Source organism: Zophobas morio, unplaced genomic scaffold, assembly GCF_036711695.1.
Source record: "Zophobas morio isolate AGI-343-1 ecotype UQ-CSIRO unplaced genomic scaffold, CSIRO_AGI_Zmor_V1 ptg000049l, whole genome shotgun sequence".
NCBI classification, from domain to species: Eukaryota; Metazoa; Arthropoda; class Insecta; order Coleoptera; family Tenebrionidae; genus Zophobas; species Zophobas morio.
The window spans coordinates 2766501-2910679 of NW_026972154.1; the positions used below are offsets into that span (position 1 = coordinate 2766501).

The 144179-nt window shown below is 33.9% G+C and overlaps 9 protein-coding genes across 19 annotated transcripts in view; 4 read left to right on the forward strand and 5 right to left on the reverse strand.

Annotated features, from left to right (window-relative positions):
• Positions 1–23963: 23963 nt before the first annotated feature.
• LOC135142684 (AP-3 complex subunit delta-1) lies at positions 23964–62238 on the reverse strand. Of its 2 annotated transcripts, none has more exons than XM_064074436.1 (13): positions 62146–62238; positions 61989–62091; positions 61840–61935; positions 61662–61790; positions 61475–61615; positions 61154–61423; positions 60938–61011; positions 60725–60873; positions 60531–60676; positions 50539–51332; positions 49939–50481; positions 44943–45027; positions 23964–24357 (listed from the first exon to the last, which is right to left on the reverse strand). In XM_064074436.1, the coding sequence occupies exons 2-13, from the start codon at positions 62082–62084 to the stop codon at positions 24151–24153; spliced, it is 2730 nt and encodes a 909-aa protein (XP_063930506.1). In that variant the 5' UTR covers positions 62085–62091; positions 62146–62238; the 3' UTR covers positions 23964–24150. The 2 variants fall into 2 exon arrangements, with proteins under 2 accessions (XP_063930506.1, XP_063930507.1); XM_064074437.1 differs by having other exon boundaries at positions 61989–62103; positions 62146–62237.
• Positions 62239–62300: 62 nt separating this feature from the next.
• Positions 62301–62870, forward strand: L(3)neo43 (lethal (3) neo43). Its single transcript, XM_064074438.1, has 2 exons — positions 62301–62391; positions 62448–62870. The coding sequence occupies exon 2, from the start codon at positions 62516–62518 to the stop codon at positions 62816–62818; it is 303 nt and encodes a 100-aa protein (XP_063930508.1). The 5' UTR covers positions 62301–62391; positions 62448–62515; the 3' UTR covers positions 62819–62870.
• A 5956-nt stretch (positions 62871–68826) lies between these two features.
• On the reverse strand, positions 68827–83148 carry LOC135142590 (osmotic avoidance abnormal protein 3). 8 transcript variants are annotated; one of them, XM_064074322.1, is made up of 9 exons: positions 83062–83148; positions 82265–82500; positions 70949–71614; positions 70016–70902; positions 69866–69966; positions 69533–69567; positions 69334–69460; positions 69166–69288; positions 68827–69112 (listed from the first exon to the last, which is right to left on the reverse strand). In XM_064074322.1, the coding sequence occupies exons 2-9, from the start codon at positions 82484–82486 to the stop codon at positions 69006–69008; spliced, it is 2268 nt and encodes a 755-aa protein (XP_063930392.1). In that variant the 5' UTR covers positions 82487–82500; positions 83062–83148; the 3' UTR covers positions 68827–69005. The 8 variants fall into 8 exon arrangements, with proteins under 8 accessions (XP_063930392.1, XP_063930391.1, XP_063930390.1 ...); XM_064074321.1 differs by lacking the exon at positions 69533–69567 and adding an exon at positions 69728–69813; XM_064074320.1 differs by having other exon boundaries at positions 69166–69270; positions 69334–69567.
• A 6104-nt stretch (positions 83149–89252) lies between these two features.
• On the forward strand, positions 89253–106596 carry LOC135142617 (inner nuclear membrane protein Man1-like). The gene is made up of 8 exons (XM_064074357.1): positions 89253–89514; positions 89565–90364; positions 94306–94478; positions 94671–94888; positions 94940–95074; positions 105171–105628; positions 105696–105971; positions 106263–106596. The coding sequence occupies exons 2-8, from the start codon at positions 89565–89567 to the stop codon at positions 106360–106362; spliced, it is 2160 nt and encodes a 719-aa protein (XP_063930427.1). The 5' UTR covers positions 89253–89514; the 3' UTR covers positions 106363–106596.
• Positions 106597–106626: 30 nt separating this feature from the next.
• On the forward strand, positions 106627–108043 carry LOC135142622 (cytochrome c oxidase assembly factor 7 homolog). 2 transcript variants are annotated; one of them, XM_064074365.1, is made up of 4 exons: positions 106627–106795; positions 107249–107532; positions 107582–107819; positions 107871–108043. In XM_064074365.1, exons 1-4 carry the CDS (start codon positions 106705–106707, stop codon positions 107978–107980), a joined length of 723 nt encoding a protein of 240 aa, XP_063930435.1. In that variant the 5' UTR covers positions 106627–106704; the 3' UTR covers positions 107981–108043. The 2 variants fall into 2 exon arrangements, with proteins under 2 accessions (XP_063930435.1, XP_063930434.1); XM_064074364.1 differs by lacking the exon at positions 106627–106795 and adding an exon at positions 106962–107152.
• A 32-nt stretch (positions 108044–108075) lies between these two features.
• On the forward strand, positions 108076–110643 carry LOC135142618 (nicastrin). Its single transcript, XM_064074358.1, has 6 exons — positions 108076–108196; positions 108305–108403; positions 108450–109837; positions 109885–110034; positions 110192–110303; positions 110357–110643. The coding sequence occupies exons 1-6, from the start codon at positions 108133–108135 to the stop codon at positions 110578–110580; spliced, it is 2037 nt and encodes a 678-aa protein (XP_063930428.1). The 5' UTR covers positions 108076–108132; the 3' UTR covers positions 110581–110643.
• LOC135142620 (testicular acid phosphatase homolog) lies at positions 110574–120448 on the reverse strand. Of its 2 annotated transcripts, none has more exons than XM_064074361.1 (6): positions 120359–120448; positions 119930–120052; positions 119776–119874; positions 111452–111688; positions 111216–111401; positions 110574–111167 (listed from the first exon to the last, which is right to left on the reverse strand). In XM_064074361.1, exons 2-6 carry the CDS (start codon positions 120050–120052, stop codon positions 110646–110648), a joined length of 1167 nt encoding a protein of 388 aa, XP_063930431.1. In that variant the 5' UTR covers positions 120359–120448; the 3' UTR covers positions 110574–110645. The 2 variants fall into 2 exon arrangements, with proteins under 2 accessions (XP_063930431.1, XP_063930430.1); XM_064074360.1 differs by lacking the exon at positions 120359–120448 and adding an exon at positions 120200–120342.
• A 38-nt stretch (positions 120449–120486) lies between these two features.
• On the reverse strand, positions 120487–136478 carry LOC135142621 (uncharacterized). Its single transcript, XM_064074362.1, has 6 exons — positions 136368–136478; positions 136113–136321; positions 135804–136063; positions 131346–131489; positions 131119–131286; positions 120487–120946 (listed from the first exon to the last, which is right to left on the reverse strand). Exons 1-6 carry the CDS (start codon positions 136390–136392, stop codon positions 120721–120723), a joined length of 1032 nt encoding a protein of 343 aa, XP_063930432.1. The 5' UTR covers positions 136393–136478; the 3' UTR covers positions 120487–120720.
• The window catches only part of LOC135142619 (FAST kinase domain-containing protein 5, mitochondrial), a 12292-nt gene continuing 4542 nt past the window's right edge, over positions 136430–144179 (reverse strand). Inside the window, exons 2-4 of the mRNA XM_064074359.1 lie at positions 137071–137773; positions 136786–137012; positions 136430–136578 (exon numbers count right to left, since the gene is read on the reverse strand). Of these exons, the coding sequence (XP_063930429.1) occupies positions 136507–136578; positions 136786–137012; positions 137071–137773 (1002 nt within the window). The 3' untranslated portion in view covers positions 136430–136506. The remainder of the gene's footprint in view (positions 136579–136785; positions 137013–137070; positions 137774–144179) is intronic.

Genomic DNA, 144179 nt, shown 5'->3' on the forward strand with positions numbered 1-144179 from the left:
GAAGGTTTCACATTCTTAAAAAAAGACATTTGGTGCCCCCGAGAAGGTTTTATATTTTTAAAAAAGACAATTGGAATCCCCGAGAAGGTTTCACATTGATTAGATAGACACCACATAGAATTAGTCGAAAGTTGTTTCGGCAGAACTTCCCTCGCACCTAAAGTACAGTGAAACATATATAGCATTATTGAGTTGAGTTTTTACTTTACAGAATTTTGTGATGACGTCATCAACATTTTTGCAAGGACACCTTGGATTGGTGCCCTGTAATACTAAAAATAACAGTAGGTATTCCCAAAATTTTCAGGGAAAATGAGGTGGACCGTTCCTGGTGTAATCAATAAAATAAATTGACACATTCATTAATTTTTTTGAGCCACCTGTATAAGCAAATCTAAAAATATGGATGCAATGATAAATCACAAGCGAAAAATCATCATGTTATGTACATTTCGGATTCGCGTAGTTTTAGGAATTTAACTCGTTACTATGAAAATTTGAAATTTAACACCTTTAAATTTCACAAGTTTTTACAAGATTAATAAGGACAAAATCAGTTTTATCTTAACAAGTAGTAGGAACGCCCACCCACCCCTATTTTCTCAGAGGATATGTCATTTGCCAAAATAAGTCTTATATTAGCAAGTACTAGCCCTGCCCACTCACCCTTTACTTTCTTAGAGGGTATGTCATTTGCCAAAATCAGTCTCATTTTACCAAGTACTAGCCCCACCCACCCACCCTCTCTTTTCTTACAAAATATGTCATTTGCCAAAATCAGTCTTATCTTACCAAGTACTAGCCCCACCCACCCGCCCCCTATTTTCTCGGAGGATATGTCATTTGTCAAAACAAGACTTATGTTAGCAAGTATTTATTTCCACAGAGGGTAGTACTTGCTAGTACTTGCTAAGGTAAGCCTTATTTTGGCAAATGACATATCCTCTGAGAAAATAGGGGCGGGTGGGCGGGACTAGTATTTGCTCTGATAGACTAATTTTGGCAAATGCCATACCCTCTGAGAAAATAAAGGGCGGGTGGGTGGGGCTAGTACTTGCCTAGACTGATCTTGGCAAATGCCATGCCCTTTGAGAAAATAGAGAGGGGGTAAAGAAAGTTATATTGCAATTATTCTATTCAGTTTTAAATTTTTTCTAAAAATTCTGGATGTCTAGGGTGAAAATTCGACACGGATTCGCTACACACCACAAGAACATGAGTATCTTATTTTATGAAATTAAAAAAAACTTAAACGTATTTATAAATTTTGGAGATGACGTAATCAAATTGTTGGTGGGGATAATTAGCCAAATTTTGGTTAGTATTTAACCATCTACATACATGAAATTTCTAACATATGTGCAACAATCCGTCCAGCAGTTTCGGAGATTACGTGTCTAATAAAAATGGATATAGACACTTTTTTCGTACTCTAGAGGTCATGACACGTCGAGAAAATATGAAAGGCAATTCGGCCGATGGACTCGATTACTATACTTCCTTAGCTTACGCTCGGGAAGTAACAATACATTTGGGCCCAGCGAGATTTTACATTTTTAAAAAAGACAGTCGGGACCCCGGAGAAGCTTTCACTTAAAAAAAAAGACATTTGGCGCCCCCAGAAAGTTTTACATTTAAAAAAAACACGTTAGGCGCCCCCGACAGGGTTTTACATTTTTGAAAAAGACAATTGGAACCCCCGAAAAGGTTTCACATTCTTAAAAAAAAGAGGGGCGTATTCTCACCTTTTCGATGGATGCAGACACCAGACATACAGACAGACGGAAACGGGAGATTACTTTTTTCGTATCCTAGGGGTCATGAAACGTCGAGAAAATATAAAAGTGACCATTCGTCCGATGGACTCGATTACCATACTTTCTTAGCTTACGCTCGTAAAAACAGCAACAAATTCCTTATGTCAACTTTAGACTCGGATTCGTACTCATGAAGCTTAAATTGACAAAGGAAATTTTTTTATATATTTGAAAAGGATGAAAACATGACTAGTAATTAGGTATTTACTATGTTTCAGATAACCTTGAACGCAATCGATTTTGTAGTTTCTCACTTAAATTGTAAAATCTTCTTTCACAATGAATTATGAATTTCTGTCCAAAACTTATAGTGCCTAGCTTAAAAATAGAGCAATAATCATAAGTATAAAAGCATATTATTTTGCACAAGTCAGACAGTTTGTACTTAGCAAAATTTACAAATGACGTCATCAAGATGATCAAGATTTTGGTTAGCGATATTCTTAAAATACATGTACAAGTTCAGAACAAACAGTCTAGTCATTTCGGCAGTTATTTATCTAATAAAATGTTTGACAGATCACAGACGACAGGCAACTAAAAACAGACGGAAACGGAAGACTTACGTATTCATATTTTAAAAAGTCGAGAAAACCAGCCATTCGTTAAACGAACCTGGAGCTATCGGTCACAAATCAAAAATATTCTTGATAAAAAATTTAAACACCTCAACATTTAAAAAAAATAGAAAAATCGATAAACGAATGGCAGACAGTTGAAAAAAAAATCATTTTCACATTTCACTATGTGTACAATACTAACTCAATTTTTGTTGTGACGAGTGTTAGATGAAACAATTCTCCATTTTAGAGCTTTAGTTCTGTTGATACTGATAACAAAGTGAAACAATATTTTAGATTTGAGGATTAGAACACATTCATTTTTGTCTTCTGTTGTTCTCTAATGCGTAAATTTTACGTATGAAAATTTTGTTTTTGTGGTAGGAAACGAAGACGCTGAAAATGGTTTATTGTGTTGAACAAGACACCTTCATTGTTATGTATTAACATTATCGCAATGGGACATTCGTAAACGGAGAATGGGTGTATCCTGTAACCGCAAATACTCTGATTTCCAAATTCAAGAAACATCATTAAAGGCTCACATTAGAGATGTAATCAACATATTTCTTCGAATTGACAGTATCAACAAAGGGAAATCTCCTAGGAGACCTTCATTATTTGAGGAAGTTGTCGATGATTTGAGACGGCTCGAGCGGAATCCCCAAACATCTTTGATAATATTATCTCAGCAGACAGGAGTTCCTGTTGCAAAAAGGACCCGGGTGGGTTAGGTAGCATCGCGCTTGCCTGCCACACCTTGGGTCGTGGGTTCGATTCCCGCCCTGCTCTGGGTGTTGTGTATGTCCCCCGTTACCCTGTAATTGGGCCTCCGGCCTGTTGGGTAACGTTAACCAATAATAAAAAAAAAATTAAATTAAACAGTGGGTCCAAAGCATTGACGAAAGGATGTCACAGAACATTTTTGAAATTAAAAAGAGAGTGAACATGTGCCTTGAACAAAAATGGGTGAACATTTTCAATATTTACGGTGATGTTTAACCACAATAAATTTGTTTGTTTTTATTGTAACGAGTTGGTTTTATTTTTTAATAAGATATGAAGCATTTAGGCAACCAGTTATACAGAGAGTGTGATATTTGTCGTGAGGCATTTAATAAAGTCCACATAAAGTGATAGGCGGCATGCTTCCACGACCTACTTCGACCTTATAATCATTTATATAAACCCTATACAACCGACAGTAGTACCTGAAATAACTGATGTCGAAATTTCTGGACTTTTAACATTACATACAAAAATTGCAGAAACAATTTTGGAAAGTGTTTCTTGCAATGACCAGTTGACTAAATGTGGTGTTGGACTCTTGTAAGTATTTCAATATTTTTACAACTTTTAATTTCATACAAATCGGCTAAGGGAGCAAACCCCAACAGAAAAACCCTGTTCCTCCCAGTAAGAAGGTTGGATCGACGGGCTAGCAACTCGCCATCCGGAAAAAATATGAAACGCAAAAAATTTCGACAACAAGCCTCGGAACAAGGAAGAAACAAAACGAAGACGAACCTTGCAAAGAAAACGGATCTTGAAAATGGCTACTTGGAACGTACAAGGAATAAGAAACAAAGAACAAGAAGTTGTGAAAGAAATAGAAAAGATGAAGATTGACATTTGTGTACTGACAGAAACAAAAAAAAAAAGGTACAGGAAGCGAGAAGACTGGCGACTATATGAAAATCTATAGTGGGGTACCAAAAAGCAATAGAGCCAAGCGGGGAGTCGCTATACTAGTACATAAAAACATAGCAAAACACATAAAAAGCTGGCAAGGGATAGACGAACAAATAATGACTGTAGAAATAAACAGGAATGGTCACGATATAGTTATAGTGGGTGTATATGCACCTAGCGAAGACTCGAACATAGAGGTTAAAGAACCATTTTATGATAAGCTACTAAACACATTATCAGAAATTAGAAAAAACAAAGAAATATGTATTTTGGGAGATCTAAATGCCCGAGTAGGCAGGAAAAATAAAAATATGATAATAGGAAAATATGGAGAACAAGTTGTTAACGACAACGGCACACGTCTAATTGACCTATGCGAAATCTTATCCCTAAGGGTAATGAATGGATTTTATTGCCATAGAGATATCCACAAATTTACGTGGACACAACCAACGAGAGGACTACGATCAATCATCGACTTCCTAATTATGCGCCAACAGTCAAATTTGAAAACTTTAGACGTAAGGGTGTATCGGGGGCCGGAATGCGGATCAGACCACTACTTAACCATAGCAAAAATGTTAATTAACTATAGAAAAATCAGCGCTAACCATCAACCAGATAATATCAGAGCCGAAACCCTGGATATAAATAAATACAATCTACAAAGCCTCAGACAAGAATCCACTTCATTTTTATACAAACTCAGGATAGCCACAAAATTACAAAACATTGGAAGAGGAAAAAATACGGCGGAAGGGATGTACCAACAAACAAAAGCCGCTATACACGAAGAAGCACAAGAAGCCATAGGATATGTAGAAAAAGATAAGAAACAAAACCCCGAATGGTGGTCAAACGAAATGAAGGATGTAGTGGACACGAAAAAGAAAGCATACCAAATCTGGTTAAAAACAAAAGATTCAGAAGATCGAAAAATATATACGTACTGGAACCGACAAGTCAAGAACATGGTAACAAAAAGAAAAAATGAAATATGGGAAAAAAGATTGGAAGAAATGGATCGGTACATGGGAGGAACAAGAGTGTCTGAAGCATGGAAATTTATAAAAAATCTGAGAAAAGGAAACAAAGATACGGGAAGGTTAGATATTATAAATATGAAAGAATGGAAGGAATACTACGAAACACTATTGACAGAAAATAGACCACATTTTGAGATGAATTACGACGAAAAAACAATAGACCAAACCGACGAGATAAAACCAATAACAGTAGACGAAATAAAAGAAACGCTTAGAGAAATGAAAAATGGAAAAGCCGCTGGACCTGGAAACATTCCTATTGAATTGATAAAGAACGGACCAACAATACTACTTGAAATATTAACAGAGATATGCAACAAATGCATGATAGGAAAAGAAGATATTCCCGAAGACTGGAACTTAGCATATATAAGCTCCTTACATAAGAAGGGGGACAAAAAACTATGCAAAAACTATAGAGGAATAAGCGTTCTTATTTCGATGGGAAGGTTGTACGGTCGATTAATAAAGAAGAGAATTGAGGATCAATATAGAGAAATGGAACATCAAAGCGGTTTTCGAGCAGGAAGGTCTTGCATAGACAATATATTCGTTCTCCAACAAATTATAGAAAAACGAACATCCAGAAATCTACCTACCCATATAGTATTTATAGATTTAGAGAAGGCCTACGATACTGTGCCCTTAAAAACACTCTTTGAGACACTGACGAAGACAGACCTAAGTAAGATTTACATTGAAGCTATAATGAATATGTATAGAAATGCAAAAGGCGCCATCAAAATGCGGAATACTATCTCAGACCCTTTTCCAGTTACAAAAGGCTTGAGACAAGGATGTTCGTTGTCTCCAACACTATTTAAAATATATATACAAGAAGCATTAACAAACTGGAGGAGAAAATGCACACAAATGGGAATAAAAATAGGAAATAGTTACCTAACGAGTCTCTTTTTCGCAGATGATCAAGTAATTATAGCAAACGATGAGGAAGACATGGACTACATGATTCGAAAACTAACAGCAGAATATGAGGAATGGGGACTCACTATCAACTTAAACAAGACCGAGTACCTAAAAATAAAAGACGAAGAAAAAGATGACCAACTGTCGATCACGAAAATAAAGAAATGTGATGAATTTAAATATCTAGGTAGCGTAATAACCAAAGAAGGGACATCACAAAGAGATATAAGAAACAAAGTACAACAGGGTCGAAAAATAACTCAAACACTAAATTCTCTACTCTGGTCGCCGAAAATCAAACTACAAACAAAAATGACACTCTACACGGCAGTTGTAGAAACGATTTTAACATATGGCTCAGAATGTTGGCAAATGACGGAAAAAAGCAAAAGACAGCTGGAAGTAGTAGAAATGGACTATCTTCGAAGGGCGTGTCGGATATCCAAACTAGAACATATCCCAAATACAGAAATCCGTAGAAAGACTGGAAGAATTTACAACACGGTAGATACAGTAGAATCGGAACAACTTTTATGGTACGGCCACGTAATGAGAATGGGAGATGAACGATGGCCAAAACGAGCTATACAGTATGTACCATGGAACAAAAGAAGAAGAGGTAGACCAACACTAGAATGGAGAGAAGGTATCCGGAAAATAATGGAAGACAGAGCCATTGGAGAGGAAGAATGGACAGACCGAAAGAGGTGGAGGTCGAAATGCGGGATGCGGCAGAAGCTGTAGGACCCCTGCTCTATATATATATATATATATATATATATATATATATAATTTCATACGTACACTAAAAAATACAAAATTTTATATTTTCTAGATGAATTTAAATACTACCGAACCGAAGTAAGTGCAAAAATTTAGGAGTTGATAACATACCTAGTTTTATCTTGAAAAATTGTGCTTCTATTATTCCTATACCTATTTGATATTTATTTAATTTTATTACACTTACTGATAATTATAGATCAGTATACTCTACAACTTTGCAAAAATAATTGAATTTATTCTATTCAAAGCAATCTATTCTACCATTAAATATCTCTTAAAAAACCAGGTGGATGTTGTTAAGTTTGATGGATTATGAATAAGAGCAGCGGACAGTCGTTTTATAGTTTTATTAAATAAATAACAAGTGTGTTCTAGAGCGAGTATGATATTATGACCGTTAGGTCCAGAGATTGCATATAAAGACTATGTTAACCGCTTGAAGAGTGCTTGAAGAGTCAATGATGAATAGTGAATGAATAATGTTCCCTGTATTCGAAGGTGGTGGTGGCCCTGGCTCCCACCCTTACGGGTGGAGAGGGGTGGAACAGGTCCCCGCCAGAGGCACTAACAGATGTAATTTACTCCGATTCCACTAATATTTGACTAAGTGTCACAATTTCATCTAAAAAATATTGGTTGTTCATTGTAGCATACCTCAAGGATCCAACTTGGGACCACTACTTTTTATAATATTCGTTCATGTCATTGTGGACAATACCTCTGGTCAGAAGCTGCTTTTCGCAAACGATATAAAAGTTTTCTTTGAAATAAAATGTCTAAGCGACTGCGATATTTCACAGGAAGATATGAACACATTAGTTTCATGGAGTGGTGCCAACAGACTTTCCTTCAACAAAAATAAGTGCCACGTTATTACGTACTCCAGAAAAGATTAAAATTTTAATTATTATTATAATCATTATATTGAGAGAAGTAACCTAGATCGTCTAGAAATGCATATATAGAGATTTTTGCCATATTTGATTCCAAATTTTGTTTCATTAATCGCATAGTAGACAGTGTGTCCAAAGCCTGCAAAACCTATGAATGTATTGTTAGAACCTGTAAATAATTCACCATTTCTCATGCTTGTATTATTCTAATCGCTTGGAGCGGCGTTGGGTTTTTTTTTTGTGTTAAATTAACATCCTCGTTGTGTTTTATTTTAATTTTGTTTATTCAACATGTTTAGGTAAAGTTACTCAAAAAACATACAGAAATTTGGCACACCGACCAAGGTCTGCAGTAGCGAAGCCTTGCTACCACAGTGTCCATGTGATAAAAATCAAATTTGATGATACGTTGCATGGCATGCAAAGATGGCGTGAAATGCATTAAAGCGGAGTATTGGCATTCGTGTTGCTACTCGTAAGTCGGAACCATGTAATTTTAGCTGAAAACACGAGATACTGTATGATTATAGATTTAATTTTAACTCACCATGCGATAACTAAACAAAGTACTGTGACAGGGTCAATTGGACAAAATTTAATTTCATGCTTTTTTGGAGTTTTACAAGTCACACTACACGAAACTGGAGATTACAGTTTTCGCTTTCGACTGTCTACTGATGGATAATTTCCAATTCTATGAAACCGACCACTTGACAATTTTAAATATAGGTACGTCTACCTAAGAATTGTCGTGAAAATGGTAAAATACCACTTAAATTGGTGTTAATCGTCTTATCCAGAAAAGTATAGGCGTCATATCGATCCTTTACCTGTAACTTAATAATCTTCCTCTGTTTTTAAATTTACACAAGGGTTATCACAAGGGGTCACAAATTTAGGAAAATTGATAATACCAATAAAGTTATTATCATACTCTTACTATTTTTGTTACTGCAGATAAGAGTGGCAAGGTCGTTGTCTTATACCAGGATTATTTCGTAAGGGTTTGATCATTGAACACTTTTCAATTGAAAGGACAATTTTTCCAAAACCATGAGTTGAAATTGTTCCGTAGCTCACTTTAATTTTTTGTTTGAAAAAAGAATCTTTTTTGACCGCTCGGGTGCGATAATAATTTTTGTAGACGCGTTTCGCCAACCACGTTGGCATTATCTAGACAAAACTAAATTGGTTTAGTTAGTCTTTAGTTCACTTTTGTCTAAATAATGGCAACGTGGTTGGTGAAACGCGTTTACAAACATTATTTGTGTTTTCGATGTTGAATCTAACAGGCAAAAATAACCAGAAAAATAGTTTCATACATATTTAAGAACAAAGTAAAAGAAATTGCTAGATAACCATTCTTACCTTTATTTTTTTAATATCTGAATAGTCAGCTCTTAAAAACTGGTTACACTTTTTCCTTTTTTACTCAGAATTTTTTCTATACATCCAATAAATAGCAACATAGATGTGAAAAATGACCCTACTGCAATTTTTTGTGAACATTTGTATTAGCAAAAAAATTCAAGAAAATTGGATAACTGGGCAACGTAGCTTTGGAATATCAAAAATAAAATATGCATACGAAGTCTAAGAAGAAACCAGTATAAAAATGTATATCGTATTTCATTGCAAAAAATGGAATTGTATGTGCCGCATAAAAAGAAAACGCTTGATAATATATAATTTTAATTTATTATATTCTCAAAGAATCAATTTTGAATTTCCAATTCTTCTTCCATCGCTAATATAATTAAAATGAAACATTGAAGGGTACTCGCCTATTGATTCACCCTCATATAGAATACTTCTCAGTTTGTAATTAGCTTATAAAATAATGAATTACAAAATGCTAAGAAATATAATATAAAAAATTGTATTATATGCTCTTTAACCGGTATTTTAGAAGCCCACACGTATCCTTATTTCAACTTGTATGAGTTATTATAAAATAATAAAATTATAAATTACAAAAAATGAATTTTTATATTTTTCATAATATTTAGAATTTTTTTATTGATATCAATCTTCAGAGATTAAAAAAAACTGGGATAATGTTTAAACCCCGATGCTAATTCTGGTCCCTACATACAGAGTGAATTACTAAGAGCGGGATATTTTAGTAATCAATTGGACCCAAATGTAAAAAAAGTTATTTTTTTTCGATTTCGATTTACCATACTTTAGTTGACCACCTTGTGTTGAGTTCATAAGATTGACTAAATTTTCAGTTTGGATAGGCGCAGAGTAATACCAATAATAAGAATAATGAGAAATACGAAATGAAAAATGTGTAATAAGAAATGCAAAATGCACAAAATAAGAAATGCGAAATGACAAACGACAACTATGAAGTGGAAATTACGAAACGAAATATTAGAAATGTTTAATGTGAAAAGAATAATGAAAATGCGAAATGACAAAAAAAGAATGTGAAATAAAAAACCCGAAATAAGAAATCATAAATGCGAAATGAGTTATGAGAAATGACAATCTTGAAATACTAAATGACAAAACAAAAATGTGAAACAAGAAATGATAAAGAATTAAAATGCGAAGTGAAAAATGTGACTTAAAAATTGATAAATGCGAAATGAGGAATGTGAAATGAAAAATGAGAAATGAGAAATACGAATGCAAAATGCACAAAATAAGAAATGCGCAACGAGAGAGGCAAAATGAGAAATGTGAAACGAAAATCAAAATGCGAAATGACAAAACACAACTGTGAAATGAAAATTACGAAATGAAAAATTAGAAATGTGTAATGGGATACCCGAAACAAGAAATGATAAATGCGAAGTTGGAAAAAAATGCGAAATTTGGAATAAGAAATAAGAAATGCGAGAAGGAAAATTAGAAATGCCAACTGAGAAATGAAAGATCCAAAACAAGAAATAGGAAAATGCGAAATGGGTTATGAGAAATGACAAATGCGAAATGAGAAACTTGAAATACCAAATGAGAAAACAAAAATGTGAAACAAGAAATGATAAAGTGTGGACAAGCGAAGTGAAAAATGCGAATTAGAAATTGATAAATGCGAAATGAGAAATGTGAAACGAAAATCAAAATGCGAAATGACAAAAGACAACTGTGAAATGAAAATTACGAAATGAAAAATTAGAAATGTGTAACGGAAAACCCGAAATAAGAAATGATAAATACGAAGTTGGAAAGAAATACGAAATTGGGAATAAGAAATAAGAAATGCGAAGAGGAAAATTAGAAATGCCAACTGAGAAATGAAAGATACAAAACAAGAAATGGGAAAGAGGAAAAATGAGAAATGTGAAATAAGAATTGATAAATGCGAAATGACAAAAGACGAATGTAAAATAAAAAACCCGATGTAAGAAATTATAAATGTGTAATGGATTATGAGAAATGACAAATGCGAAATGAGAAACTTGAAATACCAAATGAGAAAACAAAAATGTGAAACAAGAAATGATAAAGTGTGGAAAAGGGAAGTGAAAAATGAGAATTAAAAATTGATAAATGCGAAATGAGAAATGTGAAACGAAAATCAAAATGCGAAATGAGAAATGTGAAACGCAAGTCAAAATTCGAAATGACAAAAGACAACTGTGAAATGAAAATTACGAAATGAAAAATTAGAAATGTGTAATGGGAAACCCGAAATAAGAAATAATAAATGCGAAGTTAGAAAGTAATGCGAAATTGGGAATAAGAAATAAGAAATGCGAAAAGGACAATTGGAAATGCCAACTGAGAAATGAAAGATACAAAAGAAGAAATGGGAAAGAGGAAAAATGAGAAATGTGAAATAAGAATTGATAAATGCGAAATGACAAAAGACGAATGTAAAATAAAAACCCCGATGTAAGAAATCATAAATGCGAAATGGGTTATGAGAAATGACAAATACGGAATGAGAAACTTGAAATACCAAATGAGAAAACAAAAATGTGAAACAAGAAATGATAAAGTATGTAAAAGCGAAGTGAAAAATGTGAATTAAAAATTCATAAATGCGAAATGAGAAATGTGAAATGTGTAATGAAGAATGAGAAATGAGAAATACGAAACGAAAAATGCGTAATAAGAAATGCAAAATGCACAAAATAAGAAATACGCGACGAGAGAAGCAAAATGAGAAATGTGAGACGAAAATCAAAATGCAAAATGACAAAAGACAACTGTCAAATGAAAAATACGAAATGAAAAATTAGAAATGTGTAATTGGAAACCCGAAATAAAAAATGATAAATGCGAAGTTGGAAAGAAATGCGAAATTGGGAATAAGAAATACGAAACGCGAAAAGGACAATTAGAAATGCCATCTGAGAAATGAAAGATACAAAACAAGAAATGGGAAAGACGAAAAATGAGAAATGTGAAATAAGAATTGATAAATGCGAAATGACAAAAAACGAATGTAAAATAAAAAACTAGATGTAAGAAATCATAAATGCGAAATGGGTTATGAGAAATGACAAATGAGAAATGAAAGACTTGAAATACCAAATGAGAAAACAAAAATGTGAAACAAGAAATGATAAAGTGTGGAAAAGCGAAGTGAAATATGCGAATTAAAAATTGATAAATGCGAAATGAGAAATGTGAAATGAGAAATGAGAAATACGAAATGAAAAATGCGTAATAAGAAATGCAAAATGCACAAAATAAGAAATGCGCAACGAGAGATGCAAAATGAGAAATGTGAAACGAAAACGAAAATGCGAAATTACAAATGACAACTGTGAAATGAAAATTACGAGATGAGAAATTAGAAATATCTAGTGGGACATCCGAAATAAGAAATGATAAATGGGAAGTTAGAAAGAAATGCGAAATTGACAATAAGAAATCAGAAATGCGAAAAGAAAAATTAGAAATGCCAATTGAGAAATTAAAAATGCGAAACAAGAAATAAGAAATAAGAAAAATGAGAAAAGCGAAATAAAAATTAATAAATGCGAAATGATGAATGAGAAATGTGAAAAGAATAATGATTTTGCATTGATTCAAACGCACTACTCCAAAAAACCACAAAACCTGGAAGCGGAGACAATTTACGATTGTTTTTGCGTGTTTGATATACTAAAATTCTTTGAATGCAAAAAAATCTTTCTTAGCATTTTGCAATTAAACTAAAAACGAGATTTTCTTGATTTAATCAACCTTTCAACAACTCTACGGAATCGGCTTCATAAACCACAAGTACAGGTGTACTTTGATGTATAAAATTTAAATTTTGAGCAAACATCATCAAATTATTGGCAGGAATGAATAAATAAATTTTGGGTAGCATTTTACAATCTACACGATTTATTTCAACAACATACAAAACCCGACACAGATGACAGACAGACGGCAACGGGAAACCTATTTTTTCATACTCTAGCACAGGAAGCAAAAAGGATCAAAATAAAATCCATGTAGACGTAACAACAGGGAAATCAGCACCAGTAATATGTTTTCAGTAAACAATTATTAAACGAAAGGATGAAATTTCCAACATTCAACTCGTTGATCCTTACAGAGATTTACCGCTAGAATTTTTTTGCTATTATTTTACAACTTCAACCTGCTATTTCGGTTTACGTATCTTCAGTCAAAATAAGTAAAAAATGTCCTACAAAGCCAATTTTTTGTTTTCTTATCTGATATCCTTCAAGGAGAGTTTCTTCAAAACCGTTCTAAATATAACAAGGATGTTTGGCAACAGTTGTAAGCTAGTTCTTGGCGTAACGGCAGAACATTTGTAAAACGGTTTTTGGACTGTAAAATATAAATTTAATTAATCCTGACTTGCTGAGACACCAACCAACATTTGTAACCATGATTGCAAACAAATAGATTACGAAAAAATATTTTACCAGTGAGAAAAGCGTTTTTTTAGTCTTTATCAAATTTGATTATGTGTCAAAAACTGCAAATATCGCTAATTCTGAAATAATTAATACTCGCTAAAATGCAACAAAGGATATAATAATGCTTATTTCAAAAATAAATAAATCAAACACACACTTCACGAAATCTCGTGGTGTTTTACTTATTTATTTGGAAATTTAACACTTTGCAAGTTATTTAATTTTATTCTTAAACCTGAACGCGGACTCTCTGGAGTAAAAAACTTTAGCCTTGCATGTCCAAAATTAATGACGGTAAAAAATTCATCAAAAGCTCAGGTTTTCCAAGCTTATTCAATATTACCTCGAGCTATCGTGATGGATAAGATGTTGCCACGTTGAAAATAATACTAGCTTGTCGCCCATAAGAGCCAATGGTAAAATGAGGACTTTGACTGATTATTACGAGAAAACTAATTGCTGCACCAGTTTACGTTATTCCTCAAATGTGTTCAGTGATTTTTAAAGAGAAATCAACAAAATGTGTTTGTATAGGCGTACTTTTGTAATATTAACGACATAAATTGAATTGTTTAAAATTTAATACAAAACTGCAAAATTATCTTCCTCAACGCGAGATTAAATTATAAAAAAACTATGTCAGAAAAAACATATTATTTTGAAATTTAAAACAACATGATCAGCTACTGCAAAAAAATTATATAGTTCACACAAATGATAAACGCCACAGTAACCTCCATACAAGTCTAGGACAATTAATTTCCTTTAATTGTTTGTCTGTCATTGTTTCACACTTTCAACAAATAAAAAACACATTAATTTAAACCGTCACGTTATCTACATTTTCTAGTACATCCGATAAAACTCCGTCTTCATTTCAACGTATTACTAATTCTCAAACTATTTAATAACTTACCTGTTCTGGGCCACAAAATCTGAAAAAAACAACAACTAAACAACACAAGTGAAATTGCCTTTTGATTATTCAATTTTCCCGTTTTCTGCACGATTGCATCTAATACAGTAGAGTAAAAGGCGAATTAAAAATTCATTTACAGTACTTTTGACCTTTTCTATCTCCTTGAATGTTAAATTTAATTGTTACTAATTTGAACATATTTTTTTAAGGTCTACGCGTTTCTACACACAACACCTTCTTTCAAATTTTGCAAAGATCGCAACATTTTAAAAATAATAAATAATTGATACATCCGCGATGATAAATGTTGTTGCGTGAATACGCACCCGAGGGCCGACTTCTTCTATAAACATTCGAATATTTATTTTAGAGTAAAACTTTTTCGCCAAAAAATACGTGTGTTTCATCATAACAAGGCGATTTTGTTAAACTTACCTGTTCGATCAATCAAAATCGCACTGTGGTAATTTTCCCATGATATTAAATTAAATTAGCTTCGTTTTCTTATTACAGAATAAATTACACAAAACCGACCTGTAATAACACAGAATATGGAAATGACTAAAATCATCGATTTTTATGTCATTAAACATTTTCCCGCGAATCTTTCCCGAGCCACGCATTCCACGTAAATTGCAGTAATTGTCTCACGTAATTACCACAAATTATCCTTTTTCTTTAATAAAGTAAAGATTCCGCAAAAACAGCAATTCATCATTTAAATGTTAGAGGTAGTACATCAATGCCAAAAGAAAAAAAAAGATTAGGTAATTCCTGCATGCGATAGCAACAATTAAAACTGAAAAATAATGTCATTCAGTAAGTTCTGACCGGAGTTTTGAAATTTGCATCTCCTGAGATAACTCGATCGGTCGATCTCCAAAAACAATTTAAATTCCGTACCTGTGATTCGATAAATTGACGAAATTCCAAATCTAGCAAAACATTTAAAATTCAAATCCATTACATAATCGCCGCTCATCCGACTCCCATTAAATTTGTCCTTTTCCAGCTGTTTTTAGGTAAAAAATTCCGTCTTGTCTGGTTTTATCTAAGCCTAGTAATCTGTGGACATTTAGAGGTAAAAATTTCTGAGACGTCGGTGTTATTAATTCGCTTGTCAAAAATGCATTATGCAGAAGAGCGGTTTTTCGAACTTGAAAGAATTTCCGAGTTTTATTTGTGTTGGATGTGAAGGATTTTCTGACTGGGAAATTCCGCGAGAGCTTGAATTCCGTCTCCTGGTGAATTAATATGTTGAAAACATGTCTGAATTATACTGATTTCGAATCATTCTTGTGCATATTCTTCTATATTTATTTGTGGGTAAAAAGACTCAAGAACAATGACATTAACACAATGGGTTTTTCCATGTCAAGCTTGTCTCTTACCGATTATTTCAAATTACGATTTTTTTTCTTAGAATAGATATGTAGTCGGTCCTGCTTCACTTTTTGGTGGGAAATTTGAATTCTTTAGATGCGTAGCACGAAATTCAAATCATCGAAGTATTCCTGTAAACTATAGGATAGTCTGAATTTCCCATGTAGTTGTGGGCTAGAATTCCCACTACATAATCACTTGTTCGCTTAAGTAGAGGCACGAAAATGAGTCAAATTTCATTTTTCAGATATCAAAGGATTTAAAATTACGAACTTCTCAAGACTGTTGTCAAAAAAATAACAAAAGTGAATATATTTTTTCATACATTTTCATTCATTCTGGGTTACTTATTGGAAAACTCTACATATTTTTACATACTCTCATTGGCCCTTAACATTTGTGTTAAAATGTTTTATTAACAGATGCGCGTTCTCTTGTGGTTAATTAATTTAATCTAAATATACAGTGTTTGTAAAAATATTCTAAAATATCAAAAATTTCAAATACGTATACTTCCATTTTTTGACAAAGTATAAAGCCTTGAAATTTTATGTTGTTTATACAAGTGTCTGCTACATCATACGAATATTGATATTTCAGTTTTTTCAGATAAAACAACCTGTATTTTATAAATGCAACTTAATATTTTTTATTCTTTTTCTTTCTTTCTGTTGGTGTCTTTCAAAAAGTGAAAAGTAGCACAGAAACTATTAACTTTAGATAAATAAAATGCTTCATCAATAATAATTAAAATACAGGATATTTATTTGAAAAAATTTTGAATGTGTTATAATCACTCTGTATTTAGATTTTATTAGATTTAATTTAATTGATACTACAAGCAAGCGTATACCTTTATTTTTTTCGTGAACCCTTGCATTGATAAAAAAATTTAAGAAAATAGAACAAATTTGGATGAAGATTTTTGACAGGAAAGCTAACAAATGTGGGCATAATAAATAGCTGACATATTATAATTCTTCTATTCCAGAACCTCTTAGGAGAAATAGAAATAAATGCAAAATGAGAAATGCGGATGAGAAATACTAAATGAGTAATGAAAATGAGAAATGACAAAAGACAAATGCGAAATGACTAGTGCGAAATAAAAAGTGAGGAATTTGAAATACGAAATGAGAAATGAAAAATGCGAAGTAAGGAATGAGAAAGGAGAGAAATGCGAAATAAGAATTGATAAATGCGAAGTGAGGAATGAGAAATGAAGAATGAAAAATGTGAAATGCGAAATAATAAATGCGAAATGGGGAATCAGAAATAGGGAAATGAGAAATGCGAAACTAGAAACTTGAGTTGCCAAATGAGAAATCAAAAATGCGAAATAAGAAATGCCAAAGAAAAGATTCGTGAAATGAGACGTGCGAAATAAAAATTGATAAATGCGAAATGAGAAATCTGAAATTAATAATGAGAAATGCGAAATACGAAATGAAAAATGCATAAAATGAAAAATGGGCAATGATAGAAGCGGAATGAGAAATGAAAATACGAAATGACAAAAGACAAATGTGAAATGACAATTGTGAAATGTATAATAAAAAACGTGAAATAAGAAATGATAAATGCGAAATGGGGAATGAGAAATAAGAAATACGAAATGCGGAATAAGAAATAAGAAATACGAAATGATAATGCGAAATGAGAAATAGGAAATGAAAAATATGAAATGAAAAAATGAGTAATCCGAAATGAGAGATGCGAAATTAGAAATGTGAAATAAGTAATGAAAATGCGAAATGGGTAATCAAAAATGAGAAATATAACATGAAAAATGCGTAATAATAAGAAGTGCAAAATGAGTAATGCGAAATGAAAAATGAGTAATGAAAATGCGAAATCAGAAACTTGAATTGCCAATTGAGAAATCAAAAATGTGAAACAAGAAATGCCAAAGAAAAAAATTGTGAAGTGAAACGTGCGAAATAAAAATTGATAAATGCGAAATGAAAATTGGGAAATGAAGAATGAGAAATGCGAAATATGAAATGAAAAATGCACAAAATGAAAAATGCCTAATGATAGAAGCGAAATGAGAAATGTGAAATGAGAAATGAAGATGCGAAATAAAAGACAAATGTGAAATGAAAATTGCGAAATGTGCATCTAATAAAAAAACCCGAAATAAGAAATGATATATGCGAAATGGGGAATGAGAAATAAGAAATGCGAAATGCGGAGTAAGAAATGAGAAATACGAAATGATAATGGGAAATGAGGAATCGGATACGAGAAATATGAAATGAAAAATGCGTAATAAGAAGTACAAAATGAGTAATGCGAAATGAGAAATCACTAATGAAAATGCGAAATGACAAAAGACAAATGCGAAATGACAAAAGACAAATGGGGGGAAATGAGTAGTGCAAAATGAAAAATGAAGAATTTAAAATACGAAATGAGAAATAAACAATGCGAAACAAGAAATGAGAAAGGAGAGAAAAGCGAAATTAGAAATTTGAATTCGAAATGAGAAATGAAAAATGCGAAACAAGAAATCATAAAGAAAAAAAAATGAGAAATGCAAACATGAAATGATTCATGCGAAATGAGGAATGAGAAATGTGGATTGAAGAATGAAAAATGGGAACTACGAAATGAGAAATGCGTAATAAGCTAGTAAGAAATGCAAATGGGGTGTGCGAAATGATAAATGTGAAATAAGTAATGAAAATACGAAATGAGAATCAGAAATGAGAAATATAACATGAAAATGCGTAATAAGAATTACAAAATAAGTAATGCGAAATGAGAGATGCGAAACGAGAAATGACAAAAGACAAATACGAATTAATAAAAGACAAATGGGAAATGAGCAATGAAAAATAAAGAATTTAAAATACGAAATGAGAAATGAACAACGCGAAACAAGAAATGAGAAAGGAGAGACATGGGAAATTAGAAATTTGTATGCGAAATGAGAAACGAAAAATGCGAAACAAGAAATGATAAAAAGAAAAATGGGAAATGCAAATATGAATTGATACATACGAAACGAGGAATGAGAAATGTGGATTGAAGAACGAAAAATTGGTCTAAAGAGTTTCGACAGTACTTCCCTCGCTGTCGGAAACGTGACGACTGCATGCCTATTATGTTTTTTTTTTCGCAGTGGATTTCAAAGAATTCGGTTTTGTTGTTTCTGAGTAAATCAGTAAAATAAATTTACGCATTCATTAATTTTTTTGAGTCACCCTGTATATGCAAATCCAAAAAATATGAATGGAGTGATAGATCACAAGTACAGACTCATCATATTTTGTACATTTTAGATATGATTTATTCGGCAAACTTTCGAGCTGACGTCATCAATTTTTTGGAGGGGATAAGCAAATATATTTTGACTAAACATTTATTATGCTCTTTATAACCTTAAAACATCTGCAAGATTTCAAAGCATTCGGTTTTGCAGTTCATGATTAAATCAAAAAAATAAATTTACGCATTCATTAATTTTTTTGAGTCACCCTGTATATGCAAATCCAAAAAATATGAATGGAGTGATAAATTACAAGTACAGACTCATCATATTTTGTACAGTTTAGATAAGATTTATTCGGCAAACTTTCGAGCTGACGTCATCAAGTTTTTGGAGGGGATAAGCAAATATATTTTGACTAAACATTTATTATGCTCTTTATGACCTTAAAACATCTGCAAGATTTCAGAGCATTCGGTTTTGTAGTTCCTGATTAAATCAATAAAATATATTTACGCATTCATTAATTTTTTTGAGTCACCCTGTATATGCAAATCCAAAAAATATGAATGGAGTGATAGATCACAAGTACAGACTCATCATATTTTGTACATTTTAGATATGATTTATTCCACAAACTTTTGAGCTGACGTCATCAAGTTTTTGGAGGGGGTAAGCAAATATTTTTTGACTAAAGATTTATGATGCTCTTTATAGCCTTAAAACATCTGCAACATTTCAAAGCATTCTGGTTAGCAGATTAAAAATTAAATTTCAAAATGTTGTTTTATAATTTTGATTTTTTTTCCAAAAATCTGGACGTTTCGGGTGAAAAGTCGATTCGGAGTTGTAAACTACATGTGTAGGACTATGTTATTTTATACAATTGAAAACCCATTTACTATGTACAATTTTGAAGTGACGTCATCGCATTAGTGGTGGGGATGATTAGACAAATTTTGGTTAGCGTTTTACCATCTACATGATATTCTTAATATAAGTACAAAATTTCACAACAATCGGTCGAGTACTTTCGGAGATTATCTGTCTAATAAAAATCCGGGGGCAGACGGACAGACGGACAGACGGACAGACAGACGGAAATGGGAGACCTATTTCTTCGTCTTCTAGGGGTCATGAAAGATCGAGAAAACGTAAAAGTAGAGAGTCGGCCGACGGACTCGATTACAATACTTCCTTTGCTTACGCTCGGGAAGTAAAAATGAGAACTACAAAGGGAGAAATGCGTAATAAGCTAGTAAGAAATGCAAATGAGGGGTGCGAAATGATAAATGTAAATGAACAATGAAAATGCGAAATGACAAAGACAAATGAGAAACCCCAAACAAGAAATGATAAATGCGAAATGGGGAATGAGAAATGAGAAATTTGAAGTGCAGAATGAGAAATCAAAAATGTGAAACAAGAAATGATAAAGAAGAGTAATGGGAAGAGAAAAATGCGAAATAAAAATTGATAAATGCGAAATGAGGAATGTTAAATGTAAATGAAAATTGACAAATGAGAAATACAACATGAAAAATGCCTAATAAGAAAAGCAAAATGCACAAAATGAGAAATACGCAATAAGAGATGCGTAACGAGAAATATGAAATGAAAAATTAGAAATGTATAATGATAAACCCGAAATACACAATAATACTTACGAAATTAGAAATGCGTAATGAAAAATAAGCAAAATGCGAAATGAGAAATGAAAAATAAGCAAAATGCGAAATGTGAAACGAAAAATGTGTAACAAGCAATGATACAAATGATACAAAAATAAAAAATAAATGATGCGGAATAAAAAATTATAAATACGAAATGAGGAATAAGGAATGAGAAATGAGAAATACGAAATGAGAATTGCTAATCGAGTAATGAAAACATACGAAATGACAAAAGGCAAGTGTGAAATAAGTAGTGTGAAATGACAATTATAAATACGAAATGAAAAATTTTCAACAAACTTAACAAAAACGTGCACATGTTGGAACTATGTATTAATTAAATATTCTTCTTCTATTCCACAATATCTTTCAAGAAATAAGAAATGCAAACAAATACGAAATGAGAATAGCAGAGAAAGAAATGATTTTGCGAAATGGGGAATCAGAAATGAGAAATATGAAATGAAAAATACGTAATGAGAAATGCAAAATGAGTAATGCGAAATGAGAGATGCGTAATGAGAAATGTGAACTGGGTAATGAAAATGCGAAATGAGAATTGCGAAATGAAAAATTATAAATATAAAATCAGAAGTGAAAAAGCATAGAATGCGAAAATCCAAACGAAATAAACAATGAGAAATACGAAATGAGAAATTCGAAAATTAAATAATTAGAAATGCGAATAGATAAAAGCGGAATCATAAATGCGAAATGAGCAATGAAAAATACGAAATGCAAAATGAAAAATGCAAAATTTGAATAGCGAAATGAAAAATGCGAATGAGAAGAATGAAATGAGAAATGCGAAATGAGGAATGAGAAATGAGAAATTCGAAATAATAAATGGCAAATGTAAAATAAGCAATGATAAATGCGAATGTAAAAATGCGAAATGTGAAATGAGAAAGAAGAAATGCGAGATTTGAAATAAGAAATGCAAAACGACAAAAGAGACATGTGAAATGAGGAGTGTGAAAGAAATATGAAATGAGAAATGCGAATAATTAATACGAACAGCGAAATGAGAAATGAAAATGCGAAATCACAAAGGAGAAATGCGAAATGAGAAGTACAAAATGAAAAATTATAAATACGAAATCGAAAATGAGAAAGGATAGAAAGCGGAAAGCGAATTGATAAATGCGAAATGAAAAATTTTCAATAAACTTAGCAAAAAAACGCACATAATGGAATTATTAATTTTATAATTCTTCGATTCAACAATATCTTATGGGAACAAATGTGAAACGTGAAATGCGAAATGAGAATAGCAAAAAAAAATTATTAGTTATAATTCTTCTCTTCAACAATATCTTATAATAAATAAGAAATGGGAACAAATGTGAAATGTAAAATTCGAAAGAAGAATGCGAAATAAGACTCACGAAATGAGAAATGAAAATGCGAAATGAGAAATGTAAAATGCGAAATGAGTAATGCAAAATGAGCGATTAGAAATGATAAATGAAAAATGCGAAATGAGTAATACAAAATGAGCAATGCGAAATGCGAAATGAGAACCGCGAAATAAAAAATGGGAAATTCGAAATGGGGAATGAGAAATGAGAAAAAACGAGAAATGAGGGATGTGAAATGAGAAGGCCGAAATGAAAAATTAGATATGCTGAATGAGAAATAAGAAACGCGAGATAAGAATGAGAAATGCGAAATGAAAAATGCAAAATCCAAAACAAAAAATATGAAATAAGAAATGAGAAGGGAGAAATATGAAAATCGAAATCACAAATGGGAAATAAGAAAACACACATGCGAAATGAGAAACACAAAATGGGAAACGCAAAATGCAAAATGCGGAACGAGAAATACGATATGAGAAAAAATGTGAAATAAAAGACGTGAAATGAGAATTTGAAATGAAAAATTTTCCACAAACGTTTCAAAAATTTGAACATAATAAACTCTTGTGGAATTATGAATTATAATTTTCTTATTCAACAATATCTTATCTTATGACAAATGAGAAATGGAAACAAATGCGAACTGAGAAATGCAATATGAGAACTGCAGAATAAAAAATTAGAAATGCGAAACATGAAATTCGAAATAAGAATGCAAAATGGGAAATGAGAATTTATAAATGAGAAATGAAAATGCGAAATGATATTGAAAAATGTGAAACAAGAAATGACAAATAATAAATGACAATTAAGAAATGAGAAATACGAAATGAAAAATTCGAAAGAAGAGATGACAAATAAGAAATAAGTTATGCGGAATGACAAATTAACAATGTGTAATGACAAATGAGAAATACGGAAGAGACGAAATGAGAAATTTTCCACAAACTTTAGAAAAAATCTTTTTAGACGTCCACAGCGATATTTTGTCTTGTAAACCTGTTTTTTATTTAGGCATTTTACGTGAGGATTCTTCGGTTATTTGAAAATCTTGGAAAGGGGGTAATCAGCATAAAGCAAAAATATAAAGATAGTTTCCTTAAAAAAAAGCCTCAAAAACAGAACACTCTGTACAGTCTAACACAATTTTAGTATAATTATGCTACTTAATGAACAGTATAACTTTGGTACATATTTGACTGTTAATTCTTGAATGTAATTTTTAAATAACCTATTTTTATTTTGAAGTGAAAATTTACACTGTGAACTGTAACTAATAAAAAATAAAAAACTGGATCTTAATTGATATTACACACAGTGAAATTTTAATGATGAAACTACTGAAAATATTGAAAGGTTGTAAATTTCTTTTTAGTATAATCGAATTTACTTCTCGTTTACAAGATTCCAGCAGTGGAAAATGGAAAATTTCTCGACCTGTATTTTTCTTTCTTGAATGTAATTTTTTAAAGTTTAATAAGAAATTTATAAAAAAATACGAGACTTTAAAATGTTTGCAAATTTTAAAAGAAAATGTATGCAGCAAGTGAAATTCTGTCATTTTTCTTGTCTTTACTCAAGCCAACAGTCCACAAAACAACCAAGTCTCTCCCATCTCAACGACTTCGACGAGGACGAACAACCGATAGATTCCGACAACTCATCCGAATAATCGTAGATAAGTAAAATTTTCGTCTCGACTGAAACGACATGGGATAACCCAAAAGCCACTCACCTCCCATTAGCCTTATCGCCCATAACCTACCTTCGGTATCACGCGACCCATGACCCATCCACACAATGTCGAAAACGATAAACCGATGTTTTGATAATTAATAAAACGACATGATTTAGTTTTCTTTATCGCTTCTTCAATAAACAATATTACAATAACATGATTAATTATAATTTCCAATGATTATAAAATGATTTGTGAATAACTGAATCCTCTGCATCTCGATAACATAAATCCAAGCTGTTTAACACAAAAAATACATTAGAAAGAGAGAAAAACGAGTATTGAACCGGGCACGGAATCACTGAAATTCTTTGCTAGGTGTTGAAATTCCCAGCGCTTCTTCGTATCCAGATGTCGGCTTCTTCTTACTCTTGCTCTTGCCGTCTTTATCTTTCTTCTCCTTCTTCTCCTTTTTCGGCTTCTTGGCTTTCTTCGCGTCGCCGCCGCCCTTTTCGCGGTGCTTGCTCTTCTCGGACTTCTTCTCAGCGTCTTTTGGCTTGTCGCTCTGGAAGAAAACAGCCCTCTGAGCTCGCTAGATTTAGTGTTTCGGGATGGGAATGGATGAATGGGTCGGGCAAGGTCCTCTAAATAAATCTTCACTCTTCTTCCGAACTTTGTTTACACTGATACGTTTCTTTACATAAACACTGGTAATCTGTACAAATGTTTGTGTGTCGAAGCGGTTGGAAAAACATGATAGGATGGATATGGGAAGTTCATTCATTTAAAAAAAATGTTTTTAATAGCTGTTAATTATTTGGGTGACGTTTAATAGCTTTTTTTTACAATGCTTGAGATTACTGGTTTAATAATAGCACACATATACAATGTGTTCTTTTTAGTGAAAGCCAGTGTTATCAAGACTAAACGCGGACGATTGTGTGCTGGATTTTACGACGCCTACAAGTTGGTGTTATATCCGTTACAGTTGAAAAATAAATTTAAAAATATATAAAAAAATCAATCATAGCTAATTAGTGAAAAATGATAATGTGCAATTGATATTCCGTGACGCATAACTTAATTATCTTATTGTATCCTGCTTCAAAAATATAATCCTTTCTTAGAAGATATTATTTCATATACAGAGTAACAATCCTATTATTAGCTCTTCATTGATATAAAAATACAATTATAGCTAGTTGATCAAATAATTTTTAATAGTAGATAATTAGCAATGAATCTAAATGATTCTTAAATTAATTAGGTAGTCAAATAAACGCGGAAGTGTATTTAACTTAACAATTAAAATAATGAAACTAAAGTCATTCTATATTTTTTATTATGATTATATAAACAGTACACATAGAGCCTAATTGCAAAATCGATATTTGCTTATACAAATTTTCCATTTTAAACATGTTTTAAGTTTCATGTTGTGAAAAGAAGTCTACACATATTAAAACAAAAAGGCAAAACGTAAGCGTAAGCCCGCCCACCCGCCCTATCTCAATTATGATGATTTTTTTTATTCGGTGTGAACCAAGGGGGCAGAGCTTAACTGCAAAATACTTATTTCTTTACAAGAAATTAAAAACATGTTTTTGAGTATCGTATTGTTCAAAGAATACCATATATATTAAGAAAAATAAGGCTCCTTTGGCTCTCTTTAAAAAAAAATCATCACAATTGAGATAGAGCGAGTGGGCGGGGCTTATATTTTGCGTTTTTTCTTAATATACGTACTCGTCTTTTCACAACAAAAAACTTAAAACATATTTAAAATGTAAATTCTAGTAGACAAATATGGATCTTGCAATTAAGCCCCGCCCCTCGATCTGACAACGAATGAAAAATTCATCACAATTGAAAATTGAGATTGGGGCGGGTATGGGTGGGGCCTAATATTTGGCTTTATTTTTTTCTTAATATATATAGTATTCTTTGAACAACACGATACTCAAAAAACATGTTTTTAATTCCTCGTAGAGAAATAAGGATTTTGCAGTTAAGCTCCTCCTTCTTGGCTCACGACGAATAAGAAAAAGTCATCACAATTGAGATAGGGCGGGTGGGCAGGGCTACATTTTGCCTTTTTTTCTTAATTTGTGTAGACTTCATTCCACAACAAGAAACTTAAAACATGTCAAAAATGGTAAATTTCATCACTTCATCGACAAAAAATACGGCAAGATTCTCCCACATAATCTAACATACCTCACATTTTTACGGTTTCCAAAATCTCACAAACAGTAAAATGTAAAAGCACCACACTGTATATTTTAACCACTGTTTTATTTAAAAAGCACAAAGATCTTATAAAAACAAATTTTGATTAAATAGTTGTTCCTTCTTTTTTTTAATTTTCACTTTCTTTGTTGTTAACGAACGCCAGGAAAAAAATAAGTGTGAATAAAATTCATCGACATCTAACTCAAAAAAGTAATAATGTTGTCTCTATTAAAAGCGAGAAATGTGTCAGATAATCTTAATTACACTAATAAAACGTCAAATTATTATCAGTTATAGTTAGTTTATGTAGCAATTAAAGACAACTTTGATGAAGAACAAATACTGGTTATTGTTAAAGTGTTTATGTTATTTTCCTATGAAGAAACGTTTCAATCGCAAAAACATTTTTTTTTCAGTTTTCATCAGATAGGAAGAGTCGCATTCTTCCTTAAAGAAATTTTAAATGCTGTAAACACAAAAGTAAAAACAACGTTTTATTAATACAATAAAAACTGGCGGTGAAAATTACCATTTTTAGACCTGGTATAGCTTAACTGATAGTTAAAATCAGTTAAATAAATTGTACATATATTAGTTATGGTCTCCACAATAAATAATTAATAACAAATGTTATGAAATAAAAAAAAAAAAGCAAAATCAGGTTTTTTCGTTGTTTAGTTGAACATATTTAGGTTTAAAACTTAGAATTAATTTTAAATATACAGGATGTTTCTGTGTAAAAAATGGTCATAGTTAAAAATTCTCATCTCCGCCATCTTAAAGCTGTTTTAACTTAGTTCTAAAAGTTGATTAAATTTTTTCTTTCCTAACATTTTTTTATCATTAATAAACTTCAACAAACCTAAAAACTTTATTCAATTTTTTATTCGATAATTATATAATTAACACCCTGTACATTCAAATTCAGAATGCATGAAAAATATTTTTCAAACATTTCTTATTTTATAATTTAGATAATGTTTTGGCCTGCCACTCAATTATATCATTATTATCAATATTTTATAATAACTGAACAATTACTCGTGTTTATAACTGCAATTATTAATTATCAATAATAATTATAGTTATAGACGGAATGTAATACCTAATAAAAGCATATACTGAATAATTTTTGAACGAAAATAAATTGTTTTTGAAGATAATTAAAACTTTTTTAAGTGGTACAAGTGGACCAATCCATTATATAGCTAATTATAGTTAGATTCCACGCTACTCAGCTATATAATTAACAGACCCTGTGTGTATTATCAGTTATAAGTAAAAAAATATGTGATTCCATAAAAAAAATATTTATACATTACATCTAGAACAATCATTATAAAATATAGTTAAGGCTGTTAAAAATCAGTAATAGTTATACAGGGTGAATCACTAAACGCGTGGTTCTTGATATTTAACTAGACAGCGGATTTCTGTCGGGCTACGTCACGATATAGGTGGGGACGCGCTGCATCGCCGGGACTCAGTAGCGGGTGATAGGTAATCACTGAATTTAATTCTCACTTGATTCCATAAATACAAATAACGATTTATTAATCAAACGGCTAAGTAAATGAGAACTGGAATTAACAGCAGAGTGCAATGAAGCAGCGTTATTCTAATCTCAAATAAACGAAGTGCACCCGGTAACTGCAATAAATTCCCATCCCGTACGAGCCGTACCGAGTTTGGCCTTGTCTAGCCCGACAGAAATCCGCTCTCTACTCATTAATTATTATTATTAGAGATGATAAAAGTGTGAAGACTAAAGTTGTATAGTTATTTTCACATTAAAATTATTTTCCACTATACAGAGTGTTACAGCACATAACAATATATTTTGTCATATTTTCATTAGCATCTCCCTAGGTTTCATAACTTAGTTTATTAGTGAAATTCCGATGCGACGTTGCCACGTTGTTCCAGTTGTTTTATTAATTTTACTTCCCGAGCGAAGGAAGTATTGTAATCGAGTCCATCGGACGAATGACCACTTTTGTATTTTCTCGACGTTTCATGACCCGTTTCCGTGTGTCTATCTGTATCCATTTTTATTAGACATGTAATTTCCGAAACTCTGCTGGACCAATTGTTGTCAAATTTTGCTAATATCCCCATAAAGAAAGTGAAACCTTCTCCAGGGCCACAACTGTATTTTTTTTAAAGAACGTTAAACCTTCTCGAGGGCCCCAACTGTCTTTTTTTTAATGTGAAACCTTCTTGGGGGGCCCAACTGTCTTTTTTTTAATGTGAAACATGTATAAACATAAATTAACACTTGAGCTTCAGATTGCTATTACCTAGTGCTGAAGGACAAGGGGTGTTATTTATGCCTCTGGTTTTTACTTTACCGCGGTTATCATAAAATTGTAGGATTATACTTATAGCCTTCGACCAACTTTTTATTGATCAAATTAAATTTTTATTTAACTATGATCAAATAAGAATAATAATAATCATCTCCAAAACATTTGTTCCATTGTGGCTTAATTAATAATAATCTTTTTTAGATTTGCTTACACAGGGTGTCTCAAAAAAATTAATGAATCAGTCAATTTATTTTATTGAATAAATCAAGAATTGCAAAACTGAATACTTTGAAATCTTGCAGACGTGTTAAAGTTATTGTAAGCACGATAAATTATTAATTAAGAAAGTGAAACCTTCTAAAGGGCCCTAACTGTACTTTCTTTAAAGAATGTTAGACCTTCTCCAGGGCCCCAACTGTCTTTTTTTTAAAGAAGATGAAACCTTCTCGGGGGCCCTAACTGTTTTTTTTTAATGTGAAATCTTTTCGGGAGCTGTATCTGTGTTTTTTTAAGAAAGTGAAACCTCAGGGGTCCGAAGTGTCTTTATTTTAAGAAGTTGAAACCTTCTCGGGGATACGAATTTTTTTTTAAAGAAGGTGAAACTTTCTTGGGGGCCCCAAGTGTCTTTTTTTTAAGAAGTTGAAACTTTCTCGGGGCTCCCAATTGTCTTTTTTTTTAAGAAAGGTGAAATCTTCTCGAGGGCCCCAACTATCTTTTTTTCTAAAGAATGTGAAACCTTCTCGGAGACCCCACCTGTCTTTTTTTAAAGAAAGTAAAACCAGAGGACATAGAGAAGCGTCATAGTTTAAATTAAATGACGGTTGAGGACTCCTCGACTTATGTTGGCAACAGTGTTTGTTTCTAACTAGGAATAAAATTAACTAGAAAAAATGTCATAATATTTTTAACGAAGCGTTTTACTTTCGACAAATTGACACTAGATTTACCAGAATATTGCAAACTGCTTACTGTTTCCTTCACTTTAATTTAGGTCACACGAATTACAGTTCGTCTTCTGAGAACCGGTTTCGACCATAATTTCTGCTGTTTCAACTTTCGAATTTTCAGTTTGTCGATTTTTCAATTAATTGAATTTTCAAGTTTTTCGGTTTCTCAATTTTTCAATTTTTTAATTTCTCAGTTTTTGGACGTTTCAGTTTTGGGATTTTTCAGTTTACTTATTATTCAAATTTCCGATCTTACGATTTTGCAGGTTTTTGATTTTTCAATTTTTCGATTTTTTTAAGGTTTCGATAATTCGCCTTCACTTTTTTGATTTTTCGATTTCTCAATTTTTCGATTCTTTAGATTCTCAGTTTTTGGATATTTCAGTTTTGGGATTTTTCAGTTTTGGGATTTTTCAGTTTTTTGATTCGTCAGTTTTTCTTTCATTTTTCAGTTTTGGGATTTTTCAATATTTCTGTTCTTCGACTTTTCCATTTTTGACTTCTGGATTTTTCGATGTATCGACTTTTTACTTTTTCGATTTTTAAATTTTAGATTTCTCAATCTTTTGGTATTTTAATTCAATATTTAAAATTTTAGATTTTTCGATTTCTCGATTTTTCATTTCAGCTCAATTTCATATTTCAATTTTTCAAATGTTTCGATTTCTTAATCTTTCGATTTTTCGACTTCCCGGTTTTAGATTTTCTGTTTTTCAATTGTCGTTCTTTCAATTTTTCGATTTTTAAATTTTAGATTTTCCAGTTTTTTGATATTTTAATTTTTCAATATTTAAAATTTTAGATTTTTCGATTTCTCGATTTTTCTTTTCAGTTCTTCGATATTTCAGTTTTTCGAATTTGTCAAATGTTTCGATTTCTTAATCTCTTGATTTTTCAACTTCCCGGTTTTAGATTTTCTGTTTTTCAATTGTCATTTTGTAAAATTTTCGATTTTTTAATTTTTCAAATTTGACTTACAAACTACCAATTTTTCGATTTTTCAAATAATCGATGTTTTGATTTTCCCATTTCTTGACCTTCGAGTGTTTCCATTTTCCTGTCCTTCAATTCTTTAATTTTTTGATTTTTCAAGTTTTTGATTATACAATTTTTCGATTTTTTAACGCTTCTATTTTTCGACTTCACTTTTTTGATTTTTCGATTTTTCAGTTTTTAGATATTTCAGTTTTAGGATTTTTCAATATTTCAATTCTTCGGCTTTTTTATTTTTGACTTCTGGGTTTTTCGATGTGTCTACCTTTTTACTATTTCAATTTTTGGATTTTTAAATTTTAGATTTTTTGATATTTTAATTTTTCAATATTTCTTAATCTTTCTATTTTTTGACTTCCTGGTTTTAGATGTTCTGTTTTTCAATTTTTCGATTTGTTAATTTTTCATTCCCGATTTATCGAGATTTGATTGTTCAGGTTTTTGATTTCTCAGTTTTTCAATTTTTTATTTTGGCTTATTTCGGTTTCTCAGTTTTTCCAGTTTTCCCTTTTTCGTTTTTTGGTTTTTCCGCTTTTCCAATTTTTCAACTTTTAACTTTTTGTTTGTCGATTTCTCTATTTTTCGATTTTTCGACTTCGTCACTTTTCGATTTCTCGTTCTTTGGATCTTTCCATCTCTCAATTTTTCGAATTTTTAAGTTTTTTGATTTCTCGATTTATCGAGATTTGGATTTTTCGATATTTTGATTGTCAATTTCTCAATTTATAAATTGTTCCATTTTTAACTTTTCGAGTTTTTGATTTTGGCTTATTTCGGTTTCTCAATTGTTCGACTTTTCGACTCCACGCTTTCTTGATCTTTTGATTTTTCGATTTCTCGGTTTTTCGATTTACCAGTTTTTCGATGTTTCGATTTTTAAATTTTACTTTTTTTCGATTCTCAGTTGTTCGATATTTCGATTTTTCAATGTTTCGGTTTTACGATTTTTTAAGGTTTCGATTTTTCTATTATTAGATTTCTCGATTTTTCGAATTTTTGATTGTTTTAATTTTTCTTTTTTTTTTTCTCACTGTTAATATCATACATCTCTAGAAAATATCATATCACATACTATATAAAAAATAGCCCTATTGCCATTTTTTGTGAATTTCAAGGAAATTCGAATAACGTGGCAACGTCGCAATGAAACTTCAAAAATAAATTGTGATTATAAATCCTAAGAAGAGCAATCTGTAAAAACATATAGGCTGTTCCATTTGAAAAAACTAAGTTGAGCGTTAAGCCTTAAAAACAGAACACTCTGTATATTTAAAACTAATTTGAGTGCCTGATCCTCAAAGAACCGTACAACCTTCGTCATTAACTTTTTTTATTTCTAATATTAATGAAATACCGAGGAGAGCGAAAAATATTTGCTGAGTCAGTACTTAGTTAAATCTCAATCATATCTCTCGATCACAGCTCAGAAATTCGGAAATACTGATCCAATAACATATCTACACACAAAATATTGTTTTCTGTATTTAATTTCGAACAAACAAAAATTGAATTCAAAATATGTCTTTACAAAAATGTCAACTCCATCGAATTATCAAATTCGTTTCGTTTGTTGTTTTTCCAATTTTCGACAAAAATCAGTTCTTTTACGGCTACATACTTGTCTGAGAGTTAATTTTAAAGGACACTCAGTTATGTGATAAAACTATTTCATAAGACCGGCAGCATTAAGAGCAAATCAGTTACAGCTGCGTGATAACAGAACATACTGCAGGAATTTATTGACCAGCTTGATCCTGAAGATTTGCATAATGGATGTTTTCAGCATGACAGCGCAACAGCTCATCCACCTCAAACAAGTCTGAACTTTCTAGGGGAATTTTACGACGACCGTTTAATCATCTCTCACATAGACCACCTAGATCACCTGATTTGACACCTTTCGATATTTCTTGTTTCCGGTTTGAAAAACACTATTTTTAACAATCAATGGATACAATTGGAGATCTAAAAATGAGAATGAACAAGAGTGTGAAAGTGTTTCTGCGGAAGTTCTTACACGAGTATTTGAAAATATGAAACGCCGAGTCAATTATGTATCGAAGCTGGGGGCCAACACTTCCAGGAATTGTTGTAAATTCAGTTAAATATGAAAGCTAAGAAAAAAAATGAGATTTTTTAAAAGTTGCCTAAAAATCCTCAATGCAGAAAAAATAAATATGTTTACCCCACAAACTATTGACTGTTTTTCTATCCAATGTTCAATGGTAAACAAGTAGAAAATTTTTAACCAACAAAATTACCGAAAATTACATAATTTTGACAGTTTAGCATTTCAATATTTTAGGATTCAGAAAAAACCATCACCGAGTTTAGAAAATAACTACGAAAATTAAGCAAAAAAAGTACAAATTTCAAAAAAACCAACACAGCTCAATGAAAATAAGAAAATTTGCACACTATGGTTATTTCCGCGTTAAAATTTTACTTTCAGCCAAGAGTTGTAAAAACAACGGAATACAATAAAATTAATGTATAAATAAAAATAACCCCGCTGAAACACGAAAATTTAAAGACGCAATAAAAGGCTGCGAAAAACAGTTGTCAATCCTACAAATACGAAAGCATATTAAAAATTAATAAAACCAGAAAATACGGCCGTAAGTTTGTCACCATCCAATTATTTTAAATTACAAAAACCACAGATAAATCAAACCTGTATATTTTTGCGACATGAGCAAAAAGTAAAAATATTGCATTCGGCTCTATTTATAACCAGAATCGTATAATTGAAATATCGTTACGTTTTCTTTTAGTTTTCATGTGAAAATAAACTACCGCGTAGGCAAAATGCCAAAATGACAAGATAATGCAACGACAAAAATAGCCGCGGACATATTGTTACGAATTATGATTGAAACCACACGAAATTAAAATAAAAACACACAAAGTGCGATAAAGAATTGTATCACGCTTTATTTTAAATTTTCGCCGAAATAATTATGCGAACGAAAATTTGGATTACGACACCTACTTGAGGTCTCGGAACAACCAGAATCGAACATTTTATTGAATGAACAGAACTGACATAAAGTTTTATTATGTTGACTGAAGAAGCTTCCAACACGTAGGATTCGACACAGATTAATATCCCGAAGTTATTTCCGGAAAAATGATATGTTTTGAAAGAAAATTCAAAATAAATCTAGGGAATTTGTTACAAGTAAACTGTACTCGTCAAACGTCTAACTATTTAGATGTAGTCCTAAATTCAACATAAAAATATTCTGTGGTTCTAGGAATTAAGTTTTTTCTTGAGTTTCACTAAACTATATTATGTTTACTCTACATATTTACATTATTTATGTACATACATATATATGCTGACTTATATATTTAATTAATCTAGACGTTTTCGTCATTGTTTACTATAACTACAGACTTGCCAACCAGAAAAACACCTACAGAACTAGTAAGAAAATATTAAATCATTTTAACGTAATTAATTTTTTTTTTCAAATATTCCTTGGATTTTCGATTTATTTGTCAAGTTTAATTTTTCTAAAACCTTGACACTCAAACGGTTACTTATTCTAGTAAAACGCTTGTGGCAAGTCAAGTTCCTCAAGGGTCTGTCTTCAGACCTTAATCATTTTAAAATTATACATGTGATTTGTTTTGTAGTAGACACTAAGATCAGCTATGCAGATGATGCACAAATTTAAAATCTATATTGGACTAGAGTCACAAACAAAATTTATATTTAAATAGCGACCAAGGTCATGGAATCTGTTTTACTCTGAATAAAATTCGTCATTTAAATAATAAAGCCTCGTCGTAAATTTATTTGAATAATAATATATTAAATATTCTCTGAAAATAAAAAATTATTTATTATTTTATACATTAACGTTGGCATAGTGTCAAATTTTAAATTATGCAAAGAACTGGTGGATATTTCGTTATGTCGATTATAAATTATAGGATTTCGCTCTACTTTCATGTTTTGATGAAGCATCACACTTTATTTTTGGTTTAAAAAAATATGACAGGATTTTCAAGTAAAATAAATCAACCGCATTGGTTAAAAACGCTGAAAAAACAGTTTTTGTATTTGCTAAGCTTCACTTTATTTGGTTGTTCCAGATCGTTGGATACTGGACATTGAACTAGCTGATTTTTTAAATTTCTGCTCTGGTTACTCATGACGTTTACGCCACCTTGAATTGAACAGCGTATTTTTTTAATTTTCACAATGATGTAAGTATTTTGTTTTTTCATAGGTGAAGATGAAAATAAAAAAAAAACTCAACATGGGAAAATTTCGTAATTGTTTTAACGTGAAACTAAATTAAATATGTGAATGAAATATAGTAGAATCAGGTTTTTTGGACACAAATTGCTTTTACTGTATCTCACTTCCGACAAAAAAGTCCGAAATTTTCATAAACAATTGAAATATTGTTTAAAAAAAATCTAAAATTTAAAACATTGAACAATTGAAATATCGCAAAATTTAAAAATGGAGACACCCAAACATCAAAGAATCAAAAAAGAAAAATTCGAAAATCTAAAACTTAAAAATCGAAAAACTGAAAAATCGACAAATCGAAACTCCAGAATTTAACAAAATTGGAAAATCGAAAAACCGAGAAATCCAAAAATTGAAACATCGAGAAATAGAAAAAAATTGATAAATTGATAAATTGAGATATTGAGCAATCAAAACATCCAAACATCTGAATTCCATAAATCGAGAAATAAAAAAAAATTGAAAAATTTTAAAAAAGAAAAATTGAAAAAAAATTAAGAAATCGAAGTATAAAACTGTCGAAAATTTGAGAAATCTAAAGTTTAACGAAAAATTGAAAATCCAAAAAGTAAAAAAGGGGTAGAAAGCCAAAAACTCCAAACTGAAAAATTTTAAAATTGGAAAATCGACGAATTGGAATCGATTGGCCTGAAAATTTGAAAAACTGAATAAATGAAAAATTGGAAAATCTAAAGAAACAACAAAACTCAAGAAAATGAACAGGAAAATGCAAAATAAAAATCGGGGAGTTGAAAAATTGAGGGGACGGAAAATTGAAAAAGGGCACAATTAAAAATCGAGAATGTGAAAAATGGAAAAATGAGAAATTGTAATATTGAAAAATTGGAAAATTTGGAAGTCGACAAATTGTAAAATTGAAAAATCGAAAATAAAAAAACGAAAAAGTGTATAATAAAAACTTAAAAAATGTACAAAGTGGAAATCAAACTTGAAAATTTGAAGCAAAATTGCTAAAAACCTGAAAATTTGAAAAATTTAATAAAGGAAAAATTATAAAATCGAAAGAAACAACAAAAAATAAAGGGAATCAAAAAAGTAAAATTGTGATATAAAATCGAAAAAGTGAAAATTAAAAAATCGGGAAAATGAAAAATAAAAATCGGAAACAAAAAATTAGAAAAGGGAAAAATGAAAAATTCAGAAACTAAAAAATCGAAAAATGAACATTTGTAATTTTGAAAAATTGCCAAATTGAAAAACTGATGCAAACCGACAAATTGAAGGAACGAAAAACTGAAAATTTTGGAAGTCGAGAAATCGTAAAATTGAAAAATCAAAAATAAAAAACGAAAGATTACAAAGTGAAAACTTAAAAAATCTTAAGAATCGAAAAAGTGAAAAATCAAAAAAAAAAAGAAATATGTATTATGAAATAGAAATATTTAAAACTAAAGAAATTCGAAAATCGGAAGACTGGAAATCCAAAAACTGCAAAGCGAAAAAATTTAAAATTGAAAAATGGACGAACTGAAAATTCAAAGCCTGAAGATTTGAAAAATTGAACAAACGAAAAATTGTAAAATCTAAAAAAAAACACAGAAAATAAAGGAAATGAAGAAAAGGACAATTGTGATTATAAATCGAGAAAATAAAAATTAAAAATTCGCCACACTGAAAAATAAAAATCGGAAACATGAAAAATTGTGGAAACGAAAAATTGAGAAACTGAAAATTCGAAAAACTGAAGAAACGAAAAATTGAAAAATCGAAACAAACAAAAATAAAGGAATTGAAAAAAGTAAAATTGTGATATAAAATCGAAAAAGTGAAAATTAAAAAATCGGGAAAATGAAAAATTAAAATCGGAAACAAAAAATTGGAAAAGGGAAATCATTTTTCATCAGATTATACAGCTCTGTTGAGAGATCTGGCTTTTGATTTGACAATTCTAATATTTCATTAGGTTGCTTAAATGATTACAGAACTATTGACCAACTAATTATTTAGTAGCTGCTGATTTTGGCAAATGACATACCCTCTAAGAACAGAGAGGGTGGGTGGGGGGGGTTAGTACCTGCTAAGATAAGGCTGATTTTGGCAAATGAGATCCCTCTAAGAAAAGAGAGGGTGGGTGGGTGGGGCTAATAGCTTCTAAGATAAAACTGATTTTGGCAAATGAGATACCCTCTAAGAAAAGAGAGGGAGGGTGGGCGGGGCTAGTACCTGCTAAAATAAGACCGAAAATGATATACACTCTAAAAAAATAGAAGGCGAGGGGCTGGGGCTGATAAGATAAGACTGATTTTAGCAAACGACGTATCCTTTAAGAAATTTAATTAAATTATTATAAGAAAAGGCACTAGAGGCGCCAAAGCACTTTCAAATTCTTTCCAAACGGAAATACCTAGAATCTGAATCGGTTTTAAATTTTCAAAAAAAAACGGGTTCCCAAAATTTACTCAAAAACAGGTCAGGTCAGAATTTTCCAAAGAAAGAACACCAAAGTCCCCCAAAATTGTTTTCAATAATTTACAAAAAAAAATCTCAATGTCTCCCAAAATAATACACCATAGGTACCCAAGAGTCTCCCGAATTAAAAAAAAAACACACCAATTTTAAAATCATTATGACTCCACCAAAATACGAGAAGGATTTTTTTTACTATTTTTGTCAGACTCTCCAGTTGATTGTTAAAAGCGTAGCGGAGAGTTAATCCGCAGTTTTCCAGACACCCGGTATAGATTTTCTTACACCAGGCACCTCCTTCGTTATTAGTGGTGTCGAAGAAAATGCTTTTTCCTGACTCGTTCGCTTCTACGAATTTAGATTTTTCTAACAACTTTAGACAATTTTTTGTACATTTTGTCCGAGTTTTCCTAGTTTTAACTGAACGTACAGTAAACGTACCCATCCGTATTTTTTCCCAACTATGATATGAATATTTGGCAAATATTAATTATTAATTAAATGATTTCAACACTTACAAGCACTTAGAAATAATAATGTAATTTATTTTCATTATTTATTTTATTCATTATTCGTTAATCTACTCTATTACCAGAAACTTGGGAGATATGGACTAGATGAAATAAAATTTACTTGGCCGGAAACCGAAAAGTTGGGATCGCAGAGGGCAACATTGTAAATTGTCTTAATAATTATTATGACACCCAGGGTTAGACGGTCAATATTACTGGCAGCTCTTGTTTAAATCCATATGAGCGAAAGGAGTTAAATCGTAGATATAATATTTAGTGGCCTACAAGATCTCCCGATCTTACACCCCTTGACTTTTTTTGTGGTTCTATGCGATATTTTGCACATTTTAAAACATTGAAATTTAAAAAAACTGAATCAAAAACGATTGCCAGTATTTTAAGTCAATCTATTCAGTTAGGTAAGTACTATAATATTTGATGGAGATATGCTGTTAAATACTGTTAAGTAATATCTCGAATTCTCATTTTGACTCTAACAGAACAACAGTAGTTTCTTCAGATAAAACGTACATATACCAAAACTTAACCACCCCGTATAATCAACATATTATATTATTATATACAGGGTGTTTTTTATTTGATACAAGCCATGTAACTTTTTTATTCTTAAAGATAAACCTGTGGTTCTTTGAGCAAAACAGCAACAACAAAAAATGAGGTTAGACAGCCTCTGGTTGTAGTCTATTCTGGCATTTCAAACCGTCATAATCATAACGTTAAACCGAGGAACCTAATCAGCACAAAAAACAAATTTAATTTTTAAATATTTTTCTTGAAAAATAGAGGTTCCTGGACATTTATGGACTGCATTTTGAACATAATTTCTAAAAATATACCAATTTACGTATCTACTCCGGAAAATTAAATTCACTTTGCGGACATGATGCGTACAACATTTTTTTTTGCAATCGTTAATTCCTAATTTCCACTTTTAACCAAAAAATTTAGCGTTTTAAAACCTGCGGTGGGCTTTGAAGTAGTAATGCTACCCGTGTGTGGGTTTAGCAACCAGTCAACCAACATATTTCAATTAGTAAAAACGACATGTCAAAATAAATTTACCGGAATGCAATAATTTAAACTGGGTTAAGATTTACTACACCAAAAATACCTATCAATCGTTCTTGTAGCTGTCTGTCGCTCATACCAGGGAGCAGTTCCTATATTAAATCAGTGCATTTTGTCATCGCTGTTTTTGATCTTGCATCTAAAAGTGTTCTCATTCTAACTCTCTAAAACAACGATCTAAATTCAAAAATTTTGAACTTGTCATTGACATTTGACATAATTTAAACCAATTTTACTATAGTGGCGGAAATGCCGCAGATAAAACTTTTATGTCGTAGAAATTTTATGTCCAATTTTGAAATTTGTCATCAAACTTATTTGTCAAACAGGAACTTTCGTTTATTTAACGTTTTAATACTCTACTTAATTCTGAACAATGAAACGATTTAGTGATCAAACAAAACAAGTTATTTTAAATGTGTTGGATTATTTTAGAAAGAAACCAGATGTTGTACAATTTAAGAAAAAAAAAAAACTCTTTATACAGGGTCATCATAAAATATTGCAGTCAAGGAAGGCCACGACTTTGTTGACATTGTATGCCGCCTTTCACAGTTTTGTGGAAACGATTACACTAATTTTGGAATTTGTATTTTTAACGCCACATTAGAGGCTGCACTGTTTCGGCGCCAACGCTTCATCAGATTCTGTCGGATGTCAATAGTTTTTTTTTGTGTCTCAAAACTTCAGATCGTTGTGGAATAAAATCCTCAGGTAATGAACACAGAAGAGTGACTGTAGTCAGTGTTACAAACGACTTTTTTTAGGTTAGGACGGGTTATTCTTTGGAGCAAAACACTTTCATCGTCATGTCCTATTACCGCAATGGGGTGTTAAATGACGATGGGGACTGGGTGTACTCTGTGGATGCGTGGAGGTGAAATATCCTGCTGTCAAGGAGGAAGAATCTTTGAAGACGCACATACGGCGAATTGTGTTCAAATTTAACGACACTAGTAGTGTTGCTAAGGGAAAACCGACGGGGAGACCTCAAGTTAGTGAAGACGTTGAGGATTTAAGGACAAGAATGGAGCAAAGTCAGAAGAAATCTTTGTCAAAACTCTCTTTACAGTCCGGAGTACCATACAGAACATGCCAGAAAATCGTAAAAGAAAAGTTACATATGCATCCGTATAAGATTTCGTTGGTTCAGTGTGGTCCCCCGATCTCCTGACTTGATCCCACTTGATTTTTTAATATTTGGATGGATGACGGACAGCGTTTATATGAATAAAGTCTACACATTGGAAAAATTAATGAATAAAATTACACGTTTTTGTATTGAAAACCTTAATAAAGAAGTGTTGCAAGACATTTTTGAAAATAAAAAAAGAAGAGTGGCTTTGTGTTTGCGGGAAAATGGACAACAGTTTCAACATCTTTTATAAAATACATACATGTGTATTTTACATTTTATTACATTTGTGTGTAAATGAATGTGATCAATAAACAAAATTGGATGTAAGAAGTGTATGTAAGTACTGCAATAAAGTTTTTTATCTTCAGTAACTTTCATTCTTCTTTCTGTGGTACTTGCATTCTCTTAATTTAAAACTTACTTAACTTACCGTTTAGTAATAATTGTAACTTTACTATTAGGAAGGTTAAAACTCTTTATTAATCATTCTGTTATTTCAAGAGATCTCGTAATCATCTACAGAACTCTTAAGGGGGAACGCTAGACGAGAGACAAGTTTGAATTGGGCGCCATTTGTTGCCTTAAACGCAACCAGCAATTTTTCTTTAAATTTTACATGACGCGTTGGGATAGATGACTACCGGACGTGGATCATAAAAGTATCGTAACCCGATAATGCAGAATAATGATAATTTATGACAGGCGGCCCACAACATACTTTCAGCACAGAATAATCATTTCTCGTATTCTTTTGACATATTAATTTTAATATTCGAGATAATTATTATATTATTCAAACACAATTTAGACACTGTAGAGCAAACAAGGCTTATCAAGTCCGTCTATTAGTTTATTCGCCTAAATGTATTATTAATACCGTTTTCAAATTACATCAAAATTGAAAAATCGAAAACTTAATAACTGAAAAACTGCAACATTTTAAATGAAAACAATCGGTAAACCGAAAAATTGAAAAACCTATAAATCGAGAAATTGAACAATCTAAAAATTAAATAATTTAAAAATCGAAGAATTGGAAAACCAAAAAATCTAAACCGAGAACTTGAAAAATCGAATAATCGAGGAATCAAAACATCAAGGAAAACAAAAAAATTAACGGAAAATCTAGAACTTAAAAATTGAAAAATTAAAATACCTATCGAAAAATTGAAAAACCGAGAAATCGAAACATCAAAAAATGGAAAAATTGAAGAACCGAAACATTGCAAAATCTCAGAACTGAAATACTGAAAAACTGAAAAATAGAAGGAAAATTGAAAAATCGAAAAAGTGAAAAAATTCAAAACTGAAATCTTGAAAAACTGAAAAATGGAAAGAAAAGTGAAGAATCGGAAAAGTGAAAAAATCCAAAACTGAAACATTGAAAAATCCAGAAATCGAAAAATTGAAAAATCAAAAAATTTAGAAACGTCAAAAATTGAAAACTGAAAAATAAAAAAATTTAAAAATCGTAAAACTAAAATATCGTAAAGTTAATAAATTGAAAAACTGAAAATTTAAAAAAAAAATCGTATCAAAAACTAAAAATTCAAAAAATCGAGAAATTGAACAATCAAATAATCAAAACATTGAAATCCCAGTAAGTTGATAAATAGGAAAATTTAAAAAACAAAAATTTTAAAAATCCAAGAATTGAACATCAACAAAAATCTAAGCCTGAAAACTCAGAAAATTGAATGATCGAGAACAAAAAATCTAAAATTTAAAAATTCGACAAATTGAATAATCATGGAATTGAAAAATCGAGAAGTCGAAATAGTGAGAAAGCTAAAAACCTAAAACTTTAAAAACTGAAAAATTAAAATATCGAAAAATTTAAAAACCGAGAAAACACAATATCAAAAATTTGAAAAATTGAAGAAACGAAATATTGCAAAATTCCAAAGCTGAAATATTGAAAAATTGAGAAATGGAGAAATGGGAAAATCAAAAAAATTGGTCTAAAGAGATTAGACAGTACTTCCCTCGCTATCGGAAACGTGACGACTGCATGCCTATTATGTTTTTTTTCACATTAGCTTTCAAAGCATTCGGTTTTGTAGTTCCTGATTAAATCAACAAAATAAATTTGCGCATTCATTAAATTTTTTGAGGCACCGTGTATATCCGAATCCAAAAAATTTGAATGGAATGATAAATTACAAGAAGACTCATCATATTTTGTAAATTTTAAATAGGATTATACGGCAAACTTTTGAGCTGACGTCATCAATTTATTGGAGGGGATAAGCAAATATATTTTGACTAAAAAATTAAATGCCCTTCAAAATCGCAAGATTTGTCTCCCGAAGAAGCGGTTAGAAAAAAAATAATCAAATTTTGTACATTGACAGACAGAGAATTGAAACTAAAAAAAAAATCATGATTACTACTTTCAAGTCCAGGGACAAATGCTTGTTACGGGTATTTCACAAGTTTATTTTGTTGTATGGACACCCAAAGGAATGAATATAGAAAAAATTTATAAAGACGAAGAAATATGTAAAAAGATGGCAGATAAACTTGGCAGATTTTACTTTGGCGCATTATTGCCTGAAATAATTGATTCAAGAAGAAAGAGGAACCTGCCTTTGCGAGATTTTTTTAAAATAAATAAAATTTGTTTCTATTTTTTTATGTACTTTAATAATTTATTAGGAGTACATTTTTCATCACCAAGACTTGCATATTTTTATTATAAATATATTTTGAAAATGATCTCTCGGCAAATGAAAACATATACGAGCACTTTTTTCGAGTAAACAATGAAGGGAGAAGTTACTGGGCGTAAGGCTTTTTTAAAACACCTCCTTTCTGGGATAAGTAGTAGATACACTTAGCTACTGATACGTGTTAAACAAAAGCTGTATTTTATATATTTTTTATTATTATTATAAATATGTTTATTAGTTTTATTAATTAAGAAAGCAAAATATATATTAACAATAATATTATAATGAATTTTTAGTAATCATGTGTATAGAATTCAGGATCCTGAGTGGAGTAAAAATATTATAGTTCCCCAGTTTTAATTCGGTTTTATGATAGTACTTCATTGCGTAAAAGTTAATTTGCTTAACAATAGATTACTACGGCCGGTCCTGGCGGCTTGTTATAAAACTGAGTTCCTTGCCATAAATTAGAAAAATCAGCCGAGAACTTTAACAATCAGCTTATGGTAGAGCAGGCGATAAGGGTTTTACCTGAAAGTCGCTTCCGTAAATTTTAGTCGCGCTCCTATCGGCAAAGTACTGACCTAACTGCTCAAATTCTGTCGAATTGATACCCATTTTTTTCAATAATTGTTAGTTTTTATTAAAAACTCTGCTAACCAATAGATCATTAATTTTCCTCTGATATTCCTGTTAAAATTATTCGACGTATTTTGCATTAATTTGTGATATATTTTGATTTTAATAAACACATTATTATTTAAACAAATTGTACCACTAACAAACATTTAATAACTCTGCGCACTGTAAAAAGTGATGTTTTATCCATGTGCGAATTTTCAAGCGATTTTATGATGGTTATGACTCAAAAAACTTGAAAAGAAAACATACAATGGTGCTTTTTTACGATATTTCTCAGCCATATTTTTTTAGTTAATTGAACTGGTTTCTGCGCTCTAGAATATGAAAAAAGCTGCAGTTTGATGTATGATACATCTATATTAATATCATTTTTTTCATACAAAAAACCAAAAAAATATTATACCTCGTCTAGCGAGTCCCCTTAAACGGCAAACCTGGCATTTCAATTTTTACATTTTTACGTACATACACGAAAGCACATACTTTTTGGTCATTAAAAAAAGCCACAGTCTAACTGTTTTGAACAGGGATATTTCCACGAGTATGCTTTGGAGATTTTTAGATTTTTATAACATTCAACATGTGGTGTTTTTTTAATTTTGAGATTCGTCTTTCGGGCTTGTCTTGAAAACTGCAAAAAATGTTACAAAAGCACATTGTATAGATTATTACCAACAGTCTGATAAATAAAACCGTTAGAATAATAACTTTTTGATTAGATAAAGGATTATTCAAATTCTTTGCAATATCCTGTCCATACGTATTATGCATTCATTGCCCAAACACCGTTTATAATCACGTCACCAAATATTCTGCTCATCAACAAAAGTTTCAATTCGTAGTATTACTATTTCGTCACTAAACTAACAAAAATGGCCGCAAACAAAATAGCAAGCACTTTCATAATAAAAACAAATACAGGAACACTTTCTAAATATGTGTGTAAAAAAGTTCCAAAAGTCGATACTCGAAGAGCTTACTCAAACAATTGTACTCTGTATATGATCTGATTGGAAATCGCTGCGTCACAAAATGCAATAAGTATGCAATAAATACATTTTTAAATTTAATAATCACTATTTTATGGAATTAATGACCTTTCTGTATTTCCTTGTAGATTATTAAATTTTATTGTTTACTATTACATGGTTATGCTCTTTTCACTTATCTTTAACACTTTCTGAACTCTTACAAAGCAGTTAAATTTTTTCTAACTTACGAATCTCGTGCCAGAACACCAGATTAACTCGTATACATTTTTTTTTAATTTGTTTGACTTGTTTCAATGTAAATGAAATAAAACTGTTGTAACAAAAGGCAAGCTTTAACACTGAAAGTGAAATTTCAAAGCTAAAAATCTGGCGTTTCGCCACAACAAACACCAACTGCTATTTTCTCTCTTTTGTATATTTATTTGTTTACTATCTACTACAGATTCGCCTAATACCATGTATGTTTACGCTGTCTAGGTCTGATTATTTGCTTAAAATTTTGCGCAACGTCTAGTAACATTGACAATGTTGATAACACATGCAGATTATGTGTTGCCTACACTGCTCCTAATATTTATAAATAAAAGTTGGCCTTTTTTCTTCAGACTAAACAGCGGTTTTCCGTTTTTAGCGCAACCACTGTTCAACACACATCGGCTTCCTCTCCTTCGAGAACTTTTCCGCAACCGCAAACAACACGCGATTTGATTAATAACGATTTAGAAGAACTTCTCAATTACTGACTACAAGATGACTAATCATTTTCCTGGCACTTTTCCCAACGTCAAACAAATGACTAACATACACAGGTAAAGTGAAAAATAAATCGACCTTCACATGTCCGAACATAAATCAAAATAGGCAAGAAAAGTGCGAACGAAATGAGGGCGATCGTGGCGCCACCGCCACAGGAAACCCGACACTTACCTTTTTCTTAGCTTTTTTCACCTTCTTCTCCTCTTCTTTCGCCTCCACTTTCGTGGTCGTTGACGTCGTTTCATATACTGGAGGTCTGTAAAAAATGGTTGCAGTGGATTATGGGAACTATTTGCTTGACAAATTTATTTTATAAGTCGGAGCCAAGTGTCATGTTTGATTTGAACTGTGAGGTGAATTCAGATACGAGATTTCACAAAGTTGGGTGACTGATTACAAATTATCCCGTTCACGCTACATAAATTTTCGGTGTATGTTTATCTACGTGCATGGAATTTTCTACAGCATGTCAGTAAACCAATATCGTATATTTTTACTTTCGACACCAAAGTACATACATTAAAAATACCAAATTGTAATATTTAAAAAGGCCATTTAGAGCGTTAGTTTGTTTATTGACATTTAATTATTTAAAATAAATCCTAGGTAGTATGTTATTTTACAAAATTTAAATAACATTTACCATGCAAAACTTTGCCTTGGGAACAACCTCTACATTACTTCATCTGAGCGGAGAAAGAGAACTTAAAAAACAGAAATATTAAGGACAGAAAACCATCAATGTTAAAGTACTTAAGCTATAGGCAGCATCTATAGCATCTCATCTACTTATTACTTAAAAACCCCAAAATTAGTGTAATTAGCAAAGGAAGCACGCAACAATGACTCGATGACACTAAACAACAACGAAAAAGCAAAAATTCGTGACAATAAATAGCAAGAAAAACTCAACTCGACTGAAGGTAAAAATAATCCAAATAATTACTACTCTGGGTCTCATTCTCCGCTTTAAATACCTTTTACAAATATTTATTGGCACTTATTAAAATTTCTGACCTCACACAACAAAAAACGAACTCATGTTTTAGACTAAAGACTAAACCTGTGTAGTCGCTGTGGCTCTGATCTCCCCTACTAACTTGCACCTTCAAAGGTATATCGTTCAACCAATTTTTTAAAATCTCACTCACACCCTGTATTTTTATTAGTAGCGTATCTTACTCTGTTTTTGTTCGTGTTCTTCTAATGTGTCTTTTAAAAAAGTAACTTATAATTAACTTTAAATTTCGAAAATAGAAAAATTCATATATAGAAAAACTGAAAACTCGAGAAATCAAAAAACTTAAAATTTTAAAAATTGAAAACTTAAAATATCGAAAAGTTGAAAGATTGTGAAAACCGAAAGTTCAAAAAACGAAAAATTGAAAATCCAAAAAGTAAAAACTCGAGAAATCGAAAAATTCAGAACGTGAAAAATCCAAAAGTCGAAATACTAAAAAATCCCAAAATTGAAAAATTGAAGAATCGAAAAACTGAGAAAACTCACAAAATCTGGAGCCTGAAAAATCGAAAAATTGAGGAACTGAAAAACTGAAAAATCGAAACCTTCGCAAGTCGAAAATGGGAAAACCAAAAAATAGATTAATTCAGAAACGTCAAAACTTGAAAATTTAAAAAATTGGAAAATTGAAAAATCGGAAAATTCAAAAATCGAAAAGTAAAAAAACGAAAAACCGATAAATCGAAAAATCGAAACATCGAAAAATTCAAAAACTGAAAAAATCAAAACATCGAAACATCCGAATCTCGATAAATCGAGTTCTCAAAAAATTGAAAACTCGAAAAATCACAAATCGAAATATATATAAAACAGTCGAAAATTGAAAAATCTAAAGTTTAAAAAACGAAAAACTGAAGAATTGAAGAACTGAAAAATCGAAACTGCGAATTCGAGAAACGGTAAAATAAAAATATATATATATATTAATCGAAAAATCGAAAACTGAAAATTTAGCTACGTCAAAATTTGAAAAATTGTAAAATGGAAATACTGAAGAACTGGAAAATCAAAAAATCCAGAAATCGAAAAAGCTAAAATTTTAAACATTGAACAATTGAAATATCGCAAAATTGAAAAATGGAGAAATCCAAACATCAAAGAATCAAAAAAGAAAAATTCGAAAATCCAAAACTTAAAAATCGAAAAACTGAAAAATCGACAAATCGAAACTCCAGAATTTAAAAAAACTGAAAAATCGGACAACAAAAATCGAAACATCGAAAAATTGGAAAATCGAAAAACCGAGAAATCCAAAAATCGAAACATTGAGAAATAGAAAAAAATTGAGAAATTGAGCAATCAAAACATCCAAACATCTGAATTCGATAAATCGAGAAATAAAAAAAAAGAAAAATTTTAAAAAAGAAAAATTAAAACATCGAAGTATAAAACTGTCAAAAATTTGAGAAATCTAAAGTTTAATGAAAAATTGAAAATCCAAAAAGTAAAAAAGGAGTGGAATCGATCGGCTTGAAAATTTGAAAAATTGAATAAACGAAAAATTAGAAAATCGAAAGAAACAACAGATTTTAAGGAAATGAAAAAACAAAAAATTGTGATATAAAATCAAGAAAATGAAAAATAAAAAATCAGGAAAATGCAAAATACAAATTAAGGGGACGGAAAATTGAAAAAAAAAAAAGGAAACATTGTAAAATCGAAAGAAACAACAAAAAATAAAGGAAATCAAACAAGGAAAATTAAAACATCGGGAAAATGAAAAATAAAAATCGGAAACAAAAAATTGGAAAAGGGAAAAATGAAAAATTGAGAAACTGAAAAATGGAAAAACGAAAATCTGTAATATTGAAAAATTGCCAAATTGAAAAACTGATGCAAACCGAAAAATTGAAAATTTTGGAAGTCGAGAAATTGTAAAATTGAAAAATCAAAAATAAAAAACGAAAAATTACAAAATGAAAACTTGAAAAATCTTAAGAATCGAAAAAGTGAAAAATAAAAAAAAAACAAATATGTATTATGAAATAGAAATATTTAAAATTAAAGAAATTGGAAAATCGGAAGACTGGAAATCCAAAAACTGCAAAGTGAAAAATTTTAAAATTGAAAAATGGACGAACTGAAAATTCAAAGCCTGAAAATTTGAAAAATTGAACAAATGAAAAATTGTAAAATCGAAAAAAAAAACACAGAAAATAAAGGAAACGAAGAAACGGACAATTGTGATATAAATCGAGAAAATAAAAATTAAAAATTCGCCACACTGAAAAATAAAAATCGGGAACATGAAAAATTGTGGAAACGAAAAATTTGAGAAACTGAAAATTCGAAAAATTGAAGAAACGAAAAATTAAAAAATCGAAAGAAACGACAAAAAATAAAGGAACTGAAAAATTGAAAATGACAAAAATTAAAAACTGAGAATGTGAAAAATCGAAAAATGAGAAACTGTAATATCGAAAAATTGCAAAATTAAAAAATTGCAAATCGAAAAATTGAAAAATTTAGAAGTCAAGAAACTGTAAAATTGAAAAATCAAAAAAAAAAACGAAAAAGTTTATGATGAAAACTTGAAAAATTTCAAAAGTGAAAATTAAACACGAAAATTTGAAGAAACGAAAATTTGAAAAATCGAAAGATTAAAAATTGAAAAACTTAAAATTCGAAAAAGTGAAAAATAAAAAAAAAGAAATATGTATTGTAAAATCAAAATATTGAAAACTAAAGAAACTGAAAATTTTAAAGACTGGAAATCCAAAAACTGCAAATTGAAAAATTTTAAACGTGGAAAATCAGGGAATTGAAAAATGAAAGCCTGAAAATTTGAAAAATTGAATAAATAAAGAATTGTAAATCGAAAAAAACAACAAAAAAATAAAGGAAATAAAGAAACCAAAAATTTGTCATAAAATGGAGAAACGTCGAGAAAACATAAAATTCATTCGCCCAATGGATTTCTTTACTACGTGATCAGTGATAAAAAATCTCTAAATCAAAACTTACAATTATCTGACAAAACTGAATGTGTTATACCCGACTTCAAGAGCGAGAAAAGTGCTGTCTAAATAACTTTAGAGCAATTTTTATAATTCAACAATTTACATTGAGTATCAAAAATAAAACACCGATAGCTTTCGAATAATTTTGAATGTGTTGTACTATCAACTTTTGCCCTATTTAAAGGGATTGTAGAAAAAAAAATGGGGGATTTAAGTTGTGTGCTACAAAAATTTACCATTTTAGACATGTTTTAAGTTGTCGAAATAAGTCTACATATATTAAGAAAAAAAGGCAAAATGTTGCCCCACCCACCCGCCTTATCTCAATTGTGATGATTTTTTTAATTCTTAGCAACTTAAAACACGTTTCACAATTGAGATAGGGCGGGTGGGCGGAGCTTATAATTTCCGATTTTCTTAATATACGTAGTCATCTTTTTAGAATAAGAAACTTAAAACATATTTAAAATGGTAAATTCTTGTAGACAAATGTGGATCTTGCAATTAAGCTCCGCCCCTCGATCTGACAACGAATGAAAAATTCATCACAATTGAGAATTGAAATCGGGATGGGTATGGGTGAGGCCTAATCTTTGGCATTATTTTTTTCTTAATGTACATAGTATTCTTTGAAAAACACGATTCTCAAAAACTTGTTTTTAATTTCTGGTAGAGAAATAATGATTTTGCAGTTAAGCTCCGCCCCCTTGCCTCCCGTCGAATAAAAAATATCATCACAATTGAGATTGGGCGGGTGGGCGGGGCTACATTTTGCCTTTTTTTCTTAATATGTGTAGACTTAATCCGCCCCTTTAAATACGGCAAAAGTTGAGCATCAAAGTTGCTATCTTTTTACTTTATAAATGACAATTTTCAGGTCTGAAAGCAACGTCAACGGCGAACAACAACGTCAGCGGCAAGTTTATAAATCAACCTTTACATCAGTGGTGCAGCATCTCCGAGATTACAGTACCTTCAAGCCTCAAATCGTGGCCGTGATACGACCGAAAGAAAACTGCAAGCTGAAGAACAAATTTTGGAACACGTCGAAGAAGGGCCCGACATCAACTTTTTAAAATTTTCTCAATTAAAAAAAAATAATAATAAAGTGACACAATATTTAACCTTAAGGATGTTATAATAAAAAGTATTCAAAATCAATCAGTTAAAAAAAATATATACTCACAAATCCAAGTCTATATTCAGCGCCCGATGCGGATCATCCACGTGCCCGTGACTGCTATCCGAGTCCGACAACGTAGCCCCCTCCGGCAGCTCCAAATCCCGCTTCACCTCCACCACAGGCCCCTCGGCCGGGTTCTCCTCGTCCGACGAGCTCTCCGACTTGTGCTTCTTCTTCTTACTTTTCTTCTTCGTCTTCTTTCTGCTGGCGTTCATGCTCAGATACTTATCCGACCGCTTCTGCCCCACCACCTTCAACGGAACGTTCAGGTCGATCTCCGCCACGGGAATGTTGTCGACATTATTATTGTCATTGGCGTTCTTATCCCCGTCCGCGCCCTTCAGATAGTGAGGATTGTTCTGCAGTTCGTACTTCCGCGCTTCCCGACTTCGCCGAAGCTCCTCTTCGGTCGGTTCCGGATGATATCGCTCCGAGCGAGAATACTCGAGCTTGTCCGATTTAACGAAGAGGTTGTCCATGACTTCGGGCTCGCTCTCGGAGTCGGACTCTTCGGGGGGTTCGTTGATCCAGGCGTCGAGGTCGAGACTGAAACACAGAAAACAACAATAATAATAATACAAGTTGTTTTTAATGCAAAGTTACCCTTCAGGCAACGGCACCTTCTTCTGCGCCTTCGGCGCCACCGGGTTCAGCTCCCCGGAGAACAGCGTCATCAAGCTCGCCGCCACCGTCTCCTCCGCCGCCTCCAGCGGGTCCTCGCTCTCCATCACCCGCTCCTGCCTCGTCTTCGCCAGCTCCTCCTTCACGATCTCGATGATCACCAGCGACGTGCTCGACCTCTCCTGCACCTCCAGCTCGGCCGACTTCACGCTCTCCTGGAGCTTGGCGGCGATGACGTCGCACAGCTCCAGTACCTCCTCCAACCGCCCTCCCGCCTCGTACTCCTGCATGACGTGCGCGAACAGCTTGATTATGTTGTGGATGAACACCGATTCGATGTGCTGCGGCAGGGATTTGTACTTGAGCATCGCGCGCAGGGTGGTCTCGGGCTCTTTGAGCTCGTTCGCGAACTCGCCGCAGAGCCAGGCGGCGGCGTACAGCACCTCCTGCATGATGGTGAACTGGGACGTGGAGGAGTAGACTTCGAGGAGCTGGGCCATCTCGGAGACGGCGAACGGACGAATGGCCTGGACGCGGATGCAGACGTCCATGAGTTGGGCGCCGATGACGTGGCCTTGCTTCGAGCCGAACTCCATCTGGGCGAGCTCGACGAGCACGGTCACGTACCATTCGAAGTTGGTTATGAATTGGTAGTTGTTCTGGGAGCAGATGAGGATGATCTTGCTGAGGAGCTCGTCGCGGTAGATGGTGCCCTCGGCTTTGTCCATGTGGAGCATGAGCTTTTTCACGATTTCCATGAGGTTCTTTTTGGACACCTGGAACGGAATCGCGATATTTAGTTTTATTACTACATTGTTATTGTTTTTAAGTAAAGATTATTTTTACTTCCGAGCATAAGCTAAGGAAGTATAGGAATCGAGGCCATCGGACAAATGGCCACTTTTATGTTTTCTCGACGTTTCATGACCCCTACAGTACGAAAAAAGTAGTCTCCCGTTTCCGTCTGTCCGCCTGTCTGTCTGTCCGAAACTGCTGGACCGATTGTTGTCAAATTTTGTATGCATATTAGAAATATCATGTAGATTTCAATGAATGATATTTTAAAATGATTTGAATCTTATACAAAAATATACTCCTACACTTGTAGTGTAGGAATCCGCTTTCAGTTTTTTCGCTAAACGTTCAAATTTTCGCAAGAGCATTTGCAAGGTATAATAACGTTTTATTATCAACGCGGGATATAAGACTTTGTGGTGCAGTGGCTTTATCGCGGAGAACGGCAACCTGCGGTCATCGATTTGATGCCGAATTTGGCCCTTTACGTTTTTTTTTCTCGCATTGGTAATGCGCTGTGACTACTTTTCTTTTGTGCTGTGACTAGTATTATTCATGTTGATGACGTCATCACAATTTTTTTATTGGTCATATTAAGAACCCCATTTTCTCAAAAATGTGAAGAATACGCACGTCTTTATACCGGGTGTCTGGAAAATGGCGGATTAACTCCTCAATACGTTATGTACGGGGGCTTCAGGACTACCAAAGAAATAATAAAAAAAATCTTTATGATGTAGACTACGAAAAAAACGCCTAGACCTACTATCCTACTAAGATAAAACTGATTTTGGCAAATGAGATACCCTCTAAGAAAAGAGAGGGCGGGTGGGCGGGGCTAGTACCTGTTAAGACTGGTATTGGCAAATGACATAATTTCTAATAAATTTAATAAAATTATTATAAGATAGGACACTAGAGGCTCCAAAGCACTTTCAAATTCTTTCCAAACAGGTATACCTAGAATCTCAAGATTGTTTTAAATTTTTCAAAAAAAAGACGGAGTCCCAAAATTAACTTCAAAACAGATCAGGTCATAATTTTCCAAAAATAAAACACTAAAAGTTCAAAAGATTTTTTCAACTAAAAGTTTGATTACTAGTTATTGTGGTAATGAATGTGTTGTTTAGTTGTTAAACGTAGTAAAAGAACCAATTTATAATCGTTATAACTCCACCAAAATGTGAGAAGGATGTTTTAAATGTTTTTCTCAGACTTACCAGTTGATTGTTAAGAATGTAGCGAAGAGTTAATCCCCCATTTTCCAGACACCCGGTATAATAATGATAAAATAAGCATTATAATATTCAGAACATTTTATTCGATTGTGGTTTAATTAATAATTTTAGTCATCTGTTTTGAGAAGATAAACTCATTCAAATCAAACTAATTTCTACGTGACATTCTTTCGATGTACATATAAATATAATAAACACTCGAGCTTCAGATTGCTATTACCTAGTGATGAAGGACATTTTATCCCGTTAATTATGTGTTTCAAATATATTTTGCATTGTCCGTATGGTACAGGGGTTGCGAGCGTGTTATTTATGCCGCTGATTTTTACTTTACACCGGTTGTCACAAAACGAAAATCGTAAAATCAAATTTTATAATTTTTTTAATGAGCTGGATTTGTCAGACTATATTTTTATTAATCAAATTAAGAATCTCATTTTCCAGAAAATGTGAGAAAATCCACGTCTTTACTTAATTATGATCAAATAAGAATAATAATAATCATATTCAAAATAGGTTATTCCATTGTGGCTTAATTAATCATTTTAGCCCTGTTTTGAGGAGACAACTCATTCAAATGAAACAAATTTCTACGTTACATTCTTTCGATGTATAAACATAAACAATCGAAGTTAAGCATGTACACTGATAATAATACACTCTTTTCCGTTGGTTATTTGCTTTGAATATATTTCATATTGTCCCTATATCTGTTATTTACACCACTGGTTTTTCCTGTATAAAGATTATCAGAAAACAAAAAAATATATATAATTTTTCAAAGAAGCGGAATTTGTTGGACTGTACTTCAAAAGCGACGGGAATTCTGTCGAAGTAACTTTGGACCAATTTTATATATATTTTAATACATAAATACTGTAAAAACACATGAATAATTGAATATAGTGTGGTGACCGAATTTGAATTAAATTTTCGCGCTGAAATTAACATTCAACAGCGGCGCGAAATCACATTTCAATAATTTGAATTTGAGAAAAAAAAATCACTCAGAAAAATCGTTAAACATGGGCAACCATGTGCACGTTAGCGCTTTTGGGTAGTGTGTAGTCTGCTTGAGATTTTAGTTAGAGGTTTGGTTAGAAGAGAGCGGTTTGGTAGAGAGGTGAAAGAGTCATTGTTGTTTTGGTTTCGTGAGTGAGCGCATGGTGAAAAGACGCTAGGTTAAATTAGGCTTAGTAGTTAATAAAAGGGAGGAAGCCTTTGTTTAACGACGACTACGCTGCCACTGTTTTCCCCAACACGCGCAGTTAATTCTTGCGGCTTTCTAATCGGAAAATGCGGATTTTTGAACAACGCCAACAGTGTAAATTTAATTCATTGTTTGTAAATTCACAGTTCATGTAGGAGTTTAATAGGCGAATTTAAATGTTGTTTATTGCTCTTTTTGAAACTTTGACGCTTGTTCAGTTGTAGTTTAATATCAGAGTTATAAGGATTGAACATATAAATGGAATTGAGGTTAAATAGCACAAAAACACGTGGTGGAAGCGGAGTGCGCGGTTCCTAGTCGAGCTAGCGGGATTCATCACGCTATCTGCACAAAAATAATCCAATAATCGACACCCAACTGCGAGTTTGCGACCGTAACGACCTACCGTACGGCACGTCCGTAATAGAGAGATGCTGTGCGGTAGATAGAATCACCGTCGTGGGGAGAACAGTCACGACCGGGAGCCTCAAACTCCCGCTCGTGCTACAATGCATCCTATGGATATTTTTGTTGTGCTCTAGGCTGAAATCGACATAGTTCGATTGCCACACTCTTATAGCGCTCTGGTGCTGCTGCCATCGCATAGTTTTTTTTATTAAAATTTTGTGCGCTTGGTGACTGCCATAATTTTAAATTTGCCACCACACGTCTGTAACAACTTGTGCATTTCCATCGAGTTACTTTAATTCAGATTTTGCTTAGTTTTTATTAAATTTGTAATATTCAAATATTTTCATTGATTCACAACGTTTAATTTGATTTTTTAATTAGTTAATTGTACACTACAATTCTATTGCACAATTTAACTTACGAACTACCGAACCAACTGCTTTGAAATTTTGTACAATAATGTAATTGTAAGGATGGTAAATCACTAAATAGAACTCATCTGTTTATTCCTTCCAAACAACGATTTAATAGTTACAGAACAATGATAAAAATTTATATACAGGGTGATGAAAAAATGACGTATAAACTCGATGGTACATTGTTAAAACTTGAAAAAATGGTTGAAATTTCCTGAACCAAATTTTTGAAAATATTAAACTTCAAAGTGTCACAAATCACATCTGTCAACAGTAAAAAATGTGGATCGTATTCTAGCACAAAATATTGTTAAATTAAAAATAACTAATTATTTAACAGTCTATTTGAAAGGCAATTCATTAAAACAAATGAGAATTACAAAGTCTTCAACTTCAACCTTTAATATTTTTAAGGATTTTTTTAACCATTTTTTCCAGTTTTTCAGAGACTTCTTAACAACATACCATGAAGCTGATATGTCATTTTTTCATCACCCTGTATTTATTCTTCTCCACTAGGAATCAATGACGTCATAATTTTGGATCTATTTTTTTTTCTTTTGTTTTTAAATGGAAAAGCGTCATCACAATTATTCAAATAACGAAAATAAGATCAATTTTTTTAGAAATAATTTCTGGGAAACCAATAAATTTTCATGATTCTAAATACCTTAAAATGTTTACAAGATTACAGAAGCTCCGGTTATGCAATTTCCAAAATTTTTTTAAATTCAAACACAATTTAGACACTGTAGAGCAAACAAGGCTTATAAAACCCGTCTATTAGTTTATTCGCCTAAATGTATTATTAATACCGTTTTCAAATTACACCAAAATTGAAAAATCGAAAACTTAATAATTGAAAAATTGAAACATTTCAAATGAAAAAAATCGGTAAACCGAAAAATTGAAAAACCTATAAATCGAGAAATTGAACAATCTAAAAATTAAACAATTTAAAAATCGAAGAATTGGAAAACCAAAAAATCTAAACCGAGAACTTGAAAAATCGAATAATCGAGAAATCAAAACATCAAGGAAAACAAAAAAATTAACGCAAAATCTAGAACTTAAAAATTGAAAAATTCAAACACCTATCGAAAAAATTGAAAAACCGAGAAATTGAAACATCAAAAAATGGAAAAATTGAAGAACCGAAACATTGCAAAATCTCAGAACTGAAATACTGAAAAACTGAAAAATGGAAGGAAAATTGAAAAATCGAAAAAGTGAAAAAATTCAAAACTGAAATCCTGAAAAACTGAAAAATGGAAAGAAAATTGAAGAATCGGAAAAGTGAAAAAATCCAAAACTGAAACATTGAAAAATCCAGAAATCGAAAAATTGAAAAAGCACAGTTGAAGAAAGAATTGAAAAATCAAGAAATAGAGAAATGGGAAAATCAACAAATCAGTTAATCGAAAAATTGAAAAATCGAAAAATTTAGAAACGTCAAAAATTGAAAACTGAAAAATAAAAATTAAAAATCGTAAAACTAAAATATCGTAAAGTTAATAAATTGAAAAACTGAAAATTTTTGAAAAAAAAAATCGTATCAAAAACTAAAAATTCAAAACATCGAGAAATTGAACAATCAAAAAATCAAAATATTGAAATCCCAGTAAGTTGATAAATAGGAAAATTTAAAAAACAAAAATTTTAAAAATCCAAGAATTGAACAACAAAAAAAATCTAAGCCTGAAAACTCAGAAAATTGAATGAACGAGAACAAAAAATTTAAATTTAAAAATTCGACAAATTGAAAAATCAGGAAACTGAAAAATCGAAAAGTCGAGATAGTGAGAAATCTAAAAACCTAAAACTTTAAAAACTGAAATATTAAAAATTAAAATATCGAAAAATTTAAAAACTAAGAAAACACAATATCAAAAATTTGAAAAATTGAAGAAACGAAATATTGCAAAATTCCAAAGCTGAAATATTGAAAAACCTAAAAATGGAAGGAAAATTAAAGAATCTAAACAGTGAAAAAATCCCAAACTGGAACACTGAAAAATTGAGAAATGGAAAAATGGGAAAATCAAAAAAATTGGTCTAAAGAGTTTAGACAGTAGTTCCCTCGCTATCGGAAACGTGACGACTGCATGCCTATTATGTTTTTTTTTTCACATTAGATTTCAAAGCCATCGGTTTTGTAGTTCCTGATTAAATCAATAAAATAAATTTGCGCATTCATTAAATTTTTTGAGTCACCCTGTATATCCGAATCCAAAAAATATGAATGGAATGATAAATTACAAGAAGAGACTCATCATATTTTGTAAATTTTAAATAGGATTATACGGCAAACTTTTGAGCTGACGTCATCAATTTTTTGGAGGGGATAAGCAAATATATTTTGACTAAAAATTTATTATGCTCTTTATAACCTGAAAACATTTGCAAGATTTCAAAGCATTGGGTTCTGTAGTTCCTGATTAAATCAATAAAATAAATTTACGCATTCATTAATTTTTGGGATCATCCTGTATATGCAAATCCAAAAATGAATGGAATGATAAATCACAAGAAGAGACTCATCATATTTTATACAATTTAGATAGGATTTATTCAGCAAAATTTTGAGGTGACGTCATCAATTTTTTAGAGGAGACAAGTAAATATATTGTGATTAAAACGGTCCTGGTTTAATAACAAAAATATATTGTTCGTCTATAAAACAAGCTCGTCTTAGACAAAGTATTCGTAAAAAAAATATGTCGTAAAAAAATTTACGTATGCTGGTCCCGACTGCTATTATGGTTTAAATATTTTTTAGAAAATCCTGTCATGGATGTAGAAACATTTGTGACAGCCAAAGAAGTTTTTTTGAGAAAATTACCTTTAAATTTAGATTGAAATAGACACTAGGCAACAGGCACATTTGGGCGAAAGAAAGAGAAATTAGGGTTACAGCTTCCAATTTTGGACGTATTTACAAACTTAGACCGACTACAGCAATAGCTAAAACTGTGGAGTCTCTGTTGTACAGTACATTTAGTGTTTTGAAATAAATAAAAATATAAAAACTGAACGGTGTGGCTTGTTCATTTCAAAACAATTACCTTACTTGGCTGCTAGTCCAGACAGGGTTCTAGAGGATAGGAGTGCATTAGTCAAAATTAAATGCCCTTCAAAATCGCAAGATTTGTCTCCCGAAGAAGCGGTTAGAGAAAAAATAATCAAATTTTGTACATTGACAGACAGAGAATTGAAACTAAAAAAAAAAATCACGATTACTACTTTCAAGTCCAGGGACAAATGCTTGTTACGGGTATTTCACAAGTTTATTTTGTTGTATGGACATCAAAGGAATAAATATAGAAAAAAATTATAAAGACGAAGAAATATATGTAAAAAGATGGCAGATAAACTTGGCAAATTTTACTTTGGCGCAATATTGCCCGAAATAATTGATTCAAGAAGAAAGAGGAACCTGCCTTTGCGAGAGATTTTTTTTAAATAAATAAAATTTGTTTCTATTTTTTTTATGTACTTTAATAATTTATTAGGAGTACATTTTTCATCACCAAGACTTGCATATTTTTATCATAAATATATTTCGAAAATGATCTCTCGGCAAATGAAAACATATACGACCACTTTTTTCGAGTAAACAATGAAGGGAGAAGCTACTGGGCGTAGGGCTTTTTTAAAACACCTCCTTTCTGGGATAAGTAGTAGATACACTTAGCTACTTATACGTGTTAAACAAAAGCTGTATTTTATATATTTTTTATTATTATTATAAATATGTTTATTAGTTTTATTAATTAAGAAAGCAAAATATATATTAACAATAATATTATAATGAATTTTTAATAATCATGTGTATTGAATTCAGGATCCTAAGTGGAGTAAAAATATTATAGTTCCCCAGTTTTAATTCGGTTTTATGATAGTACCTCATTGCGTAAAAGTTAATTTGCTTAACAATAGATTACTACGGCCGGTCCTAGCGGCTTGTTATAAAACTGAGTTCCTTGCCATAAATTAGAAAAATCAGCCGAGAACTCTAACAATCAGCTTATGGTAGAGCAGGCGATAAGGGTTTTACCTAGAAAGTCGCTTCCGTAAATTTTAGTGGCGCTCCTATCGGCAAAGTACTGAACTAACTGCTCAAATTCTGTCGAATTGATACCCATTTTTTTTAATAATTGTTAGTTTTTATTAAAAACTCTGCTAACCAATGGATCATTAATTTTCCTCTGATATTCCTGTTAAAATTATTCGACGTATTTTGCATTAATTTGTGATATATTTTGATTTTAATAAACACATTATTATTTAAACAAATTGTACCACTAACAAACATTTAATGACTCTGCGCCCTATAAAAAGTGATGTTTTATCCGTGTGCGAATTTTCAAGCGCTCTAGAATATGAAAAAAGCTGTAGTTTGATATATGATACATCTATATTAATATCATTTTTTCATACAAAAAACCAAAAAAATGTTATACCTCGTCTAGCGAGTCCCCTTAACTACAATCGGTCTAGTAGTTTCAGAGACTATCTGTCTAATAAAAATATGGAGAGACGGCAGACCGACAAACAGATAGACAAACAGACGGAAACATGAAGCTAGCCACTCGTCCGATGGACCTATTACAATACTTCCTTAGCTTACACTCGGGAAGTAAAAATCTAAATAATACAAGTTACAGTGAAAAAAATCGGTAAAAATGGGATTCGAACCCACACAGAACCGAGCACAAGTCCGAAAACGAATCATCAATCCCTCTCGACTACGAAATATTTCATGCAGAAGCAACATATCGGCTACGTGAAGCACGTGGAAAATATTGCACAAAAAATCGTAAAGTAATTGTAATAAAAACAAGGCGGATTCATAAACCACGAATACAGGAGCAAATTATTTCATTAAATTTAGATAACCTTAACTGCGTAAAATGATGAGGGTACGTCATCACATTGTTGGTGGGGACGATTAGACGATTTTAGTTAGCGTTTTACCATCTACACGATAATCCTAACATACGTATAAAATTTGACAACAATCGGTCCAGTAGTTTCAGAGATTAAGGGTCTAATTAAAATCGACACAGACATAAACCCCAAGTACATTTTAAATTTAAATTTAAAGTGGGATTCTATTCTTAACATAAACTAGAATTAGACACCAAATATCCTTTGAATAAAAATCACCGTATCTCTCCATAAGTAAAGCAAAACTTTAATACGACCAAAAATCAAATAAATAACTGTAATATGCAAAACTAACCATATTCTTATATTGTCTGGCTAATGTTTCGATATTTATTTATAGCATCCTCAGACCTCTACAAGACAAGGTATGGTGTTATCTACAAAACTGTACAAAACGTGTGTAAACTGACTCTCTAATTAAAAATAATAATAAAATTTTATGGTACGATGACACATGTTACTTTAAAAGGTTAAATTAACAAAAAATGGTGGGCAAACATCTGTTATTAATGCTATTATTAGTGTTATTTTAATTTTATTGTGCCCAAATTACCGGAAAATATAAAATCAAGGAAAGCGACGTTCATGGGCAAGATTATATTTAGCGGTCATGAGAAAACTTAAACAAATTTGTAATTTGTTTCTGAACACTTTTATATTTACAGCTTACACGAAATAACTGACCTAAATAAAAACTGTGAAGTAGAATCTTTTATATTTCTTAATTGCTGGAGCAGTGACATGAAGTTTCATGACATGAAGATGATGGGAATCGCTACTAGCTAACTTGATCAAAAAAAATCAATCTTTACAAATTCTGGATAAAATTGTATTCTTATGACACCCACGTTTAGTAGTAGCTAGAAAGCTTAATTTTTTCCAAATTTATTCCGTTTTGTATAGCCGATTGATGCAGAAGAGGGAATCGCCACATTTCAATTAACCTAAACTTACCATGCCATATAACAAATCCAGCGCTCTCAAACGTATCGACTCGTCTTTATCCTCCAAACATTGCAAAATCAGGTCCTTATGAGCTTGAACACTCTTTGGGTGAGTTTTCAAAATTTTAGACATAGCCAACAAGCCCAAATATTTTACTACAATTAAAACCAATTACAACAAATCTACACTTTCCACCACCTTACAATTTTGATCAGAATCCTCAATCAAAATCCTCAACTTTTGCACACACAACTGTATACTAGCCGCATGATTTGGCATCCCAGTGGAAATGCTAATCAAAACGGCTATAACAGTGTTTATACACTCGTAGAGCAAACTCATTGCTGACGTACTGCAAAAAATCAAAAATAAATTTCTCTAGGTACACACACTGGGACAAGCTCTAGCGGACCTACCTATGTATGAGATTGGTAAGAGGTTCGATCAACTTTTTACCTAGCCTAGGTTCTAATGGGGTTAGGGCACCAAACTAAAAAACAAAGCAGTGAATACCTTGCAACTGTATTGATCAAGGGTCGGGTTAATTTTTGACCCAATTGGGGCTCAACCATTGTGAAATGCGAAAACTGGTTGTTACATTAGTGTACTAAAAGTATCCACAGGTCACTCACCAGTTTGATAATTTTTATTAGCATCCAGTTGTTTGTACTTGTCGTCATCAATTTAAAAAAGACAGGGGCTAGACTTAGGTAATTTTTTGGATTTTTTCTAGCCAGTTCGCAAACTACGTTTACAGCAGCTGATTGAACACCGGGATCTGGATCTTCGAGCTTTTCTTTCAGTTTGGGAAAAGCTGGACGCAACGCTTCTGGATATTTAAGGAACACTTTATACATCATCAGTACTGCTTTTTTCCTAATGTATGGTTTTGTAGAACTCAACTAAAATAACGTAGTTGTGAAAAACTCGCAAATGGGTCACGCAAATCGTACCAAAGTTAAAATGTCATTCGATAAATCTCTTGCTAAGTCCATACTAATGTAACAACTTAAAGACGTCAAGGCCAAACCAGCTTCATACTGATTTTGAGAGTTCAATTCCTTCCTAATCATATTAGTGGTCAACATTAGCAACTACAATATTTGTTTTAATTGAAATTAACCCAAATTTGTAACTCACCTCGGAATCACAATGAAATGATTGACTAGCAGCTAAATAACCTATCCTTTTTAACGTAAACTTACTCGAGCTCATCACTTCAATTATATTGAACCCAGCCCACGAAATATCATACCCTAACATTTGCAACTAAAACAACTTAGATGAAATAATCTCACAAAAAACAAATCCGCCTTACATAAGTTAATTTAGCTATCGCGTTGCTCTTAACCGAAAGATTGTCCTGACGAAGCTCCTGCTTGATATCTTCCATACATTGCGAGATATATTTGGCCTGAAAATTGCCGATTTAGCACCTTACAATACATAACCTCAAACTTTCTCCACCTCATTTTCCTTGTTATTACGTATCCCACGGACTAGATCCGTCAGGTTTTTATCGAACATACGTTCTATATTACCTTTGACCTTCTTTAAAGCCATTGTGGGGCTGAAAAGGTCGCTATTTTAATTAAAAACTCTCCGCTCTCACCGAAAGTCTTACAAGTTTCAAAACTTCCAGCTGGTGTGATTATTCGATCCAAACGATTCAACTTTTGTTTCTTTCATATCACAGTGTTTTTATCAGGGGGAACGCTAGCATTTTTTAAAGAAATAATGTTTTGTGTACTTATCGCAGCCACGTTACTGATGACAGAAAAATTGACAAGTATGACAGCTGACAGGTAGCAGCGGCGGCTCGTTGAGAGGGTCGTGGGTGATTTTGTGACGATTTTCACGGCTTGTGCAGGCAAAGACGAGTGTTTCAGTGATGATTTAGTCTAATTTTGAAGAAAATAATTTCAGGTTTGTCACACAGTATTTAGGTTGAGTGATTGAAGTTCCGCATGCCGCGGTGACATAACCTCAAAATCATGGCAAGTTTAGGTGAAAAAATTAACCGAATTCTTAATCGGAGGTCGGTGAAGTATGGTTTGCCCTTCCTTTTGGTTGTGCTCGGTGGTTCTTTTGGTCTGCGAGAGTTTACACATCTTAGATATCAGTTTTCGAGAGTCTCGCAGGTGAGACCTGAGGAACTCAAAAAAGTGGGTGTTGAAATGAAGAAACCGGGTGAAGTAACACTAGAGGGTGAATATGAGAAGATTAAGAAGATAGATATTGATAATTGGGAGCAGGTGCGAGGACCCAGGCCTTGGGAAGAGGAAACGAGCGAGTAGTTATTTAAATATTTTATTAGTCAGTTTTGTTTAATAAAAAAATAATTGAAAACTGTATTGTTTTGCTTGTTTATGTGACAGATATACCTACCTTGTTTCCCTGTTGTAAATGCCATTAAACTTTTTTTTTAATTAACTTAAAAGAAAACTTATAATATGTAATCTCGTTCTCAGACTTGCTGAACACTCAGATTGATTTGTTCCAAGGTCCTCGGCCTCAACCCTTCTATGGGATGCTTGCAAATTTCTTACCATGTTTCACGATAAGTTTTCAATCGAATTTAAATCCGGAGATCTTGCCGGTCTTACCGTGTAAATCGCAAAACGCTAATCAAAATTCGTCTGTTCATCCCACCAACAATGAAATGACGTCATCCCCAAGTTTAGCAGTAGTAAATATGATTTAAATTTAACTCCTCTATTTGTGGTTTACGAATCCGTCTTGAGTTTATACCTTAGACATCCAAATGTTTGGGAAAAAATCAAAATTGCATAACATTTTGCAATTTAACTTTGAAACTGCAAAATCGAATGCTTTAAAATCTTGCAAACGTTTTAAGCTTATCTCAGTTTTTGGATTTTTCAATTTTTTATTATTCAGTTTTTCGGTTTTTCATTTCTTGGATTTTCAATTTTTCGATATTGCAGTGTTGTGATTTTGTAATTTTTCGATTCTTTAATTTCTCGATTCGGTGTTCCAGTTTTAAGATCTGTTCAAGTTTTCGATTCTTCAATGTTTTCCATTTTTAAATTTTCTATTTCTCAATTAATCGCTCTTTTGATTTTAGATTTTTCGATTTCTCCAATGTTACGGCTTTTCGATTTTTAGATTTGCCGTTTCCTGATTTTCCGCTTTTTAGGTTTTTCAGTTTTACAATGCTCCAATTTTTCGATTTTTTAAATTTTCGTTTTTTCGATTTCTCGGTTTTTCAGTTTTTCAATGTTTTAAATCTGGAATCTTCTTCAATTGAAAAACTGAAACATCGAGAAATCGAAACATCAAAAGGTCGAATAATCAAAAATTCAAAAAATCGAAAAATTAAAAAAAAATAAATGAAAATGATTTCAAAAATTGGAAATTAAAAAACATGGATAAATTGAAAGATCGATACATCGAAATCTTGATAAATCAAGAATTCGAAAAATTGAAAAATCAGAAAATTGAAAACTCGCAAAATTGAAAAACCGAAAATCTAAAACCGAGAAGTCAAAAAATCGATTGATCGAGAAATGAAAAAGCTGAAAAATCTAAAACTGAAACATTCGAAAATCAAATCGAAATATAGAACTGAAAAATGGAAAAATCAAAAGAACGAAAATTTGTAAAATCACTATTTGAATTTCTCGGTTTTGTCCACGTTTCGAGCTTTTCGATTTCTCAATTAATCGATGTTTTAATTTCTCGTTTTTTTGACATTACGACTTTTCGATTTTTTTAATTTTCCATTTCTCGATTTTTTTTTATTTTTCAGTTTTTCGTTGCTTTAGTTTTTGATTTTTCAATTGTTCGATATTCAAATTTTCGATTTATCGAGTTTTGGATTTCGAGATGTTTCGATATTTCAGTTTTCGGATTTTTCAATTTATGGATTCCTCAATTGAAAAACTGAAACATCGAGAAATCGAAACATCAAAAGATCGAATAGTCAACAATTCAAAATATCGAAAAATTAAATGAAAATAATTTCAAAAATTGGAAAACTACAAAATTGAAAAACCAAAAAATCGAAAGCATAGAAGTCAAAATATCGAATGGTCGAGAAATCAAAAAATTAAATATCGAAGAACTGAAAAATCGAACAATCAAAAAATCTTCAATTTTTGGAAATTAAGAAATTAAAATATTGAAAAATCTAAGAACCGAAAATTTGTAAAATCACTATTTGAATTTTTCGGTTCGAACTTTTCGATTTTTCAATTAATAGATTTTTTGAGGTTACGACTTTTCATTTTTTTTCTCATTTCTCGATTTCTTGAGTTTTCAATGTATCAATTTCTGGATTTTTCGATTTCTCGTTTTTTTTTTATTTTCAGTTTTCGATTTTTTCAGTTTTTTGATTTTTCATTTTTTCGATATTCAAATTTTCAATTTCGAGATTTTTCGATGTCTCACTTTTCGAATTTTTCAATTTATGGATTCCTCAATTGAAAAACTCAAACATCGGGAAATCGAAACATCAAAAGATCGAGAAATTGAAAAGTCGAGAAGTCCAAAAATCTAAAAGTTTAAAGTCGAAAAATTTTATGAATTTTTGATTAAAAAAAAATGAAAAACTGAAAAATTTTAAATTAAAAAATCGATAAATGAAGAAATCGAACAATTGGTCAATCGAAAGATCGAAACCCTTGTGGCGGCACAATAATAGGTTGGTAAGCGAAAAAAGATAAGCCGTTCTGGAGTCTAGTGGTCAGGGCACTCGCCCGGCAAGCGGGAAACGTGTGGTTCGATTCCCACAGGGGCAGCAACATTTTTCTTCGCTTACCTTCACATTGAAATCACGATAAATCTAGAATTCGAAAAATTGAAAAATCAAAAAATTTAAAGACAAAAAATTGAAAAACCGACACATCTAAAACCTAGAAGTCGAAAAAGCGAAAGGTCTAAAAATAAACATCAAAAAACTGAAAAATCTAAAATTTATATTTTTGAAAGTGAAGTAGAAATATCGAAGAACTGAAAAATCGAAAAACCTAGAATTTTCAAAATTGAGAAATTAAAGTATCGAAAAATTGAAAACCCGAAAATTTGTAAAATCGCTATTTCGATTTCTCTGCTTTGTTGATTTTTAGCGTTTTCGGGCTTTTCGATTTCTCAATTAAACGACTTTTCAATTTTTCGATTTCTGGATTTTTTGACTTTTAGATTTCTTTTAAATTAAAAAAAAATTGAGAAAACAAGAATTCGAAAAAATAAAAAATCAATAAAACTGAAGTCTTGAAAAATAAAAAATCTAATATTTTCAAAATTCAGAGATTAAAATATCGAAAAATTATCGATAAGTCGAGAATTCGAAAAATTGAAAAATAAGAAAACTGAACAATTGAAAAATAAAAAAATTTTAAAATTTAAAAACGAAAAATTCAGAAACCCACACATCTAAAACCGAGAACTCGAAAAATCGAGAAATATACATACATCAAAAAACTGAAAAATCTAAAATTTAAATATTCGAAAATGAAACAGAAATATCGAAGCACTGATAAAAAAATCGAGAAATTTAAAAATCTTAGAATTTTTGAAATTGAGAAATTAAAATATCGAAATATTGAAAATCCGAAAATTTGTAAAATTCCTATTTCGATTTCTCTGTTTTGTCGATTTTTAGACTTTTCGGTCTTTTCGATTTCTCAATTAATCGTTTTTTTGGTTTTTCGATTTCTCGATTTTTTGACGTTACGACTGTCCGATTTCGTGATTTTCCGATTTCCCGAGTTTTCAATATGTTGATTTATGGATTTATCCATTTCATGTTTTTTTTTTCAGTTTTTCATTGCTTCAGTTTTTGATTTTTTCAGTTATTTGATTTTTCAATATTCAAATTTTCGATTTATCGATTTCTCGATTTTTCGATTTATGGATTCATCAACTGAAAAACTGAAACATCGAAAAATCGAAACATCAAAAGATCGAGAAATCGAAAAGTCCAAAAATAAAAAAATTGAAAAATCGAAATAGTCCAAAATCGAAAAATCTAAAAGTTTTAAGGCGAAAAATTTCAGGAATTTTTGGTTAAAAAAATTTAAAAATTTACAATTAAAAAATCGATAAATCGTTAAATCGAAAAATTGAACAATTGAGAGATCGAAACACTGAAATAACGATAACTAAATTGAGAATTCGAAAAATTGAAAAATCAAAAACCTGAGCATTTGAAAAATTAAAAAATTAAAAATAAAAACGAAAAATTCAAAAACCGACACATCTAAAACCGAGAACTCGAAAAAGCGAAAGATCTTAGAAATAAACATTAAAAAACTGAAACATCTAAAACCAAAAATTCGAAAATCAAATCGAAATACCGAATAACTGAACAATCGAAAAATCAAAAAATCTAAAATCTTCAAAATTGAAGAACCGGAAATTTGTAAAATCCCTATTTGAATTTGTCGGTTTTGTCCACGTTTCGAGCTTTTCGATTTCGCAATTAATCAATTTTTTGATTTCTCGGTTATTTGACCTTACGACTTTTGGATTATTTTTTATTTTTCAATTTTTCGATTTTTTTAATTTTCGTTTTTTCGATTTCTAGATTTGTCAGTTTTTCGATGTTTTAAATTTGGAATCTTTCAATTTACGGATTCTTCAGTTGAAAAACTGAAACATCGAGAAATCGAAACATCAAAAGATCGAATAGTCAAACATTGGAAAAATCGAAAAATTAAAAAAATTTAAATGAAAATGAATTCAAAAATTGGAAATTAAAAAAATCGAAAAATTGAAAAATCCAGAAATTGAACAATCGGAAGATCGATACATCGAAATCTTGATAAATCGAAAATTCGAGAAATTGAAAAATCCGAAAACTTAGTTTTTTGATTTCTCGGTTTTTAGTTTTTTTGACTTTTCGGGTTTCCGATTTTTCAATTTTTCTATCTTTAAATTTTTTGGTTTTTTGATTTCTCAATTTTTCAGTTTTTCGGTTCTTGAATTTTTCAAAATTTTACCTTTTCAATGTTTTAAAAATCTTTTCTTCGATATTTCTCTGTTTGCAATTTTTAAGATTTTTAAATTTTTGATTTTTCAGTTTTTTCATTTCTTGAATCTCGGCTTTTCGATTTTTAAACTGATCTTAACCACTGATCCATTTTGAGAGAAAGAACTTTAAAAATTGTCATCAGTTAAATTAACATCATCGTGGACTCGAACAGGAGAGGGGTTTTATATTTAGGTATTTTGTATCACATTTACGTGTTAATGTCCGTGAATTTGAACATTTATTCTCGAATTACTTCGCTCCTGAGCAAGACGTTTCCGAAACCATCTTATTTTGATTTTAACCGTATTTAATATGTGCCTGTTGTGCTTATTTCATATGTGCTTAATTTTATGTGAAATGGGGATTCCGTCCACGATGTAATCTTGATGAACTCATTTTAACATACGCAAGAACTTGAATTAATACATAATTTAACATCATGAAAATTCTTTGTACTTTAAAATAGGTACTTTATAGAATAAAACGTAATTAATTATTGCTTGCTTCTTGCCTGATAATTGTAGAACTCTTTCAGTTATCGTTGTAAGTTCTATAGATTAAGAGCCGATTTACGAAAGCTCAGCTAAATATTTCAGTGCGATTAAATTTTAAATGAGACATACAGTACCACGTGACCGACTCTACACCAATCACATGTCGCTAAACCCCTCATTAAATAAGCGATTAACCTAATCTCAATTAAAACACTTTATAATCTGGCCCTTTGAGCTAAAATTTTTAGCTGAAATAAATGCACAAAATCGCGTGACGAAAGTGGAACACACGATTTTTCTCTCATGTCTTTTTCTCTAAAAGATTATTATTAGTAGTATCTAGTCATGGGTCCACGTGAAACGCGTAGTTTGATTTTAGCTGGGTGTTTTGCGAAAACGGGATGTAGTGTATAATATGCGGCAGGTTTTTGGAGTATGGAAATGTATTGTAGTGTGTTTACCGGTGACCGTCACAAAATTGCCCCTCGGTAACTTATTTTTAACGAAGGTGATGGATTGATGGTGTATTATTAAGGAAAACAATAAATCACACTAAACCTAAACATTAAACTAGGTTAAAAAATCGGTGGGTGTTATACCTACTTAATTGTGTTACCACGCTAGATTATCAAACCACAAGTTGCTTACGTAAAATTAATGATTTTATTCTCTTATTAAAACAGATGGAACAACAACCATTACCCTGAAACAAACAATTAATAATTCAAGTATATAAACCAAGGTTTCCGATAATGTATTTTATTTTCATAAAAATACATAATAAAATATTTTCAAAATCTCAAACATATCACACAAATTGGGTATTGGTCATTTGATATAGAAACATACACTCTGTAACATCATATATCACAACAGAATTTCAAAATTGGTGTAAACTTCCATAGCTGTCAACAATTCACAAACCAATAACATTTGAGTCGGTCAAACTGTTAAACATATCAAACTACCTATAATTACAATTTATTTAATTGTATGTTACAAAATATCTAAGCTGTTTAGTCTTTGGTTTCTGCTACGATGTCTATCGATGTTTGGCAACGCTTCCAGACGAAGAGGTTTTCTCGAATTCCCGTCTGACGATCCTAAAAAAACCGCTTTCAGTCACTTTGGAATCTCAAAAAGCGTTAACTCTAACCATTCAACCACAAGTTATTGAAGCTGCCGCTCAAATTAGGTGGTCTCCCGGGACGACCTCCCTCGTGGTCGTCGGTCGCTTTCGGCTTGCTCCGCCTGGCGAAATCTGTAAACGTCATATGCCCTGGATCTGAGTTAGCACATCTACTCTACTCTCCACACATTTTACCTCTCCAGGTGTTGAAAACTCGATTGGCATCTAGCCGCGACGACTGACTTAACAGTTCCGCCGCCCTCTTCGTCGTCGGGGTAAAGTAGCTCCCTATAATATCCTCTTCCTCGGACTTTTCCAGTTTCTGGAGACAAATCCAGCAATTACCATCACCCACATTTTCCCCCTCTCCGCTAATCTCTACCCCTAGCCTTACCTCGGTCACCACTGGCGACATTCGACTACTTTGTCCTAGTGCGGCATGCACAGAAAGGGGCGTGCTTTAATAGAAAAAAAAGGAGTGGTAACGGGCTCCGGATTGGCTAATCGAACGAAAGTGACGCCCATCCCCCCACCAACAAACGCAAAGAAGCCAATGCCAACTAAAGAAAACAAAGACAATTTTGATCACCTTCTCCAAAAAATCGTTATCGTACGCCTCGTCGTCGAACGATTCTTGTAATCTAGCCGGAGCCGTTTGTATGTCATGTAAGCGACCTAAACACATCCGTTATGACGCGACACGTCTGCATGACGTCATGGAGCTTACCTGCGGGGGGGAGTTTGGTGCGGGGGGTGATGAGTTCCGGGAGCTTGTACTTCTGGGCGTCCTCCTGCCACACTGCTTGCTCTTTGACGACCTCCAAATCGCTATTACAACATTATATACAATTCTGGTACTACTCAACTTCAAACCTACCTGTAGTTGCACTCTTTTTTTAAAGTACCAGCGATTTTGTCGCAAATCTGTGACAAGAGTTTGATGTTTTGGTCTTGCTTTCTTATAGTTTCGAGATAGTCTTGACGTTCGGTTTCAAATTCGCTCTGTATGTCTGAGATTTCCTTTTCGAGGGTTTTGACTTTGTGGCGATATCTTCGTAGTGCTTCAGTCTTGAGGTTGAGCTCGTGACTGATGTCTTTGTATTGGTTGTGGAGGATCTCGCGGTCTTCGTTCATGTCGATTTTGGCTAACAGATGAGCAATAACGCTGGCGCGTTTTTCGGCGGCCAGTTTCTTCCGTTTTCGCCTCTCGGAGAGTTCTTGGTCGTTGGCTTTCTCACCTCCGATCATCGATTTCTTCAGTGCTTCGATCCGACTGAGGATTTCTTCTTTGCTGCAAAGCTCCTTCTGCTTTTTGTCTTGGATCTCGCTGTTCAGTTTTTGGATGTTCTCTTCGTACTCTTCCTTGATTAGTTGGATTTGTTTAAGGACGTTTTCTTTTTCGTTCTTTTCGTTCTGGTGGAGGTTCTTCAACTTTTCCATCTCTTGTTGGTACTCGTGGATTAGGCGGTCGCGTTTTGCGTCTAAGTCGGTATTGTCTTGAACCACTTCCTTTTGTTCGTCCTCGTCGAACGAAACATCTTCGATTTTGAGTTGTTGGTTACCTAGAAGTTTCTTCAGTCGTTCGATTTCTTCTTGGTATTGACGCAAAATCGTGTCTTTGGGGTCTTCATTGACTCGTGGTTTGTTGTGGATGTTTTTGGCTCGGTTGGCGTACCTGAGGGTCGACAAGGTTTCAACGTAGTCTCTACTCGACGGACTTACACAAGCTATCATCAAAGTCCTCGTGTTACCTCCTAAAGAATCCTGAAACATAACATTAGCTTGATTTTACTAAACCCGGACAACAAACCTGTAGCAGCCTAGTTAATTTAGAATCCCTATAAGGTATATGTTTGGCTTTTCCATCCACCAAAGCCGAAATGACGTTCCCCAAAGCACTCAAAGACAAATTAATCTTCGTGGCTTCTTTCAACCGATCACCCGTTGCCCCAGTTTTGGCCTGCCTCTCCGACCCTGCCAAGTCCACCAAATTCAACTTCCCTTTCTTCAAACTCTCATTATTGTTAATGTTCGTAATTTGCTCTATACTTATCGTGAAGATACTGTGCGACCTCGAACTATTCTGGTTCATTAAGGTCGCCCCAATTATTCGATTTTTCGACCCTAAGTTGAGAAAGTGCTCGCATTCGGCTGCGTTATGTACAGGGTGCGTGGTCAACCCGGGCACTGTGACCCCTTCCGTCGGACTCTCCTTCAGGTTGATGTTTGAGGTAACTTTGTCGCTCGGCACTAACAAGTCTCGGATTTGCTCGTTGTAGATCTCTAGGTAACTGATGAGGGCTAGGTACTTGACACCAGTGGTTACAGCGATGGCTTCAAAGACGTGCTCGAAGGCCCGGGAGATGACGCCTTTTTCGGGGTTATCTCCGGTCTTGCAGCCCTCCATCGTGTGCGATTTGCCGCAGCCGGTTTGGCCATAGACGAAGATGGTGGCGTTGTAGCCCTCCAGGACACTCTGAAAACGAAGCAATATGAGCCAGAATTCTAGGACCTGGAGAACAGTTTGAATGGTTCTTATCGATAGACAAGCGGGATACCAAAATTTTGCGAGTTAAGATAGAATTTGTGTTTAACACACCAAAGGGTTTAAAGGTTAAGAAAAGAAACACATTGGAAAACCACGTGTGTTTTCCTAATAACAATATAATCAATCAATAAAGTCTCAACACGGCCACACTTATCGTGACGTCACCGTTTAGATGTCCTTAGCAGCCAAACTAATTGTTTAATTCCATGTTGTCCTGTTTATTTACGCCTTTATGAGCTAAATCGAAGTGGTTCGAGAACCAATGGATAGAATTAAGTCTCACGCTATGTTTTTATTGTTAGCAGTTGTTTGTATTTGTTCTATCAACACGATATCTCTGAAATTGTCTAGTCAATTTGGTCTATATTTGTAGCGTGTGTAATTTCATTGTTATCGAGGGTTTAGAATCTGTGTAGTTGCACTGGGACAAAGTAAATATTTTTTTGGTTTTATTAACATTTCTTTCCAATATTTGTTATCCTCTGTGTCTATAAAATATGAAAAATTTCAACAGATTATTATTTCAGTTGGTATTAACCAAATTTTGTTTGAAATTGGTAGACCTGTCACCCCACTTTACTCCTTCTTGTCAAAATTGACATGTTTGATAGTGAGATTTATCTTAAATTAGAATTTGTTATTGGTTATTGTTAAAATTTGACAGTTTTTTGAGCTCCTAAGAGTGACGGTGCCAACCATTTGGATCAGGTTCGACAACACCAGCGCAAGAAAAATTTCTCAGAATTGATTCAATCTGTTACCAACCTAAACAGTATTTTCTGATTTGAGAAAAATAAAAAAAAACATTTAACAACGTAGGCAACCAGCTCTCGTGTTCTATAACCTTTAGCGAATTAGTGAATGTCACTCCTTAAGTTGGTAGTTAAAAAATTTCTAAGAAGGCGTAACTATTGTAAGATCAGTTAATTAATGATTTTCTAATCTGAAATGTGTCAAACTTTCATTATTCCATCCACACTGTAATTTGTTTTTATTCTGGTTCATATTGACAGTTCGTGTTAAGATTTTCAACAGTTCGTGGTTTTAATACAACGTAATCATGTAAGTGTGCATGTAAAGCACGTGACAGGAAATTCACTTCTTCACCCTTTTTTGTAATCACGACATATTTAAAGTTCTGAATGTTTTTACGTAAGCTTACGTCATCGGAGCTTCATAATTTCTCATTCGAGATTTATTATAATAGTTCATTTACGGCATCTGAACTAATCTCAAGCATTTTGAGAGAAAGGACCTTGAAGATTATCATCACTTAAATTAATATCAAAACATGTACATTTTTGTGGTTTGAAACTGTCGATAAAGTGGGACATAACGAAAATTTGTTTCTCTTGCAGATTCAATCATTCTTTTAACCATTATCATGTGGTGGCCAGAATTGAATTAAAATTTCGCGCTGAAAAAACAACGGTGCGAAATCGCATTTGAATAATTCAAGAAAATTGTTAAACTTAGGCAACCATGTGCAAGTTTAGTGCTTTTTGGGCAGTTGGTAGCTCTCCTAGGGAATTTCTGTTGAGAAGGTTTGTAGAAGTTGATTATTTGGTGGCGGTAAGTTAGCTAGGTCAAGTCCGTGGGTGTGGTAGTTAGAAAACAGGGAAAGCCTTTGTTTAACGGAAATTAATCGTACCGACGTCGACGCCACAGTTTCCTCAACACGCGTAGCTAATTCTTGCGGTTTTTCCAAGCTGAAATATGCAAATTTTCGACCGACGCTAACACGTGGTGTAAATTTGTTTTATTGTTTGTAAATGCATAGGATTTTAATCGTTAACTGGTTCTAACACAATTGAACAGTCAGGATTTTGTTTAGATATAGTACTTGCTAGGAGATTTCACGAAATTCACTTAGTAAGGACTCATGTTTTGTTTATTAATTATAAATTAGGTTTCTGAATCATTATACTTAAGTGTTACATTATGACACTTGTAAAAAGGGCCGTGAAACTGCGGTAGAATTCAAAATATCGTGAACTGAGATACGAGTGGATTAAATTTTCCCCTTAGGCAGTTATCATTGTTATCATCATCACATCACCCAGACATTTTTCTCATGACGTTGGAAACTATATCACCGAGACGCATATTTCTCGCGACGCAGGATGCATTTTTTGTTTATTTATCATATGTTTGCTTGGGATAAGCTGAAGACAGTTCACGATATAAACTTTCAAAGTCAATCATTTAACATAATGTAAATTCTTTTGATAAAATGTGGCATAATTTAACATCAGGTAAATTCTTTGTTCTGGCACCGGCCATGTTGAAAGAGTAATTTCAAATCGAGCACATGTTTGAACCGTAAAATCTCGTTGAACAAATTAACAACATTGTGGGTCATGTGGAACGTGCATTCTGTTCCTTTGATTTATACCATTATTTACACAGCGCCACAGGATTAATCACATTTCTGGAAGACATATTTTTGACGCATTTTTTTGAACGACGCATTCGTCCGACACCAACCTCCAGATTGCCTGCTGGGTTTTTTTGTTGTAAAAGTGAATAACTTCACTTTTAAAAATTAACCAATAACTCCAATTGACATAAAGTATTAACCTCATGTAATTTTGTTAGCTTTGCAATTTTTCACCTCATGCAATTTTTCTCTATCTCACAATTTTAGCCTCAGTAATTTTCTTTGCTGTAGAACCTCACGTAATTTTTTGTCTGCACAAGTTTTACTTCGTACCAGATCTTTTTTTGTTTTTATAAATCTTTGCTAGTTTTTTTCATGTAAATATTTTGTTGATTAATGCTTCCATCATATAATGGAATATAATAATATAATATGCTGTTTCAAATTTCACGAGAGTGTATGACGAATTTAAATATTGTTTATTGCACTTTTGAAACTTTAACACTTGTACAGTTATCGTTTAATATCACATTTATAGAAAGTGAGCATTCAAATAGAATTGAGGTAAATCACACAGAAATACGTGGCGGAAGCGGAGTGCGCGGTTCCTTGTCGACCTGGCGGTCGCGTTATCTGCACAAAGGATGCAGACCTAGAATAGAAGTCAGGGGAGGTCGGGATGACGTGACGCTGTCGGTTTCTCCCCATAGCCGGGACCCGACCACCAGTTTGCGACCGTAACGGCCTGCTTGTACGGCATATTCGTAATAGAGGAGTGCTGTGCGGCAGTGCTTGCGATAGAATAAGAATCACCGTCGTGGGGGGAGAACAGCCACAACCAGGGGCCCCAAACTCCGCTTGTGCCAATTTTTGAATTTTTTAATTTTTCTTGGGCTTTCAATTTTTTTTTCATATGTCAATTTAAGGCGGAATGTTTGGGTTATTACAATATGGCAGGAAATTCACTTATTCTTTTTTTATGACAATATATCTAAAGTTCTAGATGATAAACGTCATACGCACTTCATAAATTCTCACTTGAGATTTATAATAGTTCACTGACTGCATTTACACTAATCTTACACATTTTGAGAGAAAGGACCTTGAAGATTATCATCAGTTAAATTAATATCACAGCTTGAATTTCAATATTTATTCCCTAATTATTACTTTTGCCGTATTTATTATGTACCATTTTGTGTTTATTGCGTAGGTATGTGCTTTGTTTGATGCGAAGTGGATATTCTCTGCGTCCATGATGTAAAATCAATGAACTCATTTTGATGTAATCATTGGCTTGAATTAAGGCATAATTTAACATGATGTAAGTTCTTGTGGTTTGAAACTCTTGATACAGTGGGAGACAACAAAGATTTGTTTCCCTTGCAGTTCCAATCATTCTTTTAACTATTATTAGAACTTCGAGAGTACAAATTTCAGATTAATATGGTCATCGGTATAAAAGGGATGTTGACGCGAATAGTTCTCTGATTCATTCTCAGTTTAGTATGAGTCGAACTTCTTTTAGTCAACAGTAATAAAATGAAGGAGTTGAAATTCATCGGTCAATGCAACAATGTTAGTAGGGAGCATTTTAGCGCAAGTTAGCCAGCCATTTTTTATTCCATTCAGATTGGGTACCTACTTTTGCATGGCATGCGCTTGCTTTTTGACGTAGTAGTCCACGGGAAAGTGGATGATGCGGTCAGTTGTGTAGCAATTTTTACACCGCTGGTGAATCTCTCACGACAACGTAACGCTGAAAACTAAGGAGACCTCGATCGCCTTGCTCAGAGCGATCGATCCCGTAACAGTGATCTATGATTTGGACTGCCAATACAGATTTTGGTTTAGTTCATACTTAATTTTTGAATACTGGAGAAGTTTTTTGTAGCTGGCCTCGAAATTTGTTCTCTCCAAAATGGGGGAATAAATAATAACCTGATCACAGGTTAAGACCAAATTCTGAATTATTCGCGGGTTTCAAATGTTGCTTGTATTTAGCAGGATGTTTGGGTTATCAATAATATGCACAATCCGCTTTCACAACACAATATAGGTCTTCAATTTTCTGAACCATTTACCATCTCGATTTTTGATATTTTCGCGATTTTGCGCCACTGGGTTTTAGAGCTGCAAATAATAATCAATTTTGGGAAAATACCATTGCCAACTTCGATGCTATGACTTTTGTAGGAAACAACCAAAGTATCGAGAGACTATTAATTAATGTTTGTGATTTTTTTGTTAGAATGACAACATATTTAAAATTTTTGTAATAGCATACCTGATCTCAAATTGAAATTCTTTTCACGGGTTTTTTTTGCCTCTTCATATCAAAATTTACAACTGTGAACAGACATGCTAACATTCCTACCAATAATTCAGAATTGCCAACCCAAAAATTTGTTTCAGTCGCTAATTACTATTTAGTCAACCAGTTTTTTATGTTGTTCTAAGTAGTCCGGTTTAGAGATGGAGGGCGACTGGTGGTGGGAGCAGGATTAAAATTTCTATGAAAAAAATGTCTTAGAACAAACATCTCCAAAAAGTAATGGTTAGAAAATACAAGGACACAAGGAAGATCTGTTTAGAATGAAAATTTGTATGTGTGTATGATTGGTTGCATATACACATTTAATAAATATTTTGTTCAAAAACGATATTACAATACAAAAGTCGTCCGGTTGTCCTTGGATACGCATTGTACAAAACTGGTCTTTCGTATTAGACAGAACTTTCCTCTCTCTCGAAGTATAGTCCAATGAGTGATTGGAACAATTACTTTTAAAAAGTGATGCATTACAATTACTCATTATTGTGGGGTAACATGTTACATGCTTTATCAAAAATTGAAGAGCCGATTAATTTGGGCCTAATTTCATTCCACTCTGTGGTGATCGAATCTGAATCAAATTTTCGCGCTGAAATTTATTAACAGTGGCGCGAAATCACATTTGAATAATTTGAATTAAAAAAAAAATCAATCAAAAAAATTGTTAACCATAGGCAACCATGTACACGTTAACGCTTTTTGGGTAGTTGGTAGCTCGCTGGTAGATTTTAGTTAGAGGGTTGCTTCAGTGGCGTAACTACCGGGGTTTCATATGTTCGCCGGAACACGGGCTCGCTGCTTCAAAGGGTCCGGTCCGGTCACACGAACATTTTTTTTTATTAGATTTTTTATATTATTGCCCAAATTACATCCCGAAATAAAAAAAATCGAAAATGTGCGATAATCCTAAGATCGATGGTTCATTGCTATTTACAACTTTTTTGCTGCAAAAGGGTTGGACTTTTGGCGGCATATCAATATCATAGACTCAATAAACTCGAGTTTTAGCGACTGGCATCGGCGGTCGAAAATACAGCAGCATATGTTTCTAATAAACCTCTCACAGCGTCGCCATCCCATTGTGGCAAATTTAACACCCCATGTAGTAAATTATCAATCTTTACCCGACAAAAGTATGACTAATTTATGATGCAAGACAACAAAATACTTAAGTTTTGTCCTCAGATCTACAGTGAAACTTCATGCTGTAATAAGACGTGAAAAAAAAAAATCAGTTTCAGTTGTGTTTTATGAAAACTTTCGTATTTTCAAAACTATTTTAATTTTGTACTTGTGGTGCATTTTTGGAATAATAAAATAGAAAAAAAAACTGGACTGAGAAATGATTACAGAATGACCTACCTGCACTAGTTTCACTGACATTATCACAGCATGTTTCACTTTTTTTATAATACCTCTTTCGGTGGCTTCAGCGGAAAAATTTTTTAAGAAACACAATGCAGATTATCTTCACTGAATCTCTCAATTGGGAATCAAATTGCCAGAAGCTTAGATGTGTCAAATTTTGTATCAACTTGTGCCCATTGTAAAGCAAGAAGAAAACAATTTTGAGATAAAAAAAAAATGGGCATTTTTTATCTATACTTCTATACTTACTTATATTATAAAGTTGAAGAGTTGTTTGGTTGAACGCGCTAATCTCAGAAACTACTGGTTCGAATTCAAAAAATCTTTTTGTGTTGGATAGTCCATTTATCGAGAAAGGTTATAGGCTATATAACATCACGCTACAATCAATAGGAGCGGAGCAGCAATGAAAAACATCGGAAAAACGGCAAAATAATTCTTTCTTTGACAGCTTTCGTTACTGACGCTGTTTAAACGGTTAAAGTTACATAAAAATCATGTATGATGGAATTGTTCCCTTCTAAAAGTTCTAAAAAAAGTCCGCGCAGCATATGTCGATCTTTTAAGGTGATGATGAAATTTGTTCTAAAATAATCAAATATGAGATTCTGGCGTCACAGTGTTTGTAACCAAACTCCTTCGGCTTGACCGATTTTTATGAAATTTTTTATGTATATTCGGTAGGTCTAGTAAACTATTTTTTATACCCCTAAGTGATAAGGGTGGCCTAACATTTTTTATTTTTATTTTTTTAAGATGTGGCATCAAAAAATACATATAACCCTAAATTTTGACCCTTCTACCACCAACCCCCATTTTTTCATAACGATATGAGTATCTTCACTTTCATCCATAGATCCGCAATAGGGTTGCAAGATGGCTATTGAATGTAATCATTGTCGTACGATAAATTTTTATGTATAATTTATAATTTAATTTATTTATATTTATTTGTATTTATTTTAATTTAATTTTTTATTTAACTACCAAAATATCCACTAGAAATGCCAAAACAACGTTTGCCGGGTCGGCTAGTTTCTAATATGTATAATTGTATACCTATATTTTAACTATATGTTTTCAGGTAATTATTGCATTTTATTTTTTTAATTCAGCGTTTCAGGTAGAATGATTTTAATAAAACGTAAGCCCTAATTGCAATCTGCTCATAGTTTACTCATTATACTTGTGTTTTTAAATATTTTTATTTCGCTGTTCATTAGGGGCCCCACAGTGTTGTAGAACACAGGCCCGCAGTTTGATTGTTATGCCACTGGGTTGCTTGGTAGACAAGATGGCGGCTTGGTGAAAACGTCATTGTTGGTTTGAGTGAGAACATGGTGAAAAGACGCTGTAAATTAGCTAGGTTAAATTAGTTGGTTTGGTAGTTATTAAAAGGGAGGAAGCCTTTGTTTAACGAAAATTAATCGTAACGCCTGCGTCAGTTTTCCCCAACACCCGCAGCTAATTCTTGCGGCTTTCTAATCGGAAAATGTGAATTTTTGACGACGCCGACACGTGTAAATTTAATTCATTGTTTGTAAATTCACAGTTCATGTTAGGAGTTTAATCGTTAACTAGTTCTATCACAATTTAACAATCAGGAACTTGCTAAGATAAATACTTACTAGGAGATTTCATGAAATGCACTTCGTCAGGATAACACTCCTGGTTTACAAAGTTATGAATGAGGTTTCTGGATGCATATACTTAAGTGTTACATTATAACACTTCTTAATTTCTCACACAAGATCGCTAATAATTCATTAACGGCAGTTAAATCAATCTAACGTTGCCCCACTCTGGGAAAAGACCGTAAAAGTAAAAAGCGGAATTTATAATATCGTGGACTGATGGGGGATTAAAATAAATTCTTCCCTTAGGTAGTTATCATTGTTATTGTCATCGTTACCATCATTACATCACCGAGACCTATTCTCTCCCAACGTGGAAAATTACATCACCGAGGCATTTCCTCGCAACGTTAACAATTACATCACCGAGACGCTTTTTCTTCGCAACGATGGCCGGATATTTTTGTATTTATCTATTATGTGTTTTGTTTGGGGTAAACAGTTCGCGATAAACTCTCAAAGTTAATTGTTTGAAGTAACTAATCACTTGGATCAAGGCGTCATTTAACATAATGTAAACCCTTTGTTTGAATCGTTAATAAAGTGTGGCAAATATTAATTTCATGTAAATTTGTTAGCTCTGTAATTGTTCACGTCATACAATATTTTTCTATCTCACAATTTTAACCTCAGTAATTTTTATTTCACCCCAGATCCTTTGTTTTTTTATAAATTTGTGCTAGTTTTTGTTTTGTAAATATTTTGTTGATGAATGTTTCCATCATAAATGATCTGATGTCCAATCTTAATCTCAAATAAGAATTATTTGTTATTTAAAATTTCACAAAATTGTATGGCGAATTTAAATGTTGTTTATTGCTCTTTTTGAAACTTTTACACTTGGTCAGTTGTAGTTTAATATCAGAGTTATAAGAATTGAACATATAAATGGAATTGAGGTTAAATAACACACAACACGTGGCAGAAACGGAGGGCGCGGTTCCTAGTCGAGCTGGCGAGATTTATCGCGCCATCTGCCCTAAGGATGCAGGCTTTGCATAGAAGTCAGGGGAACGGTCTGGATGACGTGATGCTGTCAGCTTATTTATAGCCGTGACTTCCAACCACGAGTTTGCGACCGTAACGGCCTGGGTAGCGCGGTATGTCTTTTCGTTAGATAGAGGGGTGCTGGGCAGTAGTGCTTGCGATAGATAGAATCACCATCGCGGGGGAGAACAGCCACGACCGAGAGCCCCAAAGTCCGCTCGCGCTACAACGCCCCCTATGAGTATTTTTTCTTGTGCTCTAGAATGAAGTTGACATAGTTCGATCGCCACACTCTTATAGCACTCTGGTGCCGCTGCTGCTGCATAATTTTTTTACTAAAATTTTGTGCACTTGTTGACTGTTATAATTTTAAATTTGCCGCCACATGTCTGTAATAATTTATGTATTTGCATCCAATTACTTTAATTCAGATTTTGCTTTGTTTTTATTAAATTTGTGATTTTCAAATATTTGCATTGATTCAGTTCAATTTGATTTCATTTAAATTTCATCCAAAGTTCAATAATTTTTTTTTGTCAGTGGAGGAATAAATAATTTTGTGTCTTCCATAAATTTTGTGTTTTATTTAGCGATACTTTTCCAACCTTGAGGTTCACCATTTGCATCTGAACGCATCACGTCATTTTTCAAAAACACAACGTAGGGTTCCATTTTGTTAGACGATCACAGCCAATGTAAAAGTTTTAATTTTTGAATTTTTCGCGGTTTTCCAATTTTTTTTAAGTGTCAATTTAAGGCGGGATGTTTGGGTTACCACAAGTTTAGCTACAAATAAAAGTTCGATGCCAACTGCAACAAATTTTAAACGAAATTTGCATTGGTGGGAGATTTCAAAATATCTTATTGGCTACGTAAATATTAATCCACCGATAATAACCTGCGGACCCAAATCTTTTACTTTTTAATAAAAGGGATGTTCCTAAATACTTAGAAGGGGGATACAAGATAATGTAAACTTAAAAGTCTGTCTTTAATTGTCTCTTACTTGGGGTTGTGGCTTACAGATTAAATTTAGAAAACCTTAGAGGGTGGACACTCTAAAAAAAAATTATTGTCGGATTATGAGGAGTTTAAAAGGACGGACTCTATCGGTTACCTGTTACAGATTTGACTGGACCCGAAAAATGGCTAAAGTTTGTTTGACCACAAATTTTAAATATTCTGCCCCTGTTTACTCAATTATTTATTAAGATACTTTACTTCTGTAAGGCGCAATACAATTTCTACTAATGTACCTTTTTGAAAATTTAAAATTGATCCATAAATAGCGAAAACCAGATAATCTCATACTTATCACAATTTTAACGCGTTGTAGTTTTTTTTTTTGACAACAAAATTGAAAAAATGGAAAAGCAGTCTGGGTAGGGTTTTTTACGCTCATTTCAACGGTGTGAAGTTCATTACAATCGGACGTATACTTTTGGCAAAAATTTGGGCAGAAGTTTATATGTGTTTCCCTATGTGAATATACTCATAGACGGTAATGGTAGATTCATTTTTTTCTTTAAATATTTGCTTTTTTTTTAACATTTAAAGGCCTTATTCTAATGAGAATGAGAGAGCAAGAGTGTGAAGTAAGTCGCAAAAAACAAGAAAAATATAAAATTATTTCAAACAATGTATACTTTATTGACGTCATATATTCGAATCAGCTTATGCATACGTTAAACCCACCCCACCTTGAGTTCGGGTAGTTCGTTAGAAATAACCATAAAGAATTCATAAAACTTATGAAAAGTCAATGACTTTGCTAACGGTTAATTATAGACTGGAAGTCAGCACGATGTAAATACTGATGAGATTTTTTTTAAGTGACAATAATATGAATGTGCAAAAAAATCCAACCACCATACCTCAACCAGGGGGTAGCAAATATCGTTGTAGATGTTCTCCGTGTTCGAATCCTGGTCGTACGTGGAGTCGAACGTGAACTGCTTCGGAAACGAAGGGCCCTCCCCCGGATCCCACGTTTCGACAACGCAGTTCTTCATCTTCACCACACACTGGCAGTTCAAGTCCTGCTCCTTCTTGTTCATGGGCCGACATCTCACAATCACTTTCACGTTTTCGGCCATTGTTTCAAGTCATCCTGGAACCGTGCGTTATTGAGCGCGTTAGAGGCAATTTATAATCCGAGGGTCAACAATCCTAACATGCAAACGTCCATCTACAAATACCAATTCAACACTTAAATTTTCCAAGGGATGAAATATTGAGTGGATAATTCGACCGGAACCGACCAATCGAAGCATTATTAGCCCGTAATTCATCACTTTGACGTGCATATGACACTGCCTCGAACCGTATAATTTGCGGCGTATAATTTGGTCTTTCCACGTCCTATATGTAAATATTTTCGTTGGAATTGGAAGCATTAACGGTAATTGCCGACGTGCATTAAGTGCACGAGTCCGCAGAACTGGGGCAAGGTTACTCCACCCTCATCAGATAAGTAGACCCCTTGTGAATTATCGATTGACTTATTATTAAGTGAGTTGAACTTGAAAAGTGCGGTCACTAGGGGTAACATAAACTATCACAACAAATTCGTGTCGAACGCGTTCCAATAACACCATAAATCCGTGATAAAAGCGGCTTGCGGCGTTTGAAGGGGTGCGAAAATGGGTTGAGCTGAGAAAGTGGGACTTACTCCAGAGGTGCGTTAGAATTGTTGAAAAGGCAGTCGGTGGGTGGGTTTGAAGGCACACTTTTTACCCGCGACGTGCATGGTTGGCGGATGGAAGGGAACTGACCATCGGACATGCAAAAGCGTCGACCTGCGCTACTGGGGAATTCACAGGTGGACATGGTTGCGTGACCGTTGGGGATTCCAGAAAGCGGGGGAGTTGGGGCGAGGATAGGGCGATTCGCGGTGGATTCGTGGTACTTGGCGGATTAGGTCAGCGAGGGTTTTAGAATAATAAGTAATCGCGGTCTAGAATCTTAAGGAGAGGGTAGTTTAGTTTTTACTGCAATTCCTTGAAGTGGAAAATTGATATTTTTGAAGATATAAAAAATGGAGTTGGAACAGGTCTGGAATTCTTATTTGTAGATTATACGTACTATATAACTACAATAACAGGGTAATTGTTTTCGGAAACTAAGTAGGCAACCGAATATATTTTACAGCATGGATGTTTTCATCATTACTAAGGCTCGGATAATGTGCAACATGTATGTTTTTGCATATTCTGCTGATTTAACTACTTTTTGCATTTATGGCATATTTTAAAATTAGGTAAATAATACAGAAACACGTGGCGGAAGCGGAGTGCGCGGTTCCTTGTCGAGCACAAGAGACGCAGACCTAGAATAGAAGTCAGGGGAGCGGTCGGGATGATGTGACGCGTTTCTTGGTAATAGAGGGGTGCTGGGTGGCATGTGCTTGCCGATAGACTAGAATAACCGTTGTGGAGGGAGAGCAGCCACAACCAGGAGCTCCAAACTCCGCTCGTTCTACAACGTCCCCTATGAGTAATTCTGCTGTGCTCTAGACTGAAACTGATATAGTTCAATCGCCACACTCTTATGGCGTTCTGGTGTCGCTGTGTTTTGTTCTCTTGTTGACTGCCATAATTTAAATTTGCCGCCACACGTCCGTAATAACATGTGTATTTGCATCCAGTTACTTACTTTAATTCAGATTTCTCTTCGTTTTTATGAAATTTGTGATATTCAGATTTTTGCATTGATTCAGAACGTTTAATTTGATTTCATTCAAAGTTAGGCAAGTTTTTTTTTGTAGCTGAGCGTTAAGACATGTCTTCAACCGGCACAACTTAGTCGCAATTTTTTTTTCTTTTTTTACTTCCCGAGCATAGGCGAAGGAAGTATTGTAATCGAGTCCGTTGGCCGACCCTCTACTTTTACGTTTTCTCGATCTTTCATGACCCGTAGAGTACGAAGAAATAAGTCTCCCGTTTCCGTCTGTCTGTCTGTCGTCCCGGATGTTTATTAGACAGATAATCTCCGAAAGTACTGGGCCGATTGTTGTCAAATTTTGTATTTTATATTGGGAATATCATGTAAATGGTAAAACGCTAACCAAAATTTGTCTAGTCATCCCCACCGATAATGTGATCACGTCACTTCAAAATTGCACATAGTAAATGGGTTTGGTATTGAGTTTTTATCCGAAACGTCCAGATTTTTGAAAAAAAGAAATCAAAATTATGAAACATTTTGCAATTTAATTTTGAATCTGCAAAACCGATACATTTTTAATTAGTAGTTATTTAATCAACTAGTTCGAGCAATTTTAATTACACGAGCGACCGAAGGGTGGGAAGGAGAGAGGAAGTGATTACCTACTGTGTTGATTACAATATTTTTTCGAAGATCATAATTTTCGAAAACAGCAATTTGTTTAATTTGTTAAGTTTGCTTTGACATTTTATTAAATTGGTATGCAACTAACAATACTTTGACATTTCTGTGGAGTTTATTTTATTTAAATTTATTTCACAATACATTTTTGATTAAAAGAACACCCTGTTGATTCAACTTTTAAATATCGTGTTAATTTTAAGAAACGTTGAAATTGAAATGACAAACTTTATTAGATTGGTATCCAACCAACAATACAATGACATTTCTGTCTACTTTGGTTCAATCGTTGAATAATGAAACTCATTATTGATCAATTTTGAACACCAAATTTGTTCGTAATTTTCACATTAATAAACGATCGTCAGAAAAATATATTTACTTATCCTCTCCAAAAAATTGATGACGTCAGTTGAAAATTTTGCCGCGTATCTAAATCGTACAAAATATGATGAGTCTGTACTTGTAATTTATCATTCTATCCATATTTTTTTGGATTTGCATATACAGGGTGACTCAAAAAAATTAATGAATCAGTCAACTTATTTTATTGAATAAATCAATACTTCGAAATTTTGCAAACGTGTCAAAGTTATTGTAAGCCTGGTGAGTTGTTAATCAAAACATATCTGTTTATTTACCCCAAAAACTTGAAGACGTCATCTCAAAATTTGGCGACTAAATTCTACCCAAAATGTGCAAAATTTGAGTTTTTACTTGTGATTTGGCATTGTATTCATATTTTTTAGTTTTGTTTAAACAGGTGGGTCAAAAAAATTAATGAGTGAGTCAATTTATTTGATTTATTAATTCAGGAACGGCTTACTTTATTTTCTCAGAAAATTTTGGGAATACAATACTGTTATTTTTAATATTATACTGCACCAATCCAAGTTGATATGTCCATAAAAGACTCCAGGAAAAAGTTTAACTTAGCCCCGCCCACCCACCCGTTTTCTGATTTTTCTTTTGAAATAAGAAATAAATCTTATGACAAGTCATAATACAACAAAAAATTTACGAATAGCGCTTTTTATAGCCTAATTTATATCAGTTTCCACTTTACAGAAGAACATAAAAGTAACCCCGCCCACCCACCCGTCTCCATTTTGGTGGTTAATTTTATCCACTCTGAATGAAAGATGGATCTTACACAGAACTAAAATTAGTCGCTAGAATGAGAAGAGGGAGGGCGGGCGGGGCTTACTTGCGATGATAAGTCTAAACAATATTATGAGTATGTAGTATCTAGAATGAAGAGGGAGAATCGAGGGGAGAGTGCGGGCGGAGCTATTGCTTGCTTATAGAAGACGCTGTAAGAAAAAGTTAAACCTTATTTTATTCTGAGCTGTCTGTATTTTAACGCATTTTTCGCCTTTTTTTGTCGCCCCCGTTTCGTCATTTTGTTTGCCATCTTTTTTGTGCAATCTTTTCTTCGCCTCTCTTATTTGTCGCCTCTTTTTTTACAATTTGTTTTCGCTCCCCCATTTTTTGTTTCCTTTTGATTTTGTAGCCTTTTTTATCACCTCCATTTTTTGTCGCTTCTTTGTTTTTGCCGCCTCTTTTTTATTGCCTTTTTTTGTCTTTTCTTATTTGGTCGCCTCTTTTTTGTGGTTTTGTGGTATATTTTTAGACATGTTTTAAGTTTGTTGTTGTCAAAATAAGTCTACACATATTAAGAAAAAAAGGCAAATTGTAGCCCCGCCCACCCACCCGAACTCAAGTGGGAGAAGCTTAACTGCAAAATCCTTATTTCCCTATGAGAAATTAAAAGCATGTTTTTGAGTATCGTGTTGTTCGAAGAATACTATGTATATTAAGAAAAAAATAAAGCCAAAGATTAGGCTCCACCCATACCCGCCCCGATCTCAATTCTCAATTGTGATAAATTTTTCATTCGTTATCAGATCGAGGGGCGGGGCTTAATTGCAAGATCCATATTTATCTACAAAAATTTACCAATTTTAACGTGTTTAAAGTTTCTAAGAATAAAAAAAATCATCGCAATTGACACGGGGAGGGTGGGCGGGGTTTATATATATTTTCACTTTTTTCTTAATATACTTAGTATTCTTTGAACAAACATGTTTTTAATTTCTTGTAAAGAAATAAGTGTTTTGTAGTTAAGCTCCGCGCCCGTGGTTTACGGCGAATAAAAAGAAGTCATCACAATTGAGATAGGGCGGGTGCGTAGGCTTACATTTTGCCTTTTTGTTTTAATATGATGTACACTTCTTTTCACAACATGGAACTTAAAACATGTCTAAAATGGAAATAGATGGCTATGTATATTAAGAAAAAAATGGCAAAATATAAGCCCCGCCCTATCTTAATTCTGATGATTTTTTTTATTCGTCGTATTTTTCTACGAGAACTTACCATGTGAAAAATATTCCTAAGTAATCGTGTTGTAGAGAAAACTAAATGTATTATTTAAAAAAGAAACCCAAAAGAGGAGCCCCACCTATCCGCCTCGATCTCAATCGTGATGAATTTTTCATTCATTGTCAGAGCGAGGGGAGGAGCGTAATTGCAAAATTGATATTTTCTCATTAAGTTTACCATTTTAAATGTTTTAAGTTTCCTGTTCTGAAAAGACGACTACACATATTAAGAAAAAAAGGGAAAAATGTAAGCCCCGCCCACCCGCCCTATCCCGATTGTGATGATTTTTTTTTATTTGTCGTGAGCCAAGGGGGCGGAGCTTAACTGCAAAATCCTTATTTCTCTACGAGAAATTAAAAACATGTTTTTGAGTATCGTGTTATTCAAAGAATACTATGTATATTAAGGAAAAAATAAAGTCAAAGATTGGGCTCCACCCATACCCGCCCCGATCTCAATTCTCAATTGTGATGAATTTTTCATTCCTTGTCAGATTGAGGGAGCCTAGTTGCAAGATCTATATTTTGTCTACAAGAATTTACCATTGTAAACATGTTTTAACTTTCTTGTTCTGAAAAGGCGACTACGCGTATTAAGAAAACAAGCAAAATTGATTGAGAGAGTTGGTAAACCTAAACTTGAATAATTTGGTATATTAAGTTGTTTAAAAGTAGTTAGTAGCTGCTAGATTTGAAGTTTCAAGTTTCAAATTTCAAAACTCAGTGGCGCCTTTTTTCGATTTTTTTTTTGTTGGTAAAAAATATTAGTTGTCAGATTTGAAGTTTCGAATTTTAGATTTGTCCGATTGCTTTTCCTAATATGCCTCTGTCTGTAGAGCAGAACACTTTTCTAGTGATGGCATATTTCCGAAGTTTCTTAAGTACTACAAATTTGGGGCGTGGAATTATTCTTCAGAATCCACTTATGTAATTTATCAGTACAAGAATAAACAAATGGTAATCCGCTGTGACTACTTTTCGTTTGTGCTGTGACCAGAATTGTCCATGTTGATGACGTCGTCACAAATTTTAATTAGACAAATTAATAAAATCAATCTCGTTTAATTTTTTAAAAAAAGCGCATGTGCTCAAATATAAACATCTTAAACAGTTTTTAGTAAAAGGAAAACATATTTCTATTTTGTAGATATTGATAGACATCAGAAAAAGAGACTCTACATAAAATACTACTCCTACTACTTTGTTGGAGTGAGCACCCAAAGACCCCCAAACAGTGTTGCCACTTCTACCGAATTTTCGGTAGATCTACCGATTTTGGGCTCTGTCTACCTATCTACCGATTGAAACACCAAATCTACCGAAAAGTCTACGATAATTCAAGAAATTTTTATTTTTAATGTATTTATAAATTTTCAATATTTTTTTTTATATAATTTTATTTCTTAATATTTTTTTCAGTATAAATTTAGTTCTGCGGATTTGTTTAGTTCCCTCTATTACGCACCAGCGTAACCACTATACATTTTTACAGATAGCGCCAAATATCTGTTCTTTTTAAGCGCGTAATAATGAAATGGGGATTTTTTTTTAATTACTTAGACAAAATTCGGTATATCCCCGAAATAGTTCAGCACCTGAGGCTATAAATAAGGAGAATATTATAGTTTTATTGTGTTTTTATTTTTAACAAAATGTTCCTATTACCTTTAGCATGTTTACTTATATATTTTAATTTTATAACATTTTACCTCATTTACACGATTCTGATCCCCACAATAATGAAAGTTTGTGTCACAATATGAGGTTATGTTGTGACATTTGATAACATTTTGTGAAAGTTCGCATACATAGACATACCCATCGATGAAATGAATGTCGGTAGCCTCAAAAATAGTTTCATTATGTTTATAATAAAAATATTATTTCTGTTTATCTGAGAATCTTTTTTTTCCGGGAAAAAAAGTCGACACTGTAGACACTTTCCCCATTGGAATTGAGTTTTTAATAATATTTATAACAGTGTTCGTAAACAAGTACTTCGTTTGAAGGAAGTAAATCAGAAATAAATAAATTTACAATTAATTACTCATAAATAGGTACGTTTTTTTGTATTGAAAACCGTCCGACGACACTGTCGCCACTTCCATTTCAAACCGGCGTCCTCAGCGCCCCCTGCAGCGCAAAAAACTGTAACGTCATGTCTATTTATGGAAGTCAGACGCTTTAATAGTTTCCCTAGTATTTAAGTTAAAGATAACGTTAAATTTAGTGCAAAAACATCACCGAGCTGTGCGCCGCGCCTTCGCCCACACCGCCAACACCCCAGGCGCTTTCCTCGCACGCTTTTCCAACGAAAACAAAGCTTCCTCAAGGTCGCGTTGAGCGCGCTTCTTTTACCACGAGAAGTACATACATGTGAATCTTCCTCCAAGGTAAGCCAACCGCTCTTTTCCCACAACCCCCAATAATCTTCTCCCCCCAGATGGACGTAGATGTCGAAAATCTCACCGATGCCGAACTCAGGTCCAAACTCATCGAGTGCGGATACCCAGTCATGCCCATCACCGGCACGACGCGGCGGGTTATGATGAAGAAGCTGAAGATGCTGCTGGAGACCAAGAACAAGGTGAACAAGGACAACCGCCGCTCGCTGGGGCGCTACTCCAGCGAGGACGAAAGCGACTCGGACGCCAAGTCGGCCAGGAAAGACAAGTACCGGCGGGCGACCATGGCGGCCCCGCCTCTGCCCGTTAAGAAGAAGGCCCCCAGGAGCGAGGTCAGCTCCCTTGACGGGTCGCCTCTGAAGCGGGAGTTGAAAAGCGTCACCACGACGTCCACCCGGACCACCAAGATCCTGCAGGCTTCGAAAGATGAGTTCGATACGGGATCGGAGTCTGACGAGGTGGCGGAGAAGTATGAGAGTAGCCTGAGGAGAGAGGCGCCGGGGTTGAGTGACAGTTTTAAGAAGACGCCGTCACCTAGCAGGTTGCCTTCGAGCTTTGTTTCGGGGTCGCTGGCGGCCGAAGCGGCTTCGGATAGGCTGAACCAGATTAGGGCTCGCCAATCGACGTACAGTTCGGGGTATGATAAGTCCTACTACAACTCGTCGAATGATGATATTTTGAAAGATAAGGAGAACACGCCGTTTTTGAGCAACTTTACAAAGAGGTTGTCTCAGTTGTCAGAGAGTCCGAAGAGCACTCTGTATGATTATAAGAGTGACATTATTAAGGAGAACGATGTTAATGGGGGAACCACCAATTCGAGGACATATCTCAACAGGTATTTTTTTTATCAGTTGTGGTTAACACTGTGGTAATATTTTTAATCCTGCCATATTTCGTCACGCGGTTAGCGATTAATAGAGTTCATAAATACTGTTTTAAAGTAAAACTCAGACTTTTATGTGACTGGAATTTATAGGAGTCCTAGTTACTATGTCTGACGCTCATTCATTTAACGGAAAATGGTAGAACTCGATTGAAAATATGCGTTTGTCAATCCTGACCAAATCAATACGTTTTAACGTTAACAGATTTATTTATCTCTTTTGACATCACTTCCTCCTCTTTCTTGATGAATAAATAAATTTTAGTTAAATTAAAGAAATTTTGTTAATTTTAATGTGCTCAATTAACATTGAAAATTATATAATGTTCCAGAAATTTCGGGAAAATTGATGACATCATCTCTAAATTTTGCATAGTAACTATTATTTAAATTTCATAAAATAACAGACTTCTTGTAACTGTGGTTTATGAATCCGCCTACATTTTTAGAAGTATATATGTATTCATTTTTTAGGTTGTAAAATGTTGTGGTTTCCCGTTCTTTTATTTATACAAAAATGATGAACAGATCGTTAAAAAGATACAAAAAAAATAACATATTGGAAACGGAAATTTAAATTGTGTGGTAAACTTGATTTTAACTTAAAAATTAAATAATTAAATTTAAAAAATAAAGCTTTATTTTAATATTACGAGACTACTCCCAGAATTTCAAACAAATTTGTTCAGTCTTAGACAAAATAATAAATAAATAAAGTAAATTCGGTTCTTAAGGGATTTAGTCGATTTCAAAAAATTAAAACAAATCACTGAAATATTAATAATTAAAAAAAAAATCTGTACAGATTTATTTATCTCTTTTTTGAACATCACTTCCTCCGCTTTCTTAATGAATAAATAAATTTTAATTAATTTAATTAAAGAAATGTTGTTAATTTTAATACGTTGAAAATTATATAATGTTCCAGTAATTTCTGGAAAATTGATGACATCATCTCTAAATTTTGCATAGTAACTATTATTGAAATTTCATAAAATAACAGACTTCTTGTAACTGTGGTTTATGAATCCACCTATACTTTTAGAAGTACATATGTATTCATTTTTTAGGTTGTAAAATGTTGTGCTTTCCCGTTCTTTTATTTATACAAAAATGATGAACAGGGGGATTTAAGGGATTTTTCTTGAGACAACCAATTTGGTCGATTTCAGAAAATTAAAACTCATCACTGAAACATGAATAATTCGAAAAAAAATAAAACAGTACTTTTTCGACATCACTTCCTCCCCTTTCTTGATAAATAAATACATTTTAATTGATTTAATTTAAAAAAATTTCGTTAATTTTAACGTGCTCGATTAATATTGAAAATTATATGTTCCAGAAATTTCAGGAAAATTGAGGACATCATCTCTAAATTTTGCATAGTAAATCTTTTTTAAATTTCATAAAATAACATACTTCTTGTATCTGTGGTTTATGAATCCGCCTAAATTTTTAGACAGACATATATATTCATTTTTCATGTTGTAAAATGTTGTGCTCTCCCATTCTTTTATTTATACAAAAATGATAAACAGATCGTTAAAAAAATACAAACAAAAAAAAATAACATTAAAAAACGGAAATTCAAATTGTGTGGTAAACTTATGCTAATTTAATAATTAAACAATTAAATTTAAAAAATAAGAAAGCTTAATTTTAATATTACAACGAGACAGTACTGCCAGAATTTCAAACAAATTTGATTATTCTTCAGCAAAATAATAAATAAATAAATAAAGTAAATTCGGTTTTTAAGGGATTTTTTACGATACAACGTATTTGGTCGATTTCAAAATATTAAAACTCATCACTGAAATATGGATAATTCCAAAAAAAAAAAAAAAACAGTATAGATTTATTTATCTCTTTTTTGACGTCACTCTTCCTCCGCTTTCTTCATGAATAAATAAATTTTAATTAATTTAATTAAAGAAATTTTGTTAATTTTAATGTGCTCGATTAACATTGAAAATTATATTATGTTCCAGAAATTTCAGGAAAATAGATGACTTCATCTCTAAATTTTGCATAGTAAATCTTATTTAAATTTCATAAAATAACATACTTTTTGTATCTGTGGTTTATGAATCCGCCTATATTTTTAGACATACATATGTATTTATTTTTCATGTTGTAAAATGTGCTTTCCCGTTCTTTTATTTATACAAAAATGATGAACAGATCGTTAAAAAAATACAAACAAAAAAAAACATTAAAAACCGGAAATTCAAATTGTGTGGTAAACTTGATGCTAATTTAATAATTAAATAATTAAATTAAAAAATTAAGAAAGCTTTATTTTAATATTATAACAAGACAGTACTGCCAGAATTTCAAACAAGCTTAAATAAAATAATAAATAAGGAAAGTAAATTCAGTTCTTAAGGGACTTTTCTTGAGACAAGCAATTTGGTCGATTTCAGAAAATTAAAACTCATCACTGAAACATGAATAATTCGAAAAAAAATAAAACAGTACAGATTTACTTATTTCTTTTTTTACATCACTTCTTCCCCTTTCTTGATAAATAAATAAATTTTAATTGATTTAATTTAAAAAAATTTCGTTAATTTTAACGTGCTCGATTAATATTGAAAATTATATTATGTTCCAGAAATTTCAGGAAAATTGAGGACATCATCTCTAAATTTTGCATAATAAATCTTTTTTAAATTTCATAAAATAACATTCTTCTTGTACCTGTGGTTTATGAATCCGTTTATATTGTTAGACATTCATATGTGTTCATTTTTCATGTTGTAAAATGTTGTGCTTTCCCGTTCTTTTATTTATACAAAAATGATGAACAGATCGTTAAAAAAATACTTAATAAATAAAATTAATTTAATTAAAGAAAATTTCGTTAATTTTAACGTGCTCGATTAACATTGAAAATTATATTATGTTTCAGAAATTTCAGGAAAATTGAGGACATCATCTCTAAATTTTGCATAGTAAATCTTATTTAAATTTCATAAAATAACATACTTCTTGTACCTGTGGTTTATGGATCTGCCTAAATTTTTAGACATTTGTATATGTACTCATTTTTCATGTTGTAAAATGTTGTGCTTTCCCGTTCTTTTATTTATACAAAAATGATGAACAGATCGTTAAAAAAATACAACAAAAAAAATAACATTAAAAAAAGAAAATTCAAATTGTGTGGTAAACTTGATGCTAATTTAATAATTAAACAATTAAATTTAAAAAATAAGAAAGCTTTATTTTAATATTACAACGAGTCAGTACTGCCAGAATTTCAAACAAATTTGATTAGACTTAAACAAAATAATAAATAAGTAAAGTAAATTCAGTTCTTACGGGATTTTTCTTGGGACAAGCAATTTGGTCGATTTCAAAATATTAAAACTCGTCACTGAAATATGAATAATTAAAAAAAAAAATCAGTGCCGATTTATTTATCTCTTTTTTGACTTCACTTCCTTCCCTTTCTTCATGAATAAATAAATTTAAAAAACTAAATTAAAGAAATTTTGTTAATTTTGATGTACTCGATTAACATTTACACAGATTTAAAGATTTTTAAATTTTGCACAGCAAGTACTATTTAAACTTTATAAAATAGCATACTTCTTATACCTGTGGTTTATGGATTCGCCTTTGATTGTAGAAGGATCTATTTTTTTAGGTTGTAAAATTTTGGGCTTTTCCGCTCTTCTGTTTATGGAAAACTGATGAACATAATTGTTTTTGCCTCACATCCTTAATTGGTTGGAGATCGCTATGATGTGACGCATAAATTTAAAATAACGAGTATTAGTTTAACCAAAATGCAGTCGTTTATTTTTTTTGTTGGCCAGGATTGACATGTGTAGTGTATAAAAATAGTGTGTTAATTGCCTTGAGTTAATTCGTTTTTTTAGTTACAGGGCCACTAGAGGGCGCCCGAGCACGTACGACTACAAAATAACGAATCAGAGCCTGTTCAAAAACAATTTCGTCCCGTTTATGGTCCTCGTGGTGGCCTTTTTATTTTTCATCGTCGTGGCTATCGTGTATTTGGGAATTCGGTCCGATACAACTCTGGAAGTGACTGGTAAGGAAGATGTTAATGATTATATCAATAACAAGGTGGCTTAAATTTTACAATCGATACTTTTTATAGTTGTATGAGCTTTTTTAATCAAGAATAAAGTTTTATTACTTCACTTTTTTTTGTTTTAATGCTTTCCCGTTCCCGGCCGGCGCGGCGTGTGGGAAAAAATCAATTAAGTTTTTTTCTTTGCAGCCACGATACCTATTTGTGTTAAATCTGACGCCAATTCGAGAAGGTACGTCAATTGTGTGTTGGAGGGCGAGGGCAAGCCGGCCCTCCACTTGCTGCACGTCCTGAAGCCGGAGCTGAACCGGAGGGCGCTCAAAAATCGCTGCGAGGACGCCTCGGCGAAGCCCTACATGACTGAGCAGGACGTGGTGGGGTTTGTGGCGAATAATTTTGCCATTAAGGTGAGTTTGGCGGAGTTGAGTGGTGGCCAGTTGTAAGAGTGGGGTTTGTAGGACGAAAATCGGATTCGAACCGACTTGAGCAATGTGGAAGTCTTGTCGTTTTTTAATCCCACGTGGGGTATTAGTGTCTTGCAATTGGAGGAAGATGGCGTTAGTTTTAGTGAGGACGCCATTGCCGCAGATATGGTAAGTTATTTTTAAGTTGTGCAAAGTTGCGCAATCTTATGACTCAGTGTGACGTCATTGTGGACGTATTTTTGGTACACACCTTATTTAAAGTAATTGTTTTATGGGTGACTACCCATGACTGCAAAACTAAATAGGTCTAGAAGTTGGGTAGTGTTTTAAAATATTAATAATCATACGGGATTCTTAGTCCATTTACCGAACAGATGGAGTGAACACGTGTCTACAAAGTGAGTGTCCAAGTTTACACGAACGTTAAAGTTTAACGTATAAAGAAATAAAATGAGACATGAGCACAAAACCCGAGAAAACTTAAAAATATACGTACAATAAATATAAACCTACGTTGTGTTTTTGTTCGACATGGAAGGCGAATTGTTTTTTCCTCTATTCAAAAGAGGGAGAAACCCAAAATCTGTATCGGGAGTCCAAATCATAGATCACGGTTACGGGATCGATTACTCCGATTAAGACGATCGAGCTCTCCTCAGTTTTCAGCGTTACGTTGTAGCGCGAAAATTCACACATCCTACTAAGATTGTTGCAATTGACCGATGAAATTCAACTAGTTCATTGTTGTGTCATGAATTGGGAGAGCAAATTCAACTTTAACCTCTGAGAAAAAATAATTCTGATGTAAAAAAAAGCTCAATATGTATAATACAAGATAAACATAAAGTACACCTTCCACCTCGAGTCCATGGTAACATTAATTTAACTGATGATAATCTTCAAGGTCTGTGCAAAAGCGAACTTATTTGCAAGGTAACGTATAGCGACAGCAGCGCGAAGGGCGTCTTCTCGTGAACATCTGGTTGCCTTAACTACAGCTTCGCAAAGGAAATAGCCAACTAGACGGCCTGGTTCACCGGGGTTGAAAATGCGATATTGCAGATAAACATTTACGTGAAAATGGCAAGGAGAGAAAAGTACTTATTTCGTCATGCGATCCCTTCCTTAAATTAAAATCTCTGAATTACACAAAAGGAAATAAGCGTTGTTTAAATATGCCACACTCTTATCAAGAATTTCAAACAACAAAGAATTTACATGATTTTAAATTACGCGTTAATCCAAGTTAATGATGAAATGATTTCATCAAAAATACATCATCTTGGAGTCAACAAAACCCCATAGCACAAACAGGCACAAATTCAATAGGATCCAACTCAAAATAATGTGGTCTTGGAAACGCTTCGCTTTGGAACGGTGACTACGAAAATAAATATTCAAATTCAAGCTGTGAGAAATGATTAAATCTGTAAGAAAATGATTAAAGTTGTCCCGTTTTCGAGCCTACGATGTAATGTATCAACGTTTGACATATTTTAAGTCATAAATTGTTATAAACAAGTAAATTGAGGCTGAATAAGTGAATTTCTGCCATGTGAACCGTGAATTTACAAACAATAAAACAAAATTTTCTTATTAGAAAATCATTAATAAACCGATATTACAATAATTACAATATGCAAACTAAATATAACTACCCTCTTTTTAGCACCAAAAACAGGAAGTGAATGAACTTTTTGGTTACCAATCCAACATGAAGGAGTAGTTGTCATTGTTGAAACGATTTTTGTTTATTTGCGGTTTCGCGCAATTTTTTTCTTGGCGTGAAATTGAAAATTTTTAAATCAGGACACCACAGGGAAATATCGATTTTGCATTTATGCTCCGCCCCTGGGTGTGACAATAAATGAAAAATTCATCACAACTGACATGGGGTGGGTGTAGGTGGAGCTTAAACTTTGACTTTCTTTTTTATTTGATACATACAATTTTCTTTGAAGAACATGATTATCTAGTTAAGATTATGTTTCACTGGATAATTTCTTGGCGAAAAATGAGGAGATTGCAAGTAAGCTCCACCCCTCGGCTCAAAACGAATAAAAAAAAATCATCACAATTGAGATAGGGTGGGTGGGCGGGGCTTATATTTTACTTTGTTTTTTCTTAATGTACATAGCCATCTTTTCACAACAAGAAACTTAAAACGTCTCGGAATTGACATACGTGTCCTTGCTGAAATAATGATGATCGGAATATTTTCAAATCGGAAAACTCGCTACAAATATAGGCACAGTCTTCAAGCATTCATATTTGTGAAGTAATTATTTACTAATCAGTTTTTCGTCATAGGTGAATGACAAGTGTATTACAGACCAAATATAAGAAAGTTAACAAAGAGTGCTTTCGTAAAAAAAATGCGGTCGGATCATAGACAGTGACGAAGTATGGGTGGTTAAAGTATGATACGTTAATGAATTAAAAAACAAGTTCTACAAGAATCTCGAAAAAAATATACAGTGTCTTTAAAAAAATTGGATGTCATAGAGAATCACCAAAAAAAATAGAGTATTAAAACACATACACATTTTAATGTATAGAAGTTACCACAAATAAAAGTTCGCAAAATAATTGTTTTTAATTTTTTCAAAAAATCTAGGTAACATTTTTTTAAATATGGCTGATTGGGTTCTAAATCTAAAATTGTTATCGATTATTAAGACTCGTTTTACAGATGTCACAACGAAATCTAGACAAAAAACGTAAAACTAATCCCACCCAGCACCGCTTTTGAATGTCATTTTTTTTTGTTTTTTTTTTATTCGATGAAGACTGAATTTTACTACGTCAAGTAGCGAATTAGGCTTAAAAAATTTTGTTGGACGAACAGTGCATTTTGTATTGAACAATAGTGGAATCTAAACAAAAACCTACAACTCACCTTCGGTTTTGAATTTTATTGGCTTATTTGATTAGATGGAAATTGAATTTTATTTTGTCATGTGATCGAATCTATTTATAAAAATTCAAAGTGGTTCCGCCCACCCACCCGATTTTCTTCTTGATTACTCATTGTATTGGACAAAAAGTGGGTTTTATGTTGATAAACACTGGAATCTAGACGAAAAGGTAAAACTAACCCCACCCACCTCCGCTTTTGGATGTCATTGGTATTTTTGATAAGACGAAGACTGAATTTTACTATGTCAAATGGCGAACTAGACTTACAAAAATTCAAAGCGGCCCCTCCCACCCACCCGGTTTTCTTTTTGGTCACTCATTTGATTGGGCGAAAAGTGCATTTGGTATTGAACAACAGTGGAACCTAAACAAGAACCTAAAATTACCCTCATCCAATTTCACAATGTGAGATTTATAGTCAGCTAATATTTGACGACGTTTTCCTATAGACATTCACAGTTTTCTTCCAACCTCTCGGTACTTTGTTCAAATTTCATTTTCTATTATAAACTTTTTGTTCCTTGTTCAATGTTCATACAAAATAAAGTGTTGTTCGATTTGAACAATTTTTGTGTAAACTATGAAAATATAATGTGCGACAATAAAAAAAAAATTGACTTTCAAAGATAATATTTTAAATATTTCGATTTTTATCCAGTTGACATTCTTTGCTTTCTCCTGACACCCTTCAATTGTTATAATATGTCCCAACAAACTTGCGTCAAAAAAAAACTTCCATTTCAAAAGTATGATAAAAGCACGGAGGTAGAAGAGTCTCTTCTACCTCCGTGGATAAAAGTAGCAATTTGATTTTGATAAAATTTTCGACACTTCGAAAAATTGAGTCGATATAAGTCAATTTTTTCTGCACGTATGTTAAAACAAGGTGAGTAAAAAACTGCGAGCAAAATTCAAAACCTCCATTTTTAAAAATCCAGAAGCAGGGAATTTTCAAATATGCCCAATTTTTTTTATAAAAGCAAGTTTGTCGGATGTCGGATCAAACATTCTAATTCTTGTATTTGAATTTTTTTTTTTTTTCATAAAGAATGTACATTGATCTAAATTTTTAAACGTCTGTATATTTTTCCATGAAACTGTTGAGACACCCTGTATATATTTTTAATTCCTTAATTTTTTTTAAACGACTTCTATTAGTTTTTTAAACATAATTTAATACAAGATCAAGACGATAAAAAATTTTGTATGTGTTTTATGAATACATGGGTTGAAATTTAGTTGTACTTCTTTTGTGTTCTTTAATAATCTACACATATTTTTACTTAAAGTATAGTAATCGTGTCCATCGAACGAATGGCCACTTTTATATTTTCTCGACGTTTTATGACCCCAAAAGCACGAAAAAAGTGAGCTTCCGTTTCCGTCTGTCGGTCTGTCTCTGTTTGTCTGGTGTCTGTATTCAGACACGTAATCTCCGAAACCGCTGGACCAATTGTTGTCAAATTTTGTATGTATATTAGAAATATTATATAAATGGTTAAATGCTAACCAAAATTTTGCTAATCATCCCCACCAACAATTCGATGACGTAATTTTAAAGAATTTTATGTTTATTTGATTTAAGTGCTCTACAACAATATAGTCCTGTAAGGTTGGTGTACGAATCCGCTTTGAATTTTTCCCTAACCGTCCAAATTTTTGCAAACATAATAAAAGTTAAGATTCCAAACTTGGTTTTCCTTTTTTTTCTATTGTTCTCTCACACTGTGTATTTATGGTTATGACGTCGTCGCAAATTTTTTGTTGATGAGTTTAGCCCACTTTCTCGAAAAGGTAAGAATAATAATAAACGTCTTTATTTCAGATGCATATACAGTACCTCTCGGAGGCGAAGTTTAGCTTATAGCTATTCTTACACTTAACCTCTTACAAAAATAATCTACAATTTACACTACATAAATGTAAGAGAAATTCTAAGAAATGAGATAATATAAGACAAAAAAAAAGATGAGATAAAAAACAATTATAAATTTAAAGAAGCTTTCTAATACTTAAGTAACCTAATAGTTTAAGAATTCTGTTTTTTTTAATAAGTTGGAAAATACATATTTCTAAAATCGGGCAATGGTAAGACTCTTAATGTTACGGTCTACAGCATTACATATCATTATTGTAACTAAAACAGCGTTTACATTTTTTGACAAATCGTCCGTATTTTCTGATATTCAATATAAAGCGACAACATAAATGTTGGATCTTTTGCAGTCTACTTTTATGTATGGAATACAAACAAGGGTGATAAACAGTAATGACGTAAAATAAAACTGAGAAAAATAATGATTCCGTTAATTTTTTTTTAATTTTGAAGTTTATAATATAATAGCATATAATATTTTAACCTTAAGTAGACCGATTTAAGTAAGTAAGAAATATGTGACTTAAAATTTAAATCATAATCAAAGTGAAATGCCTAATATTCGAGCAGAATCAGTCCAATTTAAGACGTTACCAATAAGTTTGACTGTTACTACATTTTTGATCCTTTATTTGAATTACTACGTAGTGTCTTTTTTTGAATTTGTTTTGAATCTGTCTTAATCAGGCTTGTGGGAACTGTAACTATATTAGGTGAAAAGTTAGTGACATTGTTTTCAATGTTTAAATTATTCTTCATCAATATTTACCGTTCTATCTGGTGTCGGTGTTGGCGGAGTACTTTTTGACTTTACAAAAATTGCTGGTTGTTCAGTTTCTTCTAAATCATTTGCAGTGTATATATCATCATTAACATATAACTTATTTCCTTTAATATAAGCATTCAGTTTCTTTTGTTTAGCCAAACTAAGATGGCCTCTTAAAATTTTGTATTCCTTAATTTCATCCGTGGTTAAATCGTTATTTATGCAAATCCTCGAGCCTTTCAAATTTTTGCGAGCTGGAGTACTTCATATTTTTTCATACGCGAGATAAATTCAATAATTACCTGGGTTTTGGTTTGGTTTTTTCCTATTAAGTAGACATTATTTATGTCAGAAATGCCAATTTGAATGTGTAGAAACTCCTCTAATTTCTTACATACAAAGGATGCCAGTTCCGGTGACGGTAAGCGTTCATTTATCACTTCCAATCCAAAGATGATGAATGATGATATTGTTTTTTTTGTTTGCTTTTTCTAGATATTTTATTTTATTTTTTAAGTACTCGTTTTCTCTTAAGGCTGGCATCTGGTTCGGTTTAGCCCTATACTAAATACATTGAAAACATCGTCGCGGTTTCCGGAGTTGCATTTTAAAAATATGAAATATATCGCTTTAAAAAAATTATATTTCGAATTAACAAACTTCAGTCCAGGGGACCTCCATATTTATATTCATATCTAGTATGCAGTTTTTACAAAAAAAAATTATAAAATTGAACAACTTTTACATCACATTTTAACCGGCACATTGATGCATTTTTTGACGAAGTGCTGAAGTTTTTTGCATTCTGAGATAGGAGGTCCCCTGGGGAAAAGTGTCAGCTTTTTTTTGATACCATTTATAATATTGAAAAATCCACGACTGAGGTAAATAACTCGCGAAAAGTCAAAATCTATTGAAACGAGAAATCGGCATTAAACGAGCTGTGATGCGGTAGCAGAATGCAGGTTTACTTAGATTCTGACTTGGTTGGAGATTTCAGTATTTTAAAAATGCAATTCCGGAATCTACGACGATGTTTTCAATGTATTTAGTATTGGGCGAAACCGAACCAGACGCCACCCTTAATAACTGCTGACTTACGTTGGACAATATACTAGATTCAGCCTGATCAATTTTGTGATTTAGATCCTCACGTAATTTACGAATTTCGTTGAGAAGGTCTGCATTTGAAATACCCATTTCGAGGTTTTATCAGTTACTGATAAAAGAAACCGATTTATAAAAATGTATTCAGGTTTTTCACATGTGTAGGTGGGCAGATGCTATCAGCTACATCTGTCCCCTGATAGGGATTCTCCTGTGAATTTGTTTTTATTTATTTGTTTATATATTGTGTTGCAGTAATGTGTATAATTACCAAAATAGTTCGAGTACTCACACAGTACATCTGCACACCGCACACTTCTGTGTATCGCACCCACAAAAACGAATCAAGCACCAGGAAAAAACGCCACGCCGAATAAACTATTTCGTTCAAATAAGTACTCGAAAATAACTGAATTGTTGAAAGAGTCACTTATACCACTGAAATGATTGGCCAAAAACACACAAAATGACACTAAATTCAAAAATATAGACCAAGAACAACCCGACGAAATTTAGTACAAACGCAGACCACTGTCACAGCGACTTATCTACTCTTTTCATATGAAAGAATACGCCCCTCTTTATTTAAAAATGTAAAATCTTCTCGGCGGCGCCAAATGTTTTCTTTTTTTTTAACGTGAAACCTCGGGGGTCCCAACTGTGTTTTTTAAAAATGTAAATCCTCGTCTGGGGCCCCAAATGTATTTTTTAAGAATCTAAAATCTTCTCGGGGGTCCCAACTGTCTTTTTTAAAATTGTAAAACCTTCTCGGGGGCGCCAAATATCTTTTTTTTATGTGAAACCTTCTCGGGGGTCCTAATTGTCTTTTTTAAAATTGTAAAACCTCTAGGGCCCCAAATGTATTTTTTTTGTATGAAACCTTCTCGGGGGTCTCAATTGTCTTTTTTTAAAATGTAAAACCTTCTCGGGGGCCTCAACTGTCTTTAAAAAATGTAAAACCTTCTCGGGGGTCCCAACTGACTTTTTAAAAATGTAAAACCTCGGGGGCCTCAAATGTCTTTTTTTTTAATGTGATACCTTCTCGGGGGCCCCAATTGTCTTTTTTAAAAATGTAAAACCTGGGGGTCCCAACTGTCTTTTTTAAAAATGCAAACCTTCTCGGGGGGCTCAAATGTCTTTTTTTTTAATATGAAACCTTCTCGGGGGCGCCAAATATTTTTTTTTATGTGAAACCTCGGGGGTCCTAATTGTCTTTTTTAAAATTGTAAAACCTCTTCGGGGGCGCCAAATGCCTTTATTAAAATTGTAAAACTTTTGGGGCCCCAAATGTATTTTTTTTTTTTGTAACATTCTCGGGGATCTCAATTGTCTTTTTTTAAAATGTAAAACCTTCTCGGGGGCCTCAAATGTCTTTTTTTTAATGTGAAACCTTCTCGGGGGTCCCAATTGTCTTTTTTAAAATTGTAAAACCCCCTCGGGGGCGCCAAATGCCTTTTTTAAAAATGCAAAACCTCTAGGGCCCTAAATGTATTTTTTTTTTAATGTGAAACCTTCTCGGGGGTCTCAATTGTCTTTTTTAAAATGTAAAACCTTCTCGGGGGCCTCAAATGTCTTTTTTTTAATGTGAAACCTTCTCGGGGGTTCCAATTGTCTTTTTTAAAAATGTAAAACCTACTCGGGGAGCTCAAATGTCTTTTTTTTATGTAAAACGTTCTCGGGGGTCCCAATTGTCTTTTTTAAAATTGTAAAACGGGGGCGCCAAATACTTTTTTTAAACATGTAAAACCTCTGGGGCCCCAAATGTATTTTTTTTTTAATGTGAAACCTTGGGGGTCTCAATTGTCTTTTTTTAAAATGTAAAACCTTCTCGGGGCCTCAAATGTCTTTTTTTTATGCGAAACCTTCTCGGGGGGCCAATTGTCTCTTTTAAAAATGTAAAACCTTCTCGGGGGTCCCAACTGTCTTTTTTAAAAATGTAAACCTTCTCGGGGGCTCAAATGTCTTTTTTTATGTGAAACCTTCTCGGTTGTTCCAAATGCCTTTTTTAAAAATATAAAACCTCTGGGGCGCCAAGTATCTTTTTTTAATAATATGAAATTTTCTCGGGTCTGCCGACTGTCTTTTTTAAAAATGTAAAACCTCCTCTGGGGCCCCAAATGTATTTTTTAACAATCTGGAATCTTCTCAGGGGTGCCAATTGTCTTTTTTAAAATTGTAAAACCTTCTCGGGGGCGCCAAATATCTTTTTTTTTATGTGAAACCTTCTCGGGGGTCCTAATTGTCTTTTTTAAGAATCTGAAATCTTCTCGCGGGTCCCAACTGACTTTTTTAAAATTGTAAAACCTTCTCGGGGGCGCCAAATATCTTTTTTTTATGTGAAACCCCCTCGGGGGCGCCAAATGCCTTTTTTAAAAATGTTAAACCACTGGTGCCCCAAATGTATTTTTTTTTAATGTGAAACATTTTCGGGGGTCTCAATTGTCTTTTTTAAAAATGTAAAACCTCCTCTGGGGCCCCAAATGTATTTTTTAAGAATCTGAAATCTTCTCAGGGGTCCCAATTGTCTTTTTTAAAATTGTAAAACCTTCTCGGGGGCGCCAAATATCTTTTTTTAATGTGAAACCTTCTCGGGGGTCCCAATTGTCTTTTTTAAAAATATGAAACCTTCTCGGGGGTTCCAATTGTCTTTTTTAAAAATGTAAAACCTTCTCGGGGGTCCCAACTGTCTTTTTTAAAAATGTAAAACCTACTCGGGGGGCTCAAATGTCTTTTTTTATGTAAAACGTTCTCGAAGGTCCCAATTGTCTTTTTTAAAATTGTAAAACCGGGGCGCCAAATACTTTTTTTAAACATGTAAAACCTCTGGGGCCCTAAATGTATTTTTTTTTTAATGTGAAACCTTCTCGAGGGTCTCAATTGTCTTTTTTAAAACGTAAAACATTCTCGGGGGCCTCAAATGTCTTTTTTTTTAATGTGAAACCTTCGTGGGGGTCTCAATTGTCTTTTTTAAATGTAAAACCTTCTCGGGGGCCTCAAATGTCTTTTTTTTTTTAATGTGAAACCTTCGTGGGGCTCTCAATTGTCTTTTTTAAATGTAAAACCTTCTCGGGGGCCTCAAATGTCTTTTTTTTATGCGAAACCTTCTCGGGGGCCCCAATTGTCTCTTTTAAAAATGTAAAACCTTCTCGGGGGGCTCAATTGTCTTTTTTTATGTGAAACCTTCTCGGTTGTTCCAAATGCCTTTTTTAAAAATATAAAACCTCTGGGGCGCCAAATATCTTTTTTAATATGTAATATGAAATTTTCTCGGGGCTCCCGACTTTCTTTTTTAAGAAGGATAATAATTCAAGCAATTTTCCCGAAATTCTGGAAACAATACTATTTTATTGTTGATTAGTAATGTCAGTGAAGGTAAGCGAAGAAAAATGTTGCTGCCCCGGTGAAAATCGAACCACACGTCACCCGCTTGCCGGGCAGGTGCCCTTACCACTAGACCACGGAGCGGCTTATCTTTTCTCGCTTACCCACCTATTAGTGTGCCGCCACATCAGAAAGTAAAATATGTAGAATGAGAATAGAGACACAGAAACTCCTCTCCAAGTACTTTCGACCAATTTTCATTTTCTTGTCACCAGTACCAAGTAATCAACGGTAAAGCGAAAAAAATCACCGCCCTCATCTCCCGCCACCCGCCCATCCCCTGGAAGTGCTACTTCTACAACACCGTCTGGGCCTTCTTCAGCGTCCTCACCTCCGTCGTCGGCGCCATCGTCATCCTCTACGTCCTCAACTACGCCTTCAAATTCTACAAGCAAATCCGGCACAAGCAGCTCGAAGAAGAAATGACAATCGTCGAGAACATCATCGACATCCTCCAGACCAACGCCGCCGACAACGACGACAACTACATGGTGATCAACCACGTCCGGGACATGATCCTGCCCATCAACGAACGCAAGAACAAGCAAAAACTGTGGATGCGGGCCGTGAGGTACATCCACGAGAACGAGTCGAGAATTCGGACGGAGGAGAGGGTGGTGCAGGGGGAGATCGCCGAGGTGTGGCGGTGGCTGGGAGGCCCGAATTTGAGCACGTAAGTACCACATTTTTGCGACAAATTTGCGTAATGCAAATAACATACTTGAACCGATTTTTGACAGGTCCAAGAACAAGAGTTGGCAGGGCCAAGCGTTTGAAACGCAGGTGGGGTCGGTGAACAGTCTGCCGTGTTCGCCGACGCCGTGCTTGAAGATAAGGGGGATGGTGGAGGAAGGGGACAGGAACACGATGATGATCAAGAAGGCGGTTTTGAGCAAGTGCGCACAGCAGTGTAGGATTTTGCATTGTGCTGTCGATATGAATTCCAAGTGTGTTTATTTGAAGTGTGCGGATCCTAGTGATGCGGCCATTGCGTATAGGAATCTGCACGGGTGGTGGTAAGTTCGAATGACCGTTTACTTAAGTCAAGGTCAAGTGGTGACTTAAGGAAGCTATTTTTTAACTACCTGTAGAATAGAATGAAATCTACAGGTAGTTAAAAAATAATATGCCGAGTGATTCAGAAACAGGATTTTTTAATGTATTTGGTGAAATAAGTTGAATCACCCGTTATACGTGCGACCTTGAGCACTCTAATGCTTGAAAAGCCTCAGCTTTCCCCCCAAATTGCATTCTTGTCTAAAAAATGATTGAGGTGTGTATGAGGTATTAAAAGGGGTTGTTTTCAGGTACGCGGGAAATCTAGTTACTGTTAAATATTTGAGGTTGGAACGATATATGCAAAGATTTCCCGATTCGCCAGTGAGTGGGCCGCCTTTTCTACAATAGCTTCAACAAAAAAAACCGTTGTTTCCATTATTTATTAACAAATTGAAAATTATTTTTTACTTTGACTGAAAGTGTGTTAATTGTTTTAATGATTAGACGAAGAGTAACTAACAAATTGTTAGGAGTAATGTTGATTATTGGAAGACAGTTATAATTTTACGCTATTATATGCATGTGTTAGGAAATTTTAATAACTGTATTTTTTAATACGTATTAATAAACTGTATTTGTATATTTCTCTACTTAAAAAATGCGGTAGGCCAATGTAGGTGTCACAAGGTAGGTCTAACGTCAGTTTGTACATGCGGTTTTTTTTAACAAAATTACTTGTAATGTGTCGTTATGGATTATAATGAACCGGAGACAAAGGAATTTGTTAAGAGTCTTGGGATTAAGTACAGGATTGGGTGTTATCGAGAGAAAAGACCTGAAGGTAAGTGAATTAACCTCAATTTTATATTTTCAATATAGTGACCTTGTGGTTTAAATGAATACAAAAGAATGACTAAAGCATGAATCTGACCCTTTCAATATTGCAACCATTATTAAACATTATCCCAGTATCCAATATTTCAAGTTCATATGTATATGAGTAGATTTACTATTCACAGGCGTAGTTCACCTGACCCGAAATAGTTCAAACCATCACCTCGTTTCTCGTGACCAAAATTTTATTTATTTTGCGTAAAAATGGCCTACGATTTTAAAGACGAGGGCGAAGTTAAAGAGTTCATAAAAAATTTAGGCATAGAATACCGATTTGGTTGCTACAGCGAAAAAAAACCGGAAGGTATTGACATAACCTCACTTTCCAAATCGATATTTTACAAAATAACGCAAAATCAATTACCTGTAGGTTTAGCATTAACATCGTTCTAATCCGCAGTGTGTCACCTCCTGGCTGATTATTTAGAATCCATAGACAAGAACTACGAAAAAGCAGGCATTGTGTACAAAAACACCTGTGATGACTATAAATACGCCAAAAGCTGTTCAAAATATGCCACCTACGCCCTGCTCGGCAAAGGCTCGCAGAAGTCGGACTTTAAGGCAGCTTATAGTTATTTCGATAAGGGATGTGAGTTGGGGGACCCCACGTCGTGCTTCCACCAGGGCTTGCTTTTAATCACCAGAAACGAGCAACAGGGGATTGCGCAAAACCCCATTAAAGTATGTTAATTTAATTACGTGAAAATAGAATTACTAATAGTGGTTTAAGGGTATGTCGCTACTGGAAAAATCATGTCTGGCTGAACACAGCAACGCTTGTTACTACTTATCAGGGATGTACATTGCGGGGGTCAAAAGGCACCAGGATAAGTCTGAAAAAGACGCCAAACCTGAGGTTTTAGTGGCCACAGATATGAAAAAGGCGTTTCAGTTTGCTTTGAAGGGGTGTGAGTTGGGGAATATGTACAGCTGTGCTAATTTAAGCCAAATGTATGCGAAAGGCGATGGTTCGTATAGTTTCGGTTTTAAAACTGTCTATAAACATTAATTTTCAATAGGGGTGGAGAAAAATCCAGAACTTGCAGCCAAGTACCGAAAAATAGCCACCGACATGCAGGAGGATATTCAAGGGGGCAAAACACTGTCGTTCCAGGAGGGGCTGTCGTAATCTAGTCTGTGTATATAGTCCTAAGTGTATTCAAGTAGTAATAAATTTTCCAGTTTGTTTAAAGACTAGTGATTTTCGTTCATTTTCGTGTCGTTGGGTTGGCACCAGTGAACGCGATAATGAAGTGACAGATAAACATAACTCAATGAATCATGGATTTTACTCTAAAACCAGTATTTTTGTTAACGATTGTGTTACTATACGTAGCTATAAACGGTAAGCAAGTGAATTATTAACCAATTGCGTCCGCTAAATCGTTTATGTGAAACAAAAAACATTTTCGAAAAAAGTGAGGTTATGTTTAATTTTTATTTTAATTTCTAGTAAATGCAATCCGAACGAAAGACAAAATGTATGAAAACATTGACGCCTCGAAGGCTTGTTTTCGCCGCCTGAATGCCACTCATCAAATCGGGTGCACATGTAAGTAAATTGTCTCGCAGCCCCCTTGTTCTAACCCCACTTGTAGCTAAAAGGGGTGGTTCCACGGGCGTCATCCACTACTGTAGAAGCCAGTCAGACCTTGACTTCATCCTCAAGAATGGCACTGCGCCCCCTTACGTTCCCGTGATCCCCACGAACCTCTTCACAATGAGCAACGTCAACCGCTTGAAACAGTCGTCAAAAATATCCGGAGTCCTACTCTACGCGGGTGACGAAAACCCCGATTATTTCACCCACGAGCAGCAATGCCCCAACCCAGAATCAAGTCTCAAGGGTACTTGCAAAGCCAGCAGCGTGTGGAACCCGCACGGGACAGGTTTACTCTACCAAGACATTCCATTCCCGGTGTTTTTCGTCGAAAACGAGGAAACCATCAAGTTTGCCAAGGAGTGTTTCGACAAATACAACAACCACTCGTTTAGTACGCAAAGAGACAGGAGTTTGTGTTCGCTGCAGTTGACTTCGTTCATGTATGCGGCCACGAACAGTTCGACGTGTATTCGACGGTCGAATATGATCACGAACTTGAACCCTGTGAAATTTTGTGACCCGTTGGGCGACAATAATGCGTGGGCGTCGCTGTTTCCGCTGGTGAGGGGACCCAACTTGACGGAGCCCATTAGGGATGTTGGTTACATTGTGGTGGCGGCACGGATGGATGCGACTTCCATGTTTGATAAGACCGAGGGGGCGATTTCTCCGGTTACGGGTTTAGTGGCGTTGTTAGCCACTGCGAAGTATTTGAAGACAATTCTGCCAACTGATGAGAATTTCACGAAAAATGTGTTGTTTGTGGTTTTTAATGGAGAAACGTACGATTATATCGGGTCGCAGAGGTTCGTGTATGAGTTGCTAAAGGGGAATTTTCCTACCAAGTCCAAGGAGTTCCTACCAGAAATTAGAATGGACGACATTGACTTATTCATAGAGTTGAGTCAACTCAACAAAACTGAGACTGTCGTCGCTCACTACTTGAGTGGAACTAAACTTAAAGATTTTCTTTTGAAGTTGCGTACGAATAAAGGGGATTTGAGTTTTGACGAAGCTGAAGACAGTTTGCCGCCGGCGTCGGTACACACGTTTTTGAAAAACCGAACTAACCTTCCTAGTTTAGTGCTAGCAGATCATAGGGGTCCGTTTTTGAACCCGTTTTATAATTCCGTGTACGATAATGCCAGTAATTTGCATTACAAGTACCTGAATTTGACCAAAGATGATATTTCTCAAAGTGACAATATTCAAACACATGTACAGAAAGTGGCTACGATGCTTGCTAAAAGCTTGTATTTGGAAATTACTGCTAAGAGTTACCAAGGTCCTGAAGACGTAGCCGATTTACAATTTATCGATGAGTTGTTTCATTGTTATTTGGAGAACGCAAACTGTCGAGTTCATCAAGCAATACAAAAATTGGTGAGTGGGTTTGAGAACGTGGGGTTTGTCTGAAAGGGTTGTTCCAGGAGTTGAATACGCAACCAATATCGTTGTACATTGGTGTCGAAGTGGCCCCCAATTTCATCACTACTTTGATTGGTTTGACTTTGGGGTGGGTAACTGGGGACGTTACAGGACCAGGTAATAGAAACTGTACCAATGAACCAAAGAATTACGTAAGTACCAACTAGTTTTAGTGCGTTGACATAACCTCACTTTTGTTGTAATCGCAGTAGCGCGTTCTGACATGCGCAGTCAAAATTGACCTTGAATGAACCAATCAGAGTCGAGTTTTCTATAAATGTTACACGCGTTATGATACAAACTTTACAGGCCCTACGTTACTACAACATGTCCCGCAGTTTGGACGACCTTAATACGACCATGTGCTATCGTATCACGATGAATTTCACAGAGGCCGTGAGTCCAGCGTTCATAATTGACGGTAAGTTCGCCAGAGCCGGACTCAAGAATAAAAAAATAATAAAACTTGTGTAGGTTATGACTGGTCCTCTGGCCAGTACAGTACTTGGACTGAATCCATCTGGGGCGACATTAAACTGAGGGTCTTCCTCAAACCGTCCGCCGCCCACGAAAATATGACCATAGCCGTAGGATCAATGGTTTTTATTCTAGCCCTCCTACTCGTTTATTTCGTTAAATCCCGAGCCCACATTCTCTTCGCCCCACAATTACCCACACTAGCGCCGACTAGTTGTTAATGTGATAATTATTTTATTTATTATTTTTTTTTAATAAAATAAATTCTTAAAAATTGTTTAAAAGTTCATGGCCCGCCCGGTGGGGGCGGCACGAAGTCTGGATCATCCGACCTACACTCCGCTTCCCAGTCGTCAGGTACAACATTCGCGGTCAATTTAACTAAATTATCTAGTGGGCAAAATTCGTCACAGCCTGGTACTGTTAATCTATAAGGTTCCCTAGTGGTGGAGTTGCGCAGAAAAATTTCCAAGCCGTGTGTATTAGTGGCTTTATCTGTAGAAAACTCCAGTAAAATCGTTATTCCATAGTCGGGCAACTGCGGGTCCCACACGTCGAGTGTCCGTAAAATATTAACTATAGTGGAGTCGTGGCCCCCGTACAAGAACGCTTTGCGTTGAGGCGGCTTAATCGTCCCGTCGGCTTTGCTCCTCCAATCAGAGATGAGCTTCTTGAGCAAAACTCCACCCTTAAGCCGCTTAAGTTTGTCGCTGTAAGCGTTCAATACGAAGCTGAAAATAGTAGGCGGAACCATCTTTTCGGGGTAGTACGGTTTGATGAACTCAGGCAGTACTAAATCGTAGCCTTCCTGCATAAAACAATCTTAGTAACGTCGTTAATGACATTTAATACTCACTTCAGCTCTGAGGGTGCTGTAGACATCTTGGACGTCGTCAAAATTCGTCACTGTTTTACCAGTGACGTCGCTTATTTCTCGGAATAAGTCTTCGTGTTGTTTTAGTTTGGTTTGGATTTCGGGTGTTTTCATGACGCGTTCGAGTTCGAGGTGGTACTGGGCGCATGGTTTTCGTACTAGTAGTAACTGTTGGATTTAGGGTGGTTACGGTATTGGGTGATTTTTTTTAGACTCACGTGGTCTTGTGATAGGGGTTCGGAATGCACTGGGATTGGTTGCCAGGCTAGCGGGCCCCATTTTTGGTCGGTTTCGGGCGGCCATAAGCCGGCGTTGATTGCTTGGAGGCTGGTTTTGGTACGATCTACGTCTGTGGATTGGGTGTAGTACTCGTCCGGGGAGTAGTGAGGGCCCAGGAATTTGTCGTAGCGCTGGCGGAGGAATTTACCAAGGTTGTACATGTCCAGCTTTCCATGCTAGAGAAACACACAAATAAAAATGACACAAAGAATAAAAAAATCATCACTCTACACTGTTTCCACTTCAAAGAAAGGAAAAGGAGGCCGAAAGTTGAAAAATGCCGGCTAATAAAGAACATTATTTTGAAATAGTTGTCAAGTTCATGGTACATGAATGTATTGATTTCCTATTTGTTTTATAACGTTGCGAAAGAGACACTTCAATAGAAATATCTCTTACATAACGTGTATGACTATGACGCTTGCATTAAGAAACGCCACATTAATTCCATAGATGATGGGTAAGGATAATATTATGTAATGTGCCCCTGACTTTACTTACACGAAACTGTTTATCCACACAAGCTTGATTCTTATTACCACTAATGTAAGAATCTTTCATAATTTCGTGCCTATGTTTTTGAATAAAATTATTCATTGCTAAATAACTTATACATCGTAAGGAACCTTTCAAAAATCACACCATCGTGCATTTCTCAATGCCCTAAATAATACCGCACTTGATAATTGCATAATATTCAATTTAAATAATGGAGAACTGCAGCCTTAATTAGTAAAGTGAGGTAACCATGATGCTGCACAAACAAGTTTAAAATGCCAAAGTGTCGATTATCGTTAATGAATAGTTGATAGATAAATCAAAATTATATGCTACAAAGCATGTTAACCTGGGTAGAAACTGATGTTTAGTATAGCGATCAAATGATAGAAGGCTGATACCCTGGGGGAATATGTCCCAACTACCTATCAGGCAGTGTTGTTAAATAGTTAACTATAAGTAGTTAAAATGTATTTCAACTACAATTTTGGTAAATTTTTAACTACATTTTAATTACATTCTTGAACAGTCTTTTCTAAATTTTATTGGGTTTAAAAAAGAGCAGGTAATTTGTTGCTGCAAAAGTAACAGGTAATAAGGACAGGTACCTAAAAAAACTAACAGCGGCGCGAAATCGCATTTGAATAATTTGAATTAAAAAAAAAATCAATGAAAAAATCGGTAAACATAGGCAACCATGTGCACGTTAACGCCACAGTTTCCCCAACACGCGGAGCTAATTCTTGCGTTTTTTTCCGAGTGGAAATATGTGAATTTTCGACCGACACTAACAGGTGTAAATTCGTTTTATTGTTTGTAAATTCACAGTTCATGTTAGGAGTTTAATCGTTAACTAGTGCTAACACAATTTAACAATCAGGAATTTATTTTGATAAATCATTTGCTAGGAAATTTCATGAAGTTCACTGGGTCAGGATAACACCCTTTGTTTGTCTAATTATGAATAAGTTTCTTGATGCTAATACTTAAGTGTTACATTATAACATATTATATTTTGCGTTTTTTTGACTTAATATAGGTACATAGCCATCTTTTCACAACAAGAAACTTAAAACATGGTTAAAATGGTACATTTTTACAAAGAAATATGGATTTTGCAATTATGGGGAGGAGCTTAATTTCAAAATCGATATTTCCTTATACAAATTTTCCATTTTAAACATGCTTTAAGTTTCATGTTCTGAAAAGAAGTTTAGAGATTAAAATAAATAGAATATTATGTATACTAAGAAAACAAGGCAAAATATAAACCCCGCCCACCCACCCTATCTCAATCGTGATGATTTTTTTTTCGTCGTGAAGCAAGGGGGCGGAGCTTAACTGCACAGTACTTATTTCTTTACAAGAATATAAAAACATGTTTTTGAGTATCGTGTTGTTCAAAGAATATTATGTAGACTAATAAGAAAACAAGGCAAATTAAACTGGTGAAATCTGTCTGAATTGTGGTCAATTATTTTGAATCCTACGTATGCTGGATTTTAAATTTTGATTACGTCTCAACAGAAATTTGAAGAAATTCAATTTCCTTCTCAAATATCTGATTTTCTATGGAAAATATTTTATAAATTTTTGAAATAAATTTTACTAAATTAAATTTTAATTCCACCATTTTTATTCAAAAATTTAAAATACACTGCCAGACTGGATCAAGGCATAATTTAACATCATGTAAATTCTTTGGACATAAAATATTAAACTCATGTAATTTTGTTAGCTTTGTAATTTTTCACCTCATGCAATTTTTCTTTATATCACAATTTTAACGTCAGTATTTTTCTTTGTTGTATAATTTAAATTGAACGTAAATTTTCATTCTCTGCAGTTCCAAACCTCACGTAATTTTTGTCTGCACAAGTTTTACTTCACACCAGATGCTTTTTATAAATCTTTGCTAGTTTCTGTTTTGTAAATATTTTGTTGATTAATGCTTCTATTATATAATTGTCTGATGTCCAATCTTAATCTCAGATAAGAATTCTTTGCTGTTTAAAATTTCACGAGTATATGGCGAATTTAAGTGTTGTCTATCGCTCTTTTTGAAACTCTGACACTTGTTCAGTTGTAGTTCAATATCAAAGTCATAGAAATTGAACATTTAAATAAAATTGAGGTTAAATAACACAGAAACACGTAGCGGAAGCGGAGGGCGCGGTTCGTTGTCGAGCTGGCGGGATTTATCGCGCCATCTGCACAAAAGACGCAGGTCTTGCATAGAAGTCAGGGGCGTTACCTTACACAGAAAGTAAAAAATTATTTAACTACTTTTTAACTACTCTAACTATGTAGTCAACTTCTTTTTATTGAACGTATAGTTGAAATGTAGTTAAATACATTTGATACAAAGTAGTTGTAGTTGAAGTTAACTACTTATTTGAAAGTAGTTTTAACAACACTGCTATCAGGTTTGTTGTACAAGTACCTACTACAATGTTCTAATTAATATTTATTAGTAGTAGGACCTCACAGAATACGAGCCCTAACAACTAAATATTGGGACACAGACAATTTCTCAAAAAAATCCGATATACAGCCTGACTGGGGTTTATTGTGACAGATTTTAAGGGGTGATAGTTTGCATTATTTTGAGTAAAAAACCTTAATAACATTTACAGCTCAGACTTATTCCAAAAGAGTTATAGAATACACAAATTTCATAGCCCACCGGTTGAAAGCCGCTGGAATTCACCTGATATATTGAAATTTTTACAGTTGTTTTATTAGAAACCATGACAATAAATTCAATAATAAAATAATACTTCTGTTTGACAATTTGTCAAAGTATCTGTGAACATGTTTTAATAAATTTAAGATGGATGTCAATGGGTATTCACTTAGAGAATTAGCGGACATTCATTTAATTTATGGAGAGGCACGCGGAGTAGCCCGTGTGGCAGTGCGTTTGTATGGCACTCGTTTCCCTCACCGACGGTTACCCTCAAGAAGAATGTTTCAAGATCTGCACCAGCGACTCCAAGAAACGGGATCCTTGTTACCTAGAAGAGTCGAACGAGGTCCACAACGCCCTCAGCGAATTGTCAAGATTGAAGAAGAGGTGTTGGATGTTGTACATGATGATCCTGGAATTAGTACAAGATGCCTTGCCAAACGATTTAATGTGTCTCAATGGACCATTTGGAGAACACTACGAGAACAGTTGTTATATCCATACCATGTTCAGCGTGTACAAGCTCTATCTCCAGCTGATTATCAACCCCGTTTTGCATTTTGTAGTTGGTTTCTACGAAAGGTAGAAGAAAATCCAGACTTTCCTCGTATTATTTTGGCCTCAGACGAGGCAGGATTTACGCGTCGGGGAATTTTTAATTATCACAACGTTCACGTTTGGGCAGATGAAAATCCGCATGCCATAAGACAAACCCGTTTTCAGCAGGAGTTTTCAATTAATCTATGGGCCGGTATTGTAAACAATTATCTTATAGGACCTTTTGAACTACCCCCGCGGTTAACGGGTGCCATTTATTGGCGATTTTTAAGAAGAAATTTACAGGAATTGTTGGAAGAAGTGCCGCTACATATCCGGGAAAGTATGTGGTTTCTACATGATGGGGCGCCACCTCATTTTAGCCGTCTGGTACGACAGTTTTTAAATGTACAATTCCCTGAAAAATGGATCGGGCGAGGTGGGGCTCAGCATTGGCCTGCCAGATCTCCCGATTTGAATCCGCTAGATTTTTTCTTTTGGGGCCACATGAAGTCGTTGGTTTATACAGAAGAGATCAGAACAGAAGATCACCTCAGACAACGAATCCATGAAGCCACCAATATCATTCGCGGGGACCCGGAAATGCTCCAACGAGTGCAGGAGCAATGGATTCGTCGTGCCAATGCTTGTGTGAGAATGAATGGAGCTCATTTTGAGCATTTGCTTTAATAAGGTGTTTAAAAATAAATAAAATTACTAACAGTAGTATTTAATTTTTTCTACTTAGTAAAATTTAATATTACATAGTACAGTGGTTCTCAAACGGTGGAGACACATAAAGTTCTGACTTAACCATACGTTTTAGACCAAAATGTTATTAGGCTTTTAGAATCAAAATAATGCATATTGTAACCCTTTAAAATCTGGCACAATATACCCCAGTCACCCTGTATATTTTTGATATCATTCAATTCGTTTGAATTAAATGCAAATTTTGCATGGGCATCTATTTTGGCAGAGAGTGAAGTATTTTGCAAATTAATAAATTTTCTTAGAGCGCAAAAATTGTCACCTAAATAAAAAATGTGTCATTTTTGCTGACATTTAAATGTTGGGACACCCGAGAAAATTTGCTACGTATACCATCGAAATACAAACGTAGTAGCTGGTAAATGCTGCCATTCTTATAGGAATCCTAGCATTTCATGCTAGTGTTGGTTTTATTTAGAAAAATAGGTAGCGGTGGGCTAGTTTTAGTAAAAGTTCTGAAAATAATAATTTCGCAGTACTGCAGGGGAAAATCGACAAGAAAAAGTGACGATTTGTTCCAAATAGCTTAGTCGTCGATGGGAAACGTCGTAAAATATTACGCAGACAGAGGTACCATAGGAATAAAAGGTAAGATTCCCGGTAGGCCACCACTTGTGAAGCCGCGTGATCAACGACAACTGATGAAAATTTATAAAAGTGGACGACGGAGTACTTCAATAGAAATTACTACTTGCTGGAATAGCGATAACCAACTAAAGTTTTCAAGACAATATTGTCGCGAATGGATACACAAATCAGGCCTTGGTTTTTACATTGTATTTTAGGCTAAAGTCCGCTAAAGTAAAACCACAATTAAAAACTGCCCACAAGAAAAATATGTTAATATGGCCAAAATAAAAATTGGAGAAAAGTAATATCTAACGTTGAGTCCAAATTTGATGTGTGGGTGAGATAATAGTCGAAAAAGAATTATTGAAATAAAAAAAGAATTTTAATATGGATTATCTCAAACAAACAGTCAAGTTTGCAAGCGGAAAATGGTTTGGGGGTGCATGTCTATTAACGGAATTTAAAGACCAGTTAACAACTTTCATGGAAGGGAAATTACAAATGCAAACAAATATTAAGAAACTTTGTAAAAAAATATTAACAATTACTGAAGCAGTCTATCCTGTTGATATTTATATTTTTCAACAGGATGATGCTTCAAGTTACACACCTACAACACTTATTACAAAGAATAATAATATAAATGTTTGCCCTGACCATCGAATAGCCCAGATCCTAATCTAGTAGAGACGATATGGCCTGAAATAAAAAAATATTTAGGAAATCATCCATGACAAGCGATCGTCAATCCTCTACAGGAAATTTAGCGAATGTAGGATACGGTAACAACTCCTGTGTATTGCAGAAAATTAGTTGACAGTATGATGGCAAAAATTCCTGCAGTTATTAAGACAAAAGGAGATGTGACCAGTTACTGAATTTGCTGTCCCAATATTTACGTGTCACAAAATGTTACGTTTTTTTAGAGTTTTATGGCACTGTTTGAATTAGAAATCAGTTTTTGTTGTGCTGTAAACATTAACAGTTTTAAAAAATGAATTAATTTTAAAATTTTAATTATCTAAAATAAATTACATTTTTGTTAAAAAGTTTGGTGATTTTTTTATAAAAATTTTTTGTCGTCCCAATATTTAGTTGTTAGGGCTTGTATAATCGTCGAATTCTAACCTAAAATTTAATCGTAGGTACTGTTATTAAGCACGAATTAAATTCACTACTGAGAATTTAAAAATCGTCCAGGAAAAGACTACTTAATTTTATCGCGAATACTCAATTCAGGGAACTGTTTTGCTGCGTTTTAATTATATTATCAGCCCGTGTTATCACTCCTCGACTTCCTGTGTCCTTACACCTTTAAAAAAAATTGTGAGTCATTAATAATCACCATAGCCAGTCTTATCAACCTGAAAGCAATGCTATAGCATTTGCATAGTACCTGTTGTTTGAACTACCTATTGTTTCTTCTTCTTTGGACTGCATTTTCTGTATGATTTTAATAAGCACTTAACAATTTTTCAATATCTTTAATTTCTAAAAAGTATGTCAGGATGGGAGCTACTGTATCGAAATATTATATTTAGGTATAGTATATTATATTATATTATCTACAGTGCAGACACTTTATATTTTAAGACATTGTACTTACTTAATAATTCTCTCTAGCTCTTTTACTCATTACTTGACTGAAATACCTAGGTTCTCGTTTCCAGTGGGCACCCCACTATTAAATCTGACTGAACAATTTTCCGGTGATATTGGTATGTCTTTTGGTATTGAGAAATGTAAGACCCAAGCAATCAGAAAAGGCGTCCAACACCAAGTACCACACCCAGAATAACGAAATAATCGAAGCCCAAGAATGAAATGAAATGATACATACAAATATCTGGGTTTCTGTCAATCCTCCCACATCAATCATACCAAAACGAAAACACAGTTGAAAGATCAATACCTAACGAGATAATAATAATAATTTATTTGCCCAACGTTGATCCAGATACAGTAGATTATTATTCAATCAACACGTTTCTTAGGCGTGCTCATGCCAAAATTGACAACTGTGAACTGACGTACTAGCATGGATGTCATCAATAATTCAGAATTGCCAAAACAAAAATTTGCTTCAATTTATTAATAGTTACCCGGTATTAGCAGAACTTCGACTTAAAAAATGAGCAAAAAGGGGAGTGACACATCAGATGTTAGCAGAAAAGGAATAGAGAAGATGAAATAAACTTCTCAAGACGCAAGAAAACGATGAGAACACCAACCAAGAGTCAAAAAACAACACAACGAGGAGTTGATCAGTTGATTATCATCATACAAAATTTAATTGAAGATAGCATGCGTTGCCATTTTCATGTGAATGTTTATCGACAAGACCGGATTTACAAACCTAGTCGACGCGTCCTTTGCAGGAATGGAAGTAAGCCCCAGGAATATGAGTGCGGGTTGTGGCTGTAGTTAGGACTAATTGACGTTCACAACTTATCTGTGAGTTCATGGTGAAAGAACACTTTCGTTTTTTTTGAGTATTGGTAACAATGGGAATGTTTTGAATTGGTACTTGTGTCATTCACAGCTCAAATGATTGTTGCTAATTGACCGTAATGACACCTTGTAAATATATTGTGATTCATGTATACTTTAGAAGTATAAGATGGTAGGTAACCGTAATGATTAAATTGTTATTGTGTTTTTATTTATTTTGCGTTATCAGTAACCTTGCTGTTGTGGTCCAACCCCACATAATAAGGTCATAAAATTTTACTGGATACACAACGTTCTGAGTATTGTGAATTCGCAGCTCTTGAAAAATCGACAATTTCATGAGAGAGGTTGAGATTTGCGGTCAGTGACTCCAACTATTATTTATGTAGCTTAAAACGTGTAACAGAAAACCTGTCGACTTTAATGTCTGCTTTTTGTAATTATTATTTAAATTCATAAAGATATGAAAAACAAGTACCTATCTGCTTGGGTATTTCCCTAAATCTCGGCCTTGGAGAACAACCTACATCTGACGCTGAATTAAATTTTAATCCATTTATACTACTCATAAACGTATGCAATTGTTAATGTTGACGTGGGCTTAGGCAAAAATGTTTGTTTCTCTCTTTTTACAATTGTGAATAATTTTTTATCAAGATTTCACCCAAGTGATCGTCGTTATGAGAGGAAACAGCAGCATATGTTGTGTACTATTGTTAAATTTTTGGATAATAATTTGCTACTTACGTTGGTCAGTTGCCCCCACCCCACTGGGAACAAAGTCTCATTGATGTAAGGATCGTTAGGATATGTATCAGCCGGCGTCCTTGCCCCGTGTCGCAAAATCTAAAAACCATTAACTCACAATGCATACATAACTATTTCTTTATTGTCACAATACCACATGTAACAATTGAAGCTCTTTGGGTTCACCATTTACGCCCGGATAGACCACAAGCCCAATAATCGCGAGGAAAATGGCGGTAATAACCCCCATGACACCAACTACTGTTCGTTTTTCCATCTAGAAAGAATCCAGTCGTAATTAACCCCCCCACTTTTAAATAAAATCCCGAAGAAAAAAATCAGACTTGTTCGCGTCATTATGCCGCAAGTAAGTTTATCGTATCGGGGTCAAGGGAAGCAATCGCTGTTTGTCTGGGATGCTTACTCTATTATGATTATGACAATGACACTACTCACAACACACACACTAATTTCAACCGTCAACAACTTTCTCCGACACTACACTGTTAACCGGTCCGGCTATCACAGCCTTGAAAAGCGGAGCACCTGAAGTCCATAAATGGACTTAATTATAGACACTTACCTTGATAAGACAAGCGCGTGTAACAATTACATTCACGCATTCATTTTTTCAGAATACAGCAACGATCCTCTGCGACCCTCGCTTTTCCGCAAAAAACAAAACGTTATGGCAGTGCCCAACTCGGCAGGATCATAAAATCATTTATTGCCAAGATCATACCACACATCACTGGCTTAAATGCACTTTAAAAAAATTGGTGAAAGCAAGAGACATCAACACTATCAAGAAAAATTGCACTTTTTTTGGGTGTCGTTCACTTTTTGTATAAGAGACGATTAAAACTAAGAATTTGATGAGATGCCGTCGTAGAACGAAACGTCAAAAACGCGCGGATCTCACGAAAATCGAACGTTTTGTTGGTTTTAATAAACTTTAAGTTGGTGTCTTTCGTCGAAGCCGGCCGAGTGGCCGGCGTTTCGTACGATGAAGGTGGTGCCGTCGTAGTGCATCCTGCGCTCGCCTCGCCGGACGAACAAGTGGCGCGTTTGGCCCATGGATCCGGTGCAGTGGAGGTACGGGGATGAGACCGATGCTGAACCGTTCGTGGGGGAGGTGCGGAGGGAGAATTTGTTGCTGTTGCGGCCGACTCTGGAAAGATAAAGAAAGAACGATAAGCATGGGAAAATACTGTTCACGGAGTTACAAAAAAAAAAAAAAAAACTAGAGTCACTAGTTGATCGGAACCACCAAATATGCTCAGATTCATTGTCAACTGTCACATGTGTCGTTTGGATTTCTGTAATTCGTTCAGTTGTTTATGTTTAAATATACACATATTTATATAGGAGTATTATATATACAGAGTGATTTCGAAATGTGCAATAATAAAAGTGGGGAATAGCTCACAATAAGATTGATTGTACTGTGTAAATTTCACATTTAAATTGTTCTACACGCCATTGGTACCATAACTACTATTCAATGAATGACCAATCATGTAACAGTTGCTTGCCGTCGTGTGTTCGGTTAACGTCTTTGACAATGGTGAATTTTTCCAATTCAGAGCGTGTCGGCATGGAAACGGCAGGTGCGCGAATATTTACGTCAATGATACAGCATCTCCGAGATCATGGTACCTTCAAGCCTCAAACTCCCGATCGTGGTTGTGATAGGACTGAAAGAATACTGCAAGCTGAAGAACAAATTTTGGAACGCGTCGAAGGCATCAGGACTCGTCGACTTGCAGCTGAAGTTGGAGTTTCATAGTTTGTAGTGCATTATACATTAAAAAAACAAGGCCTATTCTGGATTCTACATTCTAATTTTATGGGGGTTGACCGTAGCCAGCCGGCACTTGGGCCTCGCCTTTGGGCCCATTGTACCTTCCCCAAGTCCATATCAGGGTGTTTTCTTGCTCCTCTACTCGTCAAGCCACCCAAATGCTTGAATGTACTTGAGTAATGCAGAGGGTGGGAACTCCCTGTTTTGTGCCATTTCCTGTAAGAGGCTAGCGCTGGACACTCACGAAGAATGTGCTCAGCTGTTTCCTCTTCTTCATTGCATCCACGACAGATTGGGTCTGTTACCACTCCTATTGTATGTAAAATCGTCTAGCAACTATTCAAATTTAATGTTAAAAAATAAAAATCTGCAATGCCAACCTCATTTTAAAAAATAAATTTCATGATCTGCTAGACGACTTTTATTTTTTATCATATGGTGAATTGTTTATGATAGCCCTACAGTAAAATAAAAGCAGCTTAAAACTGTGTACTCTTAATTAATATTTGTATCAACCACATATCAATATTTTGAAACAGTGTTTGTTGTTGTGTTTAATCATAAATATTATGCAATATATAATATTACAGCAGCACTCAGTTTAAAATACAGCTGCACTACAAACACGATTATGCTTAACCTTTGTCATGAATTGACCAACATGCTTTATCCGTAACCTAGTTTTGTCGTCAAGCATATGGAGAACTGACACACCGAGCGGTTTAGACGGACGGGCGATTCGATCCTTATCGGTCACCCATTGAAGTCGGCGGAAAGCCTTGCTTAACCCTATGCCGGGACTCGACCTGTACCGTACCGCACCCCTATAGACCTATATTAATATTAAAACTCTATAATCTACGCGAACACTTCGTTCATATTCATATAGCTTAGTGGTTTCGTAATATTGCAAAAAAAAATCGGATAGACAGAGAAAAACGCTAAATTTGCGTTTTCATCAAAATGACATCATTCTAAATAAAGTGGAACTACATACTTAGAGAAGAACTTAAGGTGTGACAACACACATAACAGCGTCCAGAAGAGTCCACTTACGGGTTTAGGGGGAGGAAACTGTGCCGCTCCCGGTTGGTCATTATGTTTTATCCTTCTCTTATACTTTTCATTGTGCCAAAATTCTTGTAGTTAGTCACTAATAAATCATGTTCAGTTCTGAGACCACTTTTAATTATTGGGAGTAATGAGTTTAGTGCGAAGGGATTTAACACATCAGAAGCTTAGGAACGCTGAAATAAACAAGAGTAAGAAAACTGCGGTCCTCCCAAACGAGGCACTTGAGGAATTCGTGAGCCAAAGAAACAAACAGCAACAATAGCGAAGCCCGGCTAGACATCTCGACGATGACGGTACCGCGGCGAGTAGGGACCGTTCGATAGAGCGAATTAAAGGTGAAAAAACAGAAGGACCCAGGCGCAGGCATAGGAGGTAGTTTAGAAGTAAATATGAGAAACATGACCATATGGGCACCCGGTTTAGATTTTTCGGTCAGAGGCAACCATTACATCCCAGTGTAATGGTTGCCTCCAGACAACCAAGAAAATCGGGTGGATAAGAGCAGCGTGAAGGTCCCCACGTGGGATTTACTTAGTAGAGATTTAATGGCCGGGAGGAGTTCGGCTAGAACGCATCTCGAGGGATCAGCTCGATAGTGGTATGAAGGAAGATGAGGCCTTTTGACATCATGGTCAGCTTTCAAGGAAGCGTTCCGAAATACAAGACTTGGAGCTAATCATAGGCTGCCCCTTCTGTGACCACGGTAGTGTAGCATATGTGAAGGAAGGGCATAGCATTGTTTTCGAGTACGCCAATACACACAATTTCGCGACTGAAGTGCAGGTTCTAGTGTAAACCGCATCTGATTACGTGAGATGATCTAGATGCTCGGCAGATCGATGATGCGGGTTGTCATTGTTAGAATATATAACCTAAGCGACGACAGCCTTGCCATAATAAACAAATTCTTGATACTGAGGACCGTAAGGGGAATGAACCTTTTGTAGCAAGAAATGTCGGCCGAACAAATTCATTGTGGAGAGGTTAAGGATTGTTTTCGGGGGGTTCAGAAGAGCAAGCCTAACTCTAAATATAAGAAAATGTGCGTTCGGAGTTAATGAACTGAGTTATCTCGGACATACTGTGATCCCCAAGGGACTGAGCCGTTATTAAATGTTCTCGCGGCTCGCTAATGTGCGACGATTTTTGGGATTAACCGTTTTTCCCGTATGTTTATCCAGAATTACGCTCTCATACTTATTACGGAAGGAAACTCCTTTCGAATTCGGCGATCCAGATCAGGTCAGGTTAGGCCAGGATACTTAGATATATAGTGATGCTAAATCAATGGATGTCGCTGGCATGCTTTTGCAGAGAGATGAATATGGTAGGCTACATTTGATATATTGTTAGGTTAGAACTGCTGGCGGTGATATGGTGCGTAGTAGGATTCGAGGGTATCTTGTTAGTATACCGTTCAAAATAGTTAGACTGTCAGGCCATATTTTTTCTATTTCAGGGTGGTGCATTTTTTTCAAACGCACTGCATTTTAATTTCGACAGAAGGCCCGACAGAAATCATGGACTACCAAATAGGTTTGCGGATTTCATATAAAAGCCGTAGCTTAATAAGCTTGCTTCAAAGTATTTCTAAAATCTTTGAATTAATGGTCAATAAGAGATTTCTACATTTTATGGAAAATAATAAGTTACTTAACAAAGTTCATATACCTCTCACTAGATAAAAAATTATTCACCATGTTCATTGACTTTGTCAAAGTCTTTGACTGCACCCTGTTGTTAGACAAATTGAGCAGATACGGTTGCTAGGTGTAGCATTAGAATGGTTCAACTCTTACTTAATAAAAAGATCCCAGACAGTAAAATCAAATAATTTACTAAATAATTAACAGGTGGTTTGTTCCAAGGTTCAATTTTAAGACCTACGCTATGCATTATTTTTCGAAGCCTAGAAGAGGTAATAAATAGATGCTGCCAACATAACGCTTCAAAAAAATAATCATCTGGTGGAACAGAAATCAACTAATTGATAATGTAAAAAAAAACTATATCATCTTTAAAACAAACACACTGGATGAACAGTTCCATCAAACTGTATACCTATTGTGGTGACCGAATTTAAATCAAAATTTTCGCGCTGAAATGAATTAACAGCAGCGCGAAAAGAAAAAATTCAATAAAAAATCGTTAAACATAGGCAACCAGACGCACGTAGCGCTTGGTGTAGTTCAGCGGAGCGTCAGTCTGAATGTGTTTTTGTGAATGTAAACACGTGGTAAGAGCTAGTTTAAATTACTTGGTTTGGTAGTTAATAAATGGGAGGAAGCCTTTGTTTAATGACAATCAATCGTAATTCCTATCACGACACAGTTTTCCCCCAACACGTGTAGCTAATTCTGGCGGCCTTTTAATCGGAAAAAGTGCGGACTTCCGTTCAACGCGAAACACGTGCGGTAAATTTGTGTTATTGTTTGTAAATTCACCAATCAAGTTAGTTTTTCTTAATCGTCAGCTAGTGCAAACACAATTTAACAATCAGGATTATTTAAATAAACCACTTGCTGTAAGATTTCATGAAATTCACTTAGTCAGGATAACACCTTTGTTGTTTAATTACGAATAAGTTTCTGAACGGATATACGTAAGTGTTACATTATAACACTTCTTAATTCTTCACACAAGATTGCTAATAGTTCATTTGCGGCAGTTAAACAAAATTCATTATACTGCGAACTAGCGGGGGGGTTAAAATAATTTCTTCCCTTAGGCGGTTATCATCGTTATTATCGTCGTTATCGTGATTACATCACTGAGGCATTCACTCGCAACGCTAGAGATTAATAACACTATCGAGATATTCCCCCGCAACGATGATTGAATATTTTTGTGTTTGTTTATTATGTGTTTTGTTGGGGCATGGCCGACTAGTATAAAGATTATGGCCTCTCCAAGAGGTACCATCATAGATAAATAATACTACGTAAAATAGAATGCAAAGTCGGCTGTAATGCGTGTCCCAGGTTTGTGTCTAGGCTTACGTACCGGCCACATAATAAGAGATAGCACTGATAGCAGTGAAGTATTTTTTTCCAAAAATTGCTTGGCGACAACTTCCGCAGCAAATTTTAAGAAACAATAAAAAAACTAATGTCATTTATGATTAGTATAAAAGTCTCATTTGTGTGATTATACGTGATAACAAAGAGTACAATATGAAACTGTGCAGTGTTTTGAAATCTCTAAACACTAAAATTATTATTAAACGCCATCGTTTTCCCAACCCCTACAAATACAACGAGCGTTTTAAAATCTGGTTGGAACGGACAGGGAATCCAAATTTAGGCAAATTAGATCCCATGAAAATATATAAAAACGGATATTTTCTTTGCGATGTATATTTTAAAGAAACGGATTTTGGCCCCAATCAAAAACTTAAAAATTCCTTCAATTCAAATTATGCATGGTAAATGTCTGTGTGCAAGTGAATGCCATAGATAATTTTTACAATAATTTCAGATAATATGAACGACTCCGAAAGACACACCCATGATCCCGTAAACCCTATTTCTATACTGGATTCTCAAAAATTTTGTACTGAAGTATCTCGAAATTCCAGAGAAACCCTAAACGAAACTTTAAACCAAGAATCTTCTCGAATACTAAATTTATATTTAAATTCTAGGAATATTTCGCCTACAGCCTGTAGAAACAAAATTAAGGTAGCTTCGTATCGCCAACGATTGAAATTATACTCCAAATTTGAAGTAAAATTAGAAAGCAAAATTTTAAGTCAGGATGCTATAAATTTTTGTTTATCACAATTAAAAAGACGAAATGTCAAACCAAAGGGTCGCAGGTTTACCACTGAAGATAAATTATTTGCATTAATGTTTTATAAACAGTCTGGGAGGTGTTATACAAAAATTAGACGATTTTTGCACTGCCTTCACGTCAAAAAATTATGTCTATTTTGAACAAAATTCCAGTAGACAAAATAATTTTCGACAATCTTAAAGAATCTACTTCAAAATTAAATAACCAAGATAGAATATGTGCATTAATTTTTGATGAAATGTCCATAATGCCCCACATAGACTATGAGAAATATACGGATACATTTTTCGGATTTCAAAATTTTGGATTTGAACAAAATTTACAGATAGCAGATCATGTTCTTGTTTTTTTCATTCGCGGATTGTTTAAAAAATGGCAACAGCCAATATACTTTGCATTTTCTTTTTCGTCTACAAAATCTTACATATTGACAACTATTATAAAAACTCTGGTTGAAAAAATACAAAATTGTGGAATCAAAATTCTGGTTACAATTTGTGATCAAGGCCAACCAAACCAAGCAGCTATAAATTCTCTGCTAAAGGAGTCGAAACAACGTTATATACATAAAGGGATGGAACCTAAAAGAAGAATTTTATTAGGGGATCAAGAAATTATTCCATTATATGACACGCCTCATTTAATTAAATGTATTAGGAACAATCTGCTTACTAAAAATTTAGTGTGGAAAACAAGCGAGGAAATTTTGGTTGCAAATTGGAAACATATAATCGATGCGTACTACAGTGATCTAACATGTGGAGAATTACGGGCTCTACACAAAATTCCGGATCTCCACGTAATTCCGGAAAAAATCCGAAAGATGAAGGTGTGCTATGCGACACAAGTTTTGAGTCACTCAGTGGCATCGACTATTACGCTATTGGTTAAATCTAGTAAATACAAATTTAAAAATAATTAACTGATTCATTTACAATTTAATTTTACAGCCGAATGCAGTTTAACACATGAGCCAATGGGAACAGCACGAATTTTAAAATTTTTTGACAAGCTTTTCGACAGTGTAAATGGCGGTACTTTTCAACCACGGTGCGGAAAACCATTTTCTGGGGGCGTATTTAAATCTTCTGGTCATAAACATTTTTGGAAGGAAGCTGTCAAAATTTTGGGTGATATGTATTTCGTCGATGAGGCCGGAAAAATGGTAGTACCTCCGTGTATAAAAAACTGGACTGCAACGTTAGAAGGTTTTGTGGATTTACATACAATTTTAGTAGAACAGGGCAGGTGCAAATTTTTTTTATCTAGATGTTTAAATCAAGATGTTATTGAAAACTATTTTGGTAAAATCAGAAGTCAAAGAAATCGAGCAACTAATCTAACGGCAGTCCAATTTAAGGAAAGTTTCAAATCTTTATTATTACGCAATTTTTATAGTTCAAATTCAATGGGCGCAAACTGTGAGAAAACGAACATACCGGATTTATTTCATATTAAAGGACTTGTAGATAAAAACATAAATCAACCTTCAGTAAATGAAACGAGCTACGAAATTTTAAACGTGAATATGTACATTGCAAAACTGTGTCCATATGATTTAGAAAAAGATCTTCATAAAAGTATTGTTGGTTATGTGTCTGGCTGGTTTGCGAAAACATTAAGAAATTTGAAGTGTGAATATTGTAAAACCCAAATTTTAAACAATTTTTCGGAAGACGAACAATGTTACAAATTAATACGTATAAGAGAATACAATTGTAATAACAGAAAATTGCAATATTGTAAGTTAGATTTTATAAAAAACATTAACAGAATTTATAATATTTCAAGAATCGTTTCAAGCAATTGTACATCTTTCGACAACATCAAAAACAGAATTTCGTTAATAGTATCTCATGATGTCAAATTTTCGTTTTATTGTGAACATAAGGAATTAATTGAAAGTGAAATATGTAATAAAATTATATATTTAACAATTTTTACATTTGTAAAAGGTTTGAATTTAATTTTAAGCGGTCGCGATACAAGACTTTCCACACATAAAAATGCATTATATCAAAATGCTTGTATAATGTACCAAAAAAAATTAAAGTCAAAAAATCGTAGACAATACTAATAAATAGCATATTATTCTACTCTGTGTTTTTGATATTATTAGTGATAATGAAAATAAAATAGTAATTATAAAATATGCAGCAATGACGCATCTAGTAGTTCATGCTTTAGCACCGGCCACAAGGCACCAGGGGGCGTTTATTGGGACCAAAAATCAAGTGGGGGTTTGCATTCTATTTACGTAGTATTATTTATCTATGGGTACCATAGGTACGTGTTACCATCTATTAATAATTACACTTAATAATTTAGCAAAATTTTAATTTGATTTGACATTATGAGACTTCAAAACGTGTAATGGTCGTTTGTTTCGGTATGAATGCCTTTGTGCCTTTCAAAAAGTGTTAATAATTCTTTTGTCCTTTTTGGAATTATTAATAGATGGCAGCACGTATAGTACGTTTGGGCAGGCCATAATCTTTATACTAGTCGGCCATGGTTGGGGTTACCAGTTCGCGGTATTTTAAACTCTCAAAGTAAATTGTTATTATGACATAATTTAACATAATGTAAACTCTTTGTTTGAATGGTTGATAAAGTGTGGCAAAAATTAATCTCATGTCAATTCTGTTAACTTTGCAATTTTTCACCTCATACAATACACAGTGTTAAAATCAGTAAATTTTCTTTGTTGTATAATTTTAATTGAACGTAAATTTCCATGCTTTGCAGTTTTAACCTCGCAATAGTTTTATTTGCACAAGTTTATTTAACATCAGATCTTTTGCTTTTCGTAAATCTTTGCTGAGTTTTGTTCGTAAATACTTTGTTGGTGAATGTTTCTATCATATAAATTTTTTGATGTCCAATTTTAATCTTACATAAGATTTATTTGTTGTTTAAAATTCCCCAAAATTGAATGGCGAATTTAAGTGTTGTTTATTGCTCTTTTGAAACTTTAATACTTGTTCAGTTGTTGTTAATATCAGAGTTATAAGAAATTGAGCAAAAAAAATGGAACTGAGGTTAAATAACACCGAAACACGTAGCAGAAGCGCAGGGCGCTCCTGCTGGTGGCTAGCGGGATTTGTCGCGCCATCTGCACAAGGAGTGTAGGCTTTGTATAGTCAGTGGGAACGGTCTGGACGACGTGAAGCTGTCAGCTTATTTATAGCCCTTGACATTCCAACCAACAGTTTTCGACCGAAACGGCCTGGGTTGCGCGGTACGTCTCTTCGTTAGATAGAGGGGTGCTGAGCGGTAGGCTTGCCTATAGATAGAGTCACCGTCGCAGGGGAGACCAGCCCGAACCGGTAGCCCCAAACTCCGCTTATGCTAGAACACCCCAGAGGTACTTTTGTTGTGCTCATGTTAACTGCCGTAACTTTAAAATTTGACGTCATACGCCCATAATGACTTGTGTATTTGCATCCAGTTACTTTAATTCAGATTTTGCTTTGTTTTTATTAAATTTGTGATATTCAAATATTTGCATTGATTCCAGACAGATGTATAGGATTTTGTGTTTGTTCTTTTTCTATATGTGTATGTGCGAGTGTCTTTTCTTTCATATTTTTATGGTGTTTCATTTGAAATGTAATATGTCCGTGAATATACGATAGGGGGTTTTTGGGCCCGAGGAGTGAATGCGAGATGGCAAGTCCGTGTCGCCTTCGCTCGCAGCTTTTTCCTCCTAGAGAGGAGGCGCAATTTTTTTGTCCCCTCCCAAAAATTTTGTCTATTATTTCTTGCGCTCTCGACTCATCCGCAGTGTATTCTCACTTATATGAAAGAACGTCTTCCCGCCAATGTTCAAAAAAAAAAAAACACAACGTATGTTTTCATTTGTTAGACGATCACAGCCAAGGCCAAATTTTGAATTTTTGAATTTTTCGCAGGCCTTTGAAACCTTTGTTTCAAGGTCAATTTAAAGGCGGGAAGTTTGGGTTATCACAATATCGGTAATAATAAGCTCTCATGAATTTTCACATCGACCACATTTGTTCTAAATTGTCTCAAACATGCTACATGCTAAAAATGCTTACCTGTACTGCAGCCGTGAAATAATAAAAAGTCTTTACTTCGGGTGTTATTAGAGTAGTTTAGTGTTCGGAATTCTGCATTGGTGCAGGGTTATTATTTTATTAGAGACTAATCGAGTATTTAAAATTGAGAAATTTCGTTTAGATCATAATGAAGCTTGATAATTTAATATCAATGGAATCAAGCAGTATATAGTTTTTGTGTATACAATAATTTGAGACATTTTAGTTTTTCGAATTTTTTGTAACAGCGCTTAATGGGATTCAAATTTAATCAGTTTCTTTAGTATGCACTCATCTGTGTTGCAATTTAGATTGATGTCCCAGTTTAAAATATATTGTTTAAACTTTCAACTTTGATTTAAAGTCAAACATTATACGCTTTTAGCACAAACTCAAATGTTTTGAAATATCAAAAAAGGTCGCTTCAATATTATCATAGCAATTTTATAAATTAATTCCTTAATATATAGTGGAACTTCCGTTGTAAGGAATTGTTTGTTTCACCAAATGGGTTGGTTAAATGTTAGTAAAAGTTCCACGCAGTCAAATACCCATGCAACATAAATCTCACTCCAGACATTTCACAGTGTAAATAGTGACCTGACCTACCTTACAAGGCCGTCCGCAGTCTGTGAAATTCGCACGTTGTTTATGATCCAGTTGTCGGTGCGATCCTCCGTAAGCCAATAATTGGCCGACTGCAGAATACTAACGGCCTCATTAACCAAATGAGTGCCAGGAGTCATGCAGGCGAAGTCGACGTTGCAATTGGGTCGGCTAAATTACCAAAAATTAAAAATAAACGCCAAATTTTGTCCGCTGCTTTTTTTACTCACTTGTAGAAAACGTCAAGAGTTATGTCGCCAGTCAGGTCAGTAAAAGTGTCCGTTGTGGTTCTAGTGCCCGCCGAGTCCACGAGGTAGACGAGGGCGCATTGGTCGCTCGTGAAGCTCACACCTTTGTACCACATTTTTGCGTATCTGTAAAAAGACAAGGTGAGGGCATTCAGTTATTTTTTCACTTTGAACCGCCAGAGGGCAACTCATAGGTAGCACACATTAGAATCGTTGGACAGTACAACTATCTGAACTGAAAATTTCTGCTGAAAAAAAAATATATATATTCCGAAAAATTAAATCTTTTTCTAAAAGCTTACAAGATAATTTTGTTTGTATTCAATTGGTTAATCATGTGTGTCAATAAATTTGGACAACTATCCAGAATTTAGCTCAAGTATGCATTTGGTCAGGATTCAGTCCGAAACTTTTACTACCTATAAGCTTGGATTTATGTGACATATGTAAATTTCTGTGCTGAAGTTTATGATGGTCCAATAAAAGAAAATTTATTTGTAATTATTACATACAAAATAAATACTCCTAATAAATTAATCTCCCTATAAAAATAAAATACAAATTTGAATTCTAACCTAAATTCTTGCAGAAATGTCAAAATGTAGGGGATAAATTGGTCAAAGCAATAAAAAAGAGCAACACGTATGTTACTCAAAAAAGGCCTTAGTAATAAATGTCAGATAAGTCGTATTAATTGCTCATACTTGACCCGTGTAATTTATGCAATACCAATTTGAAAAGCGGGTTGTAGAGACTCTGATTAATCAGGGGCACGAAAAACGTTGTTTTAACTCACAGTTCGCTCAGTTTTATTCATCTTAAATGAAAAATTGCACGAGAAAACTTAAATCAATATAGAGTACTCAGTTCGTAGTCTGTTGGAAAATATTACATAGGTAACCTCCCAAATTACTGAACCTATTACAGTCGCGGCCCTTTTAGACTCGGAGTATGTTATTTTGTAAAATTTATATAGTACCTAATAACCAAACTTTTGAGATGCAGCTTCGGAAATTATTACAGACAGACAACAGAGAGGGTCATGAAACGGTCATTTGGCAAAATCAGTCTTATTTTCGCAAGTATTGGCCCCGCCCACCCACCCTTTATTTTCTTCTAAGGTATGCCATTTGGCAATATCAGTTTTATCTTAGCCAATACTAGCCCCGTCCTCTTTATATTCTTAGAGAGTACGTCATTTGCCAAAATCAGTTTTATTTTGGCAAGTACTAGCCCCACCCACCCGCCCTTACAGGGTATGTTATCTGGTAATATCAGCCTTATCTTGGCAAGCACTCGTCCTGCCCACCCGCCTTTTATTTTCTTAGAACGCTAGTATCTGCTAAGATAAGACTGACTTTTGCCAAATGACATACCCTGTAAGAAAATGAAGGGTAAAGGGTATATTATAATTAGGCAAAATCAGTCTGATCTTGGCAAATATGTAAAATATTGCTCTATACACTGAATTCTGTAAAAATCACATTTCTGTGCTCTCTAAAAAGGGTAAATTTTACTAAATGGGTCAACTTAAAAATGGTCGTAGACCGAATCGCGATTTAAATTCGTCACTAAAGTGGAGTAGGCTGACAAATATAATAGGTTTTTATTACGAAAAAATAAATAGATACTTAATATTTTTCTCTTATTAATATTTGTGGTTCTAACTGCAAAAAATTTACTTTTTATAAATATAAATATAATTTTATATTTAGTATTTTTATACTTTTTATTGGCAGAAATTCTTTTATTTTTCACATTCACTAACACACTATCTGCTAAAGAAAGATGATCTATAGAAGTATTTGTCGAAAGTTACTATCGCACGCAAAGTATTGTCGGAACCCACCAGTGAGACATATTAGACTGATCCGCCTCCTCACTGCAGGTTTTCATAATCTCTAAATTAATTTAATTAAATTAGACAGAATAAAGTAGACAAAAATCAAAACATCCTCGTTTAATTACAGAAAATTTTGAATTTGAAAAGAGATTTTTTTTAGATACTATTTTAAACCAAAGTAGTATTTTTTTAACAGATCTACCCAATCCAGTAAGCGATCGAAAAAACTGACGAATACTGACAATTTGAAAATGACACGCGATGAAACTTCGAAAGGAAATGTATAAAAAATTTAATGTTGTTTTTATGCTGTTTTCTAAATTTTTATGTTTTCATTGACCACATATTAATAATTTTATTACGTATTAGTTCTTTTAAGGTTATCATAAGCATGGTAAAAGATTAATCAAAATATAAAGTTTATCCTCTCCCAAAAAATTAACGACCTCATAAAATTTTGTCCCATAAATATTATTTAAATTTTATAGAATAACATACAACTGCACTTATGGTTTATAAATCTATGTTGAGTGCTTACTTTAAAGATCCAGATTTTTGTCAAAAAATTTAAAGTTCTATAACAATATTTATACTCCTGCGGTTGTGGTTTATGAGTTTGTGTTCAGTTTTTACCCTTGACATCCATATCTTTGGAAAAAAAATCAGAACTGTATAGCAACATTTTACGATTTAACTTGAACTTGCAAAACCGAATGCTCTGGAATGTTACAAACCTAACATAAAAATCCTGTTCGTCCATAAAACAAACTTGTTTTAGACAGAGTATTAGTAAAAAATATGTTGTTAAAAAATTTACCTATGTTTATCCTGACTACGATTAGGGTTTAAATATTTCCGGTAATCCTGATATGGAAATTTGAACTTACTGGACGTATGCCTTTTATTAACTACTTCCTTTCTGGGACCAGTAGTAATCTTAGCTGCTGCTAAGTGTCAAACAATAAACATACATTCAAAATATTACAATGAATTTGTAGTAAAATTGTACGTAATAAGCATTCACGTTCGGTAGAAGTAGCTGACAGAAATTTTTCTGTGGTTAAGTTGCAATCTTAAGATCACTAGAAACTAAAGATTGGTATCAACCGTCTAATTTTCTAATTCAAATGTCAAATCTGACTTGTGTGGAAAAAAACAAAGTTTTTCTAATTTTAACACGCTTCGTTTCAAGAAAATCCTTAAATACAGCGTGGAAACAATTTCCACAAAAGTAGTCACAAGAAAGCCCATTTTAAAGGAAAAGAGACAAGAAATATTTCGTGGTTATCAAAAAATTACAGAGAAAAGGGACAACGCTTGGGTAAAACGGAAACAGTTATACTGGTGGCAGAAATATTTTCCGTAAACTTCGCTTGTGTTGTCGAGTGCTTTTCGAATTTTAAAATAATACCAATACAATGGCGCCGGTGCCGTTAATTTTATAATCAGAATCAGAAAGACGACTGCGCAGATTTATATACATACACCACCTACATACTTTGTTGGTTCCGCTCTACAATTGGTTTTTAAGTTTTATATTATAATCGTTATTGTTTTGTAAGTGGGAAAACACTCGGCTTTGAGAATAATTGTACGTAATACACATATAAATTTAGGTTTCCGAAGGCAAAGTTTTTCACATTTTAAACACGTTATAGCTACCACGCTACCAGAATCAAATTACTAGGGCGGTATCTCCAATTGCGTGATAGTGGTGAAGATTTACTTTTCATTTTCTTGAATGAGACATGGATATACCAAAATGGATCTATGGTAAAATTGTGGATCCATGATGATGACATCAAATCTTGCCCTCCCAAAAAAACTAGTGAAGGGAAAAGATTCACAATTTTACATGCGGGTTCCTCTTTGGGCTTTTCGAGGGATGTGATTTTCTCCTTGATTCAAAAATAGATTCAGCAGATTATCACAAAACCATCACATTTTCGATGTTTGACATTTACTTACTTACATGTCACATTTTTGATACCTACTTTCTGACGTTCCAGTTATACATTATACACTAGAACAATTATGTCCGCAGTTACACAGCTTAAAAAAAAAGTTACCAAATCTAGTTACATCTACCGAACGTGAATTCCTTATACATTCATAATCTACATGGACTAGAAATATGTATTAACAATTTAATATTAGGACAATAATTTAGTTTAAAATTCGTTAATTTCTTTTGGTTGTTCTAGAATGTAAACTGTGCTACGTTCATGTTTGCGGTCAGTTAAAGATTTATGTGTAGGTTGTCACTGAACTCGATTATGACAAACCACAATGCTGCCAACTAAAATGTCAGATTTTTCTAACCTCAAATTTAATTTCTGACAAATGACATTTTCAGTTGAACTAAGAATGTCACTATAATCCAAAACCTACTTCAAGTTGTAATATAATTCGTTCTCACGTTTTCTACTTCGATGTTTTAACAACGGAAGTGACACAAAATTGTAAAAAATCGTTTCCTTCTCTCTCGTTTCAAAAAAATTAAAAAATGGATTCGCTACATTTAAAAAATCATTCACAATTCAGTTTCAAAAATAGTCATATTTGAGTGTACTTCTCGAGTCGTAAATAAAACTTACTTGTTATTCCCCTGCCCATCATGGGCCAAGATCTCCACCCTGGACCCATACTGTAGCACCCTCCCGTTGGGGTGTATCAGCGCCGACGAGCTCCCGCTCGCATTCAAGGCCAACACAATATAGTTTTTCATGTTAATAATCCTGATGGCCCTGTCCAGCGAAATATCCACTCGGATCCTATCGTGCAGCCTCAGCGAGATCACCCCGTGCGGCGTGATGGTCGTGCCTCCCATGTACCCTTCATCCGTCCATGCCTCGCTCTACAACCCCCCATGAACACCTCGCACTTAACCTCAAAAAAACTCACACGTTCAGGTCATCCGGGTAGTAATTTTTGACAACGATGGGCTTGGGCACGTACGGCGACCATTGCGACGGGTTGTCGTACTTGTTGAGGTCCCGCGGGGTTCCCAAGTCGTCGCTGATGTAAGAGCTCGTCGTGTACACACTCCTGCTACGTGGACGCACTTCTCGACGGACATTTTTCGACACTTTCGTTAAACTATCTGAAAATGTTACTGCGGAGGGGTCAGGGGGATCGGGGGCGGCGGCAGAACGGCTCACCTTTGGGTTTGTAAAGTTTGTTCATTATTTTTTTGAAGGGATTTCTCAAAGAAAAACATAAAAAAACTAAACTTGTTTATAAGTAACAACTGTCTAAATCGGCACACTATGTTTTTTTGGCTGAGTTTCGGGAGCGGCTTCAAGAGAGATGGCGGCGCAAATGGGCGGTTTTTTCGGCGGAGGATAGCGTGGTGAAGGGTGCAGCGTACACCTGAAACGAAAAATGATGGGGGCGATGGGTACAAATAGCGGGAGATTAAGAGGGTTGCGAATTTGAAAGCAACCAATGAGAGAGCTGGGTTTTGGCGCGGATTTTAAATGTGACTTACTAACTATTACCAACTACTGCGATTTTAACTGTGTTGAAATATTGTATACAATTTACCGTTATTTGTATGTACATATTACGACTACTTACCAAAACCGGGGTATACCCAATAGTCTTCAACTGCCTCTCCTTCATGATCATCCCTCCCAAGGGCTCACACGCATCCCTCAACGTCAAATTCGGCGTCAACACCATCACTGCATACCACTTGTATTTTTCAACATTAAACGGCCTCATCACGTCTCCTAGTACATAATTCTCGAATCCAAAGGGCTCCACAAACTCACCACTAACCTGATCCTTACACAGGATAATATCTACAACCAAACTCCATCAAAAACGCCCCTAAAATGGCTACAGTGGGCGTCCTCTCACCTGGTTTGCTAAAATGAGGCAACACGTGATCGCTACGTAATAACCGCTCCTCCCCCACAATACCCACAAGCGAATCAACGATCTCCAAGTACGCTTTATCGGACAACGACAACCGCTTATGTTGATCACGAGTTGGGGCATACTCAGACAGCCACTTCGCAGCCTTGTACCTCTTCTGGGGGCTCAACCGGTTGCCCTTATAATCCGGGCACTCAACTTCCACGCAAGTATCAAGCGAGAACAAGTCCCTAGGAACGTTTTTCGAGGATTTTCCGTACGTTTCGTTGATGTATTCGTCATTCAAGACGTCGTTCATTAGGTTGTGGGAGTAAATTTTTCGCAAACTCAGGTAGTTGAGGATGCTGGGGAGGCATCTGTTGTATTGGACGAATTCTTTTCGTCGGGTTTGTTTGAGGATTTCTTTGGATGCAACTTCATAGATGCTGGGGGTTGTGTCTATGCTGAACATGGAGCATGCGAGGAGGATTCGTTCGAGGTCTTTGATTCTTATGGTTTCGATTTCTGCGATGATTCGGTCGGCGCATTTGCGTATAGATGGTTCGTGTTTGAGTTGGAGTTGGGTGCCTATGAGGGCTACATGGACGAGGGACATTATTGAGAGTCGAGGGAGTTGGAGGGTTACTTTGTCCAACATGGGGGGGATGTCGGAGGCTACTTCGCCACGTTGACTCAATCTAAGTGCCTGTTTTAGTGATGATTGTTATTATTACTATTACTATTATTATTATATTACTGCAAGCGTTAATTTGTTTTTACGACATCTGTACTCACTGGAATGTACTCGAGTTCAAGAACACTTAGAACTTCAATACTTTCAAAAGAACGTATATTTAAAATAACTTGAACCTAAATATTCCACTTTCATTGGTTGTTCTGACGTCTGTTCCATTATTTTTCTTATTTTATTGTTCCCAATTATTTAGATCTTGATTTACTGGCTGATTATGTAGTGTCCCGGTTCAAGTTAAATTTAGCGCCAGAAAAAAATCCTTCCTTGCACAGTGGGGAGCTTTCGTTGCCCACTCGGGATGTAGATTCATTCAGTCAGTGGTAATGGGAGGATGCAAGATGCAAGTCTTCAGTGTTGAAGTATTTGAAACTTGTGCATAATTTATTGTTTTGATTAGACTAGCTGTTTTTTTTCTAAATTACTTATTATTTAAATTTAATAGTTTCTCATTTTGGAATTCTAACACAGTAATTTACAGTATTCATGATTTAATTTTAAACATTGTTTTGCTTTGAACATTATCAGTGAAGTAAATCTCATCGTCAATTCTAAGAGGGAAAGGGGATTTTATGCTGTTTTACAACGGAAGAATGAACCTAAACGGCAACATTTCGATTCTCCACACGTTCTGCCAGGTTCATAGTGTCTTTAAGTCCGACCCTAGGAACACGAGTAGAGTAGTTAGTTCTTCAGTTAACCTATCTTTGTGTTTGTGCGGACTTTTTGAACTTACGGAGGCTTGACCCTGCAGTTCCCAAATTATGGGGCTATAAATTTGGAATGTCGCTTGAAGTGAACCCGATGTTAAGTCCACGTACAGCGAATGGTCATACATGAGAAAGCCGAAGCGAGGAATCATCACCATTCCAATAATACATGGGACCGAACAATGGGAATTTACAACGAAAGACTGGGCCCAAGCGGGAAACAGTTGGACCCTGTACATGTTCTACCAAGTTCATGATGTCTTTACGTCCGACTATGAGAACACGGGTAGAATAGTTGGCTTCGCGACCAAATCATAGACCGTTGATTAGATTTCTGGTCAAAATCACATAAAAAAGCCCGACCATTCTGGACTGGATTAGCTTTCTTGAAAAATTCTGAGAAGACATATGATGCGCCGAATCGTGCAGTCTCACAGACTAGTTTCAGTTCAAAAATGGGATTGTCTTGTCGGTAGGCACGTTTGACAGAGCGAGGACATTTGTGTTCAAGGAAGCTTGACACTCTATGAGTACTCCTCAAGAATAATATATATTATAGCCCCTTTTGGGCTGTTTACGGTTGCATTTGATCGCAAACAAAGAGAGAACAGTAAAGTTTTATAGTAGCTTCGAATTAGAGAGGGTGAAGCATCTCAATGATTGAATCCCGTCCGGTACGTCATTTTTCTTTCGTCATCTTTTATGTTATTTTTATTATTATTAGGATCATCCCACTACACTTTGTAGATCCAAGCCTTTGCAAATATGTATATTACATTTTCATTCTGCCATTTTTTGCTTCTTATTTTTGAAGTGTGTAGTAATCCCAAAATATCGTGTTAAATTGATTGATTGAATTATTATTATTATTATTGAGAGGGTTGGTAGAAGTTGACTTGTTTTGCTAGAGAGTGGTGACGCGTCACTGTTGTTTTATTTTGGTGAGTGAAAGCACGCGGTAAGGACGCTAGGTTATGTTTAGTTGGTTTGGTAGTAAGAAAAACGGGACAGCTTTTGTTTAACTAAAATAAAATCGTATCGATGACGACTCCACAGTTTCCCCAACAAGCATAGCTAATTATTGCTGTTTTTCTAATCGAAAATATGCGAATTTTCAGCCGACGCTAACACGTGGTGTAATATTAATTTATTGTTTGTAAATTCACAGTTTATGTTCGGATTTTAATCGTTACTGGTTCTAACACAATTTAACAGCCATGAGATTGTTCAAATAAAGCACTTGCTAGAAGATTTCATTCACTGAGTCAGGACTCAATCTTTGTTTATCATGTTATAAATAAGGTTTCTGGATGCTTATACTTAAGTGTTACATTATAATACTGCTTAATTTCTCACACAAGATTGCTAATATGTAGTTCATTTACGGCAGTTAAATTAACCTAACGTTGTCCCAAGTGCAAAGTGCGATAGAATTCATAATATCGTGAACTGAGGGACGGGGGGATTAAAATTTTCCCCTTAGGCAGTCATCATCATTATCATCATCATCACATCACCGAGACATTTTTCACGCAACGTGGGAAATTATATCACCGAGAAGCTCTTCTCACGACGCGGGATGCATTTTGTGTTTAGTTAGCATGTGTTTTTATTTGCGATAAGTCCACGATATAAACTCTCAAAGCAATTTTTTTTTAAGTATTCAGTCACTTGGATCAAGGCATCATTTAACATCGTGTAATTTTTTTGTTTAAATCGTTGATAAAGTGTGGCATAATTTAACATCATGTAAATTCTGTGTATAAATCGTTGATAATGTGTGGCAAATATTAACCTGATGTAATTTTGTTACCTTTGCAATTTTTCACCGCATTAATTGATGTCCAATCTTAATCTCAGATAAGAATTCTTTGTTGTTTAAAACTTCGCGAGAGTGTATGACGAATTTAAATGTCGTTTATTACTCCTTTTGAAACTTTTACACTTGTTCAGGTGTAGTTTAATATCAGAGTTATAGTAATTGAACATTTAAATGGAATTGAAGTAAATAACACAGAAACACGTGGCGGAGACGGAGTGCGCGGTTCCTTGTCGAGCTGGCGGTGGCGCCATCTGCACAAAAGGATGCAGGCCTTTAATAGAAGTCAGGGGCGGTAGGGATGCCGCTGTCACTATGCGCTCCGCTGTATAGAGTTCTTATTAAAATTTTGTTCTCTTGTTGACTGCCACAATTTTAAATTTGCCGCCACACGTCCGTAATAACTTGTGTATTTACTTCCAGTGACTTTAATTAAGATTTTTCTTTGTTTTGTTAAATTTGTGAAATTCAAATATTTGCATTGATTCAGAACGTTTAATTTGATTTAATTCAAAGTTTGGCAAGTTTTTTTTTTGTAGCTGAAAACAAAGAAGGTCTTCAACCTGCGGAACTTAGCCATAGCTTTTTCTTTTTCTGTTTTTGTTAGTGGAGGAATAAATAATTTTGTATCCTCCATATATTTTGTGTTTTCTTTAGCTGTACTTTTCCAACCTTGGAGTCCGCCACTTTGCATCTGAACGCATTCCACCAAAAAAAAGAAACACAATATAGGGTTCATCTTGTTAGACGATCACAACCAAGGCCAAATTTTTGAATTTTTAAATTTTCGCGGTTCTTCAAATTTTTTTCACATGTCATTTTAACGCGGGAAATTTAAATTTCGCGCTGAAAAGAAGAAACATTCATTTCAATAGCATATATGAATGTCACCTTTTAGGTTGCTAGTAGTTAGGGAAAATGTTTTCACTTTCTGTTTTTGGCCGCCACTTGTGCTTGTTATGTAGTGAGTGAAACGTGTAGTAAAAGTTGGTAGGTTAAATTTAGTTTGTGATTTCATAAAAGGGGCAATTGTTTAAAGAAAATGAATCGCATTCGATGCCGCGGTCTTCTTCGAAAAATTCTGACCAGTTTCATCAACACGTGGAATTTTGTTTTTATTGTTTGTAAGTTCATAGTTCATGTTACGATTTTTAACTGTTCATGGTTTTAATACAATTTAATACTATAATATACACGATATATTTAAGGTTCCGGATGTTTGTTAATAAGTTATTATACGATAACACAGATTTTTCATAACTTCTCACACGAAACTTATTTGGTCCCTTTTTAAAGAAAGGACCTTGAAAATTATTATCGGTTACATTAATAGTCCTGTGGACTCGAAAAATGGGAGAGCTTTAACATTTTCTTAGAGATTTAAAAATTTCTTGCGGCTTCCACTTGAATATCTGGTCTCGAAGTACGCCGACCGTTTTTCCGAGACCAATTTTTTTCCGTATTTGATACGTGCTTTGTTTATATGTAATAGGTGCTTCAGGAGGTGATCTGGGAATTGATTTATCAATAACTTGAATTAACAGATAATTTAAACTCGTGTAAATTCTTGTTAATTAAAATTGTTGACAGAGATTTTAGAGAGTTGAACATGATTCCATCTTACTTGTTTTTTTCCTTGTATATAGAGTAGTACCCATACTAATGCTATCATCAAAATTTAAGAGTTATTAACTTTAACCAAAATTAATTGAGAGATTGAGAGCTTTTCTTTCCTTGCCGTGTTCAAGTGAATGCTTATCTGCAATGGCGGATTTGTAACCTTAGCCGACTAGGAACCTACCTAACTTGTGTATTTCTCTTTTATTTTTTTGTGGTTAAATTTGTGATGTTCAAAAAAATTTGCATTGGTGATAAAAGTTCATATTTTTATTTTTTCATACACAAATGTTTTTTTTTTTGGCAATTTAACACTTTTTAAATAAAGTCAACCGTGTAAGTGGTTATACAGGGTGCTGAAAAAATTTTTGGGCCCAAATGTAGAAAATATAGCCCACCGCTTAGTGTTGAATACATGAAATCAATTAGATTTCCATTATTCAAAATAATTTTGGAGGTATCTTGTTTTCGTTCATTGCTTTCTTCATTTTATAATATAACAAAAAACTTAAAAATTGTTTAGGATGAATTGGAAAAGTGTGACTAATTTTTACAGTTTTTTGATTTATCGGTCTAAATCGATATTTTGATGCTGTAAGTGAACGTCAAATTGACGTAAGGAATTTTGTATTGATTTATCCCGAACTTAGACTTGTGAACTTAATAATGTACCGTTGAGTTGGTGCGCCATTTTTTCAGCATCCTGTATAACTTATTCCAAAATAAAAAATTCACGATCTGTTGAACTCAATTAAAAAAAGCCTTTAATTCTATAGTTTAATCACTTCAAGATTAGCATTACAAAGTTTGACAACTTGTCACGGATTTAAGTTTAAAAATGGAAAGTGTGGTGTCCCAGTCTGAATAAAAACATGCCACGAAACCGCGTTTGAATAATTGGAATTTGAGTAATAAGTTAAGAAATCCTTAAACATAGGCAACCATGTGCGGAGATCTTCAGTTAGGGGTGATAGACTGTCTAGAGAATTAGTGAATGTCACTCTTAAAGTTGGTAACTGGTGAGGGGTTGGTAATGGTAATGCATGAGAAGGTAGGCTTGTTTTGGTGTTGATGCGTCACTTGTTGTTTGTTTGGTGTTTTCGGCCATTTGTTTTGTTACTTGTAATACTAAAGATTTTTTTCAATTCTAACCACTTTTACCAAACTTGAATAAAATATGTTCCCTTTCAGTGTTGACTTTGAGTTCCTACACTCTTCCCGCTCGGCACTGCGCCACTTTGCATCAGAACACATTCCGCCATTTCAAAACACAACGTAGGGTTCCATTTTGTTGATGATCATAGTTCATGGCCACTTTTCGAATTTTTCGCGGGTTTTTCAAAATTTTGTGCGCATGTCTTAATTTTGGCGGAATATTTGGGTTTGTGAAGTTTCGTCGATGTCAACACCTGGTGTAAATTTTTGTTTATTGTTTGTAAATTCACAGCTCATAAAGATTTTCAACCGTTCCTGGTTCTAATACAACTTAACAGTCATGAAATTGTTCATATAGACCACGTGTTAGGAAATTCACTTATTCAGGGTTCACTCTTTTGTATATCACGTTATAACTAAAGTTTCTGGACGTTTATTCGTTGTAACACACTTCTTAATTTCTCACTCGAGATTGCTAATATGTTAGTTCACTTATGGCATTGAAACTGATCTAAACGTTGGTCCATTTTGAGAAAAGGGTTGAAAGTGGACTAAAAAAACGGGGAGCCTTGAATATGGGTTAATAGTTTGTGTCAGATTTAATTATTTTCTTGCAAGTTCAATAATCTTCTTGCGGCTAAAGTTTGAACATTTGTTTTGATTTTGATCGTACTGAATCAGTTTTTTTTTTGTATGTGGTGTGGAGGTTTCGGTCCACGAGGTAATCTGTGAATGCGATTTCATGTGTGATTTTATCCTACCTAAATTCTTACTTCTTTGAAATTGTTGATAATAATGTGTGACCTAATTTAACATCATGTAAATTTTTGTTGTTTAAAATTGTTGACAATGTGTGACGTAATGTAATATCTTGTAAATTCGTTGTTGGTTGAAATTCTTGGTTGTTTTGTTAATATTCAGATCCCATATTTTGTGTTCAATGTAATCTATACTGACCGGCAAAAAAACCAGCCACCCTGAAAAATTTCACAAAACCAAACTTTAAAAATTATTAATTTAACTAGTGATCGTTATTTTATTGAAGAACCATTCACTATTG

What these genes read in the sequence shown, in the direction of transcription:
- LOC135142684 (XM_064074436.1), bottom strand. Translation starts at nt 62,084, where the DNA reads ATGGCTTTAAAGAAGGTCAAAGGTAATATAGAACGTATGTTCGATAAA. An exon ending in CGATAGCTAAATTAACTTAT is followed by an intron (nt 61,791 to 61,839) that starts GTAAGGCGGATT and finishes AAGTTGTTTTAG; the next exon opens with TTGCAAATGTTAGGGTATGA. An exon ending in TGAAAAAAGCTAAGAAAAAG is followed by an intron (nt 24,358 to 44,942) that starts GTAAGTGTCGGG and finishes GTTTTCTTCCAG; the next exon opens with AGCGACAAGCCAAAAGACGC.
- LOC135142590 (XM_064074319.1), bottom strand. Translation starts at nt 82,486, where the DNA reads ATGGCCGAAAACGTGAAAGTGATTGTGAGATGTCGGCCCATGAACAAG. An exon ending in AAAAAAGAGTGCAACTACAG is followed by an intron (nt 69,967 to 70,015) that starts GTAGGTTTGAAG and finishes ATGTTGTAATAG; the next exon opens with CGATTTGGAGGTCGTCAAAG. An exon ending in CAATAACTTGTGGTTGAATG is followed by an intron (nt 69,113 to 69,165) that starts GTTAGAGTTAAC and finishes CGGTTTTTTTAG; the next exon opens with GATCGTCAGACGGGAATTCG.
- LOC135142617 (XM_064074357.1), top strand. Translation starts at nt 89,565, where the DNA reads ATGGACGTAGATGTCGAAAATCTCACCGATGCCGAACTCAGGTCCAAA. An exon ending in TCGAGGACATATCTCAACAG is followed by an intron (nt 90,365 to 94,305) that starts GTATTTTTTTTA and finishes TCGTTTTTTTAG; the next exon opens with TTACAGGGCCACTAGAGGGC. An exon ending in ACGCCATTGCCGCAGATATG is followed by an intron (nt 95,075 to 105,170) that starts GTAAGTTATTTT and finishes TCTTGTCACCAG; the next exon opens with TACCAAGTAATCAACGGTAA.
- LOC135142622 (XM_064074364.1), top strand. Translation starts at nt 107,053, where the DNA reads ATGGCCTACGATTTTAAAGACGAGGGCGAAGTTAAAGAGTTCATAAAA. An exon ending in CAGCGAAAAAAAACCGGAAG is followed by an intron (nt 107,153 to 107,248) that starts GTATTGACATAA and finishes TCTAATCCGCAG; the next exon opens with TGTGTCACCTCCTGGCTGAT. An exon ending in AATGTATGCGAAAGGCGATG is followed by an intron (nt 107,820 to 107,870) that starts GTTCGTATAGTT and finishes AATTTTCAATAG; the next exon opens with GGGTGGAGAAAAATCCAGAA.
- LOC135142618 (XM_064074358.1), top strand. Translation starts at nt 108,133, where the DNA reads ATGGATTTTACTCTAAAACCAGTATTTTTGTTAACGATTGTGTTACTA. An exon ending in TCATCAAATCGGGTGCACAT is followed by an intron (nt 108,404 to 108,449) that starts GTAAGTAAATTG and finishes CCCCACTTGTAG; the next exon opens with CTAAAAGGGGTGGTTCCACG. An exon ending in TCCAGCGTTCATAATTGACG is followed by an intron (nt 110,304 to 110,356) that starts GTAAGTTCGCCA and finishes AAACTTGTGTAG; the next exon opens with GTTATGACTGGTCCTCTGGC.
- LOC135142620 (XM_064074361.1), bottom strand. Translation starts at nt 120,052, where the DNA reads ATGGAAAAACGAACAGTAGTTGGTGTCATGGGGGTTATTACCGCCATT. An exon ending in AGCTTCAATTGTTACATGTG is followed by an intron (nt 119,875 to 119,929) that starts GTATTGTGACAA and finishes AATGGTTTTTAG; the next exon opens with ATTTTGCGACACGGGGCAAG. An exon ending in ACAGCACCCTCAGAGCTGAA is followed by an intron (nt 111,168 to 111,215) that starts GTGAGTATTAAA and finishes TGTTTTATGCAG; the next exon opens with GAAGGCTACGATTTAGTACT.
- LOC135142621 (XM_064074362.1), bottom strand. Translation starts at nt 136,392, where the DNA reads ATGAACAAACTTTACAAACCCAAAG. An exon ending in CAAACTTTACAAACCCAAAG is followed by an intron (nt 136,322 to 136,367) that starts GTGAGCCGTTCT and finishes ACCCCTCCGCAG; the next exon opens with TAACATTTTCAGATAGTTTA. An exon ending in ACTACCCGGATGACCTGAAC is followed by an intron (nt 136,064 to 136,112) that starts GTGTGAGTTTTT and finishes GGGGGGTTGTAG; the next exon opens with AGCGAGGCATGGACGGATGA.